General features: G+C 36.2%; 8 protein-coding genes across 10 annotated transcripts; 3 read left to right on the forward strand and 5 right to left on the reverse strand.

Moving 5' to 3' along the window:
- Positions 1 to 12931: 12931 nt before the first annotated feature.
- LOC137952861 (caffeoyl-CoA O-methyltransferase 5) lies at positions 12932 to 14340 on the reverse strand. Its single transcript, XM_068799948.1, has 5 exons — positions 14203 to 14340; positions 14030 to 14109; positions 13793 to 13937; positions 13548 to 13679; positions 12932 to 13400 (listed from the first exon to the last, which is right to left on the reverse strand). Exons 1-5 carry the CDS (start codon positions 14296 to 14298, stop codon positions 13107 to 13109), a joined length of 747 nt encoding a protein of 248 aa, XP_068656049.1. The 5' UTR covers positions 14299 to 14340; the 3' UTR covers positions 12932 to 13106.
- Positions 14341 to 23564: 9224 nt separating this feature from the next.
- On the reverse strand, positions 23565 to 24439 carry LOC137952685 (caffeoyl-CoA O-methyltransferase-like). Its single transcript, XM_068799751.1, has 3 exons — positions 24426 to 24439; positions 24207 to 24234; positions 23565 to 24103 (listed from the first exon to the last, which is right to left on the reverse strand). The coding sequence occupies exons 1-3, from the start codon at positions 24437 to 24439 to the stop codon at positions 23810 to 23812; spliced, it is 336 nt and encodes a 111-aa protein (XP_068655852.1). The 3' UTR covers positions 23565 to 23809.
- A 10171-nt stretch (positions 24440 to 34610) lies between these two features.
- LOC137952818 (dolichyl-diphosphooligosaccharide--protein glycosyltransferase subunit STT3A-like) lies at positions 34611 to 51757 on the reverse strand. 2 transcript variants are annotated; one of them, XM_068799889.1, is made up of 23 exons: positions 51509 to 51757; positions 51287 to 51349; positions 50404 to 50459; positions 50217 to 50288; positions 49878 to 49983; positions 49688 to 49738; positions 49227 to 49322; positions 48991 to 49050; positions 48784 to 48897; positions 48414 to 48500; positions 48146 to 48249; positions 47736 to 47831; positions 46009 to 46129; positions 42391 to 42471; positions 42158 to 42289; positions 41681 to 41914; positions 40068 to 40211; positions 39081 to 39267; positions 38893 to 38990; positions 35744 to 35823; positions 35561 to 35648; positions 35155 to 35244; positions 34611 to 35029 (listed from the first exon to the last, which is right to left on the reverse strand). In XM_068799889.1, the coding sequence occupies exons 1-23, from the start codon at positions 51623 to 51625 to the stop codon at positions 34961 to 34963; spliced, it is 2346 nt and encodes a 781-aa protein (XP_068655990.1). In that variant the 5' UTR covers positions 51626 to 51757; the 3' UTR covers positions 34611 to 34960. The 2 variants fall into 2 exon arrangements, with proteins under 2 accessions (XP_068655990.1, XP_068655991.1); XM_068799890.1 differs by having other exon boundaries at positions 34611 to 35026; positions 51509 to 51754.
- A 7841-nt stretch (positions 51758 to 59598) lies between these two features.
- LOC137953423 (protein SRC2 homolog) lies at positions 59599 to 63409 on the forward strand. The gene is made up of 8 exons (XM_068800826.1): positions 59599 to 59703; positions 60252 to 60469; positions 60552 to 60656; positions 60762 to 60888; positions 60984 to 61055; positions 61138 to 61183; positions 61275 to 61620; positions 63119 to 63409. Exons 1-8 carry the CDS (start codon positions 59666 to 59668, stop codon positions 63157 to 63159), a joined length of 993 nt encoding a protein of 330 aa, XP_068656927.1. The 5' UTR covers positions 59599 to 59665; the 3' UTR covers positions 63160 to 63409.
- Positions 63410 to 70130: 6721 nt separating this feature from the next.
- On the forward strand, positions 70131 to 75814 carry LOC137952686 (taxadiene 5-alpha hydroxylase-like). The gene is made up of 10 exons (XM_068799752.1): positions 70131 to 71067; positions 71164 to 71352; positions 71518 to 71802; positions 71892 to 71982; positions 72092 to 72100; positions 72420 to 72478; positions 73075 to 73180; positions 73656 to 73854; positions 73963 to 74025; positions 75758 to 75814. Exons 1-10 carry the CDS (start codon positions 70131 to 70133, stop codon positions 75812 to 75814), a joined length of 1995 nt encoding a protein of 664 aa, XP_068655853.1.
- A 997-nt stretch (positions 75815 to 76811) lies between these two features.
- LOC137952687 (transcription factor MYB64-like) lies at positions 76812 to 77877 on the reverse strand. Its single transcript, XM_068799753.1, has 3 exons — positions 77771 to 77877; positions 77502 to 77628; positions 76812 to 77381 (listed from the first exon to the last, which is right to left on the reverse strand). The coding sequence occupies exons 1-3, from the start codon at positions 77875 to 77877 to the stop codon at positions 76812 to 76814; spliced, it is 804 nt and encodes a 267-aa protein (XP_068655854.1).
- A 7463-nt stretch (positions 77878 to 85340) lies between these two features.
- Positions 85341 to 97763, forward strand: LOC137953128 (chromatin remodeling protein EBS-like). 2 transcript variants are annotated; one of them, XM_068800361.1, is made up of 5 exons: positions 85341 to 85693; positions 85785 to 86127; positions 86222 to 86290; positions 91109 to 91247; positions 97418 to 97763. In XM_068800361.1, the coding sequence occupies exons 1-5, from the start codon at positions 85621 to 85623 to the stop codon at positions 97463 to 97465; spliced, it is 672 nt and encodes a 223-aa protein (XP_068656462.1). In that variant the 5' UTR covers positions 85341 to 85620; the 3' UTR covers positions 97466 to 97763. The 2 variants fall into 2 exon arrangements, with proteins under 2 accessions (XP_068656462.1, XP_068656463.1); XM_068800362.1 differs by having other exon boundaries at positions 97439 to 97763.
- A 3564-nt stretch (positions 97764 to 101327) lies between these two features.
- Positions 101328 to 103639, reverse strand: LOC137952688 (protein neprosin-like). The gene is made up of 9 exons (XM_068799754.1): positions 103611 to 103639; positions 103374 to 103476; positions 103078 to 103263; positions 102898 to 102984; positions 102538 to 102756; positions 102292 to 102459; positions 102154 to 102207; positions 101910 to 102050; positions 101328 to 101822 (listed from the first exon to the last, which is right to left on the reverse strand). Exons 1-9 carry the CDS (start codon positions 103637 to 103639, stop codon positions 101424 to 101426), a joined length of 1386 nt encoding a protein of 461 aa, XP_068655855.1. The 3' UTR covers positions 101328 to 101423.
- Between the last annotated feature and the right edge of the window lie 3165 nt (positions 103640 to 106804).

A 106804-nucleotide genomic window follows, 5' to 3' on the forward strand; every position in this document is an offset into this window, starting at 1 on the left:
TTGATTACCACAACACGTGAAATTCTTCTATTTAGATTGTACTCCTACTCAAATGATAGCAACACCCATCTTCTCAAATAATAGCAAAACACATACTTTAACTCAGAAGTTGGCCTAACCACTACAACACTCAACTTCCAAATTTAATTCTTATATGTAAAGAGAATAAGAAGAAGGCATACATCAAATCAATAAAGTAATGAAAGTGACCATGCTTGATTCAGCCCTTCATGGTAGATTCTATCACCTACCTTATCCTTCATACTTTTTCTTTTATTCTTCTCCTCAAGTTGGGAGGTAATGGATATGATCCCAGTTTAAAACAAAAAATAACTATAATAATTATGTCATCCATCAAGGTATCCCAAGGATAAGTACCCAACTAAACATTGATTCTCAAAAAAAATAAAAAATATGGGTGATAACAAAAAAAGTCAAAACCAACCTCGTATGATTTCAAATAAAATAGTTATAACAATCACTAAAAGGGTAATGCCTTTTACTCAAAAGAGGACGATAAAAACCCAAAGTGTATCAATAAAAAAGTCTTAATAGACTTAAAAACACCCATATATAAAAAAACGAACAAAAACAATGCATTAATGGGTTGACCTATAAGTGTAAACGAGAGTAAAAAAATTGTAGGGGAAAGGTAACTGAGTAAAATGGTTTATGGGGTGTTGAAAGACATATCAAAGGGGCATTAAGGTAAATACCTCCCCCATGTTAAGGAGATGGAAAAAGGTGTAATATAATGGCCTTCTCATAAGGATAGCACAATGGTGTAATTAAAGAAGATGATATATGTCTACTTATGTCTTTTCCTTTTGAGAGTTTCTAGCCGTAAGGGCATTGTAGTCATTGTAAACTTTCCTCCTCAACTATAAATAGAGACTTAAGGCATGGGGTAGATCATTAAGTCTACGCTCTTCTCTCTTACATTTGACCTTAGACTTTTCTCTCAAAATCAATCTCTCTCTCTCTCTCTCTCTCTCTCTCTCTCTATCTCCTTAGTCGTCCCTCCCTCACCTTTCTCCTCTCTTCCTTCTTCCTCTCCTTTTCTCCTTCTCTTCTACCTTCTCTCCTCTCTCACCCTCTTGGTTGAGGACCTTATCATGGTATCCTATATCTAACATGGTAACATAGTTTTAGGTTTGGGATCCAAAAATTATGATTCTGGCTTACAAAGTTTTTATCAACTCTCTCGGTGAAGTTGAGGTATTGAACAAGGTTCGGTTTTGTACTTCTTTTAGCTCACAAAAGTTTTTTTTTTCTCTTCTATTCCTTGAGAGGAATGTTGTTATATATCTCGAAAAGTTGAAGGTTTTTTAAGCATGCTATATATCTTGGTTGATATCGATGTATTTAATCCATGCTATCTTTGGTAAAAGGGATCGATTTTTAGATTTATACAACATGTGGAATTCTGGTTTTTTATTTTTTGAATGAAACCTTGCTATTCCATTGATGGTTCCATGGTTCTTGAAAGGCTATATTTACATATGTTGAAGGTTGATATCGAAGTTCAAGTTTTTTTTTTTTTTTTTTGAACTAGTAAAGGTGCTTGCATTGGCACAAGAGAATTTTTTTGAAAGGGCACATGTTTGTATTTCACATTGGAAGATCTTCTATCATTAACTTGGATGATTAGTTGGAGCATGACTTATATAAGGAAAGTTCCTTCTTTAGGAGACCCTCAAAATTGAGTGAGATCTCTTGATTTTGGTATAATTTCATATACATGGTCTTCTCATTCGGTTGTATCCCACATAAGGAAAAGATTAGAAAGACATACCCAAAAGATCTAAGAAAAAGGTAGCAAAGGCTAGTTCTTTGGGTCAGTTGTTGGCGCCAAACCACTAGAAGGAAATGTTCCTTCTCAAAAGGATCTCCAAGATATCCAAGATCTTTTTCTTGATATAACTATTGATTACCTTGCTTAATTATTCTCTTGCCTAAAATATTTAAGGCAAGCCAAGCATTGAGATTGATTTGTTGAAGTGACACTTAAGACACTAAAGGAATGTTTCAATTTTATTTTTGGAAAGTAGCCGATTGAAAGAAGACCTTCCTTGATTTGATTTCTTGTTGAATATTCTTTCCTAAGTGAGAAAGCAATTATATGACTTATCTATTCGATGATATCGGCTAGCATGTACTCTCTTTTATGAAGTTGGGTCCAAGCCCCATCCCAAAATGACTAGTCAACTTAGGAAACCTTTTTCCAACTAATAAACTTAAGATATTTGCACTCTCTAATCCATGTAGAACTATTCCTTAACATTCAACCACTACTCCACCCCTGTGTATGCCCTCTTTTTGTGGCTCTACAAGTGGATAATTTGGGTGGAAGCCCACATATGACTACCTACTATGATACCATGTTGAAACTTAGGATTTCATGACACATAATCACAGTAGAAGAGGAATAAGGGGTAAGAAGAAGAAGAAGAAGAGTTGTGGAGAGAATTTTTTTGGAAGAGAAGAGGAAGAGTGGCGAATTTGGAGAAAAGAGAAGAAGATTAAGGTAATGGACTTGTCCATGCAAGGACTATGGACACCACCTATCTCTACATTGGTTAGATATTGTCCACTTTGGGCAACCCTCATGGATTTGCTATTGGGTTTTTACCCCAAAAGGCCTCATACCAATGGAGATAGAGACCATACTTATATATCCAAGATCCTCCCCACTTCTAGTCAATGAGGGACTTTAGTTGTATACCCAACAATCCTCCCCTCAAACAAAAGACCACTGAGCTCCCCTCAAACAATCATCCATCCGCCCACTCTCTACCAACCCGGATTTTCCACTCCAATGCGTTGGAAGCACACACCTTACATAGAGTACCACTTGTCTCGAGAGAATGCTCTATCCAGATCAACTCCTCTTCACCGTGTTGGGACCAGGACACGTCCATGAAGAATCCGGAGCACACCACCTGTCATATAGAACACATCCATGGATCCCTTTGCGATCTAATTCGAGGCCCACCACCTTAGTTTGGCATTCAGAGGATCTCATCCACCATGGCTAACTCTGGGGTATAGCTCTGATACTATTTGTAAGGACTATGGACACCATCTATCTCCACATTGGTATGATATTGTCCACTTTTGGGCAAAGCCCTCATGGATTTGCTTTTGGGCTTTTACCCTAAAAGGCTTCATACCAATGGAGATAATGTCCACATTTATATATCCAAGATCCTCCCCACTTCTAGTCAATGTGGGACTTTAGTTGTATACCCAATAGTCCAAACCCTCCCCCTTAAGTTGAATTTATAGATAATAAAAGTACTAATATAACAGGAAAACTTTTCACCCTAGTAAGAGTGACAACTAATTACAGGGCTTTATATGGACTTAAACAGTCTCCTCAGGTATAAGGGGACATTAAAGAAGAGACATATATGCATTAACCACTTCGTTTTCTAGTTAAGGAGGAGTCAATATACAAATTGTGGAAGTCTTTATATAAGCTTAAACAGTCTCCTCAAGTTTGGTTTGACAAATTTAGCTAAGCAATGTTGCGGTTTGGATTCAACCGGTTCTCAATAGATCATAATGTCTTTGTCAATAATACCTTAAAGGGCAAAGTATTACTAGCAAATTATGTGGATTACATCATCATAACTGGCAGTGATGCAAACAACATAAAAGAAGTCAAAGAAAAAATATGCAAAGAATTTAAAACGAAGGATCTTGGACTTCTAAAATATTTTTTGGGTATTGAGGTATTCTAGTCAAAGCACGGGATTGTATTATCTTAGAGGAAGAATGATTTGGATCTACTAGAGGACACATGGATGATAGGGTGTTGACAAACAAACACTGCTATAGATGCCAATACAAAGCTATGTGCAATTTTTGGAGAAGATGTTGAAATAAGTAAATATCAAAGGCTTGTGGGAAAACTTATTTACCTCAAAGTGACCAGACCGGATATATCATATACAGTTTGTGTGGTGAGTCATGTTGGAAGAAGGGCCCAAGCCCACACAATCAAGGAAGGCCCACATATATAAATGTGTTGGAAGACGGGCCCAAACCCATAAGACCAAGGAAGACCACTCATCCAAGAGATGTGGAAGATGGGCTCAAGGCCCATAGACCAAGGAGAAGCCCCAAACCCATACAATTATGGCATGATGAGTTCTTACACAATAAAAAGTCTTATAGAGCTAAAATTATTATGGAAGCAGGTCTCACATTAGAGTTTCAGTCTAAAGGTGTTTTAGTCATGTTAGTCTTCTGTTTATATTGGGTTATTTAATAATGCAAGGACTTATCTTTAAGAGTTAGTTTGGGTGTAATTGGGACAAAGGTAGTTTAATTGTAATTGGATTCTACTACTTTCCTCTATTATAAATAGAGGTTGATGTACTCTGATTATAATAAGTCAATGAAGTATTTCTCTTTTCCATAAATTCAACATGGTATCAGAGCAGGTTCTGTGAGTTGACTTAGTCAACCCACAGAAGTAATGTGATTTTTTTTCTGATTTTATATCTCTAGCAGCTTTGGTTCATATTTCTCATTTTTCAATCCCTATACCCGTTATTTGATTTATGTTTTCATCTCTATAATGAGATTTACATATTGTATATTATATATTAACGTCAGGTATTCAAATCTACTTTACATATTTTTACAATCGGAGTTATTTACAAAGAGAAATTGATATTTGAAGCAGCAAAGGTTAGATTGCAAAAGAGGTTCGTGCAACAGAAGAAAACTTCAACTTCCAAGTTATTTTATGCTATCAAGAACAAGACTCTATATGGAACAGTATATATCAAAAACAATATTTGTAAGTCTATTTTCTTACCTATTCAAACAATTCTCAATCTGAGTTTTTATATAGAGATATTGATCTTGGAAGAGTCAATGGTCATGCTGGAAAAAAGGGAAAGAGTACTTAGTTCTACAAAGACCAAAATCTATTAGATTATATATCTCAATAGAAGTATATTTTATTAAGATAACTTATACTTGGATAAAAGGTATTTAAGTCTAGTTTCTTAAGGAGAAAATTTCATGTCAATCTGATCTATATTTAAGGATATATTCGCATTGGAAAAATCAAAGGTCATTCTGATATCCTGTTACATTGGCAAATCCGAATTTAAGCCGATTGTTTTGCATCACTTTTTCATTTTTGGTTATTGATCAACCATATCAGTAAAATATCTTACTTACCCTTTTTTGGTTACTACATCTATGTTATTTGGTTCAAGTTGGGAACACTACCATTACCTCCTAGCTTGAGGGGGAAAAGTATAAGAAGTACAAGAAAGAGGTATTTTATTCCATATGTTGTGGTAAGTTTCATGTGACCAAAATATTTAAGAAAGGGGGAGCACAAAAGATGAGGTTTATGAATCTAAGAAAACATTTTTGTAGCAAAGAAAATTGAAGATCAAGAATCCTGACTCACAGTAGTAATTGTGTTAATTATTGGTGATACTTGACTCGGCTCGACTCGATTCTATTTCTCCGATTGGATTATTATTTTGAGGTATTCACAACATATTCCTTGGTCAACATATTGCATTGGATTATTTCAAGGGTCCTTTTTACAACGATTTTTATTATTTTAGTTTGTGTTATATGGGTCTAGGCCCATTTATAACTATTGTGTTTCTTTGGATAAGACATTATTATTGAAGAAGTAGTGGATTCAGCATCCTATCTTCTTGTTTACCCATTACCTATTGGTTATTTGACAACCTTACTCCTACCATCCTTATTTGACTCTCACAAACATCTTTGAACCAACCTTTTGCGTGTTGCTTCGGTTGAGAGTTTAAGTCCATCATGGTTGGGTGTTTTAAGTCCATTGAGATTTTTTTATGTACATATGGGTCTTTTATCGTCATCTTGTGAATGACAGACATTTATCACGTATCACGTCGTCGTCTTGTGAATGACAGACATTTATCACCTATTTCTACATGTGACAGTCGTTGTCTTGTGGAGGGACACAGTGATGGAAGAATTTTATTACACTTATGAACAATGCATATAGACCCACTACATGCGAAAGATAGGAGTGCCACTACCTGAGAATGATAGGACTGTCCCCTACATCCAGTACGGATTAAGACTGGAGTATGGAGCGATGTCTTACAGATTAGAGTGATTTTATTCTCACTTATTTTATGCCAACTGGTCCTCATGGAAGAGAGCACCAGCGTGAGGGGGAGTGTTGGAAGATAGGCCCAAGCCCACAGACCAAGGAAGGCCCACATATCCGAGTGTGTTGGAAGATGGGCCCAAGCCCATACAACTAAGGAAGGCTCACACATCCAAGAGATGTGGAAGATGGGCTCAAGGTCCATAGACCAAGGAGAAGCCCCAGGCCCATACAATTATGGCATGATGAGTTCTTACACAATAAGAAGTCTTATAGAGCTAAAATTATTATGGAAATAGGTCTTAAAAAATATTTTCTGTTTAAAGGTATTTTAGTCAAGTTAGTCTTCTATTTATAGTGGGTTATTTAATTATGCTAGGACTTATCTTTAAGTGTCAGAGTTTGGGTGTAATTGGGATAAAGGTAGTTTAATTATAATTGGACTCTACTACTGTCCTCTATTATAAATAGAAGTTCATGTACTCTGATTATAATAAGTCAATGAAGTATTTCTTTTTTCTATAAATTCAACAAGTCAGTATATGTACAAACCACAACATACCCATTAGCAAGCCTTAGACAAGATACTGAAATATTTAAAACTAGCTCTAGGGAAAGGGCTTCTGTATAAGAATCGTGGCCATTTCAACATAGAAGGTTTTTCATATGAAAATTGGGTTGGATCACCTAATGACATTAAGTCCACTTTAGGGTATTGTACCTTAGTTGGAGGTAACCTGGTTGCATGAAGAAGCAAAAAGCAGGATGTTGTTGCAAGGTCTAGTCCAGAAGCGAAGTACAAAGCTATGACCCACACAGTTAGAGCTTCTATGGATTAGATTCCTTCTTAATTAAGTGGGATTATATAAAAGGAGCTGCAATGGAATTATATTGCGACAACTAGGTAGCTAATCATATCACTTCAAATCATGTCTTCCACGAGAGGACAAAACACATTGAGGTAGACTGCCACTTTATATAGGAGAAATTTCAGGCTAGTATCTTATCTCTCACACATGTTTCATCACAAGGGCAAGTGGTAGACATTCTTATGAAACCATTTACATTCAAGATTTTAACCACTATATGATGTAGAATTTTAGTTACATCGACTTTTATACCTCGCAAGCGTACGAATCGTTCATGTAATCTAGCAGTAAGCGAGGGTCATATCCACAGGGAGGATTGAATGTTGTGTATTCTTCAGTCAACTAGCCTAACCAAATATGATGAATTAATCTGAACTAAACACTAATTATATCCTAAATTATCAAGCAATAATTTAATTAACTACTTCCTAAATTATCAAGCAATAATTTAATTAACTACGTGCACAACAGGAAACGTCAACTTTGGATTTTACCGTGATTCGTGCCTCTCTCGAGCGCCACGTAACCACGAATCCGGATTCTCAATCCTTGCGTCTAGCCCCTCTCGGGCGCCTAGAGTTAAAGACAGAAATCGGATTACAATAGAATGCAGAGAATCAATTTCCTATTGTGATGATGCTAAAATTATCGACTTTGGATTTTACCGTGATTCGTGCCTCTCTCGAGCGCCACGTAACCACGAATCCGGATTCTCAATCCTTGCGTCTAGCCCCTCTCGGGCGCGTAGAGTTAAAGACAGAAATCGGATTAAAATACCAAAATCCAACCTCAATTATAATCTTACCCTAATTAGCTAATTTAATCAAATATCAAGAAAACAAATCTTAAATAAACCTTAATTATCAAATCAGATTCAATTAACATTCAAAACCTAAGTTCAAACTATATGAAAAATTAAATTCAATAATGACGAATTACTCCCCTTCTTCTTCCTCTCGCTCGGGCAGCAACTCGTTCTCACGGGTGCTGCAAATTCCGAAAATTGGTGGCGTCGGGTAGCAACAGTGAGTGGCCGGAGGTGGAGACGACGCCGGCGACGACGGTTAGAAGCCGACGGACGGAGGTAACGTCCGGCGAAGAACGAAACAGAGCTGACGTTCTCCAACCGGCTCTCTCGAGTCTCGGTTGGAGTCGGAATAGCTCCGGGACTGGTCGAAAATACGTAACCGACGCCGGAGGATGGTCGGAAAGAAGAAGTGGCACCGGAGAAGCCCTCTCGGATCCCCTCCCGGCCTGGCGAGCAAAAAATAGCACTGTCGAAATCACCACGACGGAGACTCTCTCGAGCTCTCCTCGGGGTTGTTCTCGGTTGCTGGACGGCGGTGGACGGCGGTGGACGGCGGTGGACGGCGGTGGACGACGGTGGCCCGACGAACGGCGGTGGGGAACTCCTCTCGGATCCTCCCCTGTTTCGGTCGACGGTGCTCCTCTGTTTTTCGATACTCTGTTTCTCTTTCCTTTCACGCTCCTCTCTCGGGTCCCCCCTCTTGGGTCCCCTCTCGACCTCCCCCCCTCGGGTCCCCTCTCGACCTCTGGCTTAAATACCATCTTATTTATTTTAAAATGATTTGACCTAAAAATCATCTCCATTTCACTAAGGGCATTTTGGTAAATATCTCCTTCTCCACCATAATTCTCCTGAAATTCCATAATTAAATCTATAAAAAAAACATTTCAGGAAGAAATAAACCTTAAAAACAATGAAATATAATTCAGGAGAGAAAAATATGCAATATCGACAGTGATTAATGCCAAATTCAATAAATACTCATTTCTTTTGAAAACCGATAAATAACCACCTATAACACAATTATAAAGGTTATTCTATTATAATTAACCTAGTTCTCATGTCAGAATATGACATCTATCACTATACACGGCAAACTAGGTATCTATAATGTTTTTTTCCCCAACTTGAGAGGAAGTGTTGGAAGACATCTCGAAGTGGCATCAAAGTAAAATACCTCCCCCACGTCAAGTTGGTAAATGAGGTAATTAAAAGGTCTTCTCATAAAGATGGCACAAGGGTGTAATTAAAAAAGTCTACTTATGTCTTTTATTTTACAAAGCTTGTAACCTTTAGGGTGTTGTAGTCATTGTAAATCTCCTTCCACTACTATAAATAGAGGCCTAAGACATGGGGTAGATAATTAAATCTCCCCTCTTCTCTCTCAAATTCATCCCTAGAATTTACTCCTCTCCCAAGCTCCCTCTCTCCATCTCTCTAGTCGAGTTCTCTCTTCTTTCTCGGTTCTCCTTTCTTCTCCACTTTCACTACCTTGGTCGAGGACCTTGTCATGGGATCCTAAATTCAACAACAAATATTTTCACAAAGGCTATTACAGTAGTCCCTCTCTATACCACTCAAGCTAGGAATATTTGATGTGTTTGCACTAGCTTGAGGGGTAGTGTTAAGAAACATCAATGGCATATTATATTTAAGTAGATGAGTGGCACAACTTATAATTTTGTATAACTTAAGTCTCTCTTTTCTTTCACTTTTACTATGGTTTCTAAACCTCATCTATAAATAAAAAGTAAAGGGGAGAGGCTCATTACTAGTGAGATGTCCTTGTGTTTGTAAAACTCTATCTCTACAATCCAAATCCTCTCTTCTTCTCTTCTTCTCTTCTCCTGCTTCTTCCATATTAGACATGAAACCCTAGAATCTAACATTGATGATGCTTGAACTCTAATCTTCAGATCTTCATTTATCTCTTTTGTCTAAGTTCTTCTTCACAATAACAACCTTCTATGTGTTTTTGCTTCGGGTCTTGACTTAGCAACTTGACTGATCATTCTTTTGTCTTGAGCTTTTGCCATAGACCTCATAATATTTTTTTTGGAATGTACGTGTCTAAAATGCACTTTAATACCGTTAGAAACACACTTTCAAGCTACCCATTTTGTTATAAAAAAAAACAATGGAGATCAACATGATTTTATTATGGGTTTAACAGTTACCTCTTTGTCCTTGAGTACACATAGCAGAAGTGTCTAAAGGTGCAATTGTAGTATCAAAGTCTTTGCCTAGTATTTGAAGCATTGTGGCACAAATGTCATCAAAATAAGTTGTGTTGTGGAGCTCAAAATTTAAATTTTAGTAACTTCAAGGTATGGTTGAAAATTTTTAAGTCTAATGTTTCTCTTCATCGTTTTTGCACAACAACATCCATTGAATAATGTTGAGCTAATTTCAGTTCAACATTAATCCTCAAAATTGGACAAAATGCATATGTATATTCACCCTATATTTGGTGTTATACATGGTTTAAAAGACATCATAGAGCTTTTGTGGGCTTATAGAATTGGAATAGAGCTTAGCACATGTACTATCCCAAATATTTTTTTTCGGTTTCCAAGTAAACCTCATTATTAGCTATTTGCTCCGCTATGTTGTTTATCAATAATTAATTACAAGAGTGTCTTCTTTTAGCCATTTCTTATGTAGTACATCTTCTTCATCAACCACATGAGGAAGCATGGTCAAGTGATCAGAAAGATCTCAAGTAAGAACTGATCATTTTACGGACAAGGACCAGCACAAGTAATTAGACAACTCTTTGAATGGTATAGTGGTAATTTTAAAAAATTGGTTTATCTAAAAACATGAGACAAATTGTCATTAGCCATGATGACTGAGTGAATAATTAAGCCCTTGACATGTATTAAGGGAAGAGAAACAAGACTTTGACTTAAAGTACGGAAGAAACTTCCTTGACATGAATTAGAAAGCAGCCATGCAAGTCTCAATACAACTAGGAAACAAGGTAAAGGCTAGTAGAATTTTCGTTACTTTGCACTTTCTAAGATGAGGACTTCAAACTCCACAGAATTTTTGTGGATCAAATCCAAAGGAGTCTTCTAAAACTCCTTTAGCATAAAAATAAAACACAAAGAAGAAAGTGCAATGTTAAAACTGAAGTTGTTGATTTATGGAGAAAAAATGAGATTTTTTTACAACTCATGAAGCCAGGAAACATGGAGAACAATGGAGGATTTTAGTGAATTTTAACCAAAAAATTTATTGCACTTGTGTTCGACTTAATTGGATGCAATACAAGCAAGGTAATAGAAATCAATTTAAATCCAAAATTCTGGCATGGACTCTAATTTTTGAGATACAAAAAGAAAAATATCAAAATTTTAGTAATCAAAAGTCTGATTCTATGAGTAAATAAAGCAGGATGTAAGCTCTCTTATTCTTATAGAGAAAAGAAAAGAAGCACTTGAAGTAAGTATTTATCTCAGTTCGGATAGGAAGACTTCTTAACTAGCAACTATATGCAGCTTTTTAGTTTACCATGAGCAACGAATGATGGAAACCTTGAATGCCTGCTCATAATGTAAAATTCTAGGGTTCCATGCTAAAACACCTTGAGGGCGTCTTACTTATATAAGAAGAAAAGGAGGAGAAAGAAGCATATGAATGGGTAGAAGAGAAGAGGAGAAGATGCTAGATTTCGAAGACAAAAAGAGAAGATGAAGAAGAAAGAGTGGGAACATGAGGGAATTTTAGGTGAGGCAAGAAGTGCCCTCTACTTTCCCCTTTCATTATTATAGTTCCTTTCATCCTAGTAATTATAAGGATGCCCTTTGGCATGGGCCAAAATAAAAAAAATACAAAAAGAGTACAATCTGAAATATGAATTGATTACAATAATACCCTTATTTCTTTTATTTTCTAAATTTAACAAAGGAATACTGCAATTAATGGTACCGGTAGAATCAACAAGGTTAGACTGATTTCAATAGGTGAATTCTCTAGTCTGGTGAAGACATAGCTCCACATGAATGAAGAACAATCAAGACAAATAACCAAAGAGACAAATTAAAGAACTTTAAACCTAAACAAGGAGACACATTGAAGAATGAAGAAAATCATCTTTGCGAGTAAACAAAAGCATGTTAAAATTTGCAATAGAAAATAGATGAAAGATATTAGGATTTATAGACCATTATGGTAGAGATAAAAATAAAAGGTGATTGAAAAAGAGACATACTTAAATTGTAGAGTTCTAATCACCTATTATCTATGTTGTAATTCTATAAATAGTGTACATAATCAATGATAGTCAAGAAAATATTATTCTACATGGTATCAGAGCTCCCAATCGATTAATCTAAATCAGTCCGTCGTCGCTAGAAATCCTTCTCAGAAGCAGCCATCGTCACCGCAACCCATACCTGGTACTTTTCTCTTCCCCTTCTCCATCTCTCTAAAAAGATTTATGTCGTCGTCGTACAATCTCATCGGCGCTATTCTCAAGAATAAAAAAAGGGTATTTTGTCGACCACCCTCCTTCCAGTGTCGTTGCTCTACCATCGAACGAATGCAATTTTGTTTGCTTCAGCCATTGCTCTTCTTAGCCGCTACCAATGCCGCTGCTCTCTCCAAACCACTTCTGAGAACACGCTTCCAATTTTTGAAGGTCAAGATTGAACTCTCTCTCGGAACTCCATCTTGCGGGGGCATGATAGAGATAAAGATAATGATAAACATAAAGATAAAAGGTAATTGAAAGAGAGACATACTCAAAATATAAGTGATTGAATTAGAGACAACTCAAATTGTAGAGTTGTAATCACCTACTGTCTCTGTTGTAACTCTATAAATAGTGTACACCTTATCAATGCTAATTCACAACAATATTATTCTATATTCCTAAATTCTATACATTCTTCCATATTTCTCACTTAAACCCTATGAAATTACTTTATGTAGAAAATTAATTTCCTAGAAAGAAAACTAAACTAAAAACTGTCCACCCTTCAATAAAATTGAAAAGAAATCGAAGGCGATTTTATTCAGTAGATATAATTGTTTTCTCTTGCCTTCGTTTGAATCTCATTTTTACATCGCTTTCTGGTTACGCAAAGAGGCTTGAAAGACGATTAGACGAAGTAGAAAAATCATAAACTCCAAGAGTGGGACAGCCACCACCACCTCCGTCACAGTGTTTAATCATCACTCAAAACGAACCAGCCAATCTTGAACAACACCAAAGAAGATGAAATATTAAAAAATATAAACGGGAAGTAGGCCAATTGCCATGGCGACCACTTGGGTGGCGATTTCAGTTGATACGGCGGCAGAGAGTAATGCCGTCGCCGACGGGGAGCTGGCAGATCTCGATCCGGGGATCGGCTGCAAGTGCTTCGTTGAGCTCCAGCACGAAGTCACGATAGTAACGGACATACTTGCGTAGAGGGGCGTCGGGCGGAGCCACCACTGAACCGTTCCAGAGGGTGTTGTCGTAGCCGATCAGCCCGCCAATCTTTACAAGGTCGATCAGTCGCTTGTGGTAGTTCAGGTAATTGTCTTTGTCAGCGTCGACGAAGACGAAGTCGAAGGCTCCGTGGTTACTCTTCTGCAACACCAAACAATTTTCGGATTCAGTTGATCACGATGACATGGTTCAGCGTTTGATACGAATCTAACTCGATTTGAAAAAAAAAAAAAAAACACTTAGAATAGAGAGAAAAGCAAAAACAAAATGCTACAAAATTAAGGTTACATCTTCCAACAATTGATCGAGAACAGGCATAGCCGGTCCCTCGCGGAAGTCGATCTTGTGGGCGACTCCGGTCTTCTGAATCACTGGCAATCCCAGCTCGTAATTCTCCCTGTTGATGTCCATGGCCAGAATCTGGAATGATCCAAATGTCCAAACCGTAAAACCCCATTAAGATCCATCTCTCACAGTTACAAAATGTCAACTTCCATGTCAGAAAAAGCCTCTAACTACACTAGAAACCTTACCTTCCCGTCCTCCGGCAAGGCAAGAGCGGTGGCGAGGAGAGAGTATCCAGTATAGACGCCAATCTCCATCGTATTCTTAGCACCAATGAGCTTGAGGAGCATGTTCAGGAACTGCCCTTCGTCGGCGGAAGTTGTCATAATATTCCTGTTGAAAAATTCTCAAAACAAAAGAGTTAATAAATCCGATATTTCAATCTATCAAGTAAGGCGCGCTTCAGGAATTGTCCTAGTTCCTACCATGGATGCTTGGCAGTAATCTCCCGAAGCTCTTTCATGCACTCCGGCTCTCGTGGGTAGACACTGGTGTCAAGTATATACTGTAAAAGTAGAATATAAAAGGTTAAAGACAGCCCCAGGAATCGACAATTCGCATAAAAAAAATTGGAACTCGTCAGCGAAGAAATATTTGCCTGATAAAGGGCATCACTCTGGAGAAGACTCTTGTGCCCGACTTCCTGGTGCCTTCCTGGTTGGTTCTGACTCTGCTCATCCTGCTTGGACGCCATTGATCTACTCAGGAGCTTCTTCTTTCGGTCCCTCTTTCTAACTCTTCCGTTCACTTTACCAGTTGCAGGCGGGGACGTGGTAGGTATTAATGGGAGGGTTGGTGGGCTTCCTCGGTGGGTTGAACGTAGGGCCCACACGGTGGGATGCTTGTGTGGAGATACTGCCCATCAATGATGCTGCCATTCGACCAACTCGTATATATGAATAACTCATGGTATGGTATGGTACTCATGGTATGGTTTATATGAATAACTCGTGGTATGTTATGGTACTCACGGTATGGTTTATATAAATAACTCGTGGTATGGTATGGTACCCATGATATGGTGTATATGAATGGATACAAGTAACTTTGTAATAGTTTGAATGGATGTCAAAAGAATAACAAAGTCCATCTAATTGCTTGCAAACTAGCTCAATGGCTAGGAGAGAGAAAAGGTATTGTTTGGTTTGTTCTAGTTAATTATATGACTGGGCATACAAAGACAAGAAGATAAATGATACTACTGAAAGTTGTCTGACCAGAACCGATCGTAACCCGTTTGTTCAGACAGAAGAGAGAAAACACACTATTTGTGGTATTTTATTTGGCAGATTTTTGTTAAATAGTTATTTGTCATTTTCTAGCAATAAGTTTTTACACCGTTTGATTGAGTTCTATTTAAACCATTCTACTCCCTACCCTATGTATCTAGTTTGGTACAATGAAAAACAAAGTTTTCCTAGCCTTCAAGTGTTCTTAGATCATCACATCTATTTAAAAGCACCAAAATAAAGAATTTTTTTCCTAAGGGCTAAGTACCAGCGCTTGTGATTTTGAAATTCATTGTGCACTTGGTATTTTTCATGCTGAACTTACTTAAACTTATTATATAATCAATTGAATTGTGTTAAATTTTTTGTTGTGAGTCTATTTACTTAAGACTTCTATTGGAGTTTTTTTACAACTTTGTTGAATTTTTAGAAAAGAGAAATAATTCTTCAACTTGTTTATAATGAGTACAATGAGCATCTATTTATAATAATAGAAACAAGTAGTATCATATTAAAATCAAACTACTCTATCCCAGTTTTACCCAAAGTTAAACGCTAAAAGATAAGTCCTAGAGTAATTAAATAAATAAACATAAATAAAAAATTTATATAACTAAAACACCTTTAATTGACTCTCTTCCGTGAAACCTTCATGAAACTTCTCTTAGATTCTACCATATTAATTTTGGCTCCTGCGAGACTCCTTCCAATGAGAGTGTCATGTAAGACTCTCCAATACCTAACACTCTCCCTTAAGCTGGAGTTTATAACTTCATATTGCAATGAAAAAGATTCGTAGTCTTCAAGAAAAAATCTTTATATTGTACTCCCTTTGACTTAGATATTTGGTCACATAAATTTGATTACCACAACACGTGGAATTCTTCTACTTAGATTGTACTCCTACTCAAATGATAGCAACACCCATCTTCTCAAATAATAGCAAAACACATACTTGAACTCAGAAGTTGGCCCAACCACTACAACACTCAACTTCCAAATTTAATTCTTATATGTAAAGAGAATAAGAAGAAGACATACATCAAATCAATAAAGTAATGAAAGTGACCAAGCTTGATTCAGCCCTTCATGGTAGATTCTATCACCTACCTCATCCTTCATACTTTTCCTTTTTATTCTTCCCCTCAAGTTGGGAGGTAAGGGCAATGATCCCAGTTTAAAACAAAAAATAACTATAATAATTATGTCATCCATCAAGGTATCCCAAGGATAAGTACCCAACTAAACAATGATTCTCAAAAAAAATAAAAAATATGGGTGACAACAAAAAAAAGTCAAAACCAACCTCGTATGATTTCAAATAAAATAGTTATAACAATCACTAAAAGGGTAATTGCCTTTTACTCAAAAGATGACGATAAAAACCCAAAGTGTATCAATAAAAAAGTCTTAATAGACTTAAAAACACCAATATATAAAAAAACGAACAAAAGCAACGCACTAATGGGTTAACCTATAAGGGTAAACGAGAGTAAAAAAAATTGTAGGGGAAAGGTAACTGAGTAAAATGGTTTATGGGGGTGTTGAAAGACATATCAAAGGGGCATTAAGGTAAATACCTCCCCCACGTTAAGGAGATGGCAAAAGGTGTAATATAATGGCCTTCTCATAAGGATGGCACAATGGTGTAATTAAAAAAGATGATGTATGTCTACTTATGTCTTTTCCTTTTGAGAGTTTCTAATCGTAAGGGCATTGTAGTCATTGTAAATTTTCCTCCTCAACTATAAATAGAGACTTAAGGCATGGGATAGATCATTAAGTCTACCCTCTTCTCTCTTACATTTGACCTTAGACTTTTCTCGCAAAATCTCTCTCTCTCTCTCTCTCTCTCTCTCTCTCTCTCTCTCTCTCTCTCTCTCTCTCTCTCTCTCTCTCTCTCCATCTCCTTAGTCGTCCCTCCCTCACCTTTCTCCTTCTCTTCTGCCTTCTCTCCACTCACACCCTCTTGGTTGAGGACCTTATCATGGTATCCTAAATCTAACATGGTAACATAGCTTTAGGTTTGGGATCCAAAAATTATGATTCTGGCTTACAAAGTTTTTATCAACTCTCTCGGTGAAGTTGAGGTATTGAACAAGGTTCGATTTTGTACTTCTTTTAGCTCACAAAAGTTTTTTTTTTCTCTTCTATTCCTTGAGAGGAATGTTGTTATATATCACAAAAACTTGAAGGTTTTTTAAACATGCTATATATCTCGGTTGATATCGATGTATTTAATTCATGCGATCTTCGGTAAAAGGGATCAATTTTTAGATTGATACAACATGTGGAATTCTGGTTTTTTATTTTTTGAATGAAACCTTGCTATTCCATTGATGGTTCCATGGTTCTTGAAAGGCTATATTTACATATGTTGAAGGTTGTTAAGAATGAAGGTTGATATCGTAGTTCAAGTTTTTTTTTTTTTTTTTTGAACTAGTAATGGTGCTTGCATTGGCACAAGTGAATTTTTTTGAAAGGGCACATGTTTGTCTTTCACGTTGGAAGATCTTCTATCATTAATTTGGATGATTAGTTGGAGCATGACTTATATAAGGAAAGTTCCTTCTTTAGGAGACCCTCAAAATTGAGTGAGATCTCTTGATTTTGGTATAATTTCATATACCTTGGTCTTCTCATTGGGTTGTATCCCACATAAGGAAAAGATTAGAAAGACATACCCAAAAGATCTAAGAAAAAAAAAGGTAGCAAAGGTTAGTTCTTTGGGTTAGTTGTTGGCGCCAAACCACTAGAAGGAAATGTTCCTTCTTAAAAGGATCTCCAAGATATCCAAGATCTTTTTCTTGTTACAATTATTGATAACCTTGCTTAATTATTCTCTTGCCTAAAATATTTAAGGCAAGTCAAGCATTGAGATTGATTTGTTGAAGTGGCACCTAAGACACTAAAGGAATGTTTTAATTTTATTTTTGGAAAGTAGACAATTGAAGGAAGACCTTCCTTGATTTGATTTCTTGTTGAATATTCTTTCCTAAGTGAGAAAGCAATTACATGACTTATCTATTCGATGATCTCGGCTAGCATGTACTCACTTTTATGAAGTTGGGTCCAAACCCCATCCCAAAATGATTAGTCAACTTAAGAAACCTCTTTTCCAACTAATAAACTTAAGATCTTTGCACTCTCTAATCCATGTAGGACTATTCCTTAACATTCAATCACCACCCCACCCCTGTGTATGCCCTCTTTTTGTGGCTCTACAAGTGGATAATTTGGGTGGAGGCCCACATATGACTACTCTGATACCATGTTGAAACTTAGGATTTCATGACACATAATCACAGTAGAAGAGGAATAAGGGGCGAGAAAAAGAAAAAGAATTATGGAGAGAATTTTTTTAGAGGAGAAGAGGAAGAATGGCGAATTTGGAGAAAAGAGAAGAAGATTAAGGTAATGGACTTGTCCATGCAAGGACTATGGACACCACCTATCTCTACATTGGTAAGATATTGTCCACTTTGGGCGTAAACCCTCTTGGATTTACTCTTGGGTTTTTACCCCAAAAGGCCCCATACCAATGGAGATAGTGTCCACACTTATATATCCAAGATCCTCCCCACTTCTAGTCAATGTGGGACTTTAGTTGTATACCCAACAATCATCCCCTCAAACAAAGGACCACCAAGCCTCCCCTCAAACAATCATCCATCCGCCCACTCTCTACCAACTCGGAATTTCCACTCCAATGGGTTGGAAGCACACGCATTACATGGAGTACCACCTATCTCGAAAGCATGCTCTATCCAGATCAACTCCTCTTCACCGTGTTAGGACCAGGACACGTCCATGAAGAATCCGGAGCACACCACCTGTCATATAGAGTACATTCATGGATACCTTTGCGATCTAATTCGAGGCTTTCCACCTTCGTTCGGCATTCAGAGGATCTCATCCACCATAGCTAACTCTGGGGTAAAGCTCTGATACCATTTTTAAGGACTATGGACACCACCTATCTCCACATTGGTATGATATTGTCCACTTTGGGCCTAAGCCCTCATGGATTTGTTCTTGGGCTTTTACCCCAAAAGGCTTCATACCAATGGAGATAGTGTTCACATTTATATATCCAAGATCCTCCCCACTTCTAGTCAATGTGGGACTTTAGTTGTATACCCAACAATCTAAACCCTCTCCCTTAAGTTGAATTTATAGATATCAAAGTACTAATATTACAAGAAATATTATCACCCTAGTAAGAGTGACAACTAATTACATGGGCTTTATATGGACGTAAACAGTCTCCTCAGGTATAAGGGGACATTAAAGAAGAGATATATATGCATCAACCACTTGGTTTTCTAGTTGAGGGGGAGTCAATATACAAATTGTGGAAGTCTTTCTATGAGCTTAAACAGTCTCCTCAGGTTTGGCTTGACAAATTTAGCTAAGCAATGTTGCGGTTTGGATTCAATCGGTGTTCAATAGATCATAATGTCTTTGTCAATAATACCTTAAAGGGAAAAGTATTACTAGCAAATTATGTGGATTACATCATCATAACTAGTAGTGATGCAGACAACATAAAAGAAGTCAAAGAGAAAATATGAAAAGAATTTAAAACGAAGGAACTTGGACTTCTAAAATATTTTTATGGTAATGAGGTATTCTAGTCAAAACACAGGATTGTATTATCTTAGAGGAAGAATGTTTTGGATCTACAAGATGACACATGGATGATAGGATGTTGACAAACAAATATTGCTATAGATGCCAATACAAAGCTATGTGCATTGTTTGGAGAAGATATTGATATAAGTAAATATCAAAGGCCTGTGAGAAAACTTATTTACCTCAAAGTGACCACACCGGATATATCATATACAGTTTGTGTGGTAAGTCATGGTTGAAGAAGGGCCCAAGCCCATACGACCAAGGAAGGCCCACATATCTAAGTGTGTTGGAAGATGGGCCCAAACCCATAAGACAAAGGAAGGTCACTCATCCAAGAGATGTGGAAGATGGGCTCAAGGCCCATAGACCAAGGAGAACCCTTAAACCCATACAATTATGGCATGATGAGTTCTTACACAATAAAAAGTCTTATAGAGCTAAAATTATTATGGAAGCAGGTCTCACAAAAGAGTTTCAGTCTAAAGGTGTTTTAGTCATGTTAGTCTTCTATTTATATTGGGTTATTTAATAATGCAAGGACTTATCTTTAAGAGTTAGTTTGGGTGTAATTGGGACAAAGGTAGTTTAATTGTAATTGGATTCTACTACTTTCCTCTATTATAAATAGAGGTTGTTGTACTCTGATTATAATAAGTCAATGAAGTATTTCTATTTTCCATAAATTCAACACGGTAACAGAGCAGGTTCTGTGAATTGACTTAGTCAACCCACAGAGGTAATGTATTTTTTTTCTGATTTATTATCTCTAGCAGTTTTGGTTCATATTTCTCATTTTTCAGTCCCTATACCCGTTATTTGATTTATGTTTTCACCTCTATAATGAGCTTTACATATTGTATATTATATATTGACGGAAAGATATTCAAATCTACTTTCCAAGGAAAAAGGATTTTTACAATCGGAGTTATCTACAAGGATAAATTGATATTTGAAGCAACAAAGGTTAGATTGCAAAAGAGGTTCGTGCAACAGAAGAAAACTTCAACTTCCGAGCTATTTTATGCGATCAAGAACGAGACTTTATATAGAACAGTATATATCAAAAAAAAAAATTGTAAGTCTATTTTCTTACCTATTCAACCAATTCTCGATCTGAGTTTTTATATAGAGATATTGATCTTGGAAGAGTCAATGGTCATGCTGGATAAAAGGGAAAGAGTACTTAGTTCTGGAAAGACCAAAATGTATCAGATTATATATCTCAATAGAAGTATATTTTATTAAGAAAATTTATACTTGGATAAAAGGTATTTAAGTCTAGTTTCTTAAGGAGAAAATTTCATGTCAATCTGATCTATATTTAAGGATATATTTGCATTGGAAAAATCAAAGGTCATTCTGATATTTTGTTACATTGAAAAATCCGAATTTAAGCCGATTGTTTTGCGTCACTTTTTCATTTTTTGTTATTGATCAACCATATCAGTAAAATATCTTACTTACCCTTTTTTGGTTACTACATCTATGTTATTTGGTACAAGCTGGGAACACTACCATTACCTCCTAACTTGAGGGGTAGAAGTATAAGAAGTACAAGAAAGAGGTATTTTATTCCATATGTTGTGGTAAGTTTCATGTGACCAAAATATTCAGGAAAGGGGGAGCACAAAAGATGAAGTTTTTGCATCTAAGAAGACATTTTTTGTAGCAAAGAAAATTGAAGATCAAGAATGCTGAGTCACAGTAATAATTGTGTTAATTATTGGTGATACTTGACTCGGCTCGACTCGATTCTATTTCTCCAATTGGATTATTATTTTGAGGTATTCATAACATATTCCTTGGTCAACATATTGTATTGGATTATTTCAAAGGTCTTTTTTACAAGGATTTTTATTATTTTAGTTTGTGTTCGATGGGTCTAGGCCTATTTAAGTTATAATTATTGTGTTTCTTTGGATGAGACATTATTATTGAAGAAGTAGTGGATTCAGCATCCTATCTTTTTGTTAACCCATTACCTATTGGTTATTTGATAACCTTACTCCTACCATCCTTTATTTGACTCTCACAAACATCTTATAGCCAACCTTTTGCGTGTTGCTTCGGTTGAGAGTTTAAGTCCATGATGGTTGGGTGTTTTAAGTCCATTGAGATTTTTTTATGTACATGTGGGTCTTTTATCGTCGTCTTGTGAATGACTGACGTTTATCACATATCACATAGTCGTATTGTGAATGACAGACATTTATCACCTATTTCTACATGTGAGAGTCGGTGCTTGGTTTGGGACTCTGTGATGGAGGAGCTTATTATTACATATATGTTACCTTGTTTAATTGGCATTTATTATTCCAACCATTTGACAGTCATTGTCTTGTGGAGGGACACAGTGATGGAAGAGTTTTATTACACTTATGAACATTGCGTATAGACCCGCTACATGCGAAAGATAGGAGTGCCACTACCTGAGAATGATAGGAGTGTGCCCTACATCCAGCATGGATTAAGACTGGAGTATGGAGCGATGTCATACAGCTTGGAGTGATTTTACTCTCACTTATTTTATGCCAACTGGTCATCATAGAAGAGAGCACCAGCGTGAGGGGGAGTGTTGGAAGATATGGAGGAATGCCATTTTATATGAGAAGATCATATACATCATTTGTAGCAAGCTAGAAATTCATGATTTTCTCTCACCCCCAGCTTGAGGGGGAGTGTTGGAAGATAGGCCCAAGCCCACACGACCAAGGAAGGCCCACATATCCGAGTGTGTTGGAAGATGGGCCCAAACCCATAAAACTAAGGAAAGCCCACACATCAAAGAGATGTGGAAGATGAGCTCAAGGCCCATAGACCAAGGAGAAGCCCCAGGCCCATACAATTATGGCATGATGAGTTCTTATACAATAAGAAGTCTTACAGAGCAAAAATTATTATGGAAGTAGGTCTGAAAAAATATTTTCTGTTTAAAGGTATTTTAGTCATGTTGGTCTTCTATTTATAGTGGGTTATTTAATTATGCTAGGACTTATCTTTAAGTGTCAGAGTTTGGGTGTAATTGGGACAATGGTAATTTAATTATAATTGGACTCTACTACTATCCTCTATTATAAATAGAAGTTCATATACTCTGATTATAATAAGTCAATGAAGTATTTTTCTTTTCTATAAATTCAACAAGTCAGTATATGTACAAACCACAACATACCCATTAGCAAGCCTTGGACAAGATACCGAGATATTTAAAACTAGATCTAGGGAAAGGGCTTATGTATAAGAACCATGGCCACTTCAACATAGAAGGTTTTTCATATGCAAATTGGGTTGGATCACCTAATGACATTAAGTCCATTTAGGGTATTGTACCTTAGTTGGAGGTAACCTGGTTGCATGAAGAAGCAATAAGCAGGATGTTGTTGCAAGGTCTAGTCTATAAGCAAAGTACAAAGCTATGACTCACACAGTTAGAGCTTCTATGGATTAGATTCCTTCTTACTTAAGTGGGATTATATAAAAGGAGCTTCAATGGAATTATATTGCAACAACTAGGCAGCTAATCATATCACTTCAAATCATGTTTTCCACGAGAGGACAAAACACATTGAGGTAGACTGCCACTTTATATGGGAGAAATTTCAGGCTGGTATCTTATCTCTCACACATGTTTCATCACAAGGGCAAGTGGTAAACATTCTTACGAAACCATTTACATTCAAGATTTTAACCACTATACACGGCAAACTAGGTATCTATAATGTTTTTCTTCCCCAACTTGAGAGGAAGTGTTGGAAGACATCTCGAAGTGGCATCAAAGTAAAATACCTCCCCCACGTCAAGTTGGTAAATGAGGTAATTAAAAGGTCTTCTCATAAGGATGGCATAAGGGTGTAATTACAAAAGTCTACTCATGTCTTTTATTTTACAAAGCTTGTAACCCTTAAGGTGTTGTAGTCATTGTAAATCTCCTTCCACTACTATAAATAGAGGCTCAAGGCATGGGGTAGATAATTAAGTCTCCCCTCTTCTCTCTCAAATTCATCCCTAGAATTTTCTCCTCTCCCTAGCTCTCTCTCTCTCCATCTCTCTAGCCTAGTTCTCTCTTCTTTCTCGGTTCTCCTTTCTTCTCTTGCCTTCGTTTGAATCTCATTTTTACATCGCTTTCTGGTTACGCAAAGAGGCTTGAAAGACGATTAGACGAAGTAGAAAAATCATAAACTCCAAGATTGGGACAGCCACCACCACCTCCATCACAGTGTTTAATCATCACTCAAAATGAACCAGCCAATCTTGAACAACAACAAAGAAGATGAAATATTAAAAAAAATATAGACGGGAGGTATGCCAATTGCCATGGCAACCACTTGGGTGGCGATTTCAGTTGATACAGCGGCAGAGAGTAATGCCGTCGCCGACGGGGAGCTGGCAGATCTCGATCCGCGGATCGGCTGCAAGTGCTTCGTTGAGCTCCAGCACGAAGTCACGATAGTAACGGACGTACTTGCGTAGAGGGGCGTCGGGCGGAGCCACCACAGAACCGTTCCAGAGGGTGTTGTCGTAGCCAATCAGCCCGCCAATCTTTACAAGGTCGATCAGTCGCTTGTGGTAGTTCAGGTAATTGTCTTTGTCAGCGTCGACGAAGACGAAGTCGAAGGCTCCGTGGTTACTCTTCTGCAACACCAAACAATTTTCGGATTCAGTTGATCACGATGAAATGTTCAGCGTTTGATACGAATCTAACTCGATTTGAAAGAAACAAAAAAACTTTTTTTACCAAAATAACAGTTTGAAAAAACTTAATTCTGAAAACAACAACAACACCAACGTATTTTAAAAAATACTGAACTTTGACCGATCCATTGTACATATGGACAGTAAAGGCAACATGTAAGTTTTGACTGCTTACGCGTCACCACGTAAGTTTTGACTTGTTACGCGTCGCCACGTAAGCTTTGACTACTTACGTGTCGCCACGTAAACTTTGACTGCTTACGCGTCCCACGTCATATGTGCGATATGGTAGATGAACACAACGGCTGCCAGATCATTATTATTGACACATCATCTGCCATGTCATCTGCCACATCATTACATGATAAAATTTTGAATAAATTTTAAAAAAAAATCAAATACACTTTTTATTTCCTTATATCTAAAATAATAAATTATTAAAAATTTTAATAAAAAATTAAAAAATTAACACGTACTTGTTTAACACCATTTATTATCAATTAAAATATTTATTAATTAAAAAAATTATCGTTACACTTTTTATTAATTTATATTTTAAAAAATAAAATAAAATGAGTAAACTAATTAGATTTAAAATATTTATAAATAGAAAAAAATGTTACTCTTAAGCATTACCCATATATTATCGATTTAAAATATTTATAAATTATAAAAATATACAAAAAAATTATTTTAGAGTTTAAAAATATAATTTATTTGTATACTTTTTATCACCTTATTTACAAAATAATAATATTAACAAATTTAAAATATTTATAAATAGAAAAAATCTAACTCTTACCCATTTATTATGGATTTAAAATATTTATAAATTTAAAAAATCTTACTCTTAAGTCTTACCCTTATATTATCGATTTAAAATATTTATAAGTTAAAAAAATCTGACTCATGGTATGGTATGGTACTCATGGAATGGTATATATGAATGACTCGAATATATGTTGATGTTGTCATGTCCAATAATAATTTTTAGTCCTAACCAAACCAGCAGTACTTTCACCATTCGCGTCCATCTAATCATCCTTCGTGGGTTACAAGTAAAGAGAAGCAAGGAAAATGAATGTGGACAAGTGAACCTGTTTCGAACTTTTACTCACACTTAGACCTAACAAGTTACAAATCATTTATTTGACTTATATGTCTTTTTTTATGAAAAAATTTGTCAAACCAACTATAAGTGAGGAAGACATACTTACATCCAATTGATAGATAGAACACTTGAAATTTAAAGCAATGGAAATAAGAATATGTTCTGATATAAGATTAGCAATCGGAGAAAAGGTCTTCTAACAATTCATACCATAAGATTGGGTGTAATCGTTGCTACCTATCGTGCACTAAGTCTTGCAATGCTACCATCCAGATTAGATTTTGTTAGAATATATAGGCATGTTTGGATGTCATTGATGTAATTATCTTATGATCATTGTTCACTGTTCACTCCTTCAAGGGTGCAGGGTATACTTCAAATATTTGAGTTTTTTTACCCCTATAAATAAAGCTTAAGGAGGAGGGTTAGGACACAAGTCCATAACCCTACCTTCCTTTCTCTCATTGATGTGTACTCATCTCTCTCCTCTTCTCTTTGATGTTTTTTTCTTCTTTCTCTCTTCTCTCCTTTGCCTAAGGTTGTCATCTATGAAATCCTGAAAATCAACATGGTATCAAAGAGCAATGATTGATTTTCAAGATTCCAACTTACTTTTTTGCTCGGTATAGTAGAAGACTGAATAGGTTGGTTGGTTTTTGAGATGTGAAGGAGTTGCTGAATTCAGATTCTAAGAGATAAATTATTTCTCTTGATTTCTTCCCTATGTCTTCCATATTTGAAGCTCTAAATACATTCTGGTTATGTACAACTATAGATGTTAGAAGTTTTTATTGATAATTAGCCTATACATGTGCTGGTCAAGGCTAGTTTAACCGATTTCTTACACTATTGCAATTCAGAACTCAATGAGTAATCTCTGTTGAGCCTACATTGATCATATCTCTCTACTACAGGTATTGGTATCTCTCTGGTATTGATAAGGTTGCTCGATATCTCTCTGGCATCTGCTTCTTCATTCCTTTTTTTTTATATATTTTGAAAAACGAAAGGGAAGTAAGATCTCTTCTTTGTCTCTGAAAAACAAAACAAGACAAGGAATCTGGATTTAGAAGCAGCAAGAGGAGTTTTCTTCCTTGTGAGAAGGAGTTTTTGAAAACTCTTGGAGATGTCTCTGGTGAACCAAATGTGAAAGGTTGATGAATTCGGGTGGCTATTATTATCACTCATAATACTTGAAACTTGCAGCAGACTTACTGTTATCTTGCTTACATACGTGTTAGCGTTGGTATTCATTGAGACAGGATTCACACTTTTTCAATTGTGTTTGATTCCTAGATAGCAGAATATGATTTAGAAGATGACTCTCACTCATGAAGATTAAGATATGTTTTGGAAAATGAAGTCATTAATGGGATCGTCCCTTATATCTTCACCTACAACTGCTACAACTATTGCTTCAGGTATGCTTTCTTCAACTTCTTTCTCTTCATCTTGAATAATAAACTTCAAGGCCTCCAAACATCTCTCAGGTAACAAACAATTGTTACATTCTCTATCTCCATATATTCCCGATAAGTTTGTTACTATAACTAATGGTTCCCAAACCAAAGAACATAGTAAGGGATCATCTAGATATTCTCTTTGTTCATCAATTCCCTTTAAACTTACTCTCAGTAAGTCAGGTCACAAAACATCTCAATTGCTCTGTCACTTTCTCACCTTCTTCTTGTATTTCAGGATCTAACAACGAAGTGGGTGATTGGTGGAAGTCATGAACAAGGGGGTTCATATTACTTGGACCTGCCTCCTATAGTTGCAATCTCATCCTCTCCATCTAAGGCACGATTATGGCACAACCGGCTTGGTCATCCATCTACATCTTCTCTTCAGCATTTATTTCCTTCTTTAAAGTTTTTGTCTACTTTAAAATATGAAGTTTGTTAGTAAAGCAAACACCAGAAGAGTACATATTCTCCTCGCACTACCAATAAAAGTGTTTCTCCCTTTTCTTTAGTACAATTTGATGCATGGGGACCTTTGAGTGTCTCAAACATTTCTCACGTTAAATATTTTGTTACCTTTGTTGATGATTTTACCCGAGTTATTGGTTATATTTGTTTAAAGAATGATCTGAATTCTTTTCTATATTTAAGGTCTTTCATGCTATTGTATTAACCCGGTTTGGCAAGAAAATTCAAGTATTTAGGTCTGATAATGCAAAAGAGTACTTGTCTAGTGAATTTCAGTCATTCTGTCAAGATAATGGCCTTATCCATCAAACATCATGTGCCTATACATCTCAACAAAATGGTGTTGCCGAAAGAAAGAGTTGCCATCTCCTTGAGGTTGCTCGGGGCCTCCTCTACTCCATGAAGGTACCCTACTTTTATTGGCCTCATGTCATACTTAAGGTCTGCTTTCTTATAAATAGGCTACCTTCATTTATAATTGGTTATAAGACTCCATATTCCATATTATTTCCTTGCGAATACCCATTTTCTCTTCCCGAGACGGTCTTTAGGTGTACTTATTTTTTTTCATCTCACATCTCCTCAGGAAAGTAAACTTGCTCACCGTTGTATAAAGTGCATTTTATTGGGTTACTTTTGAACACAGAAAGGTTAAATTTGTTACAATCCTATTCTTCGGTGATTACTTGTGTCTAAGGATGTGACATTTTTTTAGGAAACCTCATTTTATTCCTCGAATGATGCTCATCTAGGTCTTTCATTCCCTCCGGCCACTCCTCGTCTATTTGTTCTCTTTAATGTTGATATCACTCAGCCCCCCGAAGCATCGGTTGATACCATACCTGTGGAGTTTTTGGATCCTACCGAGGTAAGTCCTTCCCCTATTTCATTCGGTCCACAATTTGATACTCGACCTATTAGTCTAATAAAAGAACCTCGCACTTGTACTAGTTCTCACCCTATCTCTAACTTTAAGTCTCACCATCGATTGTCTTTTGCATGTTATCATTTCCTTGCATCTCTTTCTTCCATCTTTATTCCGCAGTCCTATCAGGAGGCCCTGAAACATCTAGTATGGAAGTCGACAATGGATGAGGAAATGTAAGCTTTATATGAAAATCAGACATGGACATTAGCACCTATTTCAACGAGTAAGAAACTCGTGGATTGTAAATGGTTTTTTACCATCAAACATAATCCAAATGGGTCCATTGCTCGCTTTAAGGCCTGCCTTGTTGCTAAATGGTACACTCAATGTTATGGAGTGCATTATGAGAAGACCTTTTCTCCTATTGCCAAGTTAAATTTGGTATGTATCTTGCTATCACTTGCCACTAACTCATCATGGTCCGTCTATCAACTTGATGTAAAAAATATTTTCTTAAAAGGTGATATATGCGAGGAAATTTATATGATTCAACCACCTGATTATGTGGTTGAGGGGGAGTCCGTATGCTGCTTAAAAAAATCCTTATACGGGCTAAATAGTCTCCCCGGGCCTGGGTTGAGAAATTTAGCTAAGCACTACTATGGTTTGGATTTCGTTGGTGCTACGTAGATCATTTGGTATTTATTAAAGATACCTCGAAAGGGATGGTATAATTGGTTGTGCATGTTGATGATAATGTCTTAACTAGCAATGATGCGAATAGCATACAAGAAGTCAAAAACATGACATGTCATGAATTTAAAACCAAAGATCTTGGACTTCTTAAGTATTTTATGGGCATTGAGGTTCTTCAATCCAAGTATGGGATAATATTATCTCAGAGGAAATATGTCTTGGACCTTCTTGAAGAAACAGGAAATATGGGGTATCGCCCTGGTGACTCACCTATGGATCCCAATATTAAATTATGTGCAAATTCTGGAGAAGATATTGATATTAGTAAATATCAAAAATTTGTGGGCAAACTTATCTACCTCACAGTAACTAGACAAAACATATCATATGTCATATGTGTGGTGAGTCAGTACATCCATAAACCACAACTTACCCATTGGCAAGACTTGGAGAGGATATTATGATATTTAAAAGGAGTTACAGGAAGGAGATCACTTTATAAGAAAAATAGCCACTTCAACATAGAAGGTTTCTCAGATGCATATTGGGCTACATCACTTGATGACAGGAAGTTCACCTCTGGATATTGCACTATTGTTGGACGGAACCTGGTTACATGGAGAACCAAGAAGCACAATGTGGTTGTTAGATCTAATGTAGAAGCATAATACATGGATATGGTTCACATAGTCAGTGAACTCCTATGGATTAGGTCTCTTCTTACCGAATTGGGATTCTATAAAGGAGGTTCTATGGGTCTATATTGTGATAACCAATCAACTATTCATATCACTTTGAATTCGGTCTTCCATGAAAGGACAAAACACATTGAAGTGGTTATCATTTTATATGGGAGAAATTTCAAGCAGGTATAATCTTCCTCAAACATGTTTCATCTCAAGAGCAAGTAGCAGATATTCTTAAAAAATTGGTTACGTTTAAAATTCTATCTTTTATATGTGGCAAGATGGGTATTTATGATGTTTTCTCTCTTCCATCTAGAGGGGGAGTGTTTGAAGATGGGCTCAAGCCCCCACGTCCAAGAGGTGATATCTTGGTAAATAAGAAGACTTCTCATAAAGATGGCATGAAGATATAATTATATGTCTATTTATGTCTCTTCTCTTGTAAATATTGTAGCCCTAGGGTCATTGTAGTCATTGTAACAAACACTCTAAAAACTATAAATAGCGGCCTTTGGCTAAGAGGCAGAGCATTAAGTCCTCTCTTCTCTTCTCAAATTCGTCCAAGCTCTATTCTCCCTTATCTTGGTAGCCGAGTTCTAAACCCTCTCTCATTTCTCTCTTCTTTCCTTCTTCTACTTCATCTCCTTCTCCTGTCCCTCTTTTGCTCGAGATCAATGTGATGGAGTCCTAAATTCTACACTGGAAAAGAGAAAAACTTCACTAACTTTACGTAATATGAGTACATGAGCCCTTATTTATAATAGAGAAAAGTAGTAGAGTCCAATTACAATTAAATTACCTTTGTCCCAATTACACCCAAAGTTTGACGCTTAAAAATAAGTCTTAGCATAATTAAACAACTGAATATAAATAGAAGACTAACATAACTAAAACACCTTTAATTAAAACTCTTATGTGAGACCTCCTCCTGTGAGACTCCTATACGATTCCACCATATGAATTTTGGCTTTGTAAGATTTCTTGTAGTGAGAGTCATGTGAGACTCTTCCATACATGCACTTTAACAAAAAAATTCTTCTCTGAGGACTATGACTTGTCCTACCACCCCTTCCTTTTCAACCTCTATTATTTCTCTCTTGACCTCTATTATTGGTACTCCTTCCCCTATTTCGAAAATACATGGTTAATGATATATCGGTAGAAGTGGTTGAGGAGGTGTTGGGAATACGAAGCATTGTGGCACATATGTCATCAAATGAGGTAAGGCTACAAAACTAAGAATTTGAGACTTAACTATTTCAAGATAGGGTTCATATTTGCAACATATATAGCAGCCACCACTGCTTCCTGTTACTTTTCTTGAACTGCAATATCAATAGAATATGTTTGGGCAAGCTCAATTTTTTGCATAAGGCCGTAAAATATATAAAAAATTATCATGTAAATCCTCCCCCTATTTGGTGTTATACATTATCTGAAAAATATCATACAACTTTGTAGCTCTCAAAACTGGAATAGAGCTTTGCACAAGTGTTGATGTTTCTAAGTGAACCACATTATTTGCTACACTCTCTTCTATGCTATTAGTCAACCATCTAATAACAAGGGTGTCTTCTTTAAGCCATTTTCATTCCTCTTCATAAACAAGATGGGGAGGCTTATTTGGGTGATCAGATAAATCTCGGCTAACCAGAAATTGCTTAACAAATTCTGACCAACTCAGATAATTTGATAACCCTTTAAGTGGAAGTAGAAATCTTGAGTAAGTCACTCTTACTAAACATACTTGGAAAAAAAAATCAACCATGAATAAATACTCTTAACACGATTCTAGAAAAACAAATTCAAAAATTAATATTTTCTCAAATCAATATGCAATACATCAACAACTCTATGAAGTAGAATGGCTCATCAATAGATTATCGCATAATTATCAATTACCAATGCTTCAATTTCCTTCAAACAACTTGTGCATCATAGGCTATGGTTCTTTGTCATGAAGAACTCATTAAGAACTCATGAAGGGCATATGCAAGGTCTCGGTTGTTAGATTGCAGGGTCTCAACCATGTTGAAACCTTATGAATCAGAACACTAACGTGTTCTAAGCTTCCTCAAGAGTAAGTATAATAATTGGTGTTACGAATTAGACACCCTAATTCCAAACTAATGAGAGCAATAATAATAAATATGGAAGAAAGGAAAAAACAAGTACGAAAAAGCACAACAAGATTTATACAGGTTCGCATCAAGGTGAGACTATGTTCTATCTTCCGCTGATGCAGTAATCCACTATAAAGATGAAATAATTCACAAGAGAAATCATACACTTATAGGTGTTTCTCTCTAACCTCTCGGGCTTCAACTCGAGATGCTCTTTGGTATAACATGATAAAACCCTAATAGTGGTGTCCCTCAATTATAAAGAGAAAATTAAGGCAACCGCATTACAAGAGTAAAATTCCCAAATAGCCCTTAATGAAATAATAGTTAATATATTGTGGCCCGGGCAAGGGTTCCGCCCACATACCCCAGTGAGGGGGGATTCCCGCCCCCCTTCCAACCCCCACGGCGACCTGACCACATAGGTCGATCCTCGACCAACTCAGCGTAGGACATTAATTAGGCTCCACAACTTAACAATTGGATACAAACTCTACCTTAAAGGAAAAAAAGACAGGTCAGAATCATGAAAATTCAAGTCCAACCAAGCTTTACTCTTTTTGAATTTCTAGAACTTCAATTTCTTACTTCTTGGGAAGGGTTTTTCAAAAAAAAAAAAATCAGGTATTTTGTAGCAAACCCAATCTTCAACATGCAAGGTTTCAATCAATATGGTAATATGAACCAAGCAAATTTTTTGCTGCTCTTCCATGCACAACGGTAAGTTCTCTTCTCAATATCAATGGCCGAAACTTAGGTGAAGCAACTAGCATGAATCAAGAACTGTTCAAGAAGAGCTTTAGCACGTGTGTGTGTGTGTATGAAAGATGGAAGCTTTACTTTTGACTCATGAAGAAAACCAGATATCAAGTACATAACTTATTATTTGTTCAAGACATGCATGGACAGGTCGAAGATTGGTTTTTTTTCATACGTACTTATGGAAAAAAACCAAGGGCCGAACCAGCTTCTCTAATCCTCAATGACTAACAAAACAACAACCATAGCACGAGAGGATGATACTTAATCTGATTTGAGGCATAGCAACTATCCATCAAAGCTGCTATGCAAACCGATTTCAAAATACAAACCTAGAAACCCTTAGCTCTGTTTTTAGGGTGGTCTTTTTTGAAAGGTAAATCAATCTTTGAATTTGATCTTAAAGCAAGAGAGCACTTTGGAGTGGTCGTAGAAAACCTCAGGAGTTGAGAGAGCATTCCACTTGAATAAGCCTTTTTTCAATGTTCAAATTTCAAAGTGTTGGTGTTTTTAAAGGGACATTTTGGCCTTTTGTAGAACTCGATGAAGTCTCAACTAAAATTCATGAAAAAATACTTAAAATTTTTATTTTCTATGTGACTTGCTAATCACATAGACAATTCGGTGAAATATTTTAGAGACCTCTCTTGGCCAAATCAAATTTGTTAAACATTTTTACACTTGTGACTTCATGCTAGTCGTCCAATTGATGGTAGTTCAACTAGTTGACTTCGCTCAATTAACGGGCCATTAGAGTGCCAAGTTATCTAGTTAGAGTCTTGTTCAACCACATAACCTTCATAAACTTTTTCTGACCTATTTTTAGGGGTCAACTGATTGATTTGGGTTGACAAATTGACCTTCATAAACTGCTGCATCCCTATTTGCATGGGTCCTTTGGTTGATTGTGGGTCCACTGATTGACCTTCATATTGCTGTATTCATTCTTGTCTTTGGTGTGGTCTATCAAATGGTCACACAAGTACTTAACAATATATATTTTCTCTCATTATTCAAGAAGGTTTGATCCAGTTGGATAACCTTCTCTACCTAGCCTTGTTTTCTTATTTTTTGTTTTTTCTTTTCTTTTCTTTTAGTTTTAGCCGGAAGGCTATGCCTTACCTATTATGTTGAGTTCTCTATACTTTCTTGTCACGACTACGGGGATCTTGAGACCGGCCTCACCCTTTTGATGAGGACAGACACTCTAAGCATATGAAAATATGAACACAACTGAGTGCTTAATCATGACTAAATTCAAGGACTCTCCTTGAGTTTTTATATTCCCCCTTTTGAAGCACTTTTATATGCTTTCTTCAAAATTTCTCCTTCTTTTGTCCTCATAAAAAATTCTCATTACAATCCCCCACATGTGCATTCAGGCAATTATTCGTAAATAATCTGAAAAGATGGTACAATCAAATAACAACTCTCTTTGGAGGGATCTTGAAACCAATCATTTTGATATTAGGCTTCACACATTTGATTTAAATGAAAATGCACTGATTTGAAGTGAAAAGTAATGCTGCTAAAATCATTACACACTGATTTTCCATGAAAAACAGTGATTCTAAGGGAAAGCAATGATTTGAGAATTGGTGTTTTTCAAGAAAAAACATTGCAGTGAAAAGCAATGATTCTCAAATCACTTAAAACACTAATTTGTTTTGAAAAACCACGATTTTGAGTGTTAGTAAAACCAGTGCTTTTCAAGAAAAAACACCAATTTACCATGAAAAACCAGTATTTCATTGCAGGCACAGTTTTTTTTTCCTCTACTCACCTTCACGTTTGAGGGGATGTTTTTGAATTAATAAAAGTCACATGCAAAAATAATGAGACTTACGCTTCAAGAGGAGATGGAAATGGGGGTGAAAACATCTAACATCTAGTCATGACTTTCCGTCTGCCAAGAGAAAGCATGACTAACTTGTCGCTTCAAAAGTTCAGATGTGGTCCAGATTCGACTAATTACATGACTTGCGGCACTGAGTGTCAGTCACAAGGTATATTGACAATTCAAAGAAGGGCACCAAGCCCAGTACTGTGGGGCGTCAATGGCACCAGGTAAAGTAACCAAAGAATAAACAAACCAGGCTTTGAACATGCCACTTGTTCTTATATATTGTTTGCATATATGGTATAAGTTTTCCAAGAATAAACAATGGTCTAAATAACTATATTTTTCGACTCAAACTTAACCCCCCCTCCCTTCTTTTCCAGAAGACAAAGTTGAAAATTCATTGAAAAACTAATGTTTTAATCCGTTTGAATGAAGGGAAAAAAAAAACTCAATAGATGCACTATAATCCATGGAACAGTTTGACATGACCCGCTGTGGCAGAAAAATGCCACTAACCTGCTTCTAAGTTTTTTTTGACATGCTCCCTCTATTATATAAAATTCTAACAAGAATGGAGCATTCTACAAATAAGCCACAAGGCATTACAAGTTACTAGGAAGGCTACAAGATCATTACCATCACAACGTATCTAATAGGCAAAACTACTTACTCCGAGAATTTGTTTTTAAAAAAGAAAAAGAAGGATTTGCCTACACTGGTTCATGCCTATATATGTGGGAGGAAAAGACTTATTAGCAAAAATGCTAACCGAATGCGTTCTTAGTGCCATGGATTCCGTTTACTCTGACTCCTCTTCCCACTGGCTGTGGAGCTTGATCTTGAAGTCTGCTGAAAAGAGAATAAGTTAAAAGTAGAGGACAGTACATTATCTTACAACACTACAGAACCGCTGGAAAGTACATAGTTCTTACAATTACCAAAGAGAACCGCTGAATATGTCATCATAAACATACCGATTTTGATTTCTTTGTCTTTCCTTTGGGTCTATTCTTTGGAGGTTTCAATTTGTACAAACGGACCATCCAATGATGTGTGGTAAATACCTGTGACCATTATAAGCTTAAAGAAGTAAATTGATTAACAAAATAAAGAATTTCAACAGTAAATCAACTCATGCTTCTAAGACAGCCAAGAGAACACAAGTATGAAGTCATGCTAGTATGCCACTGATGACAAACAGACCCTGATTGATTATTTCCATTGAACACCGGTAAACAATTTATGACAAAGGCACACAGGAAGAACTATGACACATTCCGAGAAAAGAAGAAATTTGGTGAAGCAATTAATTACTGCCAATTTCTGTTACCAGAAACGCCACAAAAATATCACTAGTCAAAATTTGTTTATGGACAATACCTCCTCAAAATAAGTCAATTTGAAGTATTTCTTCCCAATTTCCGTTCTCCTTACTCTGTCGAAGGCCTTTCCATCTGTTTCCACAAATCTTAGGCAAGAGAAAAGAATGACAAAGTATCAAGATTCCCCACTCCAAATTTTACCATAAAAATAAAAATGCTGAAGCCAACTACCATGTGATACCTGTAATACGAGAGTTTGTACATGAGACTGTTCAACATTGTTGGCGTGGCCTCGGAGTCGATTCGATATTGACCATCCCTCTAACAGTTATTAGTCAAAATGAATCAAAAACACTAGCAGCTGATTCCAATCAATATCATGTGGCTGTAATCTCTAAAAACCGGGTTTACCATAGAAGTACATTTGTTTTACAATGGAAAAAAATATTCAATAATGGTTCATATATAAGAGCAAAACCAACACAAATCAATCAAAAAAATTAATATAAAATAATAATAACAACAACAACAACAATAATAATAAATGCTAAAAATGCAGCCTGGAAGGGCATTTTGGTCTTTTTTCCATAGGGTAGTTGTGGTAAATTTAGTCCTCTCTTAAGTTGCTAATGATAGTTATGTATATATTTTGTTTTTATTTAATCAGTTTCAGTACTATTTTTTATGTAATTAAGGGGCATTTGGTCCACTTGTAAACTCACTTAATATAAAAAGGGGGTTAGAAGTTAGTTAAAGCCATCACCATCAGTGACAACTCAGGATTTTCCATATCTCTTCTCTCATTTTCTTTTTCTTTTTTTCCTCATTTTTTCTCTAACCTAAATCCAACAATTCTACATGGTATGAGAATTGGAAATTCTGTGACCCAAATCCAGGAAACATAATCTGGATTTGGAATTTCTGTCCCAACAATAAATGCTTGAGAATGGACAGAACTTTTAGACAAGATAATTTGTGGTTGACTTCGACTAGAACTAAAAACTTCATGTTACCAGAAGCAAAGATGAAAGTGAGGAAGAAGAAGTGCTGGAAACATTGGAAGTAAGAGGACGAATCTTTAGGAAAAGCCATGAAAGACAAAAATTTCAGGCCAAAACTCAAGAGAACCTGAAGAAAACTATAATAACCTTGATGGGAGGTTGGCTTCGGTTAAGAATGGTTTTCGGTCCCCTGTCTCGTCACTCTCAAGCCCCTTCAGTGCCATCGCCGTGAGTGCTCAGAGATCGGAAGCACCGAGAAAACAGAGCGAAGGAATTTGAAGCGTATGGAAGGAGGTACGATTTATCTTCTGTTTAATTTATAATGAATTTCATGTTGTTATTAGAAATTCATGTTTAAGACATACAGTTGGTCAGCGCTATTAGGTCTTGTACAAATTTTATATCAACATTGTTGACCATAAGTTGACTCTTTTCTTGCTTTTGATGATAACAAAACCTAATAGCGCTGACAAATTGAAATTAAGTATTTCAGATATTTTACCTTCAAGAGACATGCATTTCAAGGTTTAAAGCTTCAAAATGAATCAAATCATTCAAGACCTCAAGTTTCATGGAAAGTCAACTATTGGAGAAACACCCTTGGAAGAAGAAAACAAAGTGAAGACTAGAGTTTAGGATTTATTGATAAATGTGAAAACTCAGTCCATGTAAAAGAGAGTTGTCCAAAGTGCTTCGATTTGAGGTACAATGCAAATTCGGAGCTTTAGAACATATGGCATTCATACACGTTTCAAACATGTTAAAGCACTTACGATCATTCATTCTCATGCTTTGAAAAATCAGATAAGATGAACTGACACTGGAATGATCGATCATTGGATGATCGATCTACCTATGCCAATGATCGATCATCTAGAAGTGCATAGGCCAAAATTATAAAGCATGATCGATCATCCAGAACAAAGCCATTTCATGCTTGTTGAAGAGCAGATATGGAAGAGTCTTACATCACTCTTACAAAAAGAAGTTTCATAAAGCCAGAATTAATATGGAGTCTTACAAGAGTCTCACAAGAAGAGGTCTCACAGAAAAGTCTCCCTTTATTTGTGATTGGCAGTTAGATTTGCATTCTTCAGTCAGATTGACTTATTCTTGTATTACCCATGTATTTTTGGTTCATGTGTTTGAGTCAATAGCAAAAACGTTATCCCCCATAATTGGTAAAATGTGTATTCTTGGGCTATTCTTGCCATTACGAGGTGTGGAAATGTCATGACTCTAAAGACTAGGAAAATGTACATCTCAACAAACATCACAGTTTTTCAATATACTCCATTCGCTCTTGCATTGAGATGCCCATGTCTGATACTAGTACCTCAGATGTCACTCACCCTATTCCAGGACTCTCTTGTTGTGCACCACCCTCATGTGGACAAGCCTGCTCAAGGTATCAGCAGAGAAAGGAAGCAATAGCATAAAAAAAAGAGATGTTCTAGCAGAAAATGAGGCAAATCCAACAAAAGATGCTCCTTCATTGTCATCACCTTAACGTGGAGAACATATTCCTTCTTATCTCATTCTACCCATTGCTCTCTTCCTTTCAATGTTGTGCTCACTCTTTCTCTCACCTGAATCCAACAATTGTACTATAATAAACTGCACCGGGTAATCTCATCACATACACGGGTAAGAAACTCATTCAGTCTATGTGGATGTTAGCTCAAACAAATGGCTACAACAATAACCCCGTAAGGTGGCTTTTCTATAACATAACAGGTTTAGTTTGGTGATTTTTTCTGTCAATCAAACAAAGAAAGCAAAGAGTGAATTTTGCATTTATGTAGAAAAGTATACACAGAGCAACAATACATACGTTACCAAATGTAAGGTGTACAATGTATGTAACAGGACGAATGCACACTCTGTGTACCAAAGATGGAATTAAATATTGAAAAGTTGTTTACAGTAGACAGGATACTACTAAAATCATTTCACTTGTCCTTCCACATAGTCAGTAAAGAAAGTCTGTCAGCTCTGATTAAATCTGCAAACGGAGAGATACCATACCTCTCTTTTGAAAATTAGAAAGATGCTAGATCTCATGAGAAGGCCATAATAGATTTACGTTTAAGAGTGAGATCGCAGTTTCTTCATCATGTGAGAAAGAGTTGCATTTCAAATGTGAAAATTGAAATTGAATCTCAAAAGAATGCACTATTCTGAGAATTATATATCTAGTGTTGATTTGGATGGCACTAAAAGAGCTTTGGATGATGAGATTCTAATTTCAAGGAAATGCTATTCCAAGTAAAAAGTCATAAGTTAACCAAGTAAAAAGCCAATAATTAACCATCAATAACCAGAATAGTATTAGCTGATACTTAAAAATCTCTCTTTGAATGGTCTGATATGCGTAAGTTGGTCTTACAAGGTAATCTGGTTCTTTGATATGAGGAAATACACCCCCACCAATACGAACCATCCATAGGAACTTGTTGATATCATCACTGGGGTAGCCAACCAGTCCTGAACACCAATAATCACAGATTCATGCAATCAGAAAATACTAACAATGTCCAGATCACATGAATACTCCAAAAGTGAGAAGAAACCAACCTCCAAAAACAACTAGAACATATTTTACATCTAAAGAGTTGAAAATTTCCCATGCTGCCTTCTCTGGAGAAGACATAGCTGTACCGACTGTGGCAATATGTGTATTGTTCCATGTGTTATTATCAACAATAACAGTACGGTTGGCCATGGCTGTTGTTTGATAACCATAATCCCACCAAGATGCAACCTGGAAAAATATCTTTCATGAGTACCAAGATGAACAGTCGGACCTCTAGTGAAGATATTGCTGCATTTCACTTTGATATTTTATAATCAGACAGAAATTGCTATTGTTTCACGAAGATAGCTCAGATATTTTGAAGTTTCTACTCTCCACTGACAAGAGAAACTAAAAAAGTATGTTATTCTTTAGGGTAAACCATATGGTAGATGGTATGCTGTCAATCAATCATGAGACATGAAGCCAACTTTAATAGATCAACATAATAGCATGTACTAGCTAACTTTAATTGTTACTGGTCCAGCTTTCCAGAGGAGATCAAGGACACAGTTGCTCACAACGTTGACACCAATACTTCCACCCAAACAGAAGACAACCAGTTGGATTCCCTTGCAAATATTGGGGTCCTCCAACAATTTTTTTATGGGGACTCTTTCCATCTGATAGTTGGTACTTTTCTGATTTTTGTTTTCGCCCCATTTTGTTTTTTTTAATTCTATTTCTTCTTTCTCTTCATTTATTTTTGAATCGTCCTCTCAAAGTCTATTGTATTTCTTTTCATTGTGTCTAATCTGGTCATAATTCTCAAAAGAAGTAAGTGGTTTGATAGCTAAACCACCAAAACACAAAGACACCAATGGCTATGACATGCCATAGGACAACTAACACATGCACCTGTAGTTCGAGCTGCTTCATCACAAGAAATCTTTGTTTCAGACATTCCAATTGTGGCCAGAACCCCCTCAAATACAAAAATGTGAGGCATGCTGAAACTCAGATCAAAGCTAGACGAGCAGAAATTTCACCTTGTCATCCACCTCAGTATTATGACGCAACCATGCATAAGCTTCTCGAAAATCATCAAAAACATGCAATCCATCATGTGACTGAGATGTCAGAACAATGGACGGTGCTGAATAAGCTTCTGCTGCAGCCCACACACAATGAATCTACAAAGAAGAATGATTTAACAGCACATACGATAGCAAAGAAAAACCTAAAAAAGGAACTAATGCATTATTATGCCACATGAGCACAATCAAGTCTTGTTTAACCAGCAAACATTTAACTGAAACCAAATAAAAAGACCATTCCTTATCCATTTTCTAACAGTACTTTGTTCTACTAGTCTTACCGACATTGTGCATCTCCATATGCTAAACAGCATTCAATTCAAGAGTACACTTCCAGAACACATACAAGGAGAAAATACATATTGAAGCCTGGGGGATGAATCCACATATTACAGACTTAATTCCACATATTGACAAACTAATCGCAAACAATTAACGACAAGAATACAAACTGATCCCACTCAAATAAACAACAAATTCTTTGAATTGACACAAGATAATAAATTGCACATGGTTAATAAATCAGATACCAAAACTGACCCATTTCATTATTTGACATATAAAATCTAAAAACAGTTTTTCATTCCATATTTTCAATATAAAACTATTCCTGGTAAATTAATTAAGCAATTTAAGTATTTTTTCTTTAGTCTATGTATAACTCTGTAGACTTCAATACAAAATATAGTTGCAGGACTACTGGTGTGTAAGTTTTACCATAAATTTAAAGAAGGAAAACAATGTATATTTCATGAGAAACACCAACTATAAAGGAAACCTTGTACCCAATTTTTCCAAGTACTTACAAATCCAACCTAAAATGTATCTGGAGGGACTTTCTGTAACCTATGCCTTTTGAGTCATGTTGCCTGTATTGCCAATCCATTTAAAATTTTAAGGTGGACAACACAGTGCCAATACAGTTTCTTATCTGATTTTAATTTTTTTTTTTTTGAAATTTCATTATCTGCTTTACCCAGTATGGCACAGACACACCACATATTTTGGTGTGTTGTATGATATTTTAAGGGTCTCAATACCATAACCGATAACAACATAAACAACCTGTTCAAATGCAGAAAGTGTGTGAGGGAGGAAATACCTTAAGTTGGCACGTTATAAATAGATATAAGAATTTATTCAGTTGACAGAAAGTTTACGTGTTCATATGTAATATGAAAACAATAAGCTAGCAGATTTTTTAGTCCACTGTGGTTTCTGTTCACAAAACCCAGCCCATCCTCCACAAGTTCAGATTTGCTAGTATATATGCTAGGAACAGAGCCAATCCCCTCCAATTTAAATGGGACCCACATAAATGGTGAAATGGGCGTCCATCATTATTTCTGTGTGATTGGAGGGGATCAGCCAAATACTAGTACATGTATACTAGAAGATCTCACCCTGTCTTAATCCATAATAAATTATCATCAAGATGAAGAAAATATGAAAACAATTACGAGAAGAATCAGTGTCACTCATTCATTAGGTGGACATCACTATCCAAGCCAATGAGACTGATGCAAATGATAATATGTAAAAGAGGAAAAGAAGGTCAAGCGCACCACATAGAAGCTACCCATGATTATTAGCAACAGGATAGCGATGAAAGATGTCTCCAAAGGCAAAACCAAAAGCCTCTTCTCAATCCTAGTCTTAAGAGGAACCTTTTCAACAATTTCCTTTTCTTTTTTCCTGTTTTTTTTTGAAGGCCGTTCCTTTGGATTATCCTCAGCCTTTTCACTGCTTGACTTCTCAGCTTTTGCTAGCCCAGCTTGCTCCGAAATTGCATCCCCTGCCTTAAAAAAGTCAAGACCAATACATGAAATGTTAACCCTGGCACAGGATGACTTTTTTTTTTTTTTTTGTTGAAACGAAGATGACCATTAATACAAATTATTAACCTTTACAATGACAGCTCATTCATCATTATTTGATAAGCTAAAACCATTAGAACAATCATATTTCTACTCTTAAAACTTTCCCCCTGGGAGATCAATGGAAGAATATCAGAGGAGATAAGGAATAGGACAAAGGCTTACATCAGGAAGAGGATTACCCAGCAATGTGGGTAACTGAAACTTCACAGATCGAGTGAAAACATCAAAGGCTTCAGAAAGAGCAATTCCAGACATAATGCATGCAGCTGGAGCTAAAACAAGCATTAGGCGCACCTGGAATACAAGCAGGGTTTATCGTGACAAAAGATCATAAAGAAAAACAATTGTAGCAGTGAGAAGAAAGAAAGAAACAAATTGCTTAATGGTTGCCTCACCATAACTCCAGAAAAATAAACTGATGTCACAATGTACAGGACCACAAAAGAGCTTGCATCTGATAAAGGTAAAAAGCATGCCTGCATGATAAGGAAGCTTGTGCCGTTAGATCCATCAAAAGCAACCAAGGTGCAGCAAAAATATTTATACATAATTTGATAATATTTAATAAATTTTATATTTCTCCCCACAAAAAATGGAAGATTAAATAACAAAACACAGTTCAACAAAGAACTCCACCAACCACCACAAAAGCATCACAAAGATCAAATCAGGCAGTAGAATCAAACAAACAAAGTTTCCACTTACTTATAACAGGACCTATATACAAACAAAGCTTCCACCAATAACAGGACATATATCTAAGTTATCGTGCTCAGATAATATTTATGTACCCAACAAGGAAAAATACCAAGTCAAAAAAGAAAATAATTGTTGAGCTGGAAAAAGTCCTACATTAAAAGGTGTTAAGAAAAATGACTAGGTTAAAGGTTGAGCAAAGGCCTGTTAAGTTGTTGGTCATTTTGGGATGAAACCAGACTCAACCCAACAGTGGTATTAGAGCAATTGATCTGATTGTTATGGGTTTTTAACAAATTTCTTCTTCTTCTCAAACCTACATACTCTCTAGGAAGAGGGATTCTCCAGAATTACTGATGAATGAAGTTATTAGACCTTTTATTTTCGTTTCTATGTGCCATAACCCTAGGGTCGAAGGCTTTTATTGTAAATTGAACAGTTTAATGTGATTTTTGTGCCCCTAGAGGGTTGTTTGGGATCTTCTATCCCAATTATGTGCCTAAGTAAGTCATATAGGCCCAATACAACCTTCATCATCAGCATCAGAGCTGATGTTAGCCCTACTTATCCTCTTCTGACGCTATTTTCATTGGATCATTGGTTTATATCAGGCAATTGTAGCAATTGGAGTTTGGATGCCCTGATTTTCTGTATTGTTTAGACCCCAACTAAACTATCCAAGCTAATACAGAAACTTGTGGTGAATATTTTGGTGCCAATGGCTTTAATATTATATTCTAGTGTGTTGGTGAGATTTTGTTGAGGATTGCTCAATGGCTGACACTGCTGAAGTGGTTACACCCTCCAAGAGCTCAGACCATTCAAATTCCAAGGAATCTCATACTATTCAAACAATATCTACAAAGTTGAATAAACGAAATTACATTGATTGGTCCAGGTCATTTCAAATGTTTCTTCAGGAAAAAGGGAAGCGGAAATTTCTAAGTGAGGTTCCTTTTTTCTCTCCTAATGATGATTGGGAAGTTGAAGACAGTCAGGTTATGACTTAGCTCAACAGTAGTATGGAGGAAAGTCCAAGTGATCAGATGAAGAGTTGTAACACATTAAAGGAGATTTGGGACACCTTGAAAGCTATTTTTTTCACAAGAAACCAATTTTTCAAGAATTTACAAGCTATATGCAAAAGCTCTTTGGTATGTCAAAGGGATGATAGAACGGTGACCCAATATTTTACAGAGATGAGAGGTATCTGCAAAGCACATTTCACCCTTTTACTATGGATGCTACAAAGCTCAAAGCTTCGAAGAGAGAAAAATCATATTCAGGTTACTCTGTTGCTAGATGGGTTGAGACCTGAATACAATGCTATCTAGAATTTCTGACTGATGTTGGTGATCATACATTAGAGAGAGTTTTCGTGCTAAAGGAGCAATTAGAAATGGTAAAGTTATTGCTAGCTCTGATGCTGCTCCTAAGATCTCTTTTCTCTACTTCTCCATATGAATCATCTAGAGGTAGACGAGGAGAACTTGGAGGTAAGGGATGAAGAAGTGATAGTGGTTGAAAAAGTAGAGGTTGTGGAGATTGAAAATGTATGCATTATGGCAGATCTAATCACTTCTCAGATAAATGCTAGGATAAATTTGCAAATCCTACTTGGGATAATCAAGTGTTTTCTTAGAAGTGGAGAAGTGGTTAATAGTGAGACCGGGTTGCCTAGTAGCACCCACGAGACACTGCAGAAGATACTGCAACACATAGATCAGCTAACATTAACCACTAATCCACCCACTCCGGCATCCTCGACTTCTATGGCTAATAGCACAATGGCAAGCTCAAGCATGTCTGCACTTCATGTTTCGTCTCCTTCCTTATTCTAGAGCCTTCAACCATATGTTATACATGTCGTCTATTTTCTCAAATGTGTCACCATCCTCATCTCATAAATTGGTTACTTTAGCTGATGATTTTTACTTCGTCAGTTTGTGCAAAAGCAGACCTTTACCCTTTATCTGGAATTTTATTATCTTTCGTATTATATGTTCCAAAATTTCCTATCAACTTAATGTTTGTCAACAAACTTAGTCACTAAATTGCTCAATCACATTTTCTCCATTTCATTGTGTGTTTCAGGACTTGCCGACAAGGAAGATTGGTATGAAAGCAGGTTGAGTGCATGGGTCGAGGCTCGATATGTGTTCCCCAAGTTATTTGTGCATTCTAGGCTCCATGAAGTGAGAGCAAAATTGTTGTGTGTTGTGGACACATCGCAGGCTCGTTATGTGTACAGCCTGGACATGAGGGAGAGTGTTGAGTGGGAAAAAATCCCATAATGAGAAGTGTTAAGAAAAATGATTGTGTTATAAGGTTGGGAAATATACCTCTTAAGTGGCTAGTCATTTTCGGATAGCACTTGAACCCAAAATATCTTTTCAAAGCCATCCCAAGGAACTTCCAACTTCCTACACAATCATGCAAGCCCCCATACAGTGACATATTTGTTGATAAGGTGACTAGTTAATGGATCAAATATTGTTGTAAGCCACATCTGTAGTGCTAGATCTTTACCTAGCACTTACCTAGGTCTACATCACTTATTTGGCTGGATTGACAAGACTCTTTTTTGAAAAAGGGATTGACAAGACTCTTACAAATCCCATCATGGAAAGTTTCAGATGCACCTCCTCTTGGAAAGGAAGGTTAATTTCGAAGGTCAAAGGGCTTATCTTTGATTCAATCCTGCTTGTCTGATACTCCCACTTACTATCTATCATTTTTCCACTGCCCTACTAGTGTTGCATACATGATTGAGAATATTATGAGGAGTTTTTTTATGGAATGGCACATCGAATGGTTTTAAGCATCACTAGGTAACGTGGAAATAAGTTCGTAAGCCTAAGAATCTTGGGGGTCTTGGCATTCATTGCCTTGGAATTATGAACAAGGTGTTGCCCTCCAAATGGTAATGGTGCCTAAACACGAGTAGGGATCTGCTTTGGATTCCTTTTGTCAGAAAGAATGTGGAGATCAAAGCCCTTTCAAGTACCTTAGTAAAGGTCTTCACAATCCATTCAGTCATCTCTCTTCTCTTCGGAGACGCCTCCACAAAAAAAATTCCAGGTTCTCCTCCAATATCCACCTTCCTGTTGGTTCTGGTTTCTCAGTTTATTTTCCATGTGCAATTTCTGAAGCATTAAACTCGTCTACTCAATAGAAATCCCTTAACCAATAGAAAAAATACCATTTTTCTGGAAGACACAATCAGAAATACTATTATACTTTGGAGAACAGTCACTGACTAGCAACATTTGTACTAAACATGAAAAAACTTTTACTAATCAAAGGTTGATACTCACAATTATGCCAGCTGGGACTAAGAAAGCCAGCACATTGATGTCCATGAAATATGACGGCCATGTTGGAGGTTGATGCTCACTCACACTTGCAATTATGGGTATATACTTGCTCGCGTAGGTTCTATCACAATCAAGAACAAGCAGAATGTTTAATTGACAAAGTTCTCCATTAACTTGACAAGGTATACAAATCAAAAAATAAGAGAAAGATCATAACATAAAATCAAATTTAATAGAAATGATTTTCATTCAAAAAAAAATGATTTACTGGCAACTCTTATGATTAATAGCCAAGCTGCATTTTTACACATGAAGAGATTAAACCAGTCCTAAAATAATGATTCATTAAATATCTTTTCTATTGCATGATATTCTAGAAATAGAGGAGGAAGAGAACAAGTCCCATGACAACAAAGAAGGTTGTATCAAAGCAAATAAAATGAGAAATACAAGGGGGTCACAAAGACAGGTCGTTGCTCTTGACAAGTAGTTGATGGCAGGCACATCCATCATAGCACTGTTCTCAGCATGGTTAGCAATCCTGAAACAAGGAACCCATATGAAGAAAAGACTGCTAATGACTTGAATTTCTATAGTATTAGAGCCTCTAGCCACCAAGATTTGTTTTTGACAACTAATCACCAGGGCCAAGTTGCCATCAATGAGACAGAAGCAATCCCTTTGAAGAACCGTACGAATGAGGACATGTAAAACAAGGCTGAGAAGTGTCAGTGAACACTAACGGACCTAATTAGAGTCAATAATATTCTCCCCACTATGGAGCTGACTGATGCCTGGATATCTACTCTCTCTGATATCACAGAGTGCAAAATGACATCCAGTAGGGAAACATCAGGAAAGTAATTAGATTCTTTCACACGAGAGAGCATCAATAAGCTTCCAAGTTTTTGACTTACACTACAGTTATCTCCTTAAGGCTAACCAGAATACCATATAGCTAATTAAATTATTAGCTAAACGAACCTTTGAGCAAAATTTTCCATCAAAAGTCATCTAGATTCTCTCTTTCCAAATAGATTAGGGAAACATTAGTGAATAGTCCAGGAAATACATCAAGGAAGCAAAGCTGTATGTTAAACTTAAATGGGAAGGTACCACGTGCAGAAGTTGTGCCCTCAACATGGTCAAACATCTTCTCGTAAACATGCACAATTCTCAATAGAGGATAAATACTTTCTAACTTGGTACAAGATCAGGATTTCTCTTCTATGATGCACCCAAGGAAGCAATAAAAGCAATATTCAATTGTTCTTAACACAAGCAATGGAAATAACAAACTTGTCAAAATATTGTAACCTAATTTGGTAACATCAAAATGCCAATATGTATTCAAACAAATATTTAAAAAAAAATCAAATAAATAATCGTGCAAGACAAATTAATAGTAAGTTCTACTAAAGGTTTTCCTGTGATAATACTAGTTGGCCCATTCAACTTTTTTTTTTTTTTTGAAATAGTGCTGAGTTATATTAAAAGGCTCAAATGAGCAAGATTACTAGTTAGCCCATTCAATATTACTGCCCAGATCCTGCACTATGCCACATCAGAATCTTACACTATGAGAGTCCCATGCTCAACATACAATTTGTACTTTTGCATCCTTCTCCTAGGTCTAAAAATTCCCTTTCCATAAAAAAAATAATTTAATTAATTAAATAATAAGAAGAGATTTTTCAACATGAAAATAAATAGGAAAAGGTGCTTACGGGTCAAGAAGACTCAAACTTCGACCACTCCATCCCTTCGTAGGACTGGAAGCAACTAATGCTACAAGTATTGCTACAACTGCACAACAGACTGCCCTGAAATTATAACTTGTATCAACAACAATGCATACAAAAAATGAAACTGCATGATCAAGGAGCTGAAAAAGAAAGAAGAGTGTTATCACAGCTCTTCAAAACCAATTTTACAAGATAACATAGTAATCAATACCCTATTCAACTTTTTTTAAGACACCCTATTTAACTTTTGACAACCCATATATTGATATCAATCTCTTCAAACAAATAGAATAGTATCTACAGCACTTGAGCAAGCCCACTGAATACTAGGTTCCACAGTAGTTATGCAGCTTGCCAATTTATTATTAGACAAAGGGACCTGTTAGGCTTACATGCCAATTGAGAGAACAAGCGTCATAGCCACTCTGAACATTTTTGGAGTAAGAATCCCTCTGATGTAATGAACAAATGCCACCACATGAATAATGATGAAGACCTGCAAGGTTATAAAATTAAGCATAGCTAAAAGCAAATGATAGAGAATATGTTGCTAGCAGATTGAGCAAAAACAATGTGAGTGAAAAGATAACAGTTGAAAATTGAGATCCCTAACACCAAAATTAGGTATATTATGAAGAAAGTTAGCAGACCGAAACCTACCAAAAATGATGCAAAATGTTCTGATGTCATCACTGCATTAAAACCCACAACAGGCACTAGAGCAGCCAACAAGGTCCCCAAAACAACCTGCATGTAAAAAGGAAAATGTTATAGACAGCTTCAAAGTAAACAAATGTTAGGTATATAGCCAATACGCCAAAAGTTCCAGAGTTGATGAAACACGGAAAACTAGGCCTTTAAACCTATCCTATATTTGGCTAGCCCATACCCTAGGTTGGGCTCCACAAAATTATAAAAACAAAGCTTCTAGAAAAGCATACAATGAAGAGGATTTCTCACAAAAAAGGTATGATGCAAGTGTAAAAATCATTAATTCTACAAATTTTTAGGACCAATAATACAAACTTACCAGAGGAGCATATGCAATATACAATCGAGATGAGTAACGACCAGTCACAATGCACAAAAGCACATGCATTGGAATAAGATTAATTATAAATGTATAGCCTCCCCATGAGCAGACCTAACAGAAGTCCATACAAAAATCTGAACATTAGTGCATCTCCTTTTCCATACCTAATAAAAAAAGAGTACCAAGTTGGTGTAAAAGGCTAACCATGTAAAAGTACGCGAGAGCATTCAAAGTAGCATAAAAGAGGGAACCTGTGTTTAGAGTCTGCATTTAAGACCATAAAAGTAAATTTATATATAAATTAAACAATTCATCATACATGGGGAACACATATGACAGATAAGTAACTGATAATGTTTTCATCCACAGACTGGGATTGTAGTTTACTAATGGATCAAGCGAGCCACAGATGAGAAACACATTTGAAGATGAAGACTGACCTTTATATATAGGTAAAATGTAAAGATCAAAGCAAAAATTGCTACAGCTTCATTGTCATAGCTACCAGCCACAGATCGAGATATATAGGATGGAACCTGTAGGAAAATAATGAGAAAAAACATCTATAATAGGACATGATGCTACATAAGCATGGACATCTCTAAAGAGGAAATGAAAAGAAACTACATCTAACCAAAAAACAAATAGTAAACGTGAAGGAATAGTAGCAAAACTACAGATAAAATTATAATTTGCATAAGGGAACAGTATACAATCGTAACACTTTTTTTTTTAGATAAAGATTACTAAATTAGATAGGGAACAGAAATCCAGTTACAAGCCCAGTGGAAAGGAATATTAAAGAGAAATCTGAATAAAATTCTCCACTACCAAGTCAATTCAAAGCATTTATCAATTAAAATGATCAAATGTCACACTACAAAATGAGAATATAACCTACCATTCCTAAAAGTGCTGCTGCAGTCAATCCTGCTCCCACTCCTTTGACTTCCTATTAAAAAAAAAATTACATAAAGAACTTAACACCATCCAAAATGAAGGTTATCAACCCAAAAAAACCTTTCAGAAAAAAGAGAAATTCAACAAATGACATTTAATGGTAACAAATACATGTCAGAGAAGAAACAGACCTTAGTAAGAAGATATGTAGCCCAAGCAGCATTGGCTGAGAAAATTGGAGCAGTAAATACACAAACAGTTTCCACCGAAAGAGGAATGTTCAGGGAATTTAGTAACCTGGAAGAAGTAAATAGGTTCACCAAAAGACAATGGAAGTATGGGCAAGCATGACAAGCATAATCATGGACGGATATTGGCATGAACTCAAACATGTACAATAGAAACTGCACAGACGCATTTAGGCAAAAATATTTAGTTACTACAACATATGAGCATGACCATGAGCCTCAAACGATACATGATGATTGCTATCAAGATGTAAATTATCTATACCAATCTAAAGTACTAACCACCATATTGAGCCTGCTGTCAGTGTCAATCCAGGGTAAACAGTTCCACCAATGACACGACCAAGGGGATACCTAGTGGCAAATGAGATGAATCACAATCTTTAGTGCTTAATATATAATTTAATGTCCCTGAAAAAATTATTTTTTTCTTATATCACAGAGCCTAATTGCGGTCAGTAACTATTACCAAGTACGGTCATCGAACCAATTCCAGAAATCATATATACCATTCTTTGTAAGAAACTGAAATAAATCAAACAAGAGAGTCAACAGACTAATGGTCAACAAAGAAGTAACCAAGTGCTTGTAAAAAAATCATAAACATAGGGCTAGAAAAACGCCTTCCTCCGTTATTGAAATTGTGAATTTTCAGTATCATAACTTGATGAAATAACAAAATCATGAGAGGTCTGTGATCCTAAGATTGTTTTAAAATTCATAAACTGAAAGCATTTTACTTTTCTTGGATGACTAGAAGTAACCTTCATAAAACACTTTCTAAAGCATGTTCTATTCCATATTGGGTTTTTGTAGCACCAGAAATCTAAAGCGAGGCTACATCTTCATTAGTCAACAATCACCAGAAAAGAGTAAATAAATTACTACAACTTTCTGTCTACAAACAAGGATTTAAGATGTACTTAACCATTGATAATAGATTAATACTACTGTATATTTTATACTACCCCCTAAAACTACTTAGATATACTCTATATTGGTTTCTTCAGTCATGCCATAGACAAACGGCAAAGGTTTATGGCCAACTTCACGGTTTTTAAGACATTAAAGACTTTCAACTGTATAAAGAGAATCATCTGTACCGTTGACAAAATTAGCTCAAACTTAAATAAAGTACTTCTAGTTAGGAAAAGGAAAGGATCACTAGATCACAGATTGCATATAGTGAATCGAATTTGCACACAGTGTGGTTATGATTTTAATAAGTGCAGTACATTTTTTTCGAGATACAGAAAAGAAGAGCGCATCAACGAGGTAAATTTCAAACATCAACTTGAAAGGACAGCTTGCCTTTATTTCCAAAGGAAAACAAAGGATAGAAGAAAACAAACCTGAGTAACTCTGTAATTAAAATAAGGATCAAACTCGTGAATAACGCTTTCATACTTTATGACCTGCGAAAAAATGGCCATATTTATTCGAATTCACAGCAGTCAACCAAATGTAACAGAACAAATGGAGCAACCAGCTAGATCCTGAACCAAGCTTTCGAAACAAAAGATAGAATAAACAAAAGTACAAAGATTTTTACGAATGGGGGCTTGGGGACTTACAGAAAAGAGTCGGATCGAGAAGGCAAGGACTCCGATCAGAAGGAGAATGAAAAAGGCAAAAACATTGCCCCAAGCGTTTCTGAGGGATACTTTCTTGGTCTCCGCCTGGTCCGCCATTGCTGTTAGAAGTGGAGCAGCCAAGGACGAGAAGCTAAAGCGAGAGTCTTTCTCTAGGTCTGGGAGACGACTCTCAGAAGACTTTGATACCGGTGTCCGTGTTTGCCTACTAAGGGAACGTCGAAGGCGACACCGCCAACACCAATTTCGGTCTGAGTCGACAGTACCCGGTCGAGTCGCTTTTGTGAATTGCAATTTCAGGGATGGGCGTACCCTATTGTATCGCCTATTGGCCAGCCATGTGTGCTAGAGCGAAACACTGGAAACAGAAAACATATATTACATTACAAGGTTTCTTCACTGTTGATTACTTTCTTGCTTTGAATGATAATAAATTTTAATAGAAATAATAAGTTAAATATTTCAGATGTTTTACCTTCAAGAGATATATATCTCAAAATCTAAAGTTTTATGGAAAGTCAACTCTTGAAGAAGCACTTTTGGAATAAGAAGACAAAGTGGAGATTAGAGTTTACGATTCACTCTTAGTTCTTAGAGAGTTGTCCAAATTCCTTCGATTCGAGGTACAAAGCAAATTCAAAGATTTAGGACATACATTGCATTCATTCGTGTTTTAAAATACCATATATATATTTTCATACATGTTATAGCAATTAGGATTATTCATTATTATGCTTTTACAAGTCAAATTAGATGAACTCGCAGTGGATTAATCGATCAACTTGTGCCGATGATCATTCATCTAGAAGTGTACAAGATTGGTAAACCTAAATTGATTGATTGATAATCTAGAACATGATCTTTTTATGCCATACAGCATGATCGATTATCTCACTTGGATTAATCGATCAATATTGTCCAGACAAGTGAGTTTTACATTGAAAGATCAATCAACCGATACGATTAATTGATTGGACAAAATCTTGTTAGTTATGGACATAAAACAAGATTAATCATATGGCCCACAATTAGTGAGTTTCTATGGATCAGATCCCTTCTTACGGAATTGGGTTTCTATAGAGGAGCTTCTATGGAATTATATTGCAACAACCAGGTGACTATTCATATCACTTCAAATCTACACTTCCACAGGAGGATGAAACATATTAAGAAAGATTGCTACTTTATACGAGACAAATTTCAAGCTAGTATCTTATCACTTGGACATGTTGCATTACAAGTGCAGGTAACAGATATTATGATGAAACCAGACACATTCAAGATTTTAACCACTATATGCAGCAAGCTGAGTATCTACGATGTTTTCTCTCCCTCGAGTGTTGGAAAACATCTCGAAGTGACACAAATGTAAATACATTTCCCATGTCAAGAGATGGAAAATGAGGTAATTAAGTAACAGTTTCATAAATATGGCACAAGGGTGTAAATAAGAACGATGATGTACGTCTATTTATTGTTTTCTTTTACAAAGTTTGTCGTCCTAAGGGCATTATAGTCATTGTGAACTTTCTTCCACAAATATAAATAGAGGCTCAAGGCATGGGGTAGAGCATTAAGTCTCTCCTTTTTTCTCTCAAATTAATCCCTGGTTTTTTCTCCTCCCAAGTTCTTTCCCTCCATCTCTCTCTAGTCTTCCCCTCTTTCTTCTCTTTTCTCCTTTCTTCCTCTTCTTTCTTCTCTTCTTTTTCCTCTCCTCTATCACCTCCTTAGTCGAGGACCTTGGCATGGGATCCTAAATCCAACCGATGAAATAGCAAACACAAATGAAGGGCGATAGGATAATTGAGGGGCAGAGACATAATTGGAGATTTGGGGTGAAGTAGAAGGTGGATGAGATAGTGGTTTGGGGTTCTTTTCGAAGGGCGATAGGTCGGGTGTCATATGGTGGACCAAACATAACTAGAGAGGATGGAGGAGAACTTACCTCAGGAGTATCGGGAGATGGTACACATGAGTGGTTGGTCGGAGTGAGAATGTCCTCATGTAGTTGCTCATCTAGTGGAAGTTGGTGATCAATGGGCACACTTGGCTTGAGCATACCTGCAAAATGTGTAAAATCGAGAGGAGAACTAGCCAAGAAGTATGGCTGGTCCTCAAGGAATATGACATCAATAGAAATGAATATTTTATTTAGAAATTGTGAGTAATATACATACCCTTGCTAAGTTTTTTATTACCCCAAGGAAATACACTTATTGGCTCTAGGAAAAAATTTATTCTAGTGAAGCTCCATATTATGAACAAATGAGGTGAAGCCAAACACACACACGGTGTCAATGGAAAGAGTGATACATCATAAAATAATTTAGAGAAAGGTGCATGACCATGTAGGACACTAGAGGGTGTCTGGTTAATTAAAAAATAAGTCATAAGAACTACATAGGGCTAATATAATTGTGGGACATTCACTGAGAGCATGATTGTGTGGCCAACTTCAACCATATGTCTGTTTTTCCTTTTAGACACACCCTTTTGTTGTGGGGTGTAAACACATGAAGACTGGTCGATAATATCCCTTTAGTGACATAGGGATTAAAACTAAGAGAAAAAAATACTCATTTGCATTTTTAGACCAAGATGTTTGAACCTTTGTATGAAACTGAGTCTCCACCGTAGCATAAAACATATCAAATATAGAGAATATTTATGAGCTATCTTTCATCAAGTATAATCAAGTAACCCTTGTATGGTCAATTTAGGGGTGGCATCGAGTCGAGCCGAGCCCAAACCTGCTTATGTTCGAGCTGAGTTTGATTTAAATATTTCGAACTCGAACTCGAGCCGAGCCTAGCCTCAAGCCTAAAATTGTTATCGAGCCCGAGCCCAATAATTTTAACCGAGTTCGAGCCGAGCTCGAGTTTCAACATTCATTTAAAACTTTTCAAAAAATACATGTCTTGAGTTCGAGTTCCAACATACATTTAAATTTTTTCAAAAAATACATGTCAAATAAATTGTATATAAAATTATGCATACATTTTATATAAAATTGGGCATAACCTCTACTTAAAATTGGGCATAAAGGGCATCGAATCCAGCTGAGTCCAAACCTTCCTATTCAAGCCGAGTTTGATTTAAATATTTCAAACTGGAGCTTGAGCCGACCCTAGCCTCAAACCTAAAATTGTAACTAAGCTCGAGCCTAATAATTTTAACTGAGTTCGAGTTCGAGCTCTAGCCGAGTTAGAGCTTAACCTATATTTAATAGTCTACATAAAATATATGTCAAATAAATTATATATAAAATTATGCATACATTTAAAAAAAAAAGAATGATAGGGAGGTTCATGATTGAATATCGATAATGGATTAGAACCCACCAATATTAATTTTTTTTACCCCCAATGTTGTCTAACTTTTTTTGTAATTTTTGAATTTGGCCATAAATTTACTATGGCCTCCTTAGTGCCCCTAGTTGAAAATTTATATTATAGGAAAAACTATAAATATTTTTCATAGGATACATATTTCCAAAAAAACTTTTAAATAAAATCCTCTTACTATTAGTGACTTACTAGAAAATTATAAGAAATATTTTAAAATTTTCTTAGGAAAGTTAAATGGACCTCTTATTGCCTCTTCAAGGGAAATAAATAAAAATTAATAATCAATCTAATATATTTTACTATACTTATCGATAAATTTTTAATCAAATAAAATATCAAACACAAAATTGTTATGAAAATTGTCTCATGCTAAAAGTATTACAGCATCAACTGTCAAATACTTATTCAAAAAATTTCTATACGATTTTCTAGTCCATCTTGGCAGGAAGATCATACTTATAAAATTATATGATTTTTTAAATAAGAATTTTCAATGAAAAAAATGTTTCCAAAAAAATGTGGCACTAATAGTCTCTAGAAACGTATTTCTACTAAAAATGTCTTTTCAATATTTCTTTAAAAAACCACAAAAAGTTCCTAGAAACGTATTTCTACTAAAATGTCTTTTCAATTTATTCAAGAGCCATGAGAAAGGGACATGCGGAGTTTATGAAAGAATTTTTTTCACTTGTTTATGATCTTGCACGTGCAAAATAGTCTTCGCTCGCGAAGGAGGGGGGGGGGGGGTGGGGGGGTGGGTGGGTGAGGGGCAAATTATTTCTCCCTTTAACTTAGGTCTCTATGGACTCTAGTTTTTCCGCGGAGACGACGGGGAGGGAAGGGGATCTAGCGGCACTGGCGAGGACCTGTCATCAAGGATGACTGCTACGACGGAGGCGGCGGCGAAGTAAACAGAGGCGAAGGTAGATGAGGGGAGGAAGAAATCGAAGGGAAGGGGGGGTCTAGCGGTCAGCGAACAATTGTCAACAATGATAGAGGCGGTCGGCCACAACAGCAAATGGGAGGGGCTCGACGATGACGAGGGGAGGAAGAATTCCCCCCGATCTTGGTCCCGGTCCCGACTCTCAAGCCCATTAACGAGCCGGCTCGCGAGCTTTTGAACCAAACCATTGTTCGGTCAAGCTCGGTTTGTTAACTTAAACGAGCCTTATCTGGACTCGGTTCGAGATCCAGATAAATTGAATCGAATCGAGCCAAGCTTGAGCCGCTAGCGAATCGGCTCGGTTCGATGCCAGCCCTAATGGTCATCCACAAAAATCACAAAATAGTTAGTTTAAAAAATATTTGGGACATTAACTGGTCCCACACATCATAATGAATTAAAGCAAACTGACTAAAGATAACATTATTTTGCCTGGGCTAAAACATATAGTGGTGTTTTCCAAGCTCACAAAAGTCACATGACAATGTAGAAAGAGAACTAATGGAAGAAACTAATAATTTCAAATTTGGTAAAGAATGATGGCCTAACTTATTATGCTATTTAGGGATGGATTCACTACCTCCTCTTCCTCCAACTTCACCATATGACTTGCCACCTCTTCCTCTTCCTCTTCCTCTACCAAAATTGTTACTCCCTTTATCTTTGGAGAACTGTTAGGTTCTTCCCTTGCCATGGATCGAGTCACCCTTCATTCCTCTCTTCCCTCCATGGATGATCTTGACATTGGAAGAGAATTCTTGTTTTTTAAACGAGTAATGGTGGAACTCAATTAGAACGAAGGAGCTTTGGAGGAAGCTCAACCTTGGACCTCAAAGGGAGAAATCCGACCTAGACCTCTGAGGGAGAATCTGACTTGTAAAATATAATTTTCTCAATACTTGCCTCTCTTTTCCTTCACGTCCCCCTAAATAGGGTTGAGGACGAAAATACAAAGATGACCCATAGGTCAAGTGGTTCACGCCACATTACATTGAACCAACCCAAAGTAAACCAAACCAAATAAAGTAAACCAAACCGAATTGAAATTACATGAAAAGTAAATTGACATAATTTAATTCCTATGCCTATGGATAACTCGTGATGCTATGGAGTCCATAACATGAACACTGTTGAATTCTCAACTTGATCAGTTGGACGAGTAGATACCTTAACTGGTATACTAAGCATTGTTGCACACACATAATTAAACGAGGGTCTAACTTAGGAGTTGAATACCTTATTTTTTGTAATATCCAAGTAAGGTTGTAAATTAGCAAGACATATGGCATATAGAAAATTTTATCTCTATTTTGTTTGAGTTGCAATCTCAGTTGAATATGGCTGAGTAACTATTCACTCTTGAAGTGGACCTCAGACCCTTACAAAATATTTATGAAGATTTTCTTCATGCTTTGTCCTACATATCTCTTGAAATGTCATAAATTTTTTGAAGACTGTTAGGTGTAGAATATAATTGAAAACATGTATCCGAGATATCTTTGTCTGTATTAAAATGAATAAAATCGTTGGCTTCCACTTCTTACATGCTATTAATCAACCAACTTACAATCAACCACTTATGATAGGAAATATCATCAACATGGGTAGGTGGGTGGTCCAAGTGTTCAACAAGGTCCCTTCTTATTAGAAAACATAGCGGATAGAGACCAAGACACATAGTTGCTCAAACCCTTGAGAGGAATGGTAGTAATTCTCAAGGGATCATGTTTACTGGAATCAACATTATTTGAGGAAGAAAATGAATTACTTGAAATTTCAGCCATTAAAAACAAAAAGACAAGGACTTCACTTTTAAGAACACACACAACACACACTTTGGACCAACCCTAAAGGTAAGGGATCAACCTTTTTCAGTTAACTAAACAAGCACACAACTTGTAGATTAAATTCATGAACTAGCACAAAAACAACAACATAGGCATGCAAGGCTGACCAAGTAAAGGTACGAGGATGACTCGAGTTTAAAAACCTCATACTCTTAAACTAGCACTCTAAACAACCTTATAACATTGATAATTATGTTGAATAATAAAAAAATATATACTAATTTTGAAGGTAATTCTAAATACACGATGAATAAGGAAATATTTATAAAAAACTTCAAACCCCAACTTTGGGGTTTATGAAACTAGAGAACAAATAACTTAAGCAACAAGTAGAGATTTGATCCATAGTTTTAGAGGAGTTTTTGAATTTACAAACTGAATTTATGGCATGCAAAATTAATCAAAGTAAGGCAACAATAAGAATTTCCAAAAAAAAAAATTGAATTCAAGCATGATTATGTCCAAATTGGACTCAATTTTTCATATGTTGTGTAATTGATCCTACAAACATATTAATATTGGTTATAACATGTCAATGTATGATTTTTAGGCAAAGAACATGGGATTTACACTTATTTTGATGTAGGACCTTGCTAAAACTTTAAAAAACAACATCTTTATATCCTCTAATGGCTGGAATTTTGTCTTCTTTTGTATATTTTAATACCTTAGAGCAACTTTGCTTGAAGAACCCTAGAATCCCCACTCTGATACCATATCAGATTCTAGGCTTCCTTCACTAAAAGGTATAGATTCAAAGAGGATAAGAGAGAGAGGCGAGAAAAGAGGGGACTACTGTAGCAAGGAGTTAGGGTTTCTCAAGGGCTATTAAGAACACGTATGAAGCTCTTCTCCTTAAATCCTACTTATAGTTTAGAGGGTAAAAAACCTTAATACATAAGTTAAAAAAGGAATTTAAGTTATTATATAATTATATCTCATGCCATTCACTCATTTAATTACATATAATGTCACTATCTCTTTAAACAAATTCCACCTTGAACTCTTTTACTTTGCATAATTGACGTCCTAAGGACTTTTAAATTACAACTCGATCTTATTAGCTCTAGAAGGAACTTGACTTTCGTATCTCTCATTTACCTCTAATGCCCAACTTGGCTCCTCTTTACATAAACTATTTGGTGTTTGCAACAATTCTTGAATATGAAAACCTTAAACAATCATAAAAAAATAGATTAAAAAAACTATACTAAAGACTAATATTTATAAAATCTCAAATCTACAACAATAATTAAGAGTATTACTTTTGAAATATTATAATACTATCGCACTTTTCTTCTTTGTAAATTTTATTTAAAAAGTATTTAAAATAAAAATTATTATACAATATTATAAAATTTGAAGATATTTCAAATTGGAATATTTGACAGATCATTATCTCATGGATCTGGTTTCAATCCAAAATCGAGTCGGATATCATGTCGGGTATCTGATTAAGTTCTATGTATTTAGATTTTGGATATAGCCTAAATTTTTCGATTATTCCGAATAGTTTGCAAACCTAAGCAATATTTAGAATAACCTCCCTATTAGAACTAATGACATTATTAAAAAAAAAGTAATCTTTATGGATAGTGTCACATTTATCATTTTTCAATTGCTTTGTTGCTTTATTGATAATGTCACATTTATCATTTATCTTTATTGTTTTTAGTCTATTCTCTATTTATCATTAACATTTCTCATGGTTGGTGTTTCATAACATTTTGACTCGTCGGCTAGCATTTGGACCTGGTCATGCGATGACTTGGGAGGTGGTAGTTGCCTTTCAAAAGTCAGCGTTGCGTTTGAATTGTCAACTCTATTTATTTCTCTTTTTCGTTGTTTTGGGTATCTTGGTTTTGTTGCAAACGCAGTGAAGAAATTTTTGGAAGAATCGGAACTCTCTTCCATTAAATTGAAAATTTCAGAACCGTATGGTATTCTGAAACGTCGAAAAAGGATTTGATTAATAGATTCAGCTTTGAATTACGATTAAATCATGGAAGGGATGACCAAGACTGAAGAGCGATATCTATGGTAAGGTCGTTCTAATGGAGTTTTTGCTGTATGCCAGTTCTTTTATTACCTTTATCTGTAATCGACGATATTACTTGTGTAAAGCATGAGGAAATTGAAGAAAATGAGAAGTGTAAAATCGTAATCTAATGAATGCCTTTCAGTGCAGGGGAGACGCGGATTCTCGCATTTTAAAAGTCGCGAGTGGAAGGGAAATAATTGAGAAATAGTTACATGGTGCAGATTAATCCATCTGACTAAATTTGTAGAAAAAAAAAACAGATTTTAATTAATTTGAGTCGTAGTTATTTGAATTCTGAAGGTCAAATTGTCTTCACTTCAACTTCAATCTGATTTACGTAACTGTAGAGTGATTTTTGAATCCTTTTTCTAGTTTTTAGTCGGTAAGTGGATGGACTCGACGGAGACGACTTTGTCTGAAACAGAACGCGGACGCTGAATTGCTGATAATAGTTGACCTAGCCATCGACATTCGACATAGGAATGCACATGGAGGTTTCTTGATTTCTGAATTGCTGAGAACGTTTTTTTTTTTCTCTGCGCTCCAGTAAATGCAAGGAAGGGAGGGCAAAAAGAAAAATCAAACAAAATAAAAAGCCAAGTTGGACTCTTTCTTTGTGCCAACAAATTGCGAGCTCAAGGGTTGGTAGTCTCTCTTTTCTCTATAAAATGCATCTTCTTTCTCAACCCTCATATCCGCCTTCCTCAACGCCCGCATACCCGTTGTCCATGTCTGCAATTCAGGGCCAGCCCCTTGAGGTTACTGGTAAGAATCTAGTATTGCGCCTAATTATCATCGTTCATTGAACGCTGATTTACATGATTTTTGCTTTCGCGACTCTTTGCAGTTGTGAGTTGTAGTCGTTTGAGGGATACTGAATGGATTTCTAAGCAAGATCCATACGTTTGTATCGAATATGCAAACACCAAGTTCAGGACGAGAACCTGTACAGGTAAAGATCCCTTTTCTGCGTCTGAATCTGAATGTTTTTTTATGGTGCTTTCGTTTGAACATCTTGATTGGCTATTTATTTTCGTGATTAATTCCTGTGGTCTAGACGGTCACAAGAACCCCACTTTCCAAGAGAAGTTTGTTATTCCTCTCATCGAAGGGCTCCGGGAATTGAATGTTGCAGTTTGGAACAGTAACACACTGACCATAGATGACTTCATAGGCAATGGCAGGTATGTTTACCCAAAAAAAAAGCTAGATTTAGATGGTAAGGCGTATCATTTCCTGTTTCTTGACATTATAGTCTTGGTTTCTGCTAATATTTTAGGGTTCTACTTCAAAAAGTTCTCAGTGAGGGTTTCGACGATTCTTCATGGCATTTGCAGTCTAAAACTGGCAGGTAAGGCCTTTAAACAACTATAAGTTTTAATGACCTTTTCTTGATGCAGCCACTTCTCGCCTCACCACCTCTTTCTCTTCAGGTACGCAGGTGAAGTTCGGCTGATACTTCATTTTGCAAATGCTAACGTAAGTTGGATTTAACTCACTATCCCTCATCAAGTCATATTTAACTAAATTGATGTGTTAAGACATCCTAATGCTTGTTGGGGGTATGCAGAAATCACTAATGGCTCCTTCACCATCAGCACCTCCCTATGGAGCAACTGGTGCAGCTCAGGTCCTTTCATACTCTGGGCCACCATTAGCATCGTCCTACCCTCCTGGCCCATCTTACCCACCAGTGCCATCTCCATATCAATCTCCCTACCCAACCCCCAATCCTACTGCATATTCACCTTCCTCTTATGCCTCTTATCCACCCCAAACATATCCACCCCAAACCTATCCACCCCAAGCATATCCACCAGTACCAGCAGGTTATTCATCTTCAACATACCCACCAAGTCCATATCAGCCACAAGTATACCCTCCACCACCACAACCGTCACCATATTATCCACCAGGTAACTTGCACTCTTGCACTGGTTGTTCATCTTAATGTTTGTTTTTTTTGCCTCAGATCTCTCCATATACTGTCATTCACTTGAATATCGAAGGTTTTAATAACAACTACAGGAAAAACATGCCAATTTGGGAAGATAGGGTTTAGATGTTTAAAGCAAGGTGTTTTTCTTTTCTTTCCTATGCAGGTTGTCTTGATTTTTTAATTGCTCATCATTAATATTTTGGTTGAACCATTTGTAGTGAACTATATATACCCAAATAAAATTTATTAAAACACCAATATTCCCAAATAAAACATGTTAAAACATATATCCTGATAAAACATGAGTGCAAAGATATTAACTTGTGAACAGAAGATGTTAAAATTCTGAGACAGCAGTTGCCTAGATACACTTAATTTTCTTGGAAATCCCTGAGGTGATTGGCCTCTCAAGGGACATGACTCTAAGTCTTTCTGCTCTGACACACTCTCTAACCTCCTTTGCTTGGAATCAATCTTTACTTCTAATTGTAGTAGTATAACATATCTTTACCATTTAAGGGTGTAAATCTTGGCCTGCAGAAAATTTAATGCCAGCAAGAGGGTTTTAGTTTTGGCTAACAGGGCACAAGTAGGTAACTTAAACATCTGCAATCTTTATTCCCGATAAACAGACAAAATGTCAATAATAGCTCTCTGGTAGTCATCTTTGAATCATCATTCATCATCAGTATCTGAGTTTAGCTCACTTATTAAATCACACTTCTTCAAGTCTGTCCTCAATCTCTCCATCTGTAAGCATTTGTCTTCCTCTATTCTGTTTCTACATCTATCTTCTAAGGTCAGAAACTTACTAGTGCCCTACATATTCTCTTTAGTCGTGCACCTGACCTTCTTAAACAATTCTCTTAGTCCATCTATCTTCTAGGGCCTGACGCTTACTGCTGCACTATATATTCTCTTTGGTCATACTCTTAAACTTCTTGAACAATTCTTTCATCTTCACTTCTACTGTGTTCTTCTTTAAGTATGTCCATACATTCATCTCAACGTCCTGATTCCAGTTACCAGCAACTCAAAAAAGCAAATAGCTAATTCACCATTCTGTTATAACTGGCTTGTGGGAGAGGCTAAGAGGACCTTTAAATATAATGGAACATTAAACCTGGCATGTTCTTGATCTACAGTTCTTTTCTTGGTGGCTATTGTAAACTTTTTATCTCTTATTAAAGTTGTTTTGCAAATGGGAAGAAGGGGAGACCCTGGTGCCACAGTTTACTTTCTAAATGGACAACAGTGACATTTGATACTTGTAAATGATCCACACGAATGAAATTGGCACCAAGGGACATGGATGTGTGACCAGGCCCAAATCCCTCTCTGCAAACTTCTTATATTGAAAATATATCTTCAGTTTTTACATCTTAGACGTGAAGAAATGCACTTTGGGAGCACATGTATAATTTACGCCGTGGAATAATGTGCTTGCACTGTGATTCTCTTTAAACAAATGGCAGGTTCTTCTTATACTGGAGCATATCCTCCACCACCCTACTGAGACGACGGAAAGAAGAGGAGATTATGGACAAGAGCAATTGGGAATTGCAATGTGAACTTATGTAAAGGTTCTGGTTTGGTTTCGGTTATGCTATTACTAGAAACACATATTGAAAGCTCAAACGATGGTTCTCGATGTGTTAATATCCAGAGCAGCCATCGATGTGCATCCTTGACTGTTACCTCTTATCTCTTAGGGATGTGTTTTGTAATTTGCCCTTGTAATAAACAAAAAGTGTTTTATTTTTTTATATTTTTGGAGATTCAAAAAGTTTCTGTTTGAAAAGTGTTTTAATACGAAACGACTTCTATCTTGATTTCAACAATAATAGGATACCATCTGAACTGTTTTCTATTGTTTGAAACGAGAGTATTTGGAGAGAAGAAAAAACTGGGAGGGAAGAAAATTTTGTGTGCCTCCCCCTCTCTGGTCAGTTGTAGGGAGAGAGAACAAGGAGAGGCTTGAGAGAGGTAATGTGAGAAGAAGAGAGTTGAAGGATGAAGGGATCAGGATTTGCAAGTAGGGCTGGATCTAAATCGGATTTGGGTTGACCTCCAATGTCTTGGTCTTTTCCAAATTTATTTTCAACTGGTTGGATTCTAACTTCTCTTTAAAAGAAGGTAAAAATGGGGAGGAACCACTTCTCTCGCCTCCTCTCTCTTCTCTCTGGCTTCCAAGGAGAGGACATAAGAGTTTTTTGTTTTCAATAAATAAAATTTAGGAAAAAGGGTAATTAAATAATTTTCATGATGTTACTTTATCAATTAGATTTGAGTTATAAGGATGTATATATATATATATAGGAATACACTATCTAAAAGCATCGTATTAAAAAGTTTACCCTTTTATTAATTTAACGTAATGATCTTGTTTTTTTTCTTATCGTTTCTTGGTTTTAATTTTTTTATTGTTCGAGTGAGTTTTGAAAATGAGACGATAGTTTTAGGCTAACAATTTATAGTCTAAGCTAAGATTGATGAATCTTGGTAATGGCATAAATGATTAGGACACAAGAATACATAAAAGAGGCTAGTGAGAGGACTAGATAAAAAAATTGCAAGGGAGAAACCTTGTGATGCTTGCCAATTTGGAAAGCAACACAAAATTTCTTTCAAATATAAGATTGTAGTTTCAACTTCTTGTACTCTTCAACTAATCCACATGGACTTAATTAGACCCACCCGAACCTTAAGCCTAAACGGGAAGTGCTTCACCTTAGTGGTGGTAGATGACTCTTTAAGGTTAACATGGGTAGATTTCCTAGCTCACAAGGATAGTGTTTTTCTAGCCTTTGCTAAATTATGATAAAAAATTCAAAAAGAACAAGGCTATATCATTGTCAAAATTAAGAGTGACTATGGAGGATAATTTGAAAATTCACACTTCAAGGAATATTGCACAAACCATGGTATAGACCAAACATTTTCAACTCCTCGAACTCCTAAAAAAATGTTGTTGAGAGAAGAAATTGAACTTTAATTGAAATGGCTAGAGCTATGCTTCATGCATACAACATACCACATAGGTGTTGGGCCAAAGCTGTAAATACCACATGTTATATCATTAATTGAGTGAGCATTTGGTCACTTCCCAACTCCATATCAGTTGTATAGGGGCACCCCTCCCAACATTACTTATTTTAGAACCTTTGGATGAAAAATATTTTTATTGAAAGACCCAAGGAAAATTAGGAAATTTTGACTCTAGAACTGATATATGAATTTTCTTGGGTTATTCTACTCATAGGAAATCTTATAAAGTTTATCACAAGATATCTATGAGAGTAGAGGAGTCGGTTCCTATTGAGTTTGACGAATCTGATTCGCCAAATCCAACTCCAACTCTAACTTCTAATGACGAAAAGGAAAACCCTTCGATTCATGCTCGGGATCTCAACCTGAAGACAAAAACCTTTAAAAGAATGCAAATGACCCAAATAACCAAGAATAATCACTTATGGAGCTAAGGAACTACAAGTTCATGGCTATTCATCCTCTAAAACAAATCATTGGTGACCCTCAAGGAAAAATTGCAACTAGAGGAGCAACTCGTGAGACTTTGTAAAATAATGTTTTTCGTTTCTAAATAGTGTCCAAAAGTAATGCCGAGGCCGAAAAATATGATTTTTGGATCGTGGCAATGCAAGAAGAATTGAATCAATTTGAAAGAAATATAGACTCTTGTAACTAGACCCAAAAAATCAACAAGTCTTAGGAACAAAGCCAATGAAGAAAATCAGGTAGTGAAAAAAAAACCTAGGTTAGTTGCCAAAGGTTATAACCAAGATGAAGGTATTGATTTCGAAGAAACCTATGCACCCGTGGCAAGACTAGAGACAATTCGAATCTTTCTAGCCCATGCTTGTCACATGAAATTCAAATTATACCAAATGGATGTAAAGAGTGCATTTTTAAATGGGTACATTCAAGAAAAAATATATGTTGAACAACCTGAAGGTTTTGAAGATTTGAGCAAACTTGACCATGTATACAAATTACACAACCTTTTTAAATGGGTTAAAGCAAACTCTTAGAGTTTGGTATGAAAGATTAAGCGAATTCTTAGAAAAAAATTGTTATAAGAAAGTAAGTTTAATAAGATATAATTTATCAAGAACCAGGATCAAGATTTGATTACCATTCAAATTTATGTGGATGGTATCATATTTTCTTCTACAAATCCCTCTTAATGTCAAGAATTTGTTAGTGTAATAAAGAATGAGTTTGAAATAAGTTTAATGGGAGAATTGACATTCTTCCTTGGAAAGTAACACAAACTGAAAATGGCAAGTTCATAAATCAGTCCAAATACATTAAGGGTTTGCTTAAGAGATTTAACATTTAAAATCTTAAGTCCATTAGCACACCTATGAGTTTGTCCTTGAAACTTTACTGGGACAACTCCCATAGATTAAAAACTCTATAGACGTATGATAGGATCCCTACTATATCTTTCAGCCAGTAGACTGGATATAATGTTCTCGGTATGGATATGCGTTAGATTTCATTCCAATCCTAGAGAATCTCACTTAGTGGCAGTGAAAAGAATTTTTCGTTATCTACTAAGGACACCCAACTTAGGTCTTCTGTACTCAATCTCTTCAGCCATTGATTAATCGGTTACTCGGATGCTGATTTTGCCAATTGCAAAATTGAGAAAAACAGTACTAGTTGTAGCTGCCAATTACTTGGAAATATGTTTGTCTTATGGTTTTACAAGAAACAACATTCAGTTGCACTATCCACAATCGAAGTTGAATACATAGCGTGTAGAAGTTGTTGTGCTCAACTTATTTGGATGAAACAACAACTAGATGACTTAAACTTAGAGAAAAAAGACATTTTAGTCAATTGTGACAATGAGCACTATCTTTGAGTGTATTCTTTCCACATGACAAAAGGAGTTGTTGTAAACATATTTTTCTAGATATTGCAAACTTATACAGAGGGAGAGTAGTAGATTTTTTAATAAATATTCTTTCATTCCTTTTATTTGGGTCTTGCATGCTTTCATTTCAATCATTTGCAATTTGATCTTCATTAATCTTCTTATTTACTTGTGATAGGAAATTCAATTAATGTGTTTAAATAATATTAATTTAAAGTAGTAAGCTATTATTTTATTAATGTAAAGGTATATAGTTTCTGCATAATAGATTGAAAACTTGAGTTTGAAGAAAAAAATACATATTAATGAAACAAATATAGGGTGTCTCAAAGAAAGAAAAGAACCAAACAATTCAAGTGACAACATTGAAAACTGAGATTACAAGAGCTTTTCCAATCTTTGGGGTGGGTTGGGGGGATGCTCCTTAGAAAAATGAAAATAATAAAAATAACGATATTAAAGGTCAACATGAAGAAAGAAAAACAATAGGGAATTCTCATACCCCTTGGGGAAGGTCCTATATTTTTTCTTAAAATTTCAAGGAGGAACTGTGGGAGAGAAGTTAAAAGAGTTAGAATAAAAGAGAAGTAGAGAAAAAGGATAGAGTGATAGCTAGAAGGAAAAAAGAAAAGAAGAGAAGAGAAAAGGGATGAGAGGTGATAGGGCACAATTTGGAAAAGGGAAAGAGTGACAAAAGAGATTTTGGAAAAAAAGGCTTGACTTATCTCTTCCTTCAGCCAACACCCCTATTTAAACTTTTTTTATTGCATTATTTGGGAAATAGCTTAATTAATTAGGATTACATAACTCAATGAGAGATTCTAGAAAATTGAAAGATTACATCAATTAAGACTGCATTTTTATTCTATCTTATCAAGAAGATGCAAATATGACTTATCATTGATCAGCCCATTGAGGGGGCATTTTTACCTTTTTGCCCTTATGCCCCATGCCCCTTTTCTACTTCTCTTCTTCTTTTCGTTCTTTAAGGGTAATTTTATGTTTCTAAATTTTCTACAAAATAATCAAAATTATCACTTTTACCCTTCAGGTGGCACCCCTTAGACTTTTTAAAAATAAATGCCCCCTGAATTATAATTTCCAATTATAAACAATTGTTATAAGCTCATGTTTCTTTGTAGATTCAGACGCATTTTAAGCGAAACTAGAAATAAACAAGAGAAATAATACTTGGAAAAACCAAAAAAATGGGATTGGCCGTGTTAACTATGGCTAAACAAACTCTTTTAATTTTTTTAGTAATTAGATATGATAAACATTTACAGGAGTGGACGAGTTTATGTAAGGGGTTTAAGATTGTTGGATCCAAGTACCAAGATAATTACAAGAAGAAAGAAAAAAATATACCCTTTGCTACATCCTATGGCTATCATCACAAGGGAGAAGAGGAAACAATGAAGAGAGACAAGGAATAAAAAGAATCAGAAATTTACAAGTTCCAAAACCTTTCTGTAATTCATTCCCATTTGTTTATTCAAGAAACAAAATAAAAATCGAAAATTATTCCCTTTAGATATCATATTGGTTCTATTAATGGTTTGCACGTCTTTAGATGGAGAATAAATTTGAAGTTGAGAGAGGTTTTGCCAGGTTGGTTTAGCTAAAAAATTAAGATAATGAGGTCTGGATTTTATCATAGAATCTGCTACAATTCTGTTACTTTGATTGAAGATGATGAAAGAAGGTAGAGAATCCAATTGAATTGGCCAAATTGATTATTGCTTTGCTAACAGAGAATCCATTATCAGACCAATGTCACCAAACCTAAGTAAGGAACTCACTTGAACCTCCATTTCCAACCCATCTTCCCTCTTCTACCTATCTCAAAACCCCATCTTTGCTCCATCTCTATGAACTCTATCTGCCCCTTAAGAGTACCAAGTCTGGAATGGACATCCCTATTTCAGCAATTAGACACTTGATTCGGTTGCCCAATTTCTTAAAAAATTCTTTCATCCACTTTCAATAAAAATAAAATAAAAAATCCAAGCATGTGAGCTTCAGATTTAGAGCACTCTGCACATATTTCAATTTTTACTTAGACGAGATTTCACAGTTGAATTAAGTTAAAATACGTCTAGTGGGATTACAATATTGGTTTGACACAATCAAGTAGTTGGTTTCCGAGTGTCAATATCGCAAAGATTAGAAGAAGATACATGGTTTAGTCTCAATCTTAACTCCCCTTTCATCTTCTCTCCCTCAAATCTGTGTCACTTTAAATAAAACCAAGTAGTTAAGTAATAATTGAGCATCTAATCTGGGCATGTAGCTCATGCCCTTTTAACAATTAGTCTGATGTTTAAGATTCAGATTAGGCTGAGATGTCTTAACATAAGAATCCTAGACATGTCACCAACCAAGGCCAGGTCCTTTTCTGTAACTCCATCTCACTCCAATCACTACAGAAGATGTATTGTACTTAGTCGGTATGTCCCTGTATCTTTAGAGATATTATCTTACATCGTATGCGTTTTCAGGTTCAAATATTGACCAGTAACATTACGGGTAACATCTAATAAAGCAAAACTCAAAATCCTTGATGAAATCGAAAACGAATACCTAATAGGTTCAATTCTTTTACTTTGTGAAGTTCAATGGTTTAAGCATTACGATTCCTAATTCCTTGAGAATTTTCTTCCGTTGATGCTCGAGTCTGAAGCACTTTTAGGGTATGTTTAGAACATGGAAAAGAAAAAAAATGAGAATTTGACCATTATTATTTCAAAAAATAGTTAATAAAAAGGATAATTTGATCATTATAGGCAAATGCGTCTGATTTTGAGGAGATGAACGAAACTTAGTAGCATCAAGTAAACGAATCTCATTGACATAAATTAGATTACCTGATACAGTTCTTTGCATCAGCTCTTATGAACTTTTCAGGCGCTTGATAAGGATACAGTTGACCATGGTTGATGCTTCTTACATGTTTCTCATTTGAAAGTCTGTTCCAACTTGGGTTACACAGCAATTTGTAAACTATAAACTCAATTGAAGAAGTTGACTTTCCTAAACTAATCAAGCGATTGATTCAGTTTCGCATCTTCTAAGAATGTATTAAGTTGCTTCAAAAGTAAGAAAATTAGAAAACAAATAAGCAATCGAAGTGGAGGTCCTAACAGAAAATTATAGATATATCCAGAGAGTGGATGGAGCTGATCGTCCTCTTCAAGTTTTAGACTGAGCTGTACATGTGACAACTCGAAGAATCAATGACGGCAAAAAAAATATTCAACACAATCACCGTAAAATCTGTCTGTAATCAACAAAAACCATTGACTAATGGCTTTGTTGAAATCCTGCAACAAATTGTTCTTGTGCCAATCATGCTGCTGGTAAGCTGTAGAAGAAAATGGGTAAGCGCAGTAAGTTGAGATTCATTGTCGCCTGTGCTGGTCCGTAATCTATGCTACGATTTGTTCTGGTTGATGCTTATCAGGTGTTTATAATGGGTCTCAGGAGTTGATGAGAATCCACCTGGTTTTCTTATATAAGGATTCGGTTTTCCATTTTGTCGAGCAGACTCTGCACACCGACCTTCTCATCAGATGACAGCGGAAATGGGAGGTCCGTTGCTTCTCTGTCTGTTCCTAGCTTTGGCGTCGATCTGCTTCTTATATTTGACAGGCAAGAGGAGGTCTGAGAAGAACCTTCCCCCAGGAGAAATGGGTCTTCCATGGATTGGTGAAACAATCGATTTCTACCGAGCGCAGCGTAGAAACAGACTGTTCGAAGACTTCGTCGAGCCTCGAACGAAGAAGTACGGTAATGTCTTTAAAACGACACTAATGGGGCATCCGACAGTGGTTGTGAATGGAGCAGAGGCCAATCGTTTCTTCTTATCGAACGAGTTCAAGCTGGTGGTGAGTTCATGGCCCAAGTCCGCAGTGCAACTCCTAGGCAACGACAGCATCATGCAAATGGATGGAAACCGTTATCGATGGATCCGCGGGGCTGTTCTCTCCTGCCTCAGTGGTGCAGCTCTGGAAGCATTCTTGCCGAAGCTCTGTGGGTCTATCAGGGAACACCTTGACACCCATTGGCAAGGCCGAGAAACCGTGCAGTTGTTCAACTCCGTGAAATTGCTTACCTTCTCGGTTATGTTGGAGGGCTTATTTGGGATCAAAGCGGAAGAGAGATTGCTGGAGATGTTTGAAGAGGTGCAGCGCGGGGTGTTTGCGGCAGCGATAAATCTTCCGGGGTTCCAGTTTTGGAAGGCGAAGAAGGCAAGGAGAGAGATACAGAAGTTATTGGAGTCCATTGTTAGAGAAAAGAAGAGAAGGATGGAAAGATGGGATGAGAAGGAGGAAGAAGAAGAAGGAATTGTTATGTCACGACTGATAAAGGGTATGATAGATGGAGAGCTCAGAGAGGAGGAAGTAGTGGATAATGTGGTTCTGTTAGTGATTGCAGCTCACGATACTACAACTTCCGCTATAACCATGATCTGCAGAACTCTGGCCCAACACCCTGATTGCTACTCTCGGCTCCTCCAAGGTGTGAATGGCTTCTTCTTTTCTTCTTTACAGATTGATGGCTTTTGACATACCGTCTGACATTTCAAGTTTGAACTAATTTTACTTGTTCTTGTAGAACACTTGGAGATTCTGAGGAAGAAGAAAGGACAAGAACTGACAAAGGAAGATATCCAGAAGATGAATTATACATGGCGAGTCAGTCGGGAGAGCATGCGACTACAGCCTCCAATCTTTGGCTCTTTCAGGAAAGCGATGGTGGACATTGATTACCTTGGTTTCACAATCCCCAAAGGATGGAAGTTACCTTCACTCTTTCACTCATTGCACGGAAGCTATCAAACAACTATTTCCACAGCTTTTGAATGAACTTGCAGAAGTTTTCTGTTAAACTACTTCATAAAACAACTGAAAGTTACAGAAGTTTTCGTCTACTTCAAGTTACGAGTTTTGGATACTTATTTACAGGTTATGTGGACTGCACATGGGACACACCATGATCCAGAGTACTTCCCTGAACCTCAGAGATTTGACCCAAGTAGGTTTGAGGCAACCATGGCTCCATATGCGTATATCCCGTTTGGAGGAGGAGCCAGATTATGTGCTGGGTACCAGTTGGCCAAGTTGAACATTCTGGCTTTCATCCATTTCATGGTAACTCGCTATAACTGGTCGCCGATCGATCCTGTTGAACCTGTAGCTGTTGATCCTATCCCTATTCCCTTGAAGGGGATGCCCATCAGAATCACTCAGAGAAGTTTGTAGTCTTGTACAGGTCATGTAAGAGAAGAATTATCAAATGAATGCGCATAATTATTGACAACATAAGAGAATATATCTGTACAGGAGTGAGTCAACCGGCATCTCATAGCATATGCAACCATTTTCTTTTCTCCTTGGGAGTCTATTTAAACCCTGCAATGTCTCCCTTGTACCTGTAATAATAGGTTGGGATAAATAATGGTAAATGTAGAAAATCCTGATGAAGAGTAGTTTGGTCTTTTTACACCTACATTAGTACCTAGAATTTACATTATTTTGTTCAGCTTGATTAGGTATGTCCCTAGTTTAATTTTCATGTAATTTGATTACGTGTATTAGGAGATATAAGGGATTAAGAGGATTTAAGTGAAAAGAGGGTATCTTATAATTTGTATTATTCTCACTTAATAAAAGAAGATCGAGGTCGAGCACAACCCATATCTTATAATTTGTATTAATCTCACTTAGTAAAAGAAGATCGAGGTCGAGCACAACCCAACGAGACTTAGTTCTGAATTGTCTTTTATGGTATCTGAGCAGTAGATCTTCTTTTTCTTTCTTTTGTTTGAAATCTTTATCTTGAATTATTTTAGTATGTTTTAAATGCACTAGCCAAAGGCTAATGTTTTTTCTAACACCATCTCCCTTTGTTGCCCAGAATTTCGATTTTGGTAAGTTCAATTCCTATATATATGCGACTTTGTAATGAAATTATCTGACATTTGATATCCTTTAGCTGCATGTTTTTGCATTGATCAATTTTTGGGATTAGTTTTTCCTACATTCTTTCAAAAAATTTGGTGGAAAAAATCTTTCCAATGAGCGTTCAAGTGAAATTGGTTTTAGTGCCACTTGGTGCATCAGGTACCCCTATTTTTGGATCTTCTAGTGCTCCTTCATTTGATGGATTGTCTATTGGATTTAGAGTAGCTTCTATTGTAGCTTTTTGTGTTTTAAAATTTTATGTAGTCAACTCCTATATATTGATTCTCCAAAGGGGTCAAATTCTTAACTAATTCAAAACTTATTGTACCTTGGGTTTAACTATTTGTTCCTTGAAGCCAATTGTACGGGTCAACTCCTTGTGATTGAACAAAAGCTCGATTAGAAAATCACTTTTCTAAGCTCGACTTTTTTTTCTTGTATGCTTAACTCCATGTGCATGTGATCAACTCCATGTATGTAGATGCACGACTCCACTTCTTTCCATCCGTTGCTTGTCACGACTTTTCAAATTTGTTTTGCTGCCTTTTCTATCTATGTTCAGCTACAATAGCATGTGCTATACTCCACACACCTTGCGCGCAGCACCTTTTGCTTCTTCAAGTGCTAGAAATTGATATACTGAATGTTGTAGGCTTCCTTTTGCATATGTACTCACTCCTATGATATGGAGTCGACTCATTTTGTTACATTTTCAACTTGAATCCAATTTATTCACACTTAAGAGTAAATTCCTCAAATATTATGTTTATTATCATCAAAATCTGGGTACTTAAAGAAGTCTATGAGCTTCTTCTTCCTCATTCTCCTTTTTTTTATGATGACAAACATATAATTTAAAAATTCAATGCAAATGACATGGCATGCACTTTAAGTGAGATTTTTCATCTTTTAGCCTTAGTGCAACTTTTTACTCCCCCCAACTTATTACCTTTACGAAAACCTTTAGTTCCCCTTACTTTAAGCCTTGTACTCGCTGTAATTTATGAAATCATTCTAAAACTCTGTCCCCCTTTTAATCATCAAAATAGGCATAAACAAGATAAATAAAAAAGAAATTTCATTCAATTTAAAAAATAAGAGCTGGTAGCTCTTGGATACAGAAATTTAAACCTCAGTGGGTAGAGGTGGGGCTGAAGTAGGAGACGGATCATCTAGGGATTGTCCAATGACAACCCCAAATATGAATACCGATTGTCTACCTCCATGGGTGCTAAGGTTTCAATCCTTTGTGGCTCTTCAAGCACTGGGTGTCTACTTTCTACCAAGTGTTCATCCATCTGTGCTTGATATGGAACCTCCTCTGACTAGAGATGGGCCTAAGGTTATGTTATATTTGAGATAATCTCTTATCCATCCGATCAAGCTTTCAAAAAATGAATTATCTAAACTTCTTGAAGTCTGAGCAGAAGTTGAGTGAGAACTTTCAAAGTTCCAATTTGAGCTAGAGTTGGCTCTTTTGAGGCTTCCTCTTCTAAATCTTCTGCATTACCTTGTTCACTTCCTTCATTTTTTCTTTCTTTGATTGCTGACCAGACTAAGAGGTAAACTATGATCCATATCCAAGAGCAATTTTCAACCCAATTATAAGGCTTAAAGCCCCTTCTATCATTGTTTCTATAAGAAGTTAATGAGTAGATAATCTTAAGGCTCCTATTTTCAAAAATCAAGATAAATGTCAGGTGGGACTTAAGGTCAAAGAAATTTTAAAGGGAGGAAGACAAGCCATTAAAAAATGAAGAAAGTTTAGGGAAAAAAGAATAGATTCGCATTAATATTTCCACAAAATATAGACAATAACACTCAATTTAATAGACACGAAATGGTATCTGAAGACATGAAACAAAGATTAATGAGTGACTTTGTTTGGGTAGGGTGGGTGGGAAAGTAGATTTTGTTAGGAAGAGAGCAGAAGATGTTAGAATGAAGATAGGCTTTGGACTAGTTGTGAGGGAAAACAAATTGTTTGAGAGAAATTAGAAACCTTTGGCTCTAGATACCATGCATATTGAAGACCAAAATTTTGGACAAAACCTCATTTTCGATGATTGATTGAGATTTTACAACTATATCTACAACTCATCCCATTGTTTCTTCAAAAAATATTGGTTGAGCTTTGAGTTAACAATATTTTTTTGTAGGATTTAGTTATCTTTCTAAAGTAATATTATCCACTAGAGAATCTTGTCTAAGATTGCAATTCTCTGTTGAATTTGATTGTTGGAGAGTGTTATCCTCATGTTTCTAAGTTGGAGGCAATGATGTAGAAGGTGAGGTGGTCATACACATCTTTTGAACACAAGTGACCTCACACTTCTTGCTACACATTTCATGTTTGAACTAATACAAAAGAAAGTACAATCATTAAATAAGGTGATCATTCTGGAAAGGAGTTAATTGTTCTTTTTGAAGGTAGTTTAATTGATTTGTTCATTATCCTTATTTAAGTTCTACAAATTCTCCTATTTCATTTGATGCCTCTCTGCCCTTCTTTCATTTTCCTCTAGTTTTCTTGCCACCGATGCATGTAAAACATCATTTTCTAACGAGTTACAAAGATTGCTTTCCATTGTTTTTTTTTTATCATAGAATTACTTTTTTTTCTTCTCTTAGGATAATTATTCTAGCTATAAGACACCATACATAATTTATATGGGTGTAATTATTTCCATGTACAAACAATAGGTAAGACATAGTTTGGCAACTAAAACAACAACTATCTATCTAAAAAATCATCTTGCCAATGAATCTACCTTAGTGACTTTAATAATGACATGCAATTATCATGATGTATTGCATCCCATTTATGTACTTATTTACTACATGTATATAAAATTACCTATGTTTGTATCTACAATTTGGAGCAAATAAATTAGAGATGTAGTTCAAATTTAAGTAAAATTATGTGTCCACCCAATTCATCTAGACGAAATAATATGATCGATCTATGGAAGAATAAGATTATGCCAACTTGATATGAGTTGTCAACTAAAGCCTTGTTCAAAGAGTACTAGATCAATGAAAATCTTTTTTTGGCATCTTTAGTTTTGAAAAGATGAGTTTAACGACTTCACTAAAAGGTTCAATAACAAACATATATTCACTTGTGCAATTAGGTACATGTTATTTCCTTTCTCCAAAAAGAAAAAAGAAAAAAACAAAAAACAGATTGGCTCATATTGTATCCTATCAAGACAAAGTTAATATAACTGTTCTCTATGGTTAAGCTGCATTTTGACATGTTACTATGCTCTAATGCATGTAGATGTGGTATGTTGAAGTGACTAATAAGTATCAAAATGTAAAATCAATGAACTACTATACATCCATTAGTGGATTCAAATTCAACAACATAATACCCAACAATGGAACACTAGTTGATCCTCATTGTGCATCAACTGAACTTCTCCATAATTTAATACTTAATTATGACCAAAATCGTAATAAGTTTTCATAGGATGCTTTCTTTGTATCATATTACCAATGTCACAAACTATACTGACCTGATCAAGATCCTTTTGAAGAAGGCATATTTCTTTCATTTTCTCATGAGCTAAAAAAATCTTTATTAATCAACAAACAAAAAATACTAGTCAACCTTAACTTCTTTGATGTTGTTCTTCATCTTCTTCCTGATCAAATGTTTCCTCATTAAGATATTTGGTTGAATTAGAGTTTCCACAATCTTTAGGGTGTTTGTAATATGACTAGCTCAAGGTTTACTCAAATGTCAAACAACTCCATTTGATGTAATCTTTGAATGGGTTTGAAAAACCGTTCAAGTTTAGCCTTTCTTAACTATGTTAACTTTTAAACACTACTCCGATTTTTTGAGAAGTGATAGAGCAACATTTAATAGATGCCAATGAAGCGGCACTAAGACACCCAATAAGAACTAACACGTAATGCTAGAAGACAAATTTCTAGCTCCAGAGACAACGCTTTGGTTAAAAGTTTGTCGTTTAACTAGGACCAAATTAAACGTACCAGCGTACTCAAGAGGATGATTCCCGCATTCTTGTTTTGCATGCCCATTCCCGTAAGATAGATCTTCATTTAAACTGATGGTGGTTTCATCAATAAACTCTTTGACAAGGTTGAATTGAGTAATTCCCATTGGATTGCTAAAGTTTTAGACACTTGAAAGAGACACTAAATAGAAATAAAAATGGTTGCAAAGCCACAATTTTAACTATATTTGAGAGAACTAAGACAAACATATAACCATGACTATTTTTCCATAAGAAAATCAGCTTTTGAGTAATTATTGGCAGCCATTATTTATTGCCAGTTGCTGGCACTGAGAGAGGACGTAACCAGTTCTATCATGTCCATGTCCCCTGTGAACTGATCCAATCCTAGAGAAGGGGATTCCTGAATCCCCAAGGAGTAGTTTATGTTTTGATCTTCCCAGACAGAGCAAAGAAGGGAGGAAGACGAAGATGAAGAAGAAGCTGGCCAGCCGAGGAGGTAGGAGAGGTCGTCCAAGTCATTGGGGACCCCGAAGTTTTGGGGATTGGCTTGCATTATATCATCCGTTTCTGCTTTCACCAAGAAAGGAGAAGGCAAAGGTGCCTGCGACGGATAACTTGCTTTGTTTTCCTCGAATTGCTCCATGTGTTTCATTCGGATGTACTGCTCCAGTGGAGAAATGACATCTTCCCCATTAGCAGAGAGCCTTTTGAACCTTCTTTTCCTCGAAAGCTGCCTCCTCTTCGTCGCATTCCAGTGATTCTTGATGTTATTCTCGGTCCGCCCAGGGATTCGCTTTGCTATCTCAGCCCATCTGTTGCCCAGATTTGCGTGCGCCTCAATCAATCTAAGTTCCTCTTGCTCGCTCCATGTGTCCTTCTGTAACGGAAGAAGAAGAGACCAGGGCTTGAATAACAAAGCATGAAAACCAAAACTCATTCAAAATCGTCGACGAACAATGAATAAAATAAAATAAAATAAAATGAAAATGAAACAAGCCTTGATGTCAGGCCGAAGATGGTTGAGCCAGCGCTCCCGGCATTGTTTTCCGATTCGGCCGTCCAACATTCGAGCGATATAGGACCATTTCTTCAGTCCATACTGGTTCACCAATCTCACCAGCAACCTGCAGAAGAAAAAAAGACCCGTTTCGGATCCATCGGTAAATGATACACAAAAGAAAAAGAAAAGAAAAATTGCAGTAAGGAAGCTGTTAGATTGCAGGCAGCCGGCTGAAGCGATGTTCAAATGGCATATATAGAGCTTACTCGTCTTCCTGGGGAGACCATTGGCCTTTAATGAAAAACGTTTGCGCTGGCGATTTCTTATCGGGGTAGAAGGTGCTCTTCTCCTCCTGGGTGAAGGACGGAGCCATCACGGTCTGCAATCTCTGCATGCTTTCTGCTTCTCACTTGATTGCGAGCATGACGAAGGGGGAAAGAGGGAAAGAGAGGGGGTACTTAAGGTACCTAACAAGCCATTAATGGCAAAAAAAACCTTGGATTGATGGAGAAAATCGAACGGCTGAGAGCACGCAGTTGTTGTGACGCTTGGGCTTCCTTCAAATCTCTTTCTTCTGCTTTGCTTTGCTTTGTTTCTGTTTTTATCCTTCTTCTCCAGGTTCTGGCAATGAGTGAACCTGTAAGTAACTTGGAAAAAGCTACTTACAGACCTCTTACAGTGAGATATTAGTAAGAGACTCATATTCATACCTTATTAATAAATTAATATCCCTCAGTTATTTTATTTTTAATTAGTGGACCTATTTTTAAATATTCATCCATAATTTTAGAAACTTCATTTGTTCTTATTTATATTTTTTATCATATATAATTAGGAATGATGTTAATCTAGCATTTTTCTATTTATTCTCATTTTAATGGAAACACATGCATAATGGCATTATAATAGCTACAATGTACTAAAAGGCACTCTCATATGTGATCAATAATTTTTTTTTCTTAAAAAAAAGCTATGTATCTCCACGAGTGCAAACTCGTCTTTTTCTTAATACACACACACACACACATATATATATATACCATGTGTGCCATATCATAATATTTTATTATTTTTACTCAATGTAATTTTCAAAAAAAATATTTTATGTTGTACAGAGAAAAATATTAAATAGCTTTAAATGCGAACAACTGCACCGCACGTTTACGCACTATCTTTCAAATTTAAACACCGCATAACCTGACATTATTATCTGTAAATATCTGAGCATAGAAACTACTTTCTACTTTTAGTTTTGCATGTTAATCATTCAATTATTTACAAGGATGCCCCCCACCAATGAGATAAAGCTTAAGGTACTATATTTTTATTTTTTTCGTTTTGGAAACTAAACAAGATGAAGATCATATAAATAAAGTAAAATAAAATAAAGTAAAGTAAAGAAAAATAATTAATTAGACTCTAAATAACTTAATAATGTTATTGCACGCATAACATTATACATCCCCCCCCCCCCCCCCCCCCTCTCCCCCCATACACACACACACACTTGGAGAAAAAGCTTGTCCTCAAGCTCAAGGGTAGGGTCTGCTTGCCGACGTCTCCACCTGTTCCCAAGTAGCATCCATGGTATCTGTGTCAGTCCTCTGGGTGTCAAAACTGGAGCATTCCACCTGAGAAGCAATTTTTTTTTTTTACACTGCCATCACAACTTGTTGTAGCACACCTCAATACGGTTAAGCAACCAAACAACAAGTTGAACTATCACCTGCTCCAACTGGCAACTTCTGCTTCGACATTAACAACCCTTGTGTGATCTACCCCAACGGTTGCCTCATTGGCAAAATGTAGCATGTCTCTGGTAACCGCAGTAACTGGATTGAGTTGATTCCTAATTACGACTAGCTGCCCAAGTTCATCCAGTGGTTCTTCACTTGTCTGTGTGTACATTGCTGCTATGGCTCCAGAAAAATTTCAACACAAGGCAAAGATCAGGTTTTTCTTCTTGACCCTTTGAGAACAGATTGAGCGAGCATTGGTAAGGTTTCCCAATTGGCAGCAACCAACAAAGAGAGCATTCGATGCTGGTAGAACTTGTTTTGAAGTCTTTTCTCTAGCTGCAAACCAATATGGTTTATGCCTGTGTTGGTAGTAGCAACATTGTTGTAATTCTACTGAGAGGACTTAGGAAGAGCAATTAGTGCTCTCTGGTGACTTGTTGTAGCAGTAGCAGGGAAGTTGGCATTCTTTGCCTCAGCAAGTTGAAGCCTTCCCATTGAAATAGAGGGACAAATTTTTGTTGCACGTCCCATCTCAATTTGCAGCACTGTTGTTTGCACTACCCATATTTTCAGCATTGTTTTCTACACTGCCACTGTTTTTAGCACTGTTTTCTGCACTACCACAACAACACTGTTTTCTTGGCTGTCTGGCAGCACTGTTTTCTGCTGAGGTGCCCCATTCAGCACTGTCACAACAACAACAAATGTAAAAGTCATCATCCACGTAATCATCATGTATCCCTCTGAGCATGCCAACATATATCTGCACTGCAACAGTAGCAACAAAAAAAAATTTGACTGTAGCCTCTAATGTTCCACTGGCAATACCCATATTATATATTTGGACAACATACAAAATTTCAGCGGCACCTCCCATATCAACTGGCACCATTGCAAACCTACACCCAACACTAGGCTGAATCCTTCTGAGCATGCCAACACAGATCTGCATAACCCATGTGTTGAAAAAATAGCAGCGTCTTCTAAGGATCCCTGACTATCCAAACCCAGAACTAAGGCTGTCAAAGACCAAAAAAAATTATGTAGCATCTGCTTAATTACAACCAAAGGGTTATCTAGATTTCAAGAATTAACAACACCTGTTTCATTCTCCTCTGCCACTGTTTTCGACACTGGTTTCAAGCTATCTAGTAGCAATATTTTCTGCACTGCCACAGCAACACTGTGTCCTTGGCTGTCTGGTAGCACTGTGTTTTGCACTGGCACATCAGATATCATTTTGTTGAAGAACCCATGAGCCGCTTTAGGTGGAACACGCAAATGCTCCAATTCAACTTCACTTCCTGAGTGGGCTAACCTTGCAACAAGACATTCAAGCATAAGTTCCTCTCTTAGATCTCCTCTAATTATCTCCAACAATTGTGTCCACTTGTTGGGGACCATGGTGTTAGGACCAAGAGAGGTGCTCTCAAAGCTATCAACAATGTTATAATCAGGACCCAACATGACAGTTTCTAATTCTCTTTGCTTGTGCTGCAAACCATGTACATCCTCAGTAACACAAGACCCACTAACAAGTGAACTGTAATTAATGACTGGTGAGTGATGTTGGTCTGATGGATATGACTGTGACTCTTATTGTGATGTCCATGAGACTAGATTAACGGCAGGTAATTCCTTAAATACCCAACGAGGATCAGCCATGTTGCCACATTGCACATACATATCCAACAAAGAAATTCATAGTACAGACTTACAAAAAACTCCATTCTTAAGAGTATAACTATGAACCCATTTCCCCTTATCAACAATTCTTGGTTCTGCACTATGTTGAACACATCCACCATAGACAAAACCCTTTACCTCACTCTTGCCATTCGTTCTCAGCTCAGTCACAACACCAAACAACTCTTTATGAGCATGAATTAGGAAATTGAACATACCTATCCATTTGGATAAGTCCAAACGTTTCTTAGCACCGCCCTTTAGATGGTTTTGAACACGTTCGGTCTGCCTGTGCTCTACCTCTATGCGAGGGACCCATGTATGAAGTAGAACTGCAATTGCAACAAGTTGCTTTCTAGGAGCTGCTCTCATCATAATTTTGTTTTCTAGTGCTTTTGCACCAATAGAAATTGATGGGCATGGATCAGACACAAAATCAATATGCCCACGTAAAACTGCAACACTTATACTATGTCCAGACTATGCCCAAAATTTAAGTTTTTTCTCCTCAACAGTAATAAAAATCATTATCCACAACATATTCTCCACCATTTCCAGAAAACCCAAATTACTAAGCATAAAAATCCAGTTCTCCACCTTTCTTCCAGGCATTTCATCAAACAATTGCCCGTCATCTTTCATTTTCCTTATCTCCTCTGGATTAGCTCCAACTAGTGTATATACTTGAGCCCCTTTTTACATTGCAATAGTAGTAGGTAGTTGAAAATTTGTTAGACTGATCAACCCAACCGTCTCTCAAGTTTTTCCCATGTTTGTTACCATCTCATTTCCTGAACTCACACACCAAAATGTGTTGAAGTTTGATTCCCGCTGGATTGCCAAGGGTGAGATTGAGAGGGAGAGTCCTGAAGCTAAAGGCCACCAAACCTTTTTTCGATGGAGAACAACACCCCTTTGGGGCTTCTTCGCTTGTGGAATTTCGATCTCATGGTCTGAGAGGTGTTTTGGTTCCCGTGAGAAGGGGGTTGTTGATGCCGAACCCAAATCAGCCCTTCTCGTGAGAGGCGTATCTCGAAAATGATTGCTGGTCAAAAAAGTAGTTGGAAATTTTTTTTGCTCCTATTCAGGAAGGGGTTTTGCTTGTCGTGACTAGGGTCTTTTGATTTCGGATTTTTTGGGTCCCATTTCCATGCTCATAATTTTTGCGCAGGACTTCCCTGCTCAGATATTTTCATAGTCCCCGATTTCGGATTTCCATGCTCGACCCCTTCCTAAAAAATTCCATCACGCCTCCCTGCAGTTCATATTTCCCTTTCGAGTATGTTGAGTTCTTGGTTAAGAATTAAGATTTGATCCAACTGTTGCATGATCTGAGCGAACCTTGTCTCGTTTTTTGTATGTGCCTCTGTGACTGTATTCTGCCCTCAGATCAGCAACTCTCTTAACTCACTCTTTCTGGCATCTCCCATGTTACCTCGCTCTAATACCAATTGTTACGGTCCTGGATCTCACGTGGCGATTCATAGGGAGGAAGAAAATAAGACAAGAAAATCAAGCCGAAGGGAAGCTTGATAACCCTAGGTTATTTGAGGAGAACTCACACCCCTGAGCTCGTTGAGGAGAACTCAAAACCCTTGTTTAATCTAAATCAATAGTTGCCTTTTCTCATTATTCTTACACCTTCAATAGGGTTCACCCATACAAAGTTCAAGATAAAATATTACAAAAATACCCTTGTGACCTATTAATTCTTTAACTAAAATAAAATAATTAATTAGACTCAAAATAACTTAATAATGTTATTGTGTGCATAATAAAAAATATCAAATAGTTCCATACAACATATTCACAAAAGAAAATAAAGTCTAGGAAGCAAAACTGAAGACATATTTGGTGGCAACAAGCAATCCAATAAAGAGGTTAAAAACAAAAAATCACAAAAAGGAACCAAGAAAATGTCCAAGGAATCATTTTCATTGACCCATTTTATTGTATTTGTTTCTGAGGCCCTAAAAAGCACAAACATATGGGGGGTAAATAGGTTTTTGTACATTAATGTTCATTTTATGCTCTTTTGTCCACAATACCATGGTACCTACTTTGGATAGGAAACTAAAAAGAAAAACAAATAAAGCAGCCACTCTATGTACACTTCAAGTTTTATATATAGTGGTTCACAACCCAAACTTTGGTTTGTAATTCTCTCCCAATAGTTCTCCATACTATGAAGTTGAATCTACTAAATGAAAAGTCCAATGAAACTTATATTTATATATGGCTACAAATGCCAAATTACATTGATTTACCACAGAGGGACTTACAAAAACTCAAATAAGCTACATAGGCCTAAATTCACAAAGGAATAACTAGGTAAAAAAAAAAAGAAGACTCCAGAAGGTATTTTTGGCTGTTATAGGCATCAAATCCCTATTAACCAATGAGTACACAACTAACTACACATTGACAACCCAATCAGCCATAAAGATTATCCCAATGATGTGAGTTGTGGTTATGGTCTTCCTTACACAAAGCTTGACCAAGTGACATGCAAGGGTTACTTACAATATCATCACATTCAATGAGACTAGTTTTCTTGTAATATTTGTTTTAATTAAACCTTGTTTTGAAATCTAAAGTTACATCTAGGTGATTGTATCCACTACTGATTTCAATGATATTAGTATGATTATGTTCTATCGCGTGCCTTATATGTGTTGGTTATGTTCTACGAATGCTTCACTTATACATATAATAATTAAGGAAAGTGTACTGTAACATTAAAGGATGAATCGAGAAAAGAGACAAGGTAGTAAGAAGGAGAAAATGTCACTCGTAGAGATGGCAATACCCCGAGATAAGAGATGGCTCAAACGCTATGAACCGAGACACAATTTTTACCCTCAAAATTCCTCAAATGAGGGTTGTACATTGTTTATTAGTGTATTAAAATTTTGTTGTGAACATTTGTCATCATAAAAACATTGGGGTTGAATTAAGTGGGAATACAAGTACATAAAAATTGTGCATGACTTGTGTTAAAGAGCATATATGGAAGAGTCTTACATGACTCTCACTGTAAGTCTCACAGTGCTAGAATTAATATGATGAAGTCTTATAGGAGTCTCAAAGGAGGAGGTGTAACAGAAGTGTTTCAGTATAGGTGTTTAAGTTATATTATTATTCTATTTATGTTTAGTTATTTAATTATTCTAGGACTTATCTTTTAGTGTTTAACTTTGGGTGTAACTGGAACAAGAGTAGTTTAATTGTAATTAGATTCTACTTGTTTCCTCTATTACAAATTGAGACACATGTACTTAAATTACATCAAGTTAGTGAACTATTTATCTTTTCCATAAGAATTTTGGTAATTGGAGTTTTCTACAAAAAAAGAATCGATATTTGAAGCAGCAATGGTTAGACAACAACATAGGTTCGAGCACCAGCAGAAAACTTCAACTTTTGAATCATTTTATGCCATCAAGAACGTGACTTTATATGGAGAATTATATGACAAAAGAAATATATGTAGTTCTATTTTCTACCTTATCAAACTAATTCTCAGTGTGAGGTTGTTTAGAGGGAGATATCAATTTTGCAAGGGTCAATGGTCACAATGACCAAAGAAGAAATAGTACTGAGTTTGGCCAGATTATAGAGTCCGAAATATATTAGATTTTCTCTCTCATAATCAATATCTTTTATAAAGAAAAATTATATTTGGATAAAAGGTATTGAATTCTAGTTTCATAAGGGTAATTATATGTCAATATGATCTATATTTAAGGAGATATTTGTATTGGAGTCGACAAGGGTCAAACTACAGGATGAAGCAAATCAAGAGGTCATAAAAGATTTAATAACAAAGTTTTTTATGTTAAAATAGGCATCAATTTAAAGCTCTTTAGGTTTAGTTTTTGTAGAAACACACCTGATGGCATTCAAAGATGAGGACTCCACTACTTTGAAAGGGGTAAGTAATTCAAACTATGAAAATGGATTAGAAATTTTACATGAAAAATACTCTAATTGCTCTCGTCAATTCCCTTTTTATTTAGTTGATAGTTGATCTTATTTACCTCAAACCTAAAAAATCAATATCTAATGTTGTTGTTTGCCAATAGAATAAATACTATTAATAGAAATGTTTACTTTTTATTTTAGGTATGTTAAGTTGGAGTTTTGTAGTCCTATGTGATAGTTTAAAGCTCAATGGTACTAAGTTCATCATAATATTCTCTTTATTTATTTTTATAAATTTTTATTTTTTAGTTTTTAATGTAAATTGGAGCTTAAACCTAGTTCAAGCTTGAGTTCAAACTCAATTAAAATTTTGAGGCTGAGTTCGACTCCAATTTTTAGCTGGGGAGTTGGGCTCAATTTGGTGCTCCATGCATGTACCTACATATCATGCTTCATAACCCTCTCGGCGCGAGAACCGAGACCTAGCTTCCCTGGTCTAGCTTCCCTGGTCTCCGTTTCTCGTCGCACTCGTATCTGCAGAATTAAGCAATTTGGAGAGAGAAAAGACTGAGAGAGGGCAATGTTAGAGAGAGAAAACTAGGGTTTCTTTCTCGCTCTAAGGTTTGATAGTCTGAAAGTCCGGAGCCATCCCTCCAGCTTTCTCAGGGAACGCGATATTGCCGATTATATCACTTGAATTTTGTTCTCTGTCATCTAACATTAGGCATTACAGGAGGAGCTAAAGGAAAAAAAGCTGCTGGTTGAGCATGGCGAAGACGAAGCCCGGCAAAAGGGATTTGGATTCCTACACCATCAAAGGGACTAACAAGGTCGTTAGAGGTAAATATAAATGTAGTCGCTTTTGTCATTTGAATGTTTATTATTTTTCTTTCTAGAAATGAGCGTTTTTTGCCGGTGTTGATGGGTGCAGCGGGCGACTGTGTGTTGATGAGGCCATCCGACTTGGATAAGCCGCCGTACGTGGCAAGAGTGGAGAAGATTGAGGCGGATAACCGTAACAATGTGAAGGTTAAGGTGAGGTGGTACTACCGTCCAGAAGAGTCAATCGGGGGGAGGAGGCAGTTTCACGGCGCCAAGGAGCTGTTCCTCTCCGACCACTACGATGTGCAGAGTGCGCACACGATTGAAGGGAAGTGCATTGTCCACTCGTTCAAGAACTACACCAAGCTGGAGAATGTTGGCGCCGAGGACTACTTTTGCCGGTTTGAGTACAAGGCGGCTACTGGGGGTTTCACGCCTGACCGTGTCGCAGTGTGAGTATATCTGCTGGTTTTAGCTGTGTTGGAAATTTTCTGGTTTGTGTTTTTGTTGACTGGTCGTTGATTTTTTTTCTTTTTTTTTTTTAAGGTATTGCAAATGTGAGATGCCATACAACCCAGACGACCTCATGGTTCAGTGCGAAGGCTGCAAGGACTGGTAAGAATTTGCTCCGCAACAATGCTTCTGTCCCCTGTTTTTTCTTGGTATTGGTTTGGTGCTTTTTATGTCCATCATAAAGTGCTCTGCTCATTTTCTCAGTATGTACCGTCTCTTATACGTTTTCATTTACCTGGGTTCCTTTTATGGTTTAATTTATCTTAATGCATGGTGCAAAAAGATCTCTGCAATTATAATTTTTTCAGCAATACTGGTCTGGTTTGTTTGTTTCATACATTTCATGGATCTTTCTAGAGTTTCTCAACTTTTTGATCAAATGTAAAACCTTGCCTTTGAATTACAGGAGCACATTGCTCCTTCAATATTTACTCACGATCTTGATGCATTACACTTAGTTTCTTTGATGTATTAGTAGCTTATTTCGAGCAGCTTGAGATGTTCTGAGTGTTTTTTTAAAAGCAATGCTCTTTTAGAGTAGGTGATGGACTTCTTATGAATAAGCTTATAACTCAATTATGTGAATTTTAGTGGGATAATACAGTATAAGTTCTATTTATAAAGGACAGGGTTGTACTTAAAATTCATGGTAGTGATACTCTTCTTTTGATTACTGAAGTATAATTTACTTATTCTCTTGTTCCTTTGTACTTTAAAACGTTTTTTTCTCTGCTTTGAACTTGGGCATATTGCTTTGAAGTAGATTTATTGAGGGTCTTTTGTCTTTTAGATGTTTGTGGTTGTGTATTGATGCCAGTAAGCCATTTGTGTACTGTATACATTGCTCATTGCTTGCATAGGCATTGAAGAAAATGGTTGTCTACTTTTCTTTTGAGTTCTAACAAGTTCAGGAATACCCCAGTGACATGTATAAAATGCTTATTCGATAAACTGTAAATATGTATTCAACATCTTGATTAACAGCTTAGAACAATTTTTTGTTGTAATGTTCATTTCCATGATTAAGTTGGATAAAAGATATTGTACAAACAAAAGAAGCATTTCATATTTTTTTTGTTTATTTTAAGTTTGAAATTTTTTGAATTTAAAAAATGAACTATTGTACCTGGAAAATTTGAAATGTATGACTTTTAGGCTGTTGGCTAACTTCACTTAATTTAGCAAGCAAGTGAAATTTTTTGTGTGGTAATGTATTCTCTTTCTTCAAATTGAAGAGGATAGTTTAAAACCATTTTAGTAGTAATCAGATGATTGTCAGTACCCAGGGGAAGTTGTTACTCTACAATCTGTAGCGTGAAGCAAATTTTTTTTATGATTACTATAGTGATTTCAGATTGAAATCTAAGACTACAAAAAATTCATTAGTTTGGTCAAGTATCTTTAACATATAGGCTGGAGTTAGTTAATCTCCAATTTAATATTTATGCAGCCTGGTCGAAAATGTTTCTCTTTGGCTGATTGGTCACATGGGGGCTTTTAAGTGTGAGGTGTTCAGTTCAAGTCTCATCACGGATTAAGGGGGACTTTGTACATGTGTAATCAACATTCAAACAAAAAAATAAATAAGTACTCAACTTATGAGGTATATTCAACACTTGTGGGCTCCTTCCCTTTGTAATTTGTAATGTTGTATCTTATGGGAAGCATCATGTTTAATGGCTTCCACTATGATCATAAACTTATCTCTTACTGCTAGGGAAATATACTAGTTGTGCTCCTTTATTTAAGAAGATAAACTGAGTTTACTTTGCTGAGGAGGAATCTGACATTAGGTTGGTTGTGAAGATGAGAAAGGGTTATGTGGAGTGCTCAAATGATCGTATTGATGTGCAGGTCTTAGAGAAGTGTTGGCTAATTATGGTGTCTGCTGCAAAACCTTGGGTTCTCTGGGTTTTGCACGAGCTAATGTTCTTGTGAAATGGTTCATGGAGGCAAAGGGTTACATGCAAAGGGAATTATGATAATGGGCTTTGCTCAAACTGAGACGACTGAACAGTGAATAAGCCAGATGAACAGGAAAGAGAAAACAGTCAAACTTCTGACTGTGAAGATTGCCTTTTTGAGATGTGAAACTGCAGCTGTGAGTTTGTATTTGATTCCTCTTAAGCAAACAGAAGGTACAGGATTATTGGAAACAGTTGAGAAATGGATAAAAAACAGCTGAGAAACTTTTATTGAACACTCAGGAAATCAGCAAAAAAATGTTTTAGAACTTAAAAGAAGTGGATAAGAATCTATAAGAAATTTCTTTTCAAATAATAGTTTAGAGAGATTATCTACTAATAGATTCTTATTGGAAATAAATTCTGAAATTAAAATAATTGATTCTTTGGAACATATTATACTTTTGTTTAGTTAAACCAATCACTTCGATTTTTCATTTTTAATCTTTTATTTTAAGGGAAATAATACAATATTTGATACTTTTTTGAGTCTTCAACTAAATTTCCCTGCATTTGAACATAAGCTCCTTAAAAGTTTCAAAAGCATTCTCTTAAAAAAAATAAAGTTTTGGGAACCGTTAAGTGTTTCCTTGTAGTGTTTTATTGGTTTCATAGAGGTTTTAGGAAAAGTTACGTTTACGCCTCAGAATGAGTTTTCTTAAAACAAGTTCAAGTCCCCATTACAGAGTTCTTGATTACTCTGGGAAGATATCTACCTTCTCCAATGTGTCAAAATGTGAAAGACTATCTAAAATAACTGATTTTGAGACCATATTATACTTTTGTTTAGATAAACCAATCACTTTGATTTTTCATTTTAAATCTCTTATTTTAAGGGAAGTATAAAATATTTGATATGTTTTGAATCTTCGGATAAATTTCCTTGCATTTGAGCAGAAGTTCCATAAATGTTTCAGAAGCATTCACTTCAAAAAAAAAAAAAAAGTTTCAGGATGCTCCAATGTTTCCTTGTAGTGTTTGATTTGTTTCATAGAGGATTTAGGAAAAGTTATGTTTAAGCATCTGAATGAATTTTCTAAAACAAGCCCAATGTCTTCTTGATTACTCTGGGAAGATGGCTACCTTCTCCTGTGTCTCAAAATGTGAAAGACTTTTCTTTGAATTGGTTTAAAAGAATTGTAGACTCTATCTAATGACTTTCTTTCAGTCTGAACATTTTACTTGTTAGGTAGTTCTAGAGGTGGTTGATTCAATGCATGAAATACATAGTATTAAAATGTTCTTCACCCGACAAATTAATATCCATGCAAGTCTAGGCAAATGCATACTGTGATTTTCAACCATGTGAAGATCATTCAAAGCACAAAGAAAAATACTGCTTGCATAGTGGTGGATGGGGAGAAGAAGGTTGCTGTCTCAGTGATACTGAGACAGACTAGACTCTTGATGAATTCTCTCATTGAACGGTCTATTAGCTTAGTTTGGAAACCCCAATTTTCTAATGAATGCATCAATCTTGGAATTCTTTTCTGTTGATGGAAAACCAAATTCATTGGGTAAAGACAAGTCGGTTCTGTTCCATAGCTTCATTGCATGAGTCTTAAGAATGGGATTTTTGTAGCAGACGTTAAAAAAGATGTGAAAAAGGGCTAAGAAGAGTAAGAAAAAGAAGAAGCCTGAATTCTTTTAATATCTTAAAATTCTTTACCATATACTGTCAGCATGAATTTCAATTTTTAAACTAAATAAATATTGTAAATTTCAGAAAATGGAACATGAACTGAGTTATCTTACTATTATAGACTACAGTTTTTTTTCTTTGCAATGTTATAAATCATAAACTAAAACTTTGTTGGTAGTGAAATTAATTATTTAGATTAGATCTAATGTAAAGTATGGGATGCATAAAAATAAGGCAGCGTTGTTTCTAATTTTTTAGTTTTCTACAAATAGATGACATCAAAGAAAAATCTAAAAATATTCCTATTTAGTAGGATGATGTGTGTGTATAGATTTAAAAAAAAAGGAAATGCCATTGAATTTGTGACCTCTATAAACTGAGGAGTCTGTTTGAGAGGACATACATTGGTTCCATGAGATAGCAAATTGAAAGGTAGAAGGTTTCCTTAGGAAGATTAGTGAATCTTAAAAAAACCATGGCTCTACTTTGTGTAACTAAAGTCCGCTTTTATACTATTACATAGGGAAAGCCTCTTTGGTCGGGCTTTTTTTTCGTTTTTTTCATAATGTAATTGTTTGGACTTCATGGTTGTAGTTGGAAGTGAGAGGTTTATGTTTGGATGGCTACCGGATGGTTAATCCAGGATATTGGTGGATACATCATTATGCCTGGTTGGCAAAGTGTCAAAAAAGCCAATTTTTGCTTATGTGCCTCTGGCTTAACTGCAGATCGTTCTGTTAAATGTATGAAATTTATGAATATATTTAAAAGAAAATATAAATAACTTATCTAAAGGTTTATTACCTATATCTTTCCACTCTTAAGGTGGAGTTGCTTGCAATCTCATTACTGTGCAAACTTTTGGAATCTGATGTTTATTCGTTTATTTATTATTTAGTTTTATGTGTGTTGTGGTTGTGGGTAGGAGGGAAGGAGCTATACTGATTCAATTGCTTGTGCTCCCTTGTATGCAATAGTCATTGTTGCTGGGTCAACAATATGGAGAGTTTTTTCGGTTGTTTTAGGTTCTACTTTTTGATTTAAGAGTTTCTTTCTTCTGGTTGGATAGGAAGCTGCAAGAGACTTCTGTTTCCTGCTGTATTGTGTTAAGTTTTTGTAAATTTTTGGTTATTCTTGGTTGCATAGCATCTTTGATACATCTCTATGTTCTTCTGATGAAATTCTGCTATGATACCTTATATGCTTCCTGAGTTTTGTAGCGTTTTTCTCTTATTTTTGTTATCTTTGTTCCTCACTTATTTGATTTACTTGCTCTATCATGTGTTATATACCTTTATTTATTTACCATAACAGGTTCCATCCTTCTTGTATGGGTATGACCATTGAGCAAGCCAAAAAGTTAGATCACTTCCTCTGCTCTGAATGTTCATCAGAAGATGATGCCAAAAGATCTCTTAACAACTTTCCTGTGTCACCGATGACGGAACCAAAGGTGAGGATTCCAAGTACTTGTACATACTGTGTTTTTAGGTTTTAGGAAAATGAGATAGAAAACAAAAGAAAATGGGAGAGAAACCCACTCTCTCATGCTTGGTTTGTAAGGATTCTTGAGAGAACAATGTTAAGGAATAGTCCCACATAGATTAGTTAGTACAAAGATCTTGAGTTTATTAGTTAAGAAAGATGCTTCTTAAGTTGGTTAGTCATTTTGGGATGGGCCTCAGACTTAACTTTACATAGTATCAGAGCAGGTACTAGTATGTGGGTATCCACTTGTAGAGCCGCAAATGAGGGCTTACACCTAAATTATCCACTTGTAGAGCCACAAAAGAAGGCCTATACGTGGCATGGAGTGCTAAGGAATAATCCCACATGGATTGGTGAGTACAAAGGTCTTGAGTTTATTAGTTGGGAAATAGGCTTCCTAAGTTGGCTAGTCATTTTGCGATGGGCCTTGGACCCAACTTATCAAACAAAATAGGAGAGAATTTGTCTTTGTCCATCAGTTATAAGATTTTTCTTTCCAACAAAGTAGGAAGTCAAAAAAAGGAAAACAGGTGAAAAAAAATCAACAATATTTTCTTCTATATTATTCAAGCAAGAGAAACCATGTTTTTGTCCATTTTCTCCCCCCATCTTCTCCACTCTACCAAACAAGGGAAAAGAAACCTTAGTTCATTTCATTCAGTTGTTTTCTTTTTCAAACCAAACAGTGTAAAGTGCTTATGTTCCCTTTTCTTTCATTGGCAACGTGTGTTCTTTATCAACTTCTAGTGGCTGGCCTGTTGTACGTTCACAGTTGGTGTGCTATAGCAATGAGATCTGTCTAACAAGTTTTATTATGAAATAATGGTGGAGTTCTCCTAAATTGTTCTATCGTTGAGTGCAATAAAATGATTGTCTTAATTTGCATCTGAACAAAGAAAAGAAGGCGAGTGTCTTAATTAGCACAAGGGAAGGTTTTAGGTGTTGACCATTGGCAATGAGTTAGGTCTATGCAAAATCAGCAGTTAACATGGTGGTGGTGATGATTTTTTTTGGGTGGTGTGGCGGTGGGGGTGATGTAATTTCTAAAGTTAGAAAAATCCTAGTCTAGTTGTTATTTAAGTCACAGTTAAATTAGAAGTTTCTTATTTTGAATGTACTTGAAAAGTTATAAATAGAAGGGGCTAGGCTAGGGCAAAAGGAGACAATTATCTAAAGCCTTTTTATTTTTTTTATTTTTTATTTCTCCTCTCTCCAACTCATGCCCTAACACCTCTCTTCTCTCTTTTCCTACTAGCTCTCTCTGTCTCTCATTTCCCTCTACTTTACCTCTCTCTTCCTTTCTCTCTTATTTCAGCCTTCTTAACCTCTTATCTTTCAACTCTTCTTTACACTTTTTAAGAAAAGATATGACCTTGTCCAAGGGAGTTCTATGGGTATCAAAGCATTCCTTCTCTAGGACCTTCTTCGTCTTAACCATTAACTGAAGAGAAGATCAATTCGGCTAGATTGCAGAGCTAGAAATCTATCAGATTATCTAGTCTAGACTCAAACATATTTTACATGACAAAGTTACACTTGAGTGGAAACTATTCTAGTCTAGTTTCAGATGCAATAAATATCAAATCAATCCAATCTCTTTATAAAGAGTGCTCCTCATCGGAACCGACATCGTGACTTCTCAAGAGGGGGGTGAATTGAAAATTAAAAGTTTAAAAACTTAAGGCATGTTATAATAAATCAAGTGAATATGCAAAGCAAAAACATAAAAATTCACACACCACAATATTGACACCAAATGTTTTATTATCGATATTCCCCTATTTGGTATTTATCGCCCAAGAACCTGTGCTTGGGAAATTCCACTAATTTAACTCTATTAGTTAGAAGTATACAAAAAAAATTCCGGCTCTCTTTTAAGCCACGTGTATGCTCAAATACACAATTTACAATATAATCTTCCCAAGAGATAAATTCTAGTTCTAGCAAGGCCCTTTTCTATCTAGATTTCTATCACAATTGCAAAGTACAAAAGAAAGGTAAAACCTACACCTTTGTCAATTGGAGAGTTTCTCTTTTGAGAGATTCAAGCTCTCAGCCTTTTGTAGCACAATGTAGAATGTTGGAGCTTGATTATGATGTATGCAAGGAGATGGTTTGAGAAACAAGTGTAGAATTTTGCAAGGGTTTGCCTCTTTCTTTCTTAAAAATGCGTTTAGGAAAATTTTTACAAAGGATTGAGAACAAATGTTGGTGGATATGCCAATAAAAGCTCCTTAACTTCTCAATGAGAGATTTAATGGGGGTATTTATTATTTTTCCAAGCCAAATTAGTCATTTTTTACCTGTTTGCAAAAGTTGAGTTTACATTGTGATCTATCAGTGTATAATGGATGATCGATCAATCATCAATTGTGTGTAACTGTTATTTTTCTATTAGAATGTGACTTATTGATCGATGGTATGATCTATCAATATCCTCCCGTTGGGTTTGACATTTTAAGTGGGTCAATCAATGTACATAATATGGTCAATCAATCAGAATTCCCACTAGTAATGCATGACAACTATGATCGATCAATGACCTTGCTGTGATCGATCATGCTTTATGTTCTTGACTGGCAAAGTTCTATATGATCGAACAGTCTCTGAGGTTGATCGATCAATCAATATGAATTTGTTTTGCCTGGATAGTATTGATCCATCAGGCCAAATGGGTTGGTCAATCATGTTTTTTAGCACAAATTGGCCATATTTTGGATGATCGATCAATTGACCTTGGTTGATCGATCAATTGTCCTTGGTTGATCGATCATGCTTTATATTTTTGGCCTATGAACTTCTGGTTGATTGATCATTGGCAGATGTTGATCAATTATTCTAGTGCCAGTTCATCATGTGGATTTTTAAAGTATGAAAATTAAAGATCTTAAGTGGTTCTAATATATATGAAATGTATATATGCATTTATAGAACGATGTTTGAATGCAAAATATGTCCTAAGACTCTAAATTTGCATTGTACCTCAAGTTTTTGAAAAAGTGGACTGCTCTCTTACATAGACTGAGTTTTTGATTGTCTCAGTGATTCCTAAAACACTAGCCTTTAATTTTTCTTCATCTTTTGAGGGTGCTTCTTCAAGAGTTCTTTGTCATTTCATGGAGCGTGAGGTCGTTGAAAAACTTATATCGATTCAAGGATGTAGACCTTGAAATTGACGTCTCTTAAAGGAAAAATATCTGAAATACTAAATTTGCAATTGTCGGCTTAATTAAGTTTTGTTATTATCATAGTCAAGAAGGGAGTCGACACTTGATCAACATGAAACAAATCAAGTATCCAAAAAAAATTGAAGGTGAGAGCTTTACATATCAAATTATATACCAAATTATAGTTTTTTGAGTATACTTTGTGGAGCAAGAAGTTGTTTGATATTTTGAGCTATATTATGTGAAATATCTACATCGGAAAACATAAAGGTTAATTTTTCTGAAATTTGCTTCTTGCTTCCTTGAACTTGTTCAACCTAGCTCTCCCTCTTTCTTCACCTATTACTTAAAACCCCCCTAAAAAATAATCTTTCACCATTCACCACATGTTTCACCTCATTCTATTCACCCTAGAATATCTGTCCCATTAGGTCCACTACATCTAAAGAAAATCCTTATCCCTACATCTTAGGACAAACCAACTCCTAAAATCCTATTTGATCTCTCGACCTCCTATTTTTTTCTCCACCTTTTATTTTCTCTCCCAACCTACATAACTTCTCTCCCAAGATATTCTTAGCCAAACCCACGACCCTAGACTTTTCTAAATCACATCTCAACCATGGTAAACATTCGAAGCATGGACAAAGAACAAAAAATGAAACTGCACCTTTAGCCCCAAGGAGTAAAGTCATTGTTGAAATTCTTGCAAAGATCTCTACCATAGCCAACCATGTGGAAAAGATGTCACTTTTGTTGGATTCTTACATGAACAACAAAGTCTCAAAGCCTCCTTCCCTCTTACATCAGCTTCTTACCAAAGAAACCTCACCTAGGTCAATACTTGCTTCTGTGTCTCTACCTCCACCATGGCCTTTGTTGCGTACTCCATCCATTCCCACCTTCCAACCAATCCAAGCTTTCCGCAAAGCTTCTCTTAACCTCTCACCCAACTCTCTCATATTATCCAGTCATTTCAGTTGCTCCCTCTCCTCCTCAAATAATTCCTCTCTCCACCATCATTACAACCATAAAACAATCTACCAAACCATGCACCAGCATGCTACACTTCCAGCCACCCACCCCATGACAGACCCAATGTTCCTTCCAAAGACCTTGACACACATTACCATCCTATTTCCCAACTCAACACTGCAAAGCTTCTCAACCAGCTCTCTCATATCATCCAGTCATTTCAGTTGCTCCCTCTCCTCCCAAAACAATTCCTCTCTCCACAACCATTACAACCATAAAATAATCCACCGAACCATGCACCAGCATGCTACTCTTCCCACTACCCACCCCCATGACAAACCCCACACTGTTCCTTCCGGAGACCTTGACACACATTACCATCCTATTTTTTAACTCAACCCCAATTCCACTCACTTTTCAAACCTTAACCCTAAATACCCCAAAACAAGTGAACTATCACTCATGCTGACAGCCACACATTATCCCCCATGCACCACCTTTGTATCCACCACCCTCACATTCGGCACAACCACCCACCATTGTCCAAGTCCAAAAGGTTGCATGACTTACGGTTCATTGATAGATAAGTGTTAAATTTTTTTTTTTTTTTTTTAATGTTAGAAAACTATAGAAAAGCACAAAAACATGGGTTCATACACGTAGAGAGCTGAAATGTTGGTTTTCTGGCTAATCAAGATTATTGGAAACCCTCCCAAATGGTTTTTTACATCCTATGTGTCTGGATAAGGAAGGTGTTGGCTCTTAGAAATGGGTTGTGGATGGGGTGGCTGTGGTTTTGCAAGACTTAGCCTAAATGTGTGCCATTATAATCATAGATCCAATGTCTATTTTTAAGCTTAAAGCATTTCTGGTATTTTTTATATGCCTTAATCTTAAAATTATGGTGGGTAGTCTTTGTTGTTTTTATTAATCTTATCAACCTTTCAATTCTTTTGGTTAGGTGGTGGGTTTACCACACTAGCTATGGCTTTGGAAGATGTTGGATGTATAAGTTGGGAATAAGTCACCTCACATTGCGTAGTCTTATGGGATAGAACTGACCCAATTTATTGTGATATCTGCATTAGTGCTTTAACTATTTTTTTGTTCTCTGTTGCATCCTAATCACATTGTTGGCCTGGTGGTTTGTTCAATCATGCTTGGACATGAGAGGGGTATCGGTGGGTAGAAACCTATTTCTGTACTAGGTTTATAAGATGTTAGATTTTAAAGTTGGGAACTCAGCCTCCTAATTTTGTCCACTCATTTTAGAATGACTTGTTATGTGTCCGATATAGTGGACCTTTTGGGGTATAGACATTAAGTTGGATTAGTTGAAAGGGTTTAATATTTTGCTTTACATCAGTTTTGAAGCTTTCGATGTAGTGATTATGTATCAAACATTTGGTATCAGATCTTGCTTAGTGTCTTGTAATAGAATCACTTAAGGGCTGATTCATGGAGTGGCTACTCGGTGCTGGGATGAAAGCCTTGTTGTTGAACTGGTAATGAAAGTCGTAACAAAAGTAAAAAAGAGCTACTTGGTCCAGAGTAAAAACTGTCATAAAGTAATTGCAGCGACATTCGACTGAATGTGTACTGGATTGTTATTTGCTTGTGGAGCCCAACTTGTGGTTATGAGTATTGGGTTTGGCTAGCCTAATATGGGGGAAAGCTTAGGGGCTCAACTTTTCAAATTACATTTATTTTGGAGCTTTTGACATATTGGTCAAGTATCTAGTAAAAAACAGCTTAATTTGTCACATGTTTTCACTAAATTCTTTGGATTTCCACTAGAAGTCTAGATAATTATTCGTGTATCTTTGGGTAGTAGTGAGTCTGTGAGAATTCTATTTGTATCCTAACATTTGTCTTTCAACAATTCATCAAATATTTCTTTGGGTAGTAGTGAATATGTGAGAATTCTGTTTGTATCTTTCAACAATTCATCAAGTTCTACTGTTAATCCCTCTACTTGTGTGTTACTAAGAAGCTCCACTACTGCTACTCCCAGGTGGAGCCAAAACGGCGAAAGAGATGACCAGCATGGGAAGGGGTCTGGAGTCGAGGTTTGCATTGTCTTGAACAATAGGCTGCTCTTCGTGTTGGTTATGTGGGAATTGTACAGTGCAGAGAACAACAGACTGTCAGCTTGCACAAACTTGAGCGTTCTAATTTATGTAGCTCAACTTTTGATATATTATAAATATTCTGTATGCCCGTGTGTTGTAGTCCCAATCTGGGTTCAGCTCAAGGTGAATTTGAACATAGCTGTGTCATGTGTACATTGTTGCCCGAGCGAACAAATTGGAAGAGGTAATAGAAAGGCATCGATTTTGTACTTGTATTATCATGCTTCGGTTCTTTGCCTGTGCTTATTATACGCTGCACCTCTCAGACCCGTAGCATGAGTTGTCTTTTGAATGCAAAATTGTTATTGATTAACTGATAATTTTTGCTTTTTCGATATCCTCTAGCTGAAAAGTTTACTTTTAGTTAGGGGTGGGACCAAACCAGATTGGCTCGCAAACCGAGTTCGGGTTGAAAAAAGTTCGGCTTTGTTCAGTTTTCATTTGAGTTTGGTTCAATTCAATTTTTATTTGTACATGACTCGAACTCAAATCTTTTTTGGGAGATTTAAGAGTGTTTTTTTGTATAGGAGGTCAAGTAGGGTACGTAATATAGTAGAGTTCATGGATTTTTATTTATAATAGAGGAAAGTAGTAGAGTCTAATTATAATTAAATTATTTTTATCCTAATTAATCCTAAAATCAAACATTTAAAATAAGTCATAACATTGTTAAATAATTGAACATAAATAGAAAACTAATATAACTAAAACACGTTGTAACTGAAACTCTTATGTGAGACTTCTTATTGTGAGTCATGTAAGATTCTTTCATATCTGTTTTATAACACACAATTAAACCAATTTGGGAAGAAAATATTAAAGAAATAAATTCTAGAATAAGGGAGATTTAGAAAATATTTGAAATTTAGAATGAGGAAACAATACTTTTCTAATTCAAAAATTTCAGACTTCGTAAAAAAAAAAAAAAAAAAAAAACTAAACTCATATGGGGAAAAAATCCTCTTAAGGAAATTAATGTGATTTGAGATCAAAGAAAGAAAAATTTTAATGAAGGAAAGATACTTAGGTTGGTTAAATCTTGACTAGACTTTGAAAACAAATAGAAAACTTAACCAATATAAAAATTCAAAAGGTGATGCAAAAATTCCAGATTTTTGCAACCAATAGAATACGACCATGACCTTTAATTCTTCCAATGTGGATATCTCTCTGTAGAAAGATCAGATTGAGAATCAATTTATTGGAATAAAAAGTAGAGTTACATAGATTTATTTTGAGATATAATTTTCAATAAAAGTTCCCAGTCATGTTGGTACAAACTATTTAGAAAGTTGAGGCTTTCTGTTGTTACATGAAGCTTTTCTACAACTAAATCTCTACTACTTCATACGTTGATTTATCTTTCTAGAAAAAATTGATTCCAACGATTACTTTTGAGTTGGAAGATAGACTCAAGGATCTTTTCAACGGTATATAATTTATTATATGAATCTTACTGTAAGAGAGTGAAAAATCCAATGAAAAACAATAATCGAGAAAGAACACTAAAGGAAAAAATGAGAAACTCCATTTTTTTTATTTTTATTTTTCATCTTCTTCTTTCTCCCTTTCTTTTCCATCTTCTTATCCTTTTCTATCTCTGATCTTTGCTTGCTTTGATAGCATTTTGATTTCTAGGGCCAATGCATAAACACAAGAGATTTCTTGGCTAGGAGAAAAGAGAGGAACTATAACTCTTGGAAGAGAAGATAGAAGAAACCAAGGGAGAGAAAGGAGAGGAAAAGGGAAAGACGTTTAAGGACAATTTTTTAGCCAAGAGGAAGAGGCTTGAATGCTCTACCCCAGGCCTTGAGGTTGTCTATATAATTGTGGAAATGTGTTTACTATGACTATAATGCCCTTAGGGCTACATGATTTAAAAGGAAAAAGATATAAGAAGATATACACCAACTTGCATAATTATAATTATATGCCATCTTTGTGGTAGTTCTCCTTATTTACTAGCCATTCCAACCATACACATTTGAGTATCTTTAAAAAATGTTGATGACATTATTATCAGAGGAAATGACATTGGGGAATTCAACAAGTGAAAAAAATATTGAACAAGGAATTTCAAATCAAAGACTTACGGCAACTCAAATATTTCTTGGGTATGGAAGTACTTCAATCTAGTTATGACATAATCTTGTCTCAAATGAAGTATGTTCTTGATCTATTAAAATAAATTGAGTATTTGGTTGTAAACTAGTTGGTACCTATGGAACCCAATGTTAAGCTTTGTGTTGAATCAAGTAACAATGTTGATGTTGATAGATTCCAACGGGGTGAAAACTAAACTGTCTCACAGTTACAATCTCTTATTCTGTAAGTGTCACCAGTCAATTTATGCATAAATTATGACAAGGTTCATTAGATAGCATTAGAAAGAATTCTCGAAATCTAGGTTAAGGATTGTTGTATAAGTGTGATGGGCATAACAATATTGAAGGGTTTGCAGATGTAGATTGGGCTACTTCTCCTGATGATAGAAAATCAATCTTAGGTTCTTGGACAACTATAGGAGGAAATCTAGTCATTTGGAGAAGTAAGAAACAAAGTGTTGTGGCAAGGTCAAGTGCTAAGACAGAATACATGGCCATAACACATGCAGTAAGTGAGCTATTATGGCTTAAGTTGTGAATGATAGAACTTGGGTTCAAAATAACAAGTCCATGTAACTTCACTGTGATAATTAGGTGGCGATTAACATTGCAACCAATCCAGTATTCCAAGAAAGAACAAAACACATTGAGATAGATTACCATTTTGTTGGAGAAAATTACAAGTTGGTGTCATATCCTTGCAGTACATTCCTTCAAAAATGAATTGCAAACATTTTCAGAAAGGCTATTGCAACAGGACCTATCTCTACCTCTTGCTCCATGTTGAGAATATTTAACGTCTTCGCACTAGCTTGAGGAAGAGTATTAAGAAGCATTAGTGGTATATCTTATAATTATGTAGATGAGTGGCACTACTTGTAATTTTATAGGACTTTAAGTCCCTCTTTTCTTTAACTTGTATTATGGTTTCTAACCCTCATCTATAGATATGAAGTAATGGGGCGAGGCTCATAGAACGAGCTCTCCTTAGACCAAGATTTCTTCTTTCCAGCCTTCTCTTCTTTCCTCTTATTCTTTTCTTCTTTTCTCCTCATCCTCTCTTATGCTAGCCTCCTTTAGACATGAAACCCTAGAATCTAATAGTCACAATCACACAACTAGACATTTCCTATGCAGTTTGTCGTGTGACTCAATTTCTGCACCAACCCATATAATTTCATTTTATCCTTGTCAAAAGTATCCTTTTGCATTTGAAAGGCACTCAACACTATGAATTGGTGATTAACAACACAAATCACCCAATCTAATTGTGTTTTCTGATGTTGACCGCGCAAGGTGTCCTATTTTACTTAGAACCACTTTGGTCTCATGGTTTGCAAAGATGTAACCGACAATTCTCCGATGGAAGTCATGCAATGGCCACCATAAGTACTGAACTCACATCTCAACTCAACTTGCAGGAGGATGTTAACTTAACTACATCCACATCCAAGAATCAAAGGCTTCCAAGTCTATCTTGTTACATATCTTTGTAAAACTTGTCATGTAGTCTTCCCAAGATTCTGTATCATTATCTTTTTTACTCTTTGTTAACTCTTTTGAACGTTTCTCTCTTGCAAAGAGATTATGAATAAGATTGGAATTCTTTCAAATTTCAAACTCTACTACCTATCTCAACAAATACAAAATTACAAAGGGTGAATACTGGCTCGGAACGTTCACTTATTTATTATTATTATTATCACCAGAGGATGAACACCGAGTAACGGAACTAGATTCCAGTTACTGTTCTACAGCATCTCTAGGGACTTGGGCACTGCCCACCAGGTCCACCGAAGTAAAAGTACCTGCCAAAATACGCACCATTATTCCCCTTATCAGTAACTTTGAAGCAGCTACTCAGGGTCTCTTGTGACACTAAATTATCAGGCGCGTCCACTAGCACATTGTTGCTGTTCACAATCTTAATGTTGTTTGCATAAGCAGCCTTTCCATACTCTTCATATGCCCATGCACCACTCCCCATCGCTGGGTAACTTGTGCCTGGAAAAGTTTTAATGCAGACCTCTCCACCCCAGTTGATACTATCTGCTCCATTATTTAGAGTATTGAAGAGATTTGCTGGCCAATAACCAACCCATACAAAGTTGCTGGTGTAAACCTCCTCAAATCCAAGCCACCAATTTCCATTGTTCGCGTCCTGGAATGAAGAGTTGAACAATCTTAATATCAAGCAAAACAATGAGACTAGGAGCTACTCTTCTTAACGTAAGGAAGTTCATCCTACCCGTGTTATACTAAGCTTTACTTCCACCTGGGTGCCACCAGGTGATGAGACTTGTGTAAAACTGAGGCCTGGTGATATTTTTGGATCCACTTGAACAAATCCGCAGCCTAAATTATAGCATCCAGTCTGATAACCATTTGCCTGACATTTTCACAGTTTAGTCTTAACTGATCTGTATTGTTTAATAAATTATGGGAAACATCTCGTAAATGTCAAGATTATGAAGAAATCGTTTTCTGCTTACTGTCGAGTAAATAAATAGGTGAGTTTCAGCATCGTTATAAATTTGTGGCATTACCTGAGAAAGAGTCATCAAGAAGGTAAGAAATTTAGCTAGCTACCCGTAAATGTAGTCTTTACTCATCGAAAAGAAATTACTTACGTGCCATCCAGCTTCTATCGTGTTTACGGGATTAGTGGTGTTAACAACCCATAATTGAGCCAGGCTAAACGATTCGCCGTTTGCTTCATTAACCTTTGGATTCCAGACGTTGAGTCCCACTTCAGTTCCATAATACGGACCTCCAGTATCTAGCCTTAGAACGGCATGCTGCGTGTTATAAAAGTAGAGTCAGAATCAATTTCTGGGCGTTTGGCTGTTTTCCAAGGTTGTTTATATGCGACTTGCCTGATGTATAAATCCTGGTTGGGATAAAGGATTCTTGCCAGCTCGTCCATATTTGCTCCTGTAATTTGCAACAGAGCCTGCTCTAAACAACTCTTTCATTCGAACTCTTCTAATCGGAACGGTTCCTGCTGGGCAGCCTTCGTCTGGCAATCCTACCTTCATGGCTATGTATGATGAAGATTTATTCTTCATTCCCAGGGGTGGTGAAGTAGGTTGTAACTGGATCACAAATTACAGCCAAATAATTCGTATAAGAATCAAAGTCAAGAGGTGTAGATCGCAAAAGAACCAAACATCAATCTAAAGAGGTGAAGCAATTAACAAATAATAATTCAAGAAAGAAAGAGAGAAATGTTAGACCTGTATTTCGTGGTCTTTAAGCAAAGGATTATCAAAAGCTGGTTGTTTGCGTATCTCAACACAATCAAAAGTATCTCCGTGCTCGGTCTGTTTCCAGAGCAAATAAACCTAGTGTCAGTTTTGAACCATTAAATGTAAAGGAACAGGGAGAGTAATATTTATAGGTATTATAATTTCCACCGTAAACGTCTTGACTCCCGGTTTGTTCACAGTGGCCAGGTATTCTTTCATCTCAACATATTCTTCTACTGACGGGCTCGTGTCCTGGCAATGGACGAGGGAGGCCAGAATCCAGACGAGCGTTACAATGAAGAAACCATTTACGTTCACTGAAGCAGCCATGGGGCGGAGCATATGATCCCTTTTCTGGAATGGCCAAAGATCAAAATGTCACTAACATAGTAGCCTTCAGCCACAGAAATATAGAAAGATAATCACACTACCAAAAACACTAGACAGAGCAGGAAGAAAGCTACCTGATATCCAACAAGCTTTCTTACACTGCAATCTGTGTTTCGCTTTGGTCTATTTATAGAGAATGCTCGGGCTCTTAATTCTATTGTCTGGCGGATGAAGATACTGCCATAGACATTGATAGCAGTAGCAGTAGTTAGATGTTTACATTTAGTAGCATGCAGGCGTAGCTGAAAGCAAGTCTTTTTCTGTGGTTAAAATAGTAAAATTTTCATGGTGAGTTCATGTTTAATTCGCACCAGATCCCAGCCCAGAAATGGACGAACATCCCTTGTTCATAGCAACTTGCGTTTCGTTATTTCGGGTTCAGTATTAATTTTTTCATACAGGATCTAGTGAGAAAGTGGATAAAAGGAGAGAATTTTCTGGGTTGTTTTCAAAAATCTCGCCAATCACTTGATCTCGTAAGCATAAAACCGAGCTCCATCATGGATGGATTTGATTTATATTTGCCAAGTGATTATACTAGCCCAAAGCAAGAGGTAGGATACATTTTGATGGCCATCAACACTGTAAATCACTTTGAGTAGAGTTCGATCAAACACTGGGTTCTTCTTACTTTTTAAATAAATGGTATTGTTGGTAGTCAGATGCCTACATTAATGCATGCAGGCCTGCCAGACCTGTAGATCTGTGAAATTTGTGGGGTTGCATGACCCGGTTGTACCGCCAAATTCATTATTGACATCCATGTTTTATGTCCATTATTGAATTTTTTTCGATATTTAAACGTGATCTGGTTAGTTTTTTAGTTTCAAATACAACCATTGGGATGTTGTATTTCTAAGTATGATCAAGTTTTGAATACTAAAATAATATTTTTACTAAAATCAAATTCATAGCTAAAAAACAAATTAAAAAATAAAAAGAGACCCACTTAGGGGGGGTTAGTCCACAATGAAGTGGAAATAAAGTGAAAAATTGAATTGAAGTGAGATGAATTGCTTCCACTTCAATTCATGTTTGGGTGTTAGTATAGACGAGTTCAAGTGGCTGGAAAACAGATTCCAGTGTTAGTGCCCCTAAATGAAAAATATGATATAAAAAAAAGAATAAGTAACATTTTATAATATACTTAAATAGAACATATACCTAAACATATAATTAACAAAAATAAACGTGGTTACTACACTTATAAGTGATTTAACGTGTAATATTAGAATATATTAATATCCTAATTAATGAAAAATTATATTATATTACTTAATGATTATAATTTATTATAAATTAAAACAATAATTATGGTTTAATTAATTATAAAAATTGGATAATTAAACCAATTAATGATTACAGTTTATTATAAATTAATATACTAATTACGTGTGACTAGAATAAATTATTTAAAATAAATAAATAAAATTAAAAATAACATAAGTGAATATAATAAATAAATAAATTATTCTGTAATAACATAAGATATAGTTTAACATTAAAACTCATTATTTTAATAAAAATAAATAAATACATAATAAATAAATAAATATATTAATTTATCAATAACATAATATACATTTTAAATATTATTATTTAATAATATATTAACAAAAAATAAAAACTAATGGTTTAATTAATTGGATAATTAAACCGACGATGTTTAATTTTTCCTAACTTAGGAAAAATTAAATATCGTCTTCGTCTTCCTCTGCGGCGATCTTGACAACGGCGACGACAGCGGGCAACGGCGATGGCGGCGGGCAACGGCGACGGAGGCGACGCTCCGACAGTGGGCCGAGAGGGAGAAAATAGGGAGGCCGAGAGAGAAGAGAAGCCAGGAGGCCGAGGGGCTCTGGCCTCCCGTGCTCTGCGACGGAGGTCGGGAGAGGGAGGAAGGAAGGCCAACGGGGGGCGGAAAGAGAGGGAGGCCGAGGGGCTCTGCGACAAAGCCTCCCGTGCTCTGCGACGGAGGTGGGGGCAGAGGGAGGACGGCCGACGGTGGTGGGGACAGAGGGAGGAAAAAAAATCGCGGAGGAGGGAGGGAAGAGAGGGAGGCCGAGGGGGCTCTGCGTGTGGAGAGGCTGGCGAGAAGGGGGAGGGGAAGAAGCAACGCGCGTCGCGCGTGGAAAACAGATGATTTGCAAAATAGGTAGGAAACAGCTTTCCCCCGTTTTTGCCTGAGCGAATGAAATGGTGTTATCTCACTTCAATTCAAGTCATTTTAGACTAATGCCATAAATGGGATGAACTAAGTAATGCGGGGGTAATTCATTCCACTTCATTGTGGACTAACCCCCCCCTTATGGGCTGCTCATTTCAAGTGGGAGGACACTTCTCTCTCGCTAGAGGTTTCTTCTTTCTTCCCATTTTTGCATTCATTTTGGTGAGTCTCTCAGAAGTTCCCTAGGCCTTCTCCCTCACATGCAACAGAGAAAGGGGAGGCCCTCACTTTCTTTTCAAAGAATAAAAACCATAAAAATAAATTAGTATCACATTGAAAGTGAGGATTTAGAAATTGTTAATATTACTGGTACTAATGTTGTTGAGTCAACTATCTCTTATTTCACTAACCCCTCATGTTTCACAAGCCTATATTAATTGATTATCCAAATTGACATGTATGAGCACAACAATCTGGACCACATTGCTCTCTATCATTGTGGGCATGCCATTAAGAAGTTTGTTGAGAACATTAATTGATTATCCAAAATGACACTTATGAGCACAATAACTGGACCACATTGCTCTCTATCTCTGAGGGCTCGCCATTAAGAAGTTTGTTGGCAAATAATTGTACCACAAAAGAGTTAAAGGCAACGATACGTGGAAGGATATGTTTGAAAGAGCCTTACATGACTCTGACAATAAAAAATCTCATTATGCCAGAATTAATATGGTGAAGTTTAGAAGGAGCCTCATTGGAAGGAGGTCTCATAGAAGTGTCTCAGTTTAAAGATGTTTTAGTTATTTTAGTATTCTATTTATGTAAATTTGTTTAATTTTTTTAGGACTTCTTCTTTAATGTTTACTTTGGGTGCAACTAGGACTTAGGTAGTTTAATTTAATCTGATTCTACTTATTTTCACTATTGTAAATAGAAGCTCATTATACTCAGTTATAATCAAGTCAATGAATTATTTATCAATATGGCATTAGAGTAGGGTCTTTAAATTGGTGTTGCGTCAATTTATAGAGATGATGTACTTCTCTCTCTTGATTTGGTTTTAATATAGTCTATTTTTTTTTTCATTGTCACTTATTTCCTTACCCCAGTTTATTTTATCTATAAGTCCTAGTTTAGGGTTTGGTCTCTCTATTACTTGTAAGCTCTTCCTCCTTGTATCAACTTTTGTCTTTGTATTCCATCACCTTCAAAATATCTTGTTTCAACTAATCTTGTTGCCACAATGCCAAGTTTTTTGTCCTGCTTTTTTCTGCCAAGAAAAGTCAAATCAAGAGTCATCCTACAACAATCACCTTTGAGATTAAGAAAGCACAT

The sequence above is a fragment of the Aristolochia californica genome, unplaced genomic scaffold, assembly GCF_029961685.1.
Source record: "Aristolochia californica isolate CCGP_79_NKW_82.1479 unplaced genomic scaffold, dmAriCali1.0.hap1 SCAF_16, whole genome shotgun sequence".
Lineage (NCBI taxonomy): Eukaryota > Viridiplantae > Streptophyta > Magnoliopsida > Piperales > Aristolochiaceae > Aristolochia > Aristolochia californica.

Excerpts from the sequence above, each read along its gene's own strand:
- LOC137952685 (XM_068799751.1), bottom strand. Across the intron at positions 24,104-24,206 it reads TTTTTCAAACTGTTATTTTG|AAGAGTAACCACGGAGCCTT; the intron begins GTAAAAAAAGTT and ends TTGGTGTTGCAG.
- LOC137952861 (XM_068799948.1), bottom strand. The coding sequence starts at position 14,298 with ATGGCGTCCAAGCAGGATGAGCAGAGTCAGAACCAACCAGGAAGGCAC. Across the intron at positions 13,938-14,029 it reads ATTACTGCCAAGCATCCATG|GAATATTATGACAACTTCCG; the intron begins GTAGGAACTAGG and ends ATTTTTCAACAG. Across the intron at positions 13,680-13,792 it reads CCTTGCCGGAGGACGGGAAG|ATTCTGGCCATGGACATCAA; the intron begins GTAAGGTTTCTA and ends GGATCATTCCAG.
- LOC137953423 (XM_068800826.1), top strand. The coding sequence starts at position 59,666 with ATGGAAGGGATGACCAAGACTGAAGAGCGATATCTATG. Across the intron at positions 60,470-60,551 it reads CCAGCCCCTTGAGGTTACTG|TTGTGAGTTGTAGTCGTTTG; the intron begins GTAAGAATCTAG and ends GACTCTTTGCAG. Across the intron at positions 60,657-60,761 it reads CAGGACGAGAACCTGTACAG|ACGGTCACAAGAACCCCACT; the intron begins GTAAAGATCCCT and ends CCTGTGGTCTAG.
- LOC137953128 (XM_068800361.1), top strand. The coding sequence starts at position 85,621 with ATGGCGAAGACGAAGCCCGGCAAAAGGGATTTGGATTCCTACACCATC. Across the intron at positions 85,694-85,784 it reads GACTAACAAGGTCGTTAGAG|CGGGCGACTGTGTGTTGATG; the intron begins GTAAATATAAAT and ends TGATGGGTGCAG. Across the intron at positions 86,291-91,108 it reads TGCGAAGGCTGCAAGGACTG|GTTCCATCCTTCTTGTATGG; the intron begins GTAAGAATTTGC and ends TTACCATAACAG.
- LOC137952686 (XM_068799752.1), top strand. The coding sequence starts at position 70,131 with ATGGGAGGTCCGTTGCTTCTCTGTCTGTTCCTAGCTTTGGCGTCGATC. Across the intron at positions 71,068-71,163 it reads CTACTCTCGGCTCCTCCAAG|AACACTTGGAGATTCTGAGG; the intron begins GTGTGAATGGCT and ends TTGTTCTTGTAG. Across the intron at positions 72,479-73,074 it reads TGCCCAGAATTTCGATTTTG|CTACAATAGCATGTGCTATA; the intron begins GTAAGTTCAATT and ends ATCTATGTTCAG.
- LOC137952818 (XM_068799889.1), bottom strand. The coding sequence starts at position 51,625 with ATGGCGGACCAGGCGGAGACCAAGAAAGTATCCCTCAGAAACGCTTGG. Across the intron at positions 46,130-47,735 it reads AGTTTGAGTCTTCTTGACCC|AACCTACGCGAGCAAGTATA; the intron begins GTAAGCACCTTT and ends TGATTGTGATAG. Across the intron at positions 35,649-35,743 it reads TACAAACTCTCGTATTACAG|ATTTGTGGAAACAGATGGAA; the intron begins GTATCACATGGT and ends CTCTTGCCTAAG.
- LOC137952688 (XM_068799754.1), bottom strand. The coding sequence starts at position 103,639 with ATGTTCGTCCATTTCTGGGCTGGGATCTG. Across the intron at positions 103,264-103,373 it reads GAAAGCTTGTTGGATATCAG|AAAAGGGATCATATGCTCCG; the intron begins GTAGCTTTCTTC and ends TGGCCATTCCAG. Across the intron at positions 102,208-102,291 it reads CGATAGAAGCTGGATGGCAC|GTAATGCCACAAATTTATAA; the intron begins GTAAGTAATTTC and ends ACTCTTTCTCAG.
- LOC137952687 (XM_068799753.1), bottom strand. The coding sequence starts at position 77,877 with ATGGCTCCGTCCTTCACCCAGGAGGAGAAGAGCACCTTCTACCCCGAT. Across the intron at positions 77,629-77,770 it reads TGGTCTCCCCAGGAAGACGA|GTTGCTGGTGAGATTGGTGA; the intron begins GTAAGCTCTATA and ends TTTCTTCTGCAG. Across the intron at positions 77,382-77,501 it reads ATCTTCGGCCTGACATCAAG|AAGGACACATGGAGCGAGCA; the intron begins GCTTGTTTCATT and ends CTTCCGTTACAG.